This window comes from Cheilinus undulatus, linkage group 10 (genome assembly GCF_018320785.1).
Source record: "Cheilinus undulatus linkage group 10, ASM1832078v1, whole genome shotgun sequence".
NCBI lineage: Eukaryota > Metazoa > Chordata > Actinopteri > Labriformes > Labridae > Cheilinus > Cheilinus undulatus.
Genome location: NC_054874.1, coordinates 44,079,303 through 44,213,031, shown reverse-complemented (window position 1 = coordinate 44,213,031; position 133,729 = coordinate 44,079,303). Strand labels below are relative to the sequence as shown.

At 39.6% G+C, this 133,729-nt stretch overlaps 8 protein-coding genes across 8 annotated transcripts; 6 read left to right on the top strand and 2 right to left on the bottom strand.

The window, feature by feature from the left end:
- Positions 1–21,687: 21,687 nt before the first annotated feature.
- LOC121515986 (tripartite motif-containing protein 16-like) lies at positions 21,688–23,586 on the top strand. Its single transcript, XM_041796992.1, has one exon. The coding sequence runs from the start codon at positions 22,086–22,088 to the stop codon at positions 23,574–23,576; it is 1,491 nt and encodes a 496-aa protein (XP_041652926.1). The 5' UTR covers positions 21,688–22,085; the 3' UTR covers positions 23,577–23,586.
- A 1,759-nt stretch (positions 23,587–25,345) lies between these two features.
- LOC121515984 (tripartite motif-containing protein 16-like) lies at positions 25,346–27,633 on the top strand. The gene has a single exon (XM_041796990.1). It carries the CDS (start codon positions 25,360–25,362, stop codon positions 27,025–27,027), a length of 1,668 nt encoding a protein of 555 aa, XP_041652924.1. The 5' UTR covers positions 25,346–25,359; the 3' UTR covers positions 27,028–27,633.
- Positions 27,634–28,650: 1,017 nt separating this feature from the next.
- Positions 28,651–30,309, top strand: LOC121516155 (tripartite motif-containing protein 16-like). The gene has a single exon (XM_041797253.1). It carries the CDS (start codon positions 28,651–28,653, stop codon positions 30,307–30,309), a length of 1,659 nt encoding a protein of 552 aa, XP_041653187.1.
- Positions 30,310–38,495: 8,186 nt separating this feature from the next.
- On the top strand, positions 38,496–41,735 carry LOC121515985 (tripartite motif-containing protein 16-like). Its single transcript, XM_041796991.1, has one exon. It carries the CDS (start codon positions 38,697–38,699, stop codon positions 40,347–40,349), a length of 1,653 nt encoding a protein of 550 aa, XP_041652925.1. The 5' UTR covers positions 38,496–38,696; the 3' UTR covers positions 40,350–41,735.
- A 30,598-nt stretch (positions 41,736–72,333) lies between these two features.
- Positions 72,334–73,555, bottom strand: LOC121516862 (post-GPI attachment to proteins factor 4-like). The gene has a single exon (XM_041798287.1). The coding sequence runs from the start codon at positions 73,528–73,530 to the stop codon at positions 72,334–72,336; it is 1,197 nt and encodes a 398-aa protein (XP_041654221.1). The 5' UTR covers positions 73,531–73,555.
- A 6,400-nt stretch (positions 73,556–79,955) lies between these two features.
- smu1a (SMU1 DNA replication regulator and spliceosomal factor a) lies at positions 79,956–89,554 on the top strand. The gene is made up of 12 exons (XM_041798044.1): positions 79,956–80,061; positions 81,993–82,203; positions 82,463–82,615; positions 84,470–84,580; positions 84,751–84,879; positions 84,990–85,109; positions 85,223–85,339; positions 85,596–85,723; positions 85,847–85,973; positions 86,100–86,267; positions 86,474–86,626; positions 88,530–89,554. The coding sequence occupies exons 1-12, from the start codon at positions 80,036–80,038 to the stop codon at positions 88,626–88,628; spliced, it is 1,542 nt and encodes a 513-aa protein (XP_041653978.1). The 5' UTR covers positions 79,956–80,035; the 3' UTR covers positions 88,629–89,554.
- Positions 89,555–91,067: 1,513 nt separating this feature from the next.
- LOC121516357 (probable carboxypeptidase X1) lies at positions 91,068–113,380 on the top strand. Its single transcript, XM_041797606.1, has 14 exons — positions 91,068–91,392; positions 97,844–97,953; positions 98,057–98,196; positions 99,581–99,665; positions 101,195–101,354; positions 101,438–101,529; positions 103,846–103,969; positions 108,012–108,208; positions 108,293–108,472; positions 110,782–110,979; positions 111,058–111,154; positions 111,610–111,749; positions 111,921–112,023; positions 113,036–113,380. Exons 1-14 carry the CDS (start codon positions 91,068–91,070, stop codon positions 113,353–113,355), a joined length of 2,271 nt encoding a protein of 756 aa, XP_041653540.1. The 3' UTR covers positions 113,356–113,380.
- A 638-nt stretch (positions 113,381–114,018) lies between these two features.
- Positions 114,019–130,817, bottom strand: elp1 (elongator acetyltransferase complex subunit 1). The gene is made up of 36 exons (XM_041797605.1): positions 130,729–130,817; positions 129,506–129,671; positions 129,091–129,243; positions 128,876–128,957; positions 128,391–128,471; positions 128,193–128,278; positions 127,890–128,080; positions 127,644–127,767; positions 127,470–127,563; positions 126,422–126,652; positions 126,168–126,338; positions 125,308–125,386; positions 124,953–125,108; positions 124,746–124,852; positions 124,202–124,305; positions 124,043–124,096; positions 123,549–123,654; positions 123,302–123,417; positions 122,165–122,238; positions 121,881–121,959; positions 121,477–121,556; positions 121,243–121,380; positions 120,549–120,634; positions 120,263–120,411; positions 119,590–119,713; positions 119,366–119,463; positions 119,006–119,207; positions 118,836–118,897; positions 118,450–118,512; positions 116,485–116,545; positions 116,199–116,312; positions 115,456–115,555; positions 115,223–115,350; positions 114,811–114,962; positions 114,292–114,373; positions 114,019–114,160 (listed from the first exon to the last, which is right to left on the bottom strand). The coding sequence occupies exons 2-36, from the start codon at positions 129,653–129,655 to the stop codon at positions 114,093–114,095; spliced, it is 3,945 nt and encodes a 1,314-aa protein (XP_041653539.1). The 5' UTR covers positions 129,656–129,671; positions 130,729–130,817; the 3' UTR covers positions 114,019–114,092.
- Positions 130,818–133,729: the final 2,912 nt, after the last annotated feature.

The following is a 133,729-nucleotide window of genomic DNA, read 5'->3' as shown; positions in this document are numbered from 1 at the left end:
TCCCTTCTCCTAATGTCTGCAGATCCAGAGATCTCCTGTCCCATTGTATTCTCATCATTTTCTACCCCTTGTCTCCCCTCTCTTCTTTTCCGCCTTTTTTCTTCCTTTGGCTCATCTTCATTTAAATTTTTATCATGTCTTTGTTTCATATCTTTTTCTTCCTCGTTCTTCGCCTCCTCTCCATCCCCCGTTATCCTCTCATCATTTTCCATCTGTCCTCTTCTCTTCTCCAGCATTGTCTCCCCTACATCTGCTGTTTTCTTCTCACTTGTGTCTTCTTTTTTTTGACTCCCCTTTTTCTCTCTCCTCGTCATTTTTTCCCCTCCTCCTGGCTGCCGCTTCAGAGTTCTCCCACTGTTACTGAAAGGTCAGCCAGTCAACGTGGGAACATTTAATGCACAAACACGCAGCAGTCTTCAAAACACTGTAGCATCATGGCAAAGACACACATGCTCTCAGACGTAACACAGTCTGACACACAAAGTCATAACTATTCCAGCAGTTCAGTATGTGACATTAACAGGAAACCAGCGTGTAAAGAAAAAAAATCACACTGGGTGTACGGTGTTTGTGCTTTAACATGTAGGAAACGCACACAGCTGCAGCCTATGTGGTGGTGTCACAGGGTTATATATAATGCGCTGCATGTGTATGTGACATTTACAGAAATATAAACTTTGAATAAAAGCTGTGATGCATCATAGAGAGAAGGAAACTGGATGTAACTGCTGCATCTCAAGAGGAGAATGGTTGACATTTAGCAAAGATGACTATCTGACTGTTATTTCACCTTTATCAACATACAAGCATCCTACTTTCAGTGTAGCTAAGGAATTTCCATACAGAAATATACAATATATATTAGGGGTGTGTATTGGCAAGAATGTGGTGATACAATACATGTCGCAATACAGGGACATGTGTATATATATGTATATATATATATATATATATATATATATATATATATATATATATATATATATGTATGTATGTATATGTTTATATATATATATATATATATATATATATATATATATATATATATATATGTATGTATATGTGTATATATATATATATGTATGTATATATATATATATGTATATATATATATATGTATGTGTATATATATATATATATATGTGTGTATATATATATATGTATGTATATATATATGTATGTATATATATATATATATATATATATATATGTATGTATATATGTATATATGTATGTATATATGTATGTATATATAATGTGTGTGTGTGTGTGTGTATATATATATATATATGTATATGTATATGTATATGTATATATATATATATATATATATATATGAGTGTGTTTCTTTATATAAACAAATTACTATGGAATGGAATATAAAAGAACAGAATTAAGCTATTAATTAAAATGTCTAAAAATTAGTTGTATGTAAATGTATAAATGTATGTTGTGTTATAAAATATATGATCCTGCATCATCTAGAGCAGTGTTACTCAACCCTCCTCAACCAAAGAGCCAAATTGTTGGAAAAATATATTTGCAAGAGCCACAATCTAAGAGGTGAAAGGTGGAAAAATTGTCAAAAAGAGGCAAAAATGGTTGAAAAGGGGCAAAATAGGCATAAAAATTGCACAAACTGGGTGAAAAGTGGCAAAGATGGTGAGAAAAAATGGCTAAAAATGGCAGAAAGTAGCAAAAAATGGGTAAAAAGTGACATAAAAATGAGTTACAGGTGGCAGAAATTGTGAAAAAGAAACAAAAACATGGTAAAATGAATGAAAATGACTTAAAATGGGTGAAAAGTGGCAAATAATGGCAAAAAAGAGGCAAAGATTTGCAAAAAGCAGATTAAAGGTGTCAAAATGGGATAAAAGTGGCAAAAAGAAGAGGCAAAAATGGGCTAAAAGCTGTAAATTGAGTACAACTGTTCAAAAAAGGGAAAAGGGGGCCAAAAATTGCTTATAAGGGCAATTAAAATATACAGAGAAAAAATATAGGTTGTCAATCAAGTTTGACAATTAAAGCCTACTGTATAAGTGTGGGAAACAAACCGATTCAAGTGACCTGCAATGGATAATTTCTGAGGTCAAAGTTTCCCTTTTTTAAGGTTTTCTGGGGGAATAATATTTCAGATTAAGACATAAAAGAGTCACAAAGCGTCACAAAAGAGCCACACGCTGAGAATCACTGATCTACAATTTTAAGTCTTTATTGTGCAATTTGAAGATAAGGATTTTTTCCATTTGTTGTAATGAATTAAAATGCTTTCAGGATTTCTTAAAGGAAAGTGGAAAAATAAATCAATATAGAGTAAATGTGCTAAAATCTTTTATATTTCATGGTACATGAGCTTGTATGTCTTAACTTAATGACAAGGTGCTCGTGTAGGAAGACTTATCCTCATGTCCAGCTTTAAGGACTGATAGACTGAGGAGGGCACGACATGACGGCCCAATGTTTTTTTTTATCGTATTATAGAAGCTGTTATTCTTAACAACACTACGATGGTGCAGGTCATTGCAAAAAAACAAAGTATTGACTGGGTAATTACTGCATGATCTTGTTGTCTGAGAAGAGGGAAGGGTCAACTGCTTGCTGCCAGCTGGTGGTGCCTGCCGCCAACTAGAGGTCAGGGGGTGAAATTACACCAGAGGGGTCTAAAAATTTGCTAAATATAAAATAGAAAAAAGCCTTCCCAAACTGTTGCCACTAAGTTAGAAGCATAGCTTTGTCCAAAATGTCCTGGCAAGCTTAAGCATTAAGAATGCCATTCTGGAGATAAGGGACCTAAACAAACCCAGAAACATCCCTCCTTCACCAAACTTCACAGTTTGAACAACTGTGTGTTTTTGTGTTATATTCCATTCTAGCTTGTGGTGTGCCCTGTTTCCATGTTGTCATTCCATCTTCCTGTGCATTTCGCCAGTCACCAGTCAATTGCAGGGACTGACATACAGAGACAAACAACCGGGTATGCCCACATTCACATCTACGGCCAATTTAGAGTCACCAATTAACCTAAGCATGTGTTTGGTGGTGGGAGGAAGCCGAAGAGAACCCACACCTGCACAGGGAGAACATGCAAACTCCATACAGAAAGGCCCTGACCGGGAAGCGAACCAGGTACCTTCTTGCTGTAAGGCAACAGCACTAACCAATGCACCACCGTGCAGCCCTCCTAGTACATTTGTTACCCACGCCGATGAAATCAGTAGGGGGTTATGTAAAGGGTTCGGTATCTTTGTTTGTTTCTTTGTTTGTATGTGTACACGATAACTCGAGAACGGAAAGTTGGATCTACACCAAACTTTCAGGGAATATTGGGATAGTGACAGGGAAGAATTCAATTTTGGTGATGATCCGCGTTCACCCGTTCAGTTTTTCTCGGACTTTGAATTTTGGACACAATAGTAATCAACGGGAGCGTGAGTTCCTCGGTGGCGCTGCTTAGGCATGGGTCTGCCGCCTCAGACGGCCATTCTAGTTTACATTTTTTTTCAAGTGTGGTATCTTATCTAGGCTGTTTTATATTTAAAAGTCCTTGTGTTATGGTATTCCTGATGTTCAGTTTCTTGTATTTCCTGTTTTATTTTGAAGCTCTTGTCCCCTGTGTTGTACGGTGGTCTTACTTCCTTATGTTTCCTTCCACTTTATGTTTATTAATCTCTGTGCTTTTGCCTTTCCACGTCAGTTCTTCATGTCTATACCAGTCTTTTGTGTCTCCTTGTGAGTTTTTCTACCTTTTAATAGACTTCTTAATTTTCTCCATTTGGATTTTGAGTTTTCTTGATTTTCATAGTGCGTCTGATATTTTGTGTGTTTTTCCCTTGTGGTTCTTTAGTTAGTTTTTCCCCGTTTCCAATTGAATTGTTTCTTAAAAAATCATTTCGGCTTATAATGAAGTTTATTGTTCAGCCAAACATCTGCTGCTGTAAGGAACTACGACTGCACCAAAGGTACAGATGTTCTATTATCTTTGAATGATTTCTTCCTCTTCTTACCTTGTTCCCATTAACTGAGTCTGTTTATCTCTGCTGCTCTCTGACGTAAAACTCTGATCCTCCAGAGGATTAAACATCTGGGCTCCACTCTGCCATGAAGTCCTGTCACATCTTGCATCTCAAACTCATTAAAGTTTGTTCCATTTAAAGTCTGCTTCTACTTTTAAATCTCAGATAGATCCTCTTTCTGTGATGCTACTGACGAGAAAGGTTCTATGCCTTCTATGCATATTTTATAAAAAACATATTTTGTGCAATATTACATAGATACACTTATGTATGTTTTTTTCATTTTTTGGTGCAATAATATATGCATAAACACATCTGTTAATACTATGTGCAATAAGGCTATGTGCAATACTATTACCACTTTAACTAACCAGGCAAAGGGTGATGTGCAATAATATTAGCACTTTAACTAACCAGACCAAGGGTGATGTGCAAGTGCTTTTTTAACACACTCATGATCATATGCATTATATCAGCACACTTGCACTTTAGCACTAAAGCACTTTATTGTCTGCCTTATGCACTTTAACTGCAATGGTCACTTTATCTCTGGCCTGTCCTAAGCTAAGTATCGTTACATTTGGGTCTTTGTATTTTATTGTACTGTCCAACCTGTCTGGTTTTGGTGTTGTCTGATTTTTATGTAGATTTTTAATGTACTCTTTGTTGTATAAACCACCAACCTGCCGGGGACTACAGATGGAAATTAGCCTATGGCTACAATCTGGTACATTTACATTTTCATGTCCATTAATGTGCATTGTCCCTTATCACAAATAAATAAAATAAAAAAATAAAATAGTAGGTCATAAAAGGTTAAAACATCATGGACAGGGCTGGTAGGGAGGGGGTATTGGACACACCCAGTCCCTTCAACTGTCCCTAATCAGCCACAACATGATTTAGTCTAGGCTGCTTTTCAGATTTGACTTTTAGCCATAATGTCATAACCATTCAAGGTAGACTTTCAACAAAAAAACCTGAGTTTTAAATGTTATCAACCTTGTTTTAGGGGGAAAAAAAGGCTTTTTAGTAACAACCAAAGGTGAGGAGAGGGTGAAGAAGCCAACATATCTCCCTGTTTTTGCTTTTCTTCTTTGTGTGTTTGTTGTGCAGCTTCTTCCTCTTCTTTGTTGGTTATATCATTTAGATTAGGTAGTAAATACGGTCACATTTGTTTCTGTATTCGTCATGTAACTATGTGCACTGAACCCTGATCCCTAAACTGTCAAGTCTAAAGTACTGGCACTACACCCCTAATATACTCTATGCACATATTTTAAAGTATGGCCCTCAAACTTATTTTCCTGATGAACATTAAAACAAATAATTATAAAGCAACTCTTTTCAAGAATTTCCAGTATTATTTAAAGAACTTGTTTAGTCCGATATGCTTGTACTCATTCCAGCTCTGATGGTAAGATATGACGAGCTACTGCTCACTTTACCAATCCTTTGGGGAAATTTGTCTCGAACTCCAGTGCCGCTCACTTTTAGCTGCCTCCATAGTAGCAGTTTTGTTATATACCAGCCAGTATGCATCTTTGCATCCATACAGCTGCATATTTCATGTCCCCATTAGTGTGCATATACTACACAAGAAAACTGGCAGTAAAAACTGTTTTTGAAGGCACTCCTCAGTCACAGCAGAGTCTCAGCCTTCAGGCATCGTACCCCCGTGGACGCTCTGGTTTCATGCAAACTGCAGCCACACAGCATGTTTCTTCTCCGTCTTCTCCGCTACACACTGCTCGAGCTCCTGTCAGAGAAACCGCCTTTAAAGGAAGCCTTGTTGTTGAAAAGGCACAACAGCCTGCAGGCCTCCATGCCTCAGTGGACTCACATCCTGCTGGAGTCTGTTGCTCTGTGTGTGACGGACACTCTGCCATCATCGGGAGCAAATAGTGATGATAGAAAAACCACAGCTTTTCATAGCTGCTGACAGCAAACACACTGTCGTGTTTAATTCAAAGGCCTTCCACAGAAAGTTAGCTCAAAGTGGAAGGGCTTTAACAAGCTTTAAAACTTCTCCAGAAAGCTTTCATGTCAGTGCTCATCGACTCGGCTACGTGTTCTCGTCTCACACTAATGAGAGTTTAACCCCCACGCTGAGTTCCTGGCCTCTCTTTTGTTGTCAGGATTTTACGTCACACGGTGAGATGCAGGAGATGCCGTGTGGACGGAGTGCTTTTAAAAGCCTCATTTGCTGTTGTCATGACTGATGCAATCACCCACACACTCCTCAGTCTCACACACAACACAATCTCTGTGACTGTGCTGTGAAATAAACATTACACTCCACTGTGTTTGGGTGTCAGATTACAGGGGGTAAAAAGACAGCATGTAGGGGTGTGTGGCTGCTGTCTTCTATTTTTAGTTCAGAAACTTTTGCAGACCTTTAATTCAAGGCACTGTCGGAAAGTCAGAACATAATTAACTAAGTTTAACTCTTAAAGCGATCTTCATGTGTCCATCTCTGTGTAACTGTGGCTGATATTGACTATTTTAAAAATTGTTTTTGTTTTTTTTATGCAATGACTTTATTTCATTTTAATAATTTTCCTATAATTAGGACAATCAGCTGGTTAAGCCCATGGGAAAAATGTAAATGTGATGCATGCAACAGTAGTGGTAGGTGTATGATTCTCCGGGGAGGTCTGGTTTCTCACAAATGAACCATTTTCATTAGTTAGCTTGATGCTAATGATGGAAAATTTCGCCCCCAGACTAATTGAAATACTGTGGTATTTCTTATAAAAGAAAACAACTGATTTTTACATAATGAAGCCTAGCCTTAGTTCATGAAGGGCACAGTAGTCAAACCCCCAGCTGTAATCAGCTGATGGCCAGCTGATCCTAACTATTGCCTCCCAGCTCCCACAGCCAATCACAGCTCTTTCTCTCAACACAGCTGTGTATTTAAATATAACATACTTGTCTAATCCCTGCTTGCATTAATGCTGCTGCACCATGCTGCTGCTGCTGGCAAAGCTTAACCTCCTCCACCCTAGCCTCCTCCTTTATAGCATAAAGATTGGGTTAGGGTTAGGGTCATATTCAGACATGCTACTATGGATTAATTGCATGCTGCTTGATGAACCCAGGTAGCATTTTTTGAGCAGAGCTTTCTCCACCAAGTACAACTGTATATCCATTTTGCAAGAAAATGTATGACACGAGTAACCTTGCAAAGCAGATGGATTCCCCCATTTCTGTGTTTCTCACTGGCAAAGCCATCTTGCAAAGCCCCCACCTTAACTGTTTGGGCCCAGTTAGAAAGTCAAGGGACAGTACTTTCATGCGGGGCAGAGTCGTTACGTGTGCAAGCAGCGAGAAAAGGCCAGTGGAATTATGGCGGAAGAGATTAGCGTGGATGCTGCTAAAGTGTAATTTTTATCAGAACTTGACAACATTTCTTCATCTAAAGAAGAACAAAGACCAGCAGTGAATTGATGCTTTACAAAAACGACAAAAGTCGAGTACTGACGTGTCTACAGTCACCATGGTTCACGTTATGCAGCTATCTATGGAGTGTATTCATTGGTAGCGGCGCACCTCAGTTTGGGGCTACGATGTCGTGTTTGGTTGATCTGATTGGCCCATAGAGATGTGACAGACAGAACGTTCATCCAGTCACCTTCCGTTTTTTTTTTTTTAAAGGCTCTGCCCTTTCCAAAACTCTGTCTATGGAAGGTTTTCCAGATGCAGGCCTATATTTTTCAAACTTGGTGAGAAAACTTTTAAAAACTGCTCACATGTTCTTGTGTGATGTAGTTTTGCCTTGATGAGCTCTGTCATCCCCTGATTGTAAAGGACAGCTGTTTGGCTCTTGTTAAGTCAGGTGTACATTGTGGTTTAGTCAATTTAGACATGCATTTCAACTTTTTGTGTACAGTGTAAAAGGGGGCATCTGCCAGCTGCCCCCAACTGGTCAGATGGATTTCTGGCATGATTGATAGTTTGGTTGTGCAACTGTACACAATCGCACAATGAAAGCAGAACTGAGTGGAAAACTCAGCTTGTAAACTGCATTTTAATTCGCCATGAAGACAGCAGTAATGGCTTTTGTTGTGCCCTACCTAACTATAAGAGGGTAAATAAACAGGAGGAAAGGGATACCAGTGACGCTCCAGCTGACTCATAATGTTTGTTAATATTAATTATCTGCTAGTTGTGTTTGCTGGCAATGCTGTTTATGTGTGATGGAAAGTGGGTTTGTTGCTGTTTGTAGCATTTTGAAGTTTTCTTAACTCATTGTATTTTGTTAGCCAGTGGTTCTCAACCTTGGGGTCGGGCAACACTGAGAGGGGGTCTCCAGATCCCCTGAAAAAAAAACTAAAAATTTCTTTAAATAACGCCGTTGCCACTTAACACCAATTTTGCCAAATTTGAACCCCTTTTATCATTTTTTCCCTACCAATTTTAACATATTTTTACCATTTAACACCTATTTTTGTCAATTTTGAACCCTGTCCACCACTTTTTTCTGCCTGTTTTTGACACTTCTAAACCAATTCTTGCCACTTAAGCCTAATGTTGCCTTTATTCTTTGTTCTTATCAAAAGGGATTTACATGTTGAGAAGGCTATTTACTAAACAAATGATTAAAAAGATATGTTTCTTTAATAAGACTGGTTAATTTTTTAGGTTAAATATAAAATATGGATATCATAGCTTTACTTTACAATGGACCATGAGTTTGCAGACCTCCATGAGCCCCCAGTTTGGCTGGGTGCCAGAAAGCTCTCCCATTTATCCCCCCTTTTGGGCAACCTTGTCTGCACATGACTATTATTAACTGTGCAAGGCTGTGGGGGTCCCCGGTCTCTGGTCCCTTTATTTTGGGAGTCGCAGGCTGAAAAGGTTGAGAACTCTGCTGTAAGCTACAGTCCCTGTGACTGAGTCACAAGACTTACCTTTGCTATCTGTGCCTTTTAGAAGTAGATTAAAGGTGTTGAGGATGATGCATCAGGTTGTAGATGTTCTGACTGATGACGTTCTGCCCTGTGACTCTGTTTAATGTTTCCTCCATGTTACTCTGTGAGATGTGCTGCTGCCTGCCTTGACCAGGGTATTGTTGAGACTCTTGGTCTCAATGAAGTTCCTCTTGGTGAAATAACTTTAAATATTTCTGTGCTGATTTTGGTCTTTTGTTTCATTTTAATCACACTTCTGTTTCTATTGAAAATAACATCTAGTCCAATGAACGTCTTAAAGATTTATTAAACAGCTTCTTATTATGAGAGCTCTTCGCTCTGTCCATGGTGCTGAAATAGGCATCGGAGCAGATGCCATGGAAGGCATTACAGTTCTCTGGAAAAGCCATGTTTTTCAAACATTAGGGATTCCATCCATCCATTATCTATACTGTTTGTACCATCTTTGGTCAGAAGGGGCTGAAGCCAATCCCAGCTGTCCTTGGGCCAGAGGTGGGCTTGCCATGGACTGATCACCATCACAGAGTGACATTAGGATCTGTGCATCTTTAAGAAAGATATTAAACACATTGTGTGGTTGGTCCTTTAGGTTGCTCTGCAATGGATTACTCTTTCACCTCCATTGTTACGCTTTTCTTGACTGTTGGAGCTGAATTCTCTCCATAAGCTTCTTCAGAATCTCTCATATGTGGAGACAGAAACAAAAGCAAGCACAAAGGGGAAACATGAAACAAACATAAATCAGATTTAGAAGCAAACACCAGAGCTGGAATCAGTCTGACTCTGCTCTACTTCTAGGACAGGATGCAATCTTGGAGTGACTTCGATCTCTGATGAACCACAGCAGTAAAAGTTGACTGCATCCCTCTCTATCTAATTAGAGACGAGATGTACGACCGCTCAGATGACTGACATGTTTCTACTAGAGCCTGAAAGCCTGTTTAGCCAGCAGGGCTGTAATGTGAAGAGAGGATACAATGGAGCTTTGTTATTGTCCATACCGTGTGTATTCAGACAGCGTGAATGTATAGGGAGGGAGATGGCGTGACTGCAAACACACTCTGTCACACTGCTATAGTAGTCATAGTGAATAATTCAGGGAATTTACCTCAGTGTTGACATTTCCACTAATGGTAACAGAGAGTGATCACGCCCAGCTGCCAACAGACCGACTCTCATTATACACACACACACTCTCCCTCCTTTACTATAAATAGTTCAATCGCAGGTCCTGTGTGCTGGCTCCAGCCTGGCCTGATCTGAGGGAGAAATTACAGGCTGTTAGTAAAATCACCGGCCGTTAGACCAATAACAGGAATGAGCCATTTATGACATGCTGTGTCATTCATCTCAGGTCATTTCTCATCATTAGTGTGGCTTTTATACAACCGACAGTCACTGAGTCATAATGAGAACAGAAAAATACCCACGAAGCAGTGGAAGCATTCATTTTGTGAGGGTAATGAAAGTTATAAGAGACACAGACATCAGAGCTGGACATTTTTGATCTGCCCTGACAATGTTATTCAAAAGTGGAGACAATGCAGTAGCACCTAAAACCTGCTTTAGTTTTCATAACCAGGAGGGGGCGCTGTGAGAACTAATAAAGAAATGCATTGTTTTTGTGTGAGCCACGACTGAAACTGGTGATTTTTGAAAATTGGTGTCTAGTCAACAGCAGTGTGTAACCTGACATGTCAGATAGACCCCATACACATTATTGGGAAGGGTAGAAGCTTTACAAAAAATGCAAGAAGGTGATTGGATGAATGTTCTGTCGCAATCATTAAGGCGGGGATGTCAAACTCAAGGCCCGGGGGCCAAATCCGGCCCGTGGTAGAGTTGTATCCGGCCCTCAAGATCATGCAATCTTTCTATAATTACTGGCCCACTGGTATAAGGTCTGCAGATTTCTTCCAGTATAAAAATGTAAACTTTACCTTCATGATTTAATACATCCTTGTTAAAGTATAAAAATAAAAAAAAATAAAAATAAAAAAAAAAAAAGTAAAATAATGAGATAAAAAGTCAGGAAGGTGGGGAGAGAAATTAATGTTGTCATTACATATTTTCAATTTTGCATCTCACAATTCTGACTTAAACTTTTTGATTTTTTTCATGTTTTGACCTTTTCATATCAGATTTTAACCTTCAAGATTTAAAATTTGAAATTCTAAGTAATATTTTTACCTTTTAAAACTTGTGATTTTGACTTCCTACCTCATATATTTGCCTTTTCAAAACATCATTTTGCCTTTAAAGTTCATATTTTGACCTTTTGAACTAATAAGTTTGACTTTTTATCTCAGACTCTGAGCCTTTAAACTTATCATTTAGACTTTTTAAATCTCAGAATGATTTATTATAATCTGTGTTATTAATTTTTTTCATATTTTACTTCTGGTGAAAATGAGGTTGACAGTTTATGGTTAAATGTTGACCTCGTTGGGCTCTTAGGTTAGGCCTAGATTCAGAATCCGTGATTGACTTTGACACTCCTGGCCTAACTAGTCTGGCCCTCAGGACATCTCATTGTAGCAGGTCTGGCCCTGTACTCAGTCTGAGTTTGACACTCCTGCATTAAGGGTTAATCAAGCATTGAAACATACGTAACATGTTTTTGTTAGTTCATTTGTTTATAAGTGACAGCGTGCAATGATGCTGATCCTTTGAGTTCATCGCTATCATCTCAAAGGCAGAGAGGGTCCCTGCCACATACATGAGAATGATGGCTAGCAATCTTACATTTACAAATCCAATCAACCAAGCTTTGTTTTGCGGGCCCTTGGTGCTTTCTACAGGTCATCAGGTGAGCACCCACTTTCACAGGTGTTTCAACAATTTAAGCCCATAACACCTCTGAAGGGCTTGACAGAACACCCCAGCATCCTGAGGTGGCCCCTCCGCTCCACTGCCATTCATTGTGCTTTAGCCAACTGGATGCTGCCTCCATTTGCCTGGTGATGATACACCACAAACTGTCTTCTGATAGAACAACTTTTTCCAAGTCTGGGCATTGGCCACCCAAGGAAACCATGACAGCCTACTTCCACTGGGAAGTTCCACACCCGAGAAGTACCACTTGTTTTGTTGCTCTGGACCAACGAACTGAATCTGGTCTGAGAGTTGAGATGGTAATCTCTTCTGGAAACTTGAGTTGTTTCTTGAGGTCAACTCTCATGTCCCAGTCAGCAGCTGTTGCCAGGATATCCATACCAGCTGATGTCCAACTGGAGCTTTCTCCTGCTTTACCAAATCTGATTAGGTTGTCCTGATACTTATATAGTACAATAAATAAGTTGAACTCTGTACAAATATTATATATGTAAATAGTTTTCTAAAACATTCACAGCTGTATTTTTAAAAATAGATGGCTCCAGGAAAGGCCTAACACACTAGATGAATAAAACCATAGATAAACCCCATCCAATGAGATGTTAACCTTGCAAAGCAAATGGATACGCCCATTTCCATGTTTCCACGCAGGCAAATCCATCTTGCAAAGCTTCCATCTGAACCGTTTGGGCCCGGTTGGAAAGTAACAGGACCAATCAGCATTGAGGGGCAGTACTTTAAGGCGCAGTGGAAGCAAGCGGCAACAAGAGCATCCCAAGACATCCCATTCTTAATTCATAGGGTTTAATATGACGTTGGTCCACCCTTTTCAGCTATAACAGCTTCAACTCTTCTGGGAAGGCTTTCCACAAGGTTTAGGAGTGTCTTTATGGGAATTTTTGACCATTCTCCCAGAAGCACATTTGTGAGCTCACACACTGATGTTGGATGAGAAGGCCTGGCTCTCAGTCTCCGCTCTAATTCATCCTAAAGGTGTTCTATCAGGTTGAGGTCAGGACTCTGTGCAGGCCAGTCAAGTTCATCCGCACCAAACTGTCTCATCCATGTCTTTATGGACCTTGCTTTGTGCACTGGTGCACAGTCATGTTGGAACAGGAAGGGGCCATCCCCAAAATGTTCCCACAAAGTTGGGAACATGGAATTGTTGTAAATCTCTTGGTATGCTGAATCATTCAGAGTTCCTTTCACTGGAACTAAGGGGTGAAGCCCAGCTCCTGAAAAACAACCCCACACCATAATCCCCCCTCCACCAAACTTTACACTTGGCACAATGCAGTCAGACAAGTACCGTTCTCCTGGCAACCGCCAAACCCAGACTCGTCCATCAGATTGCCAGATAGAGAAGCATGATTCGTCACTCTAGAGAACACATCTCGACTGCTTTAGAGTCCAGTGGCAGCGTGTTTTACACCACTGCATCTGACCCTTTGCATTGCACTTGGTGATGTATGGCTTGGATGCAGCTGCTTGGCCATGGAAACCCATTCCATGAAGCTCTCTATGCACTGTTCTTGAGCTAATTTGAAGGCCACTTAATGTTTGGAGGTCTGTAGCGATTCGATTGAGAGAGGAATTTTCACGACTGGACTTGCACATTCAGGTGGCATCCTATCACAGTACCATGCTGGAATTCACTGAGCTCCTGAGAGTGACCCATTCTTTCACAAATGTTTGTAGAAACAGTCTGCATGCCTAGGTGCTTGATTTTATACACCTGTGGACATGTACATGATTGGAACACCTGATTTCAATTATTTGAATGGATGAGTGAATACTTTTGGCAATATAGGGTATATATAAATATATCACAACAAGAAACTCTCTCCTACAACTTTTGAAGTGCCTAGGCAGCTCCAAGTATTGCATTAAATCTCTGAAGCTCTGAGGAGTGTAAGGAAAGCCACTTTATTGAAAATAAATCGCCTCTGACTAAATAAAGCCGATAGGAACCTGACATTTGTTCCACCCACTTCGTGCCCTGGCACTTGGCGTGCAGTGACTCTGAGAAATGTCATGGAAATTGTGTGTGCGTGCTCTCTTGGACACAACGCGAGGGCCCTGATTACTGAAGTTGCGACAGTTCTTTTCCAAAGTGGCTCATGTTGTGCTGGAATAAGACAGCCTAAAGTTGGACTCTTTAATCTCTCTTAGGGCAAAACAAGCAAAAAAACTGCCTGAAAAACACAAAGAGGTAGTTTTTTTTTTTTTTTCCATGCTGAAAGACATAAAATCCCACACAGTCAGAGGAATGATAGCAGTGTCTCTGAGTCTCTGAACACTGAGAGGATTCAGACAGGCTTAGAAAAGCTGGTTTTATTTTGAAGCTGTCAGTCACAACATGAGACGAGACAGAGCTGTGCTGACAGGCTGTATGAGCATGTTAGAGGTCAACACACAACGGCAGCTACATTGATTTATATTCAGGCCTCGTCTTCCCTGTCTCCCCTTTGATTCTGATGTAAAATATGTGATAATATATGTACATTTATTCTTTTTGTGTCTGGTTCCATGCAAGATGAAATATTTTACTTTGCGACTCTGGAAAGCCAAGCAAGCGAGGAGGCTTTTCAGTTTTTATTTGCACATAAAAGCAGTGATATCTGAAAGGAAAATCAATTGAAAGGCAAAGATTAAAAACCAAAAACTATTGGGAGAGATGAAGAAACTCCAACTGGGTTACAGAAACACAAGGAAGAAGGAAGGGGTTTTATGTAAGACTGGGTTTTAAGCTTGAATCTGTCATTTATTTCACTAAAAAACACTAAAATAAAAAAGGAGTTGTAAAAGTGCACGAGCAGAATACTAAATCGTCTATGCATATCAAGAGATTCCTCCTGTTCTGAGATTAACAGAAGAAGAAACAGAGTTAGAAAAATTGAGACCAAAGGTTATGGATCCAAAAGTGTTAGATAGAAATAATAGCATTCTTTGGCTCATGGCAAAGGACAAAACAACCCTTTGGACTCATCTTGGGACAGATAATTGTTCAGCAGCTCCAGTGATGCTCGCTGGCTGCAGCCTCACATCTTTGGTGGAGGGAGATTGGACTGACAACACTGATAACATTGATCGCTCCATCTTCTTCACACTCCCTCATTCGTCATCCTGCAGCACCTTGATATAAAAGGTTACGCATCCATCTGTCTCAATGGATCTGCGGCTGTCGTTTCACGTGATGAACTGAGGTCTTTGTCATCAGGGAGACAAACTCACCTTTTCACCTTCAGGGAGAAGCTTCAGAACAGCTCCACCGTCTGTGTGATTGAACTAAATGAAGAAGTCATTTTCTCTGTTGTGAATGTAACTTAATTAATTTTGTAAAATGCAATTCATGAAGCAAAATTTAAAGGAATTCAAATCATGGTTGATGTTCAATTTTTCCAAAACACTGACAATTATGAGACAACTAGAACCACTGCCTTCAGTTCAGCTTACTCTTGAGTCAGTTCAGACATTTGTGCAGAGAGAAAAAAAATCACTCGAAGAATTCTTGCGACACTGTTCACATGAATGGATGAACATCTCTAAAACTAAATGCATTCAGTGACTTCCTTTAACCAGTGCAGAGGCATGAAAAGTTCAGGCTCCTCATTTATAAATGTTGTGTATGCACCAAAGAAGGCCAACAGTTGGCATCCACCACTTAACATGATCTATAAAACTCTAACCTTGCAGAGGAGAAGGTTTGTCCAGATTCCATGTCTGTCACCAGGCTGCAGGGTTGCCAGGTCTGTGGTTACCCGCAGAATTGGGCTTCTTTCTATGTACTGCTGAGGGGGTAGATTTTTGTCTGAGGGTTGAGCAGCCCATTTTTGATGTCTTGTGTATGTGCATTTAATATCCAAAGTAGAAAAACTACTTTATCTACCCTCAAATACAGCTAAATCAACCAGCAAAGAAGCAGGAAAGCTTAGAACATAGCACACAACCAAAGATCCGTTGTACCACACTGGCACATAGACACACATACCACACACAGAAGGAGCGCACTTGCATGCACACATACAATATATGTGGTGTAACAGAGGTTTTACCGGCTTATTTTGAATGTCAACATTTGGCTTGGTTTTGGGCTAGTTTTCATCAGCCATTGGGCTAGATTTGTCACCTGGCAACCCTGTCAGGCTCATCTTGCATAGCTCCAATCTGAAATGATCGTGCCAGATCTGAAAATGGACCAGACCAATCAGCGTCATTTGAGGAGAATGAGGGAGTAGCTATGAGAGGGGTTTAGTTGTACTGGAAACCAATAGCAAAAGCTGCTGCTGGTGTAGCGATTAGCTCAGATGTAGCTGTGGTATAGTGGATCAGAACTTGACTGTATAATTTATTTCTTTTTCCAGACGAGTAAATCACTGCACTCAAAGCTTTTCTTGCACTTCTCCTGATTGGCCTCAGCATGAGTTTTATCCACCAACAAGTTCCACCATTCAACTACAATAGCACCTGTCAGCCGAGTTTCGGCTTCTGCTGAAGCTTCGCATGCCAACTATCTCATTTTTTCTTGTTGCTCTGATTGACCCATACTAAATGTGACAGACTGAATGTTCATCCAATCACCCTCCAAGTTTTTTTTTAAAGGCTCTGCCTTTTCCCAAACACAACTATGGAAGGTTTTCCAGATCTGGTGTGTCAGGTTATAATCTCACTGCACAATAAATTTGTACAAATACAACATTAAAAGAGAACTCCACTTATTTCTTTTAAAGTATCAAAACCCCATTGGCTCCTGTAGAGCAGCAGTAGCAGTGCAACACTGTGGTAAATGCCCTTGTCAGAAGGTCCTTCTCTGTGGGCATTTCAATGTTTAATTTATGCGTAGCCTTGTTAATTTAAGACCTGTGACTTGATTCCTTTCTACCACACATGGTCAGCTCCCTCAGTGGGAAACTTGACAGCTGCTCTGAGACTCGGCCTTTCCCAGCGACACTCCAGCAGCTCGCTTGTTTAAACATAAAAGTGCACTCATGAGTGTTTTCAGAGCAGACACGGGCATCTTGACTCTGTCTCTCACTGGAGGCACAATAAGTCAGTGACAGTAGTTACTGCTGGAGCAGTGACACAGACAGGAACAAGTTCTTCAGGACCTCTGGATAGAACTCTCTCTTTGCCAAGGCTGCTTGTTAAGGCAGCTCCAGGTCAGCTTATAACCTTACCCCTGGTACTCTGGTAGACTGTGGGGGGGGTGAGCGGGTGGAGGAAATTAACATTTTAAATAGTTGGTATATTTTGTATCAGTATTTTCATTTTAATTAAAAAAAGAGTTTTGAAAGCTTCTTTCTACCCAAACACTGTCTTTTGGTTGTTGCCCAGAAGGCTGTAAATAAATCCCCTGTGAAACAGTCTATTTAGCATGTCAGGTTATCTACTGTGTGTGAGATCAAGACTCATAGTTAATCCTCAGAGTAATGAAAACCTCAGATGCAGTAAATCTTTTGAAGTGAAACTTGAAAGATTTTGTCGATGCATTCTCCATTCTGAGTATGAGAGGACACTTTGACCGCCAAATGACCCAAGCAATAAAACCTCAGCAGGTACTGGGGGAGTCAGTCCTCTGGGGAGCCAAAGCTAGATATAAGCAGATTTATCATGCTGAGTCTGTGTTCTAACTTTTGACGGATAAGACATATTTCTAAAAGTTGTGGTCACAGATTCAGGATGGCATGATGAAGGCATAAGATTCCTTTTAAAGCTAAAATGCTGAGAGTGAAATATGTCTCTGCAACCATGAACTGTTGGAGGGTTTATGTAAAAATATCACACAACGAATCATTTTTCTTGCATCAAATTCAAACTCCCTGATTTTTTTTAACCTTGGTGTATTTTTCCAGAGGTATTTTTACCTTCCTTTTCTTTTCTGCATTATTTCAAATGCCTCTGTTGCCCTCTGAGGTGTTCTGCCTGGGTTTAAACAGGTGGATCTGAGGTAAGCTCTATGAGGAGAACGGTTTTATGAAGTAGTGAAGTAATGAGGAATACACTGAGCCTCCCTTTGATAATTCACACCACTGAAAACACTGAGAACCTTTCAGTATTGTTGCTTCCTTTTGTTTTTATCTTTCACGTTTGCTGTGAAATGCTGTTACCTTTATCTCCAGCGAATGCCAGATTTAATGCTGCAGAATATCAAGACATTTTGGACACTGCTAAGATTCCACTTTGTGGCAATAGTTTGGGGAAGACCCTTTTCTATTCCAACATGACTGTACCCCAGTGAACAAAGCAAGAACTTTAACCTTCTGAGACCTGAGTTTTTCCTTGGACAGCATCATGATTTGTTTTCCTAATTTTTTGGGGATAAGTAAGGTCTGATATGTTAACACATTACGACGTTTTTTGTTTTTTGTTTTTTTTCTAAGAAAGAATGAATCACCTAAAAAAAAAAAAATCCTGTAAAAGTACCTACAATTCCCCAAATATCAAAGAACATTCACCTGAAAATTTTGTGGCAAATTCTGAAAAAAAAAAATTACAAATGCATTCTCCAAAATTCCATGAAGATTACAGAAACATCTAAACATCTAAATAAATTTCCTAAAATTTCCATTTAAATTCCCGAAAAGTTAAAACGACAACCTCTATCCCCAAATTCCCAATTAAATTTCCCAAAATGTATTAATATATTTCCCAATTCCTTGCCCATTTATGAGCAAATTTCTGAAATATCAAAAAAGATTCATCCTCAAATTTTGTAGCAAATTCTGAAAAAAAATTCAAATGCATTCCCCAGAAAATTCCATGAAAATGGAGGAAACATCCAAACATCTAAAATAATTCCCTTAAATTTCCAGGAAAATTCCTGAAAAGTTCAAATGACAACCTCTAACCTAAAATTCCTGATTCAATTCCCCAAAAATTGACTACTATATTTCCCAATTTACCATTGAAAATGAAAAAAATACAAGTAAACTATCCAAATTCTTTCAATGAAACTCCGAAATTTACCAACATATCCCCCAAATATTCATGAAAATACTTGCATATTTCCAAGCAAAGTCCCCAAAATATCCAATTAACAATTTATGCCAACATTTCAAGCAAATAACCTACACACTTAAATTACACTTAAATGGACATTCCACACAAAAATTGGAATAGCAGAAATTATGATTTTGTTGTAGGAAATCCAACATGTAATGTCTTCGGAGGTTAAAGACATGGTTTGAAGAGTTTGGTGTTGAAGAACTTGATTGGCCAGCACAGAGCCCTGACCAGTGAGCACCTTTAGGATGAACTTGAATAGAGATTAAAAGCCAGACCTTCTCCTGCAACATCAGTGCCTGATCTCGATAATGCTCTACAGAATAAATGGGCAAAAATTCCCCTCAGAAACACACTAAAATCTTGTGGATAGCCTTCCAAAAGGAGTGGAGGCTCCTATAGCTGCAAAAGGGGGCAAACTTTTGTCAGATGTCAACTTTTGTTCATATAGTGCATTTACCCCCCAGAATAAAATTCATATGCCTTTAACTCATTCAATACAGAGAAATAAACATTTATCATGCTTTTTAAATGGTTTTTCACTTTTAAACTGTTCTATCCCAAAGAAAATGTATACTGCAGCCCCCAATGACCTTTCACTCTTTTTACTTTTATTTGTTTAAAAAATCAATATATTTATGAGCATCTTATTGGCTGCCCTGACCACCCTAGCTGTACTTTCTATACCAATTGCTTGATAATTAAATAGAAACATAACTAATGAGCAGCTGACAATAGGAGCATTTAGGTTACCCGAACAGTTTCAGCAGGTATTTGGTCGTCATGCTAATGGAGGCCGAATAAAACCACACTGCACTGTAATTTTCTTTATGCTTTGTATCTACATGCAGATATGGAGATAACTCTTTAAAAATCTCTGCTGGTGAATTAGTATAAGGTCAAATAAAATCGTGTCTCCATACTTCAGCTGTGAACTTGTGACTCCTTTCATTGTTCTCTGTAATATTGCACAATCACAGCCTCGGATCATTTTTTAAAATTGTGCATGAAAACTAAATTCATCAAACCTCAGCGAAAGCAAAGTGAATTTCATGGCATGACTCCTTAACCCACTACAACATGAAGTGGCTCTTTAATAGAAAGAACGATCTGCTTCCTGGAAACTATTTTTGAGAGGAACTCGTTCCCTTATCAGCTGATCTGACATGACCACCAGAGGCCCACTGTGTATGTGCAACATCCCGAGGCAACATGTGATTACGCTATCACGCTGCTATTCAACAGCCATTATTTTATTGTCATACTCGATAAGAGGACACAGGGAGTGAGGAAGCCAAGGCTGAGTGGAGATCCTCGGGGAAGGACTCGCCTCAGGGCTGAGGAAGCACCACGACACTGCTGCGTCTTAAAGGAGCTGTTTACCTGCAGCAGGTAGGAGACAGAGAGAAGAGGAGCCACTAATGGTCTCATGGACACAACAGAGCACTGGAAAAATGCTTCCATTACTGGTGTCTGAAGATGGATTGATGCTCACTTTCCTTGCCTGAGGGTCATGGAGGATTTTCTCAGGGGCTAATATGAAAAAAAAGAGTGAAACTTGAGGAAGAGTTCCCTTAAACCACAGGTTAAGAGATATTGTATGTTATCATGACTGTATGTGTTTTTCCCACCCTTTTTATAAAAACCCTGTCCATAAGTATACCACATGCCTTACACCAGCAGAAAGGTCTGATTCTCAGGATTCTGGCCATGAAAAACCACCACAGCAGTTACAATTCACTAATTTGTCAGACTACACACAATCTAAACCCAGTCAAATAATTTAAACCTCATTTAAACAACCAGTCAGACATAAACACACCCACACAGTGTCTTAAAGACATCAAATGCTGGATGGCCGAACATTTTTTACAAATGAATGAAAGCAAAACCGAGGTCATTGTCTTTGGTCCCCCCAACGCTATCAAACAGGTCTCTAGCAGCTTAGGTGATTCTTCCACCTTCATCAAGCCTCAGGCTAAGAATCTTGGAGTGATATTTGACTCTGCATTCACATTTGAAAGCCAAGTAAAATCTGTGGGTAAAACCAGTTTCTTTCAGTTAAGAACAACAGCCAAATTAAAACCAATACTCTCCTTTAATGATTTAGAGACAATTATACATGCATTCATCTCTTCACATTGGATTATTGTAACTCATTGTATTTTGGAATCAGCCAGACATCCCTCTCCAGACTGCAAATGGTACAAAATGCGACAGCAAGGCTTCTCACTGGCTCTCATAAAAAGGATCATACCACCCCAGTCTTAGCCTCTCTTCACTGGCTTCCCATACGATACAGGAATGATTTTGAGGTTGCTCTGTTTCTCTTTAAAGCTGTAAACAGCCTGGCACAAGCTTACATTGCCAACCTCCTCAGCCCTTAAACTTCTTCCAGGCCTCTCAGATCCACAGAAATTGGACCTTTGGCAGTCCCTTGTTCCAATCATAAAATTAGAGGTGACCAAGCTTTTTCAGTAAAAGCCCCTCAACTATGGAACAGCCTCCCACCCACAATCAACTCTGCCCCCTCCATTGACTCTTTTAAGTCCCGTCTCAAATCTTATCTCTACAGTTCGAAGTCCAGTGACCTGGTCTTAATATTTAACATAGCTCCAACAACTTCTTTTTTTAATCTATTTTTTATTTATATATTATTCATTTATTTATTTTCTGTGTGACTCCCTGTCTTGTACTGCACTTTAATCAGCTGTTGCTGTTTTTAAATGTGCTTTGATTGAAATGATCCAGATCACCAAACAGAGCTGAAATTCCCGTCACTGAGACAGGGCCGTCAGTTCACCACATGTTGGTTACGCTCATCCTCTAAAGGGGAGGGAACCAGGAAGCAGAGTGTCGGGCGCTCTGTGAGCTACGGGGGAAGTTATCAAGCTGAGCCACATTCTAGGAAGAGGAGCAGCGCTGTACGTCTGATCTTTGTGCTCTTACTTGTAAATAATAATATGCAGCTCCGGACGCTTCTCTGTGAGTCTTCCTCAGATTCTTCTGAGTCGTCTTTAACAAGTTAGAAACAAACAAAGTCAGAAGGTATGCAAAATTATTGAGATCAGAGCTCTGAGTAGTTTCACTTTAGAGAAAGCGTAACTCATCCAGGGTTGAAATGGCGGGGCTGGACCGGGACTCTTTCTCTTGCTCCATCTGTTTGGATCTACTGAAGGAGCCAGTGACTATTCCCTGTGGACACAGCTACTGCATGAGCTGTATTAAAAGCCACTGGGATACAGAGGGGGAGAATAAGAGCTAAAGCTGCCCTCAGTGTAGGCAGACCTTCACACCCATGCCTGTGCTGGTGAAAAGCACCATGTTGGCAGTTTTGATGGAGGAGATGAAGAAGAGCAGACTCCAGGCTGCTCCTGATGATCACTGCTACGCTGGAGCTGAAGATGTGGCCTGTGATGTCTGCACTGGGAGGAAACTGAAAGCCCAAAAGTCCTGTCTGGTGTGTTTGGTCTCATTTTGTGAGAAACACCTTCAACCTCATAAATCTTCGGCCTTTGAAAAGCACAAGCTGGTGGAGCCAACCAGGAAGCTCCAGGAGAACATCTGCTCTCGTCACGATGAGGTAATGAAGATGTTCTGTCGCACTGATCAGCGCTCCATCTGTTATCTCTGCTCTGTGGACGAACACAGAGGCCACGACACCGTCTCAGCGGCAGCAGAGAGGGCCGAGAAGCAGAGAGAGCTCCAGGGGAGTCGTCTCAACATCCAGCAGAGAATCCAGGACAGACAGAAAGATGTGAAGCTGCTCCAACAGGAATCGGAGGCTATCAATCGCTCCGCTGATAAAGCAGTGGAGGACAGTGAGAAGATCTTCACCCAACTGATCCGTCTCATGGAGCAAAGACGATCTGATCTGAAGCAGCAGGTCCGATCACAGCAGGACGCTGAGGTGAGTCGAGTCATGGAGCTTCAGGAGAAGCTGGAGAAGGAGATCGCTGAGCTGGAGAGGAAAGACGCTGAGCTGGAGACACTGTCACACACGGAGGACAACAACCACTTTCTACACAGCTACCCCTCACTGTCACAAATCAGTGAATCTGCAGACTCATTCAGCTCTGACCGTCATCCTCTGAGCTACTTTGAGGATGTGACAGTGGCTGTAACAGAAGTCAGAGATCAGCTACAAGAAGTTTTGAGAGAGAAGTGGACCAACATCACACAGACGGTGACTCATGTGGAGGTTTTACTGTCGGCAGCACCGCCAGAGTCCAGAACCAGAGCTCAGTTCTTAAGATTCTCATGCGACATCACTCTGGATCTAAACACAGCACACAATCAGGTCTCACTGTCTGATGGGAACAGAAAAGCAACATATACAAAACGTAGCCAGTGTTATTCCAATCACCCAGACAGATTCACTTATTGGAGGCAGGTTCTGAGCAGAGAGAGTCTGCCTCAGCGTTGTTACTGGGAGGTGGAGTGGGCTGGTTCTGGGGTTAGTGTGGCAGTTTCATACAAGAATATCAGCAGATCAGGGAACTCTAGTGAGTGTGTATTTGGAGGAAATGACAAATCCTGGAGGTTAGATTGCTACAACAACAGTTATACATTTGTGCACAACAAAGTCAGTACTCCAGTCTCAGGTCCTCAGTCTAACAGAGTGGGTTTGTGCGTGGATCACAGAGCAGGTATTCTGTCCTTCTACAGCGTCTCTGAGACTATGACTGTCCTCCACAGAGTCCAGACCACGTTCACTCAGCCTCTGCATGCTGGACTTTTGTTTTGGTTGCATGTTGGAGACAAAGCTGAGTTCTGTAAACTCAAATAGAAAATCAGAGAGTAAAGGTGAAGAAAATGATGATTTTAAACAGGGGTTGCATATCTTATACCTTTAATTCTCAGGCTAGTTAGCAAAACTCAGGAAGCAGCGTGTTGGCCGAGTGTGTCAAGAACTGGGCAGAAATGGATTAAGTGTGGGAAAATAAGTAGCAATAGAAGGTTAGAAATTGCGGAAATTGATTAAAATGAGTAAAAATTCACGGAAAGGGGGTCCACAGTGGCAGTTTGTGACAAAATAGGTTTACAGTGGCAAGAACGTGCAGAAAATGAAGGGAGAATTTTGATTAAAAGTAGCAAAATAACAAGCGAAACATGTCCAATACTGGTAAAAATAGACCAAAAAATGCTATAGAGGGTTAAAACTTGCAGGAAAAGATGTCAAGAACTGGACAGAAATGGATTAAAAGTTGAAAGAAGTGGTGAGAATTGATGAAAATTTGCAAAATAAGTAGAAATAGAAGGTTAAAAATTGTCAAAATGGGCTTAAATTAGGAAACAGTCCCAGAAGTTGGTTCACAGTGGCAAGAAGATGCAGAAAATGGAGGGACAATTTTGATTAAAATTAGAAAAAGGTGATTAAAAGTGGTAAAAATTGACCAAAAAAGGCTGTAAAGGACGAAAAGTTGCATGAAAGGTGTCAAGACCTGGGCAGAAATGGGCCGAGAATTGGAGCCACATATGGGTTGAAAGTTGTAGAATGTGGCAAAATGGGTTAAATGGTATTACTGGCCAAAGAAATGGGTTTAAAGTGGTTAAAAATTAGTAGAATGGCAAAAAATTGGCAAAAATGAATTCAAAGAAAGTCAAGAAATGGTTCTCTCTTGTTGTTATAAACACACTTTTTTAACCATTGGTAGAGGGGGACTGTACAAGTAGGCAAATGTAGATATAACTTACTTAACCCTTTTCTCCTGCTCCAGTTCGTTTTCAGAACATTCGGAATTTTAAAGGGATATTTCACTGTTTTTGAAACTGGACTGTATGAGGTATATAGCAGTAGTAGTGGTGTTAGCATTCTGTGATTTCAGTGAGCGTTGCTCCTTTAAGAAGGACTCTCTGATTGTAGTGGCCAGGAAGCTAGGCTATACAGCCTAACAGATGGTTACAGTTTCTCTCTGGAGTTTAGGAAGTCAGAAGTAAAAATGTGCCACAAAACAGTGTCACCTCAAATGTAAGCACGATCAAAATTCTACCCAGAAAGCATCTGTGTTTTTCTCACTATTTTGCAATACAGGCTACAGCTACACGCTCTTGCACTGCATAAATGTGACAACAACACAGAGGCATTCTGCGTATGAAATAAGTAGATGTGATTGGTCAAAAACTGCTTCACTGGTTGCTTAAATAAAACTGAAATGGTTTGAAGAGCTGCTCTGAAGCTGAGTCAGTCCAAATGATCCAGATCACCAAACAGAGCTGAAACTCCCTTCACAGAGACGAGGCCATCAGTTCACCACATGTTGGTTACACTCATCCTCTAAAGGGGAGGGAACCAGGAAGCAGAGTGTCGGGTGCTCTGTGAGCTACGGGGGACGTCATCAAGCTGATCAACATTCCTGGAAGTGGAGCAGCGCTATATGTCTGAACTTTGTGCTCTTACTTGTAAAAAATAATCTGCAGCTCCGGACGCTTCTCTGTGAGTCTTCCTCAGATTTCTCTGAGTCATCTTTAACAAGTTAGAAACAAACAGAGTCAGGAGGACTGTAATATTGATGAGATCAGAGCTCTGAGTAGTTTCACTTTAGAGAAAGCATAACTCATCCAGGGCTGAAATGGCGGGGCTGGACCGGGACTCTTTCTCTTGTTGCATCTGTTTGGATCTACTGAAGGAGCCGGTGACTATTCCCTGTGGACACAGCTACTGCATGAGCTGTATTAAAAGCCACTGGGATACAGAGGGGGAGAATAAGAGCTACAGCTGCCCTCAGTGTAGGCAGACCTTCACACCCATGCCTGTGCTGGTGAAAAGCACCATGTTGGCAGTTTTGATGGAGGAGATGAAGAAGAGCAGACTCCAGGCTGCTCCTGATGATCACTGCTACGCTGGAGCTGAAGATGTGGCCTGTGACATCTGCACTGGGAAGAAACTGAAAGCCCAAAAGTCCTGTCTGGTGTGTTTGGTCTCATTTTGTGAGAAACACCTTCAGCCTCATAAATCTTCGGCCTTTGAAAAGCACAAGCTGGTGGAGCCGACCAGGAAGCTCCAGGAGAACGTCTGCTCTCGTCACGATGAGGTGATGAAGATGTTCTGTCGCACTGATCAGCGCTCCATCTGTTATCTCTGCTCTGTGGACAAACACAAAGGCCACGACACCGTCTCAGCGGCAGCAGAGAGGGCCGAGAGGCAGAGAGAGCTCCAGGGGAGTCGGCTCAAAATCCAGCAGAGAATTCAGGACAGACAGAAAGATGTGAAGCTGCTCCAACAGGAATCGGAGGCTATCAATCGCTCCGCTGATAAAGCAGTGGAGGCCAGTGAGAAGATCTTCACCCAGCTGATCCGTCTCATGGAGCAAAGACGATCTGATCTGAAGCAGCAGGTCCGATCACAGCAGGACGCTGAGATGAGTCGAGTCATGGAGCTTCGGGAGAAGCTGGAGAAGGAGATCACTGAGCTGGAGAGGAAAGACGCTGAGCTAGTGACGCTGTCACACACGGAGGACAACAACCACTTTATACACAGCTACCCCTCACTGTCACAAATCAGTGAATCTGCAGACTCATTCAGCTCTGACCTTCATCCTCTGAGCTACTTTGAGGACGTGACAGTGGCTGTAACAGAAGTCAGAGATCAACTACAAGAAGTTCTGAGAGAGAAGTGGACCAACATCACACAGACGGTGACTCATGTGGAGGTTTTACTGTCGGCAGCACCGCCAGAGCCCAAAACCAGAGCTCAGTTCTTAAGATTCTCATGTGACATCACTCTGGATCCAAACACAGCACACAATCAGGTCTCACTGTCTGATGGGAACAGAAAAGCAACATTAACACAATTAAGCCAGTGTTATTCCAATCACCCAGACAGATTCACTTATTGGTGTCAGGTTCTGAGCAGAGAGAGTCTGCCTCAGCGTTGTTACTGGGAGGTGGAGTGGGCTGGTTCTGGGGTTTGTGTGGCAGTTTCATACAAGAATATCAGCAGATCAGGGAGCTATGATGAGTGTAAATTTGGACGAAATGACAAATCCTGGAGGTTAGGTTGCTACAACAACAGTTATTCATTTGTGCACAACAAAGTCCGGCCTCCAGTCTCAGGTCCTCAGTCTAACAGAGTGGGTGTGTACGTGGATCACAGATCAGGTATTCTGTCCTTCTACAGTGTCTCTGAGACTATGACTGTCCTCCACAGAGTCCAGACCACGTTCACTCAGCCTCTACATGCTGGACTTTTGTTTTGGCACACTTATGGAGACAATGCTGAGTTCTGTAAACTCAAGTAGAAAATCAAAGAGCAAAGATGATCAGAATGATGACTTTAAACAGGGGTTGCATATTCTGTACCTTTCATTTTCATAACAATAATGCTTTGCTTCCACTTGTACTCTTTTTTTGACTCTTTTATGATACGTGGATGATTAGCATCAGCTTTGGGTGGAGCTGTGGTTCAGTGCAGGGTGCTGTATAGGAATGAAAAGGCCTTTGATTGTTTGCAATTTCCCATAAAATAAAGAAGGCAAGTTAGCAAAACTTAGGAGTGTCCCAGCCTGGGTGATATATTTATACTTTAAAAGCTACAATATGTAGGATCTTTGCACTGAATTATCTATATCAGAGCTGTCAAATTATTGTTATTTTTAGTAAATCATTTTCTTGCATTTTAAATGTCACTGTTTTGCAGTTGAAACTGTTTTTGTGTTATGTTGGATGTTGATAGTGTCTTTGGATGCAGACCTACTTTTATGAGATCATGAATGAAACCTAAGCACAGAAAAATGAACTTGTTATGGATTTCAAAGCAAATAAGAGAGATTGAAAATGAAAATGTCTGATATGTCTGATGTTTCTTGCTCCTGTCTATGTTCAGCCATGACAGCATTAAAGACAGAACAAAGAACACATTTCTGTGCTCACAGTGCTTCTTCATTGTCTGGAGCTGTTTTCACCTCCTGGTCTGGTTCAGATCACTCATGTGCAGTATTTGTGTTTCTGCTGTTCAAAGTTGTATAGAGTACAAAAATGGGATGCCTCTCTTTCTAATTTATTAGGATTTGTCTGTTGGGGCATCTATCTGACCCTAGAGGGTGGGGTTTGACACAATGCAGTCCACTGATTGGCCAGCATAATCCTCACTTCCTTTAAACATGCTTTTTTTTAACCATTGTTAGAGGTGGACTGTACCAGTAGGCAAAGGTAGTTATAACTCACTTAACCCTTTTCTACTGCACCGGTCTGTTTTCAGAACATTTGGGATTTTAAAGGGATATTTCACTATTTTTGAAGCTAGGCTGTATGAGGTATGTAGCAGTAGTAGTGGTGTTATCCCCCTGTGATTTCAGTGAGTGTTGCTCCTTTAAGAAGGACCCTCTGGTTGTAGTGGCCAGGAAGCTAGGCTATACAGCCTAACAGATGGGTACAGTTTCTCTCTGGAGTTTAGGGAGTCAGAAGTAAAAATGTGCCACAAAACAGTGTTGGCTCAATTGGAAGCACTATCAAAATTTTTTGGACAATTTTATTTTGTACCCAGAATGACTCTGGTTTTTCTCACTATATTGCAGTGCATGCTTCAGCTCTCTACCTTTGCACTGCACAACAGTGACAAAAACACAGAGGCCTTCTGGGGATAAAATAAGTAGATATGATTGGTCAAAAACTGCTTCACTGGTTGGTTAAATAAAGCTGAAATGGTTTGGAGAGCTGTTCTAAAGCTGAGTCAGTCCAAATGATCCAGATCACCAAACAGAGCTGAAACTCCCTTCACAGAGACGAGGCCATCAGTTCATCACATGCTGGTTATGTTCATCCTCTAAAGGGGAGGGAACCAGGAGGCAGAGTGTAAGGCGTTGTTGAGATCAGAGCTCTGAGTAGTTTCACTTAAGAGAAAGCGTAACTCATCCAGGGCTGAAATGGCGGGGCTGGACCGGGACTCTTTCTCTTGCTCCATCTGTTTGGATCTACTGAAGGAGCCGGTGACTATTCCCTGTGGACACAGCTACTGCATGAGCTGTATTAAAAGCCACTGGGATACGGAGGGGGAGAATAAGAGCTACAGCTGCCCTCAGTGTAGGCAGACCTTCACACCCATGCCTGTGCTGGTGAAAAGCACCATGTTGGCAGTTTTGATGGAGGAGATGAAGAAGAGCAGACTCCGGGCTGCTCCTGATAATCACTGCTACGCTGGAGCTGAAGATGTGGCCTGTGATGTCTGCACTGGGAGGAAACTGAAAGCCCAAAAGTCCTGTCTGGTGTGTTTGGTCTCATTTTGTGAGAAACACCTTCAGCCTCATAAATCTTCGGCTTTTGAAAAGCACAAGCTGGTGGAGCCGACCAGGAAGCTCCAGGAGAACGTCTGCTCTCGTCATGATGAGGTGATGAAGATGTTCTGTCGCACTGATCAGCGCTCCATCTGTTATCTCTGCTCTGTGGACAAACACAAAGGCCACGACACCGTCTCAGCGGCAGCAGAGAGGGCCGAGAGGCAGAGAGAGCTCCAGGGGAGTCGACTCAACATCCAGCAGAGAATTCAGGACAGACAGAAAGATGTGAAGCTGCTCCAACAGGAATCGGAGGCTATCAATCGCTCCGCTGATAAAGCAGTGGAGGACAGTGAGAAGATCTTCACCCAGCTGATCCGTCTCATGGAGCAAAGACGATCTGATCTGAAGCAGCAGGTCCGATCACAGCAGGACGCTGAGGTGAGTCGAGTCATGGAGCTTCAGGAGAAGCTGGAGAAGGAGATCGCTGAGCTGGAGAGGAAAGACGCTGAGCTGGAGACACTGTCACACACGGAGAACAACAACCACTTTATACACAGCTACCCCTCACTGTCACAAATCAGTGAATCTGCAGACTCATTCAGCTCTGACCGTCATCCTCTGAGCTACTTTGAGGATGTGACGGTGGCTGTAACAGAAGTCAGAGATCAACTTCAAGAATTTCTGAGTGAGAAGTGGACCAACATCACACAGACAGTGACTCATGTGGAGGTTTTACTGTCGGCAGGGCCCAAGACCAGAGCTGAGTTCTTAAGATTCTCATGTGACATCACTCTGGATCCAAACACAGCACACAATCAGGTCTCACTGTCTGATGGGAACAGAAAAGCAACGTATACAAAATCTAGCCACTGTTATTCCAAACACTCAGATAGATTCACTAATATGTGTCAGGTTCTTAGCAGAGAGAGTCTGCCTCGGCGTTGTTACTGGGAGGTGGAGTGGGCTGGTTCTGTGGTTGGTTTGGCAGTTTCATACAAGAATATACACAGATCAGGGAGCTCTTTTAAGTCTCTATTTGGAGGAAATGACAAATCCTGGAGGTTAGATTGCCACATAGACAGTTATACATTTTTTCACAACAAAGTCAGTACTCCAGTCTCAGGTCCTCAGTCTAACAGACTGGGTGTGTACGTGGATCACAGAGCAGGTATTCTGTCCTTCTACAGCGTCTCTGAGACTATGACTCTCCTCCACAGAGTCCAGACCACGTTCACTCAGCCTCTACATGCTGGACTTTGGTTTGGGTGGAGTTATGGAAACAAAGCTGAGTTCTGTAAACTCAAGTAGAAAATCAAAGAGCAAGATGAACAAAATGATGATTTTAAACAGAGGTTGCATATTTTATACCTTTAATTTTTTATTTTTATTTATACTCTTTTTTTGATACGTGGATGATTAGCATCAGCTTTGGGTGGAGCTGTGGTTCAGTGCAGGGTGCTGTATAGGTTTTAGTTTTTTTTTTATTTATTTTATTTATTTTTATTTCATCATGCCATACACCAAAAGAGGTGCCCAGCCCACACAGGCTTTCAAGACACTGAAATACAAAACAAATAAGAGCAGTCAAGCAACGACGAGAGCAACTCATCACAATACATATCAGACAGAAACAAATCAAATGTTCACAAAATGTTGCTCATTTGGCAATTAGACCTTACACTCCTGATTAGACAGCAGTTGACAGCTGAAAAGCATTCAGCACAAATTGTGCAAGTTGAAACACTTTGTGTGTCAACAAAAATTTGAGTCTTTCTTCATCAGACATAGAAAACAAATCAGGACACTCTGCAGGTCTGACAGGTTGAACTTTATTTTAAAAATGCAGTCAGCCAAAAATCGACCAATAGTGATTAAAAACAGTTGTAGTGACATAGAAATTTGTTTTCATTGTAAAAAGGGTCATAAAAACAACTGTTAAATTCATGCAAGGTTAAAAAATGGTTAAAAAGACTTAAGTGTTAAAATAGAATCCTTTCAAAAAGATTTAAAATGCTTTAAAACAGGGGTTTTTTTTGTTAAAAGTACTTTAAATAAAAGGAATTTCCTGTCTAGAGTAGTGAACTGTGATCTACCTGCTAAGCCTGTCTGAGAAGTGCAACCTGTTATCAATTAGTTCTGCCTGTTTAGGTTGCAAGGGGGAACTGTCAGCCATGATGTTTCATTCTGGCTGAAGCTGATTGAATGGAGACATCGTGTCCAAGTATCCTCATTTCTTTTACTTTTTCTCAGGTAAAAATTTAATGTTTCTTTGTGTTTGTTTCTGGAAAACATTTGTGGGGATGTTGTGTTGCATTTTTGAGTGTTTTAGTTGAGGTTTAGGTTGTTTTTGGTCGAGTTATTTGCATTTTGTGATTGTTTTTGTCATGTGTTGTGAATATATTTGCAGTGTTTGATTTGTGTGAGGAACAGGAAGTATAGAGGTGTGGATGAGATATAAAAGAAGCTGTTTGACAGGGATGCTTTTGTTTGCTTACCTGTTTTAATTTTATTTTGCTTCTAAAAAAGAATTTTATTTAGAAATTTTGTAACTATGTAAAAAATTTTTATCTCTAATTAAGTTCTGGCAGAAGCTGATTGAATGGAGACATCGTGTCCGAGTATCCTCATTTCTTTTACTTTTTCTCAGCCTTTTTGTGGGCCGTGACACAGGCGTTTTACAGAAAAGCTGACATCTTAAATTGTGATACAGAGGACAATTGAATAAAAAGTGCATTTCATTTTTTAACTTCGACCAAATCACACAACACACACGTTCGCTCCTCCTCAGGTACAGCATGGAAGCGACCTGTTTCCAGAGCAAGAGGAAGGATACCACATCTGACCTGAGCACAGACAGATCTGTGAGCCCTAGTTAGGTTTAGAGTAACATAAAGCTCTGGACTGTAAACTCTTTTAACCAGATTATAAGTTCTTAATTTACATTTACATAAAACTTCCTCAGCTTAATTTTGTTTATACTGCTCAAAAAGTATTGATTTGATTTGGTTGACACGACACCTTATTTTATTCCTACATATATATACTGGAGACCAGCCTTATCAAATATTCTACTTCTCTTGCCCAGGTATAATTATTGGACATGTCCCAGTTAAATATTTGTTTAGTCAGTCTGCTATCTTGCATATTGATCAATCTATCCCATAGCCACACCATGTCACCCATATGTCTCACTGCACAAGGTTCCCAACCCATATCACCCATATCATCTATTCTGAACTGCTACACATCTGGATGGACTACAGTAACCCCAAACCCCTGCAACATAGTCTAATATAAAACAAAGGATTAATACAGCTGTGTGTATGTCTTATAGCACAAGATCACAACAAAGTTTAACTTTATTAAGGACAGCTCCCAGAGCTCTACCTGCAGATTCTGATAAAACTTTAACTCCTTCAACAAATGTAAGGTGTTCATCAATAGTCAATCCTAGATACTTGTAATTCTCAGTCAATAAAAAAGGAGTAGAACCAAAACAAAATTCAAACTCTGTTTCTGACTGCCCCTTCTTCCTGAAATGCATAATCTGATATTTATCGCTATTCATCTTTAATCTCCATTTACTGCACCAACAGTAAACACTGCTTAACAGATTCTGAAGGTCGTTTTCAGTCTCTGCAAGAGGACTATGTCATCTGCATACATCAGGGTGGCCACCTTTAGCTCACCTACTTGAACACCAGTTGCTGTTTGTTTAATTTCAATGATTAAATCATTTATATAGATTGCAAAGAGTGTAGGAGAGAGCACATCACCCTGTTTTACACCAAATGGTGTTGGGAACCAACCTGTTCTATAATCATTTACCTGCACACAAGATACTGGGTTTTAGTAGATAGCTTTCAAAGAATTATAAAATTTTCCATCAATACCTACATTTAATAATTTGAAATTAAGAAGCTCATGATCAATACAGTCGAAGGCTTTCTGAAAATCTATTAAACAACAAAATGTAGGACTCCCATCTTATATTCTAGCACGGACTATTGTGGATAAGGAATATATGTGATCAATACAGGCTCTTTTCTTCTGGAATCTATTCTGTTCTTCTGCCAACAAATCAGATGCTTCTAAATAACAGTACAACCTCTCATTAAAAATACTAGAATAAAGTTTATAAACACAACTGAGGAGACTAATACCCTATAATTCAATGGAACTCTGGGACCATTATTTTGAGACTTGGGGATAGGTTTGATAATAGATTTAAGCCAAAAGGAGGAAGCCAGGCAATACTCAAAACAAACAGTGAAAAGATTAAAAAGAACTGGAAATAGGGAAGGTAATTTTAATAGTTCATTTGACAAGTTATCAAAACCAGTAGCTTTCTTTGATTTAAGTCCTTCAATTGCCCTTTTCACTTCTTCCTCAGTGATATGAGAATTTAAGTACTGCTTTAAGGGGTTAGAATTATGTTGCATGGAAGCCTCTATGTTATTTTTGAGATCCACCATCTTTTCAAATTTAGTGTCATCCCTCTCAACTGAGCCACAACTTCCGGAAAATAAAGAACCAGAATCAGTTTCCCACTTTTTTAGCACAGACTCAGTATCAAAAACAGAAGTTCCATTTTCCAAAACTAGTTCCATTGGTACCTTTTTGATTTTCCTGGGGCCCAAATTATTTATCATTTTCCAGAACAACTGATTATTATTTGTTTGCAAATGCTCTATTTTCAATGCTGGCCCCCTCTGATATTTTCTCTTACAAGCTTGAAGTTTTTTTTTTAATCAAATATGTGCTGTCTGGTCTCAAACTCATAATTCAATTGCTGCTTTCTCATATCCGTACTATCACACATAAGAAATCTTTTCTCTGCCATCCTCATCTCCTCCCACAACATTTTCAGTTGACTGTTCCAATAAGGCTTGTTCTTTCTGACACCACATCTCCTATTAGTAACATAACTTTTGCCAGTCTCCACAGCATCATTAACAAGTTTACAAAATTCATCATACCATTTATCAATTCCTCCTTGATGTTTAATTTGAGAAAGCTTATCTACAAATTCCATTATTGCAATTTGGCACTCGTCAGAGGAGAAGAGAAGAGGACGGACATTTCTTCTATGCTGTGGATTTTCCTTCAGTACAGCATTATTTGTGATCATAAAGTCAGCACTAGTGCCTCCCCCTGCTTGAAAAGTCAAAATCAACAAGGAGTGATCTGGTGTTTTACACCAATCACCCAATAAATTGAAACAGCTCCTGCCTCCTTTCTCAATAAGCTCATTTGGGCTGTGGATATTTAGCTCCACACAAGATTTAAACAGTCATGTGCCATTATTATATAGTCTACAACTGCATTCCCTTTTGCTAAAACTGAAGTAAAGTTATAATTTCCAGCTATTTGTCCATTCAAAACACAGCATTTACAGTCTGTCAGAAATTCAATGGATGGGTACCTTTTGCATTTGAACCGGTACGGTAATGATTTCCCGGTACCTGTGAACCGATACAACGGTACCAATTTTCAGTACTTTTGAGTGTGAATAATATGCAATAATGAATGTTTTATAACCTCAAAACTTCTGAATTTTCAATATCAAAAAACTAGCAAATATCAGTGTTTAAAAAAAAGTGGTTTTAAAAAATGACTCCAACATGGAAAACCTAAACTACTATAACTACCTAGTGTTTTTTCTTTATATTGCACAAATTAAAACCCAGCCCATTACCTCCTATTCCTCTAATTTCCCCTCTTGGAAAAAATGTGTTTTGGGGTCCATGGAGGGAGAATAAGTTTAAAACAAGTGGACAATAGAGTATGGAGTCAAAATATCTAAATAAAGAAACAAAAGGTATAAAATTTTACCAATTAAAGTATTACAAATCAAAGTAAACAAACTACTTGCTCTACCATGAACTACATTAACTGCACATCTTCTTTCCTCATGCAGTTCTTTTACCAGCAAAACTAAGATGTCATCTTTCCCTGGTAAGAGCAGAGTCTGCTCCTAACTCATCAATCAATCATTTAACCATCCACGCAGAGCATAAACGTCACACACAGGGTCTGCTACATTATATTTGTATTTACTGCAAAAAAGTTAACAGAAAGTGGCAAATTGTTTCATTCTGTGATGAAAATAAGCAGCAAGGACTAGCCTGTGGCTCTGTCACTCCTTCAGAATCACTCTGAATCATCCATCCTGACAGAGTGCTTCATACGGCGCCAGCTGCGCCAAGTTAGAGAGATGGAGAGCAACTTTTAGGACGCGGTCACACCAGGCAGTCCACACTGTGCCTTGATTCAGTGTCTGTTAGGTGACTGAGCGAACAAACGTATCCCTTCATCTAGTATATTTCCATGGTTGATATTCACATGATAAACAGGCAAAGCACGGTGTTTAAAGTGAGGATTCGCTACGAGAGAGCGAGAGGGAGGGAGGCGAACGAGCAGGAAACAGCAGGAACCGATCAGCCATGCTTGTTTTGTGAATTCGGTTAGCTGCTACTGACGTCATTACTCATGTGCGTGCAATGCTGCGTTCGTGTCCGGCATGGAAATTTGACTACTCTTCCACTCTCTTGTAGTCACAAGGATGCGTTTAGGTACCGAAACATGGTACCATTTGATTTTACGTGAATCGGTACTCGGTCGTAGCTAGCTCAGAGTTTGTGTGTTTGTGTCCGTCCAACCATTTATATTCCAATGCACAAGACGAAATGTTTCATGACTTACAGGCTGGGCAGATGCTCCTCAGTTGTCAGACCTCCTCCTCCGTTCGCCGTCACCCACGTCTTCCACACCTGTTGGCTGCCTTCTAACCCTGCCATTCCTGGTGATGTAAAACTGCTTACCAGAAGGGATTTCATTTAATAAAGTTCTGAAGTTTAGTTCAATAAGACGGTCGGTGTGGGACTTTGCAGATCGGATGCAAATATTATGGAACTTCTCGCTCTCAGCACTTTCTTGTAGCACATTAACTTTATCCTGTATTGAGCCAAATTCCACCTTTATCACACCAGGACATCCTCCTCTTTCCTTCAGCCATCACTCCACGGGAACTTTCCCACTGTAGCCCCTCTCTGAGCAGGTTCTCCACCAAGCCCATGACATTTTCTCCTTCCTCAAAACGTAAACCGGAGATAACAGACACATCAGAATTAAAACGTGCACTTGATCCGTCTTTCACCTGGTCAATTTCAGCTTCCACTCGTTCAATTCTTTTTACTTTTTACTCTTCTTATCATGAGGCTCAGGTCCATATCTAGATTGTCTTGGATTTCCTTAGTTTTCTGAGCAAGTTTGGCTTTCATGCAGTCTCTGTTTTCCATTACAAGCTTTTGAAGCAAGTCACACAGGCTGTCAACTTTTGAGTTTAACTGTCTCTCGAACACTTCTTTCATGCTGTCAATTTTGCAGTTCAGTCTCTTTAGCAGCACACTGTTAAACAAAGAATTGCCATTTTTGCGTTCTTTTTGTCTCGTACTTGGTCCGTCGCCTGACATTTTGCACAGGTTCACAAAAGCAGGACTTAAACGAGCAGTATGTGCTTTGATTTCTAGAAAAGGCACAGTTTAATTGCGATATATGAATCAAAAGGCTTAAGAACGCCAACGCCGACATGTCCTATGACGCCGTCTTGGTATAGGAATGAAAAGGCCGTTACTTGTCTGCATAATCCCATCAAATAAAAAGGGTGGCAAGCAAAACTCAGGAGTGTCCCAGCCTGGGTGATATATTTATACTTTAAAAACTACAATATGTAGAATCTTTGCACTGAATTATCTATATCAGAGCTGTCAAATTATTATTGTTTGTATTAAATCATTTTCTTGCATTTTAAAATTCACTGTTTTGCATTTGAAACTGTTTTTGTGTTATGTTGGATGTTGATAGTGTCTTTGGATGCAGACCTACTTTTATGAGATCATGAATGAAACCTAAGCACAGAAAAATGAACTTGTTATGGATTTCAAAGCAAATAAGAGAAACTATCGGACATTTGCTTTACCATTATTTTGTTGCATTAACAGCAGCAAAACGCATAAATCTCTCTTATTTTTTGTGTAAGTGGTTTAAAGTACCAAAGTGAAAGCTGTGCGCTTTTCCATACACACGCTGTCAGTTACACAATATACGCCCACGTTAAACTCATAAACAACAACAGTTAGCTTCACATCATCAGCGTTAGCCTGTTAGCTCATTGGCAGCTACTATAAATTAGCAGCTTACAACAGCCAATTACCATCCTCCAGCGACAACAATGAAGCATCCAAACACATAACAAAAGTGCTCTCTTAACTGGATTAACTGGACACCGCGTTAGAACTCTACATTTCAAATGAAAAATGAGTCTTACCATCAGCTGCTAATATCAGTCCTCATGATGACAGCTGTAATCTCTGCTAAAGCTGGAAATTCAACAATCCTGGTTTATTCGGACTAGTCCCGAAAAGACAAAAGCTCCACAGCGAGTTCGGTCCAGTCCTCCTCTCATTAACAGCTTATCCAAGACTGCTTCTGCTAATTAGCTGGCGTAGGCCTCTCTCTCTGCTGCTGCATCGGTGTTTGCGACGCTCAGCTATAGTTCCCTTCGTTTCAGCCTCTTCATTACTCACAGCGAGGACACAAAATCCCTCCATACCGCTGATGATGTTAAGCCTTTTGTTAACCAGGAAAGCCTCACTAGGTTAAAATTCTGCTTTACGAGAAAGTTCTGGTCAAACTTTCCCACTTTCCCTGCATAGTCCCCAGCAATACTGAGCTTGCGCAGAGAGATAGGCTTACTTTGAAGTCATCGTGCATACATAACTAGCCATGTGCTTGCCGTCTGAGGTGATAATCAGACTCCTCCGAAGTGAATCATCAAATCACCGACTATTCCAGGTCACCTCTAGTTTCCACTGTTCAAAGTTGTGTAAAGTACAAAATTAGGATCCCTGTCATTCTAATTTATTAGGATCTGTCTGTTGGGGTACCTATCTGACCCTAGAGGGTGGGGCTTGACACAATGCAGTCCACTGATTGGCCAGAACAGTCCTCACTTCCTTTAAACATGCTTTTTTAAGCTGCTGAGTTTAGGGAGTCAGAAGTAAAAATGGGCCACAAAACAGTTACCTCAAATGGAAGCACTATAAAAATGTTACCCAGAATGCCTCTGTGTTTTTGTCACTGTGTTGCAATGCAGGCTTCGGCTATGTGCTCTTGCACTGCATAAATGTGACAACAACACAGAGGCATTCTGCGTATGAAATAAGTAGATGTGATTGGTCAAAAACTGCTTCACTGGTTGCTTAAATAAAACTGAAATGGTTTGAAGAGCCGTTCTAAAGCTGAGTCAGTCCAAATGATCCAGATCACCAAACAGAGCTGAAACTCCCTTCACAGAGACGGGGCCGTCAGTTCACCACATGTTGGTTACGCTCATCCTCTAAAGGGGAGGGAACCAGGAAGCAGAGTGTCGGGTGCTCTGTGAGCTAAGGGGGAGGTTATCAAGCTGATCCACATTCCAGGAAGTGGCGCAGCGCTGTACGTCTGAACTTTGTGCTCTTACTTGTAAAAAATAATCTGCAGCTCTGGACGTTTCTCTGTGAGTCTTCCTCAGATTTCTCTGAGTCATCTTTAACAAGTTAGAAACAAACAGAGTCAGAAGGACTGTAATATTGTTTAGATCAGAGCTCTGAGTTGTTTCATTTTAGAGAAAGCGTAACTCATCCAGGGCTGAAATGGCGGGGCTGGACCGAGACTCTTTCTCTTGTTCCATTTGTTTGGATCTACTGAAGGAGCCGGTGACTATTCCCTGTGGACACAGCTACTGCATGAGCTGTATTAAAAGCCACTGGGATACAGAGGGGGAGAATAAGAGCTACAGCTGCCCTCAGTGTAGGCAGACCTTCACACCCATGCCTGTGCTGGTGAAAAGCACTATGTTGGCAGTTTTGATGGAGGAGATGAAGAAGAGCAGACTCCAGGCTGCTCCTGATGATCACTGCTATGCTGGAGCTGAAGATGTGGCCTGTGACGTCTGCACCGGGAGGAAACTGAAAGCCCAAAAGTCCTGTCTGGTGTGTTTGGTCTCATTTTGTGAGAAACACCTTCAACCTCATAAATCTTCAGCCTTTGAAAAGCACAAGCTGGTGGAGCCGACCAGAAAGCTCCAGGAGAACGTCTGCTCTCGTCACGATGAGGTGATGAAGATGTTCTGTCGCACTGATCAGCGCTCCATCTGTTATCTCTGCTCTGTGGACGAACACAAAGGCCATGACACCGTCTCAGCGGCAGCAGAGAGGGCTGAGAGGCAGAGAGAGCTCCAGGGGAGTCGGCTCAAAATCCAGAAGAGAATCCAGGACAGACAGAAAGATGTGAAGCTTCTCCAACAGGAAGCGGAGGCTATCAATCGCTCCGCTGATAAAGCAGTGGAGGACAGTGAGAAGATCTTCACCCAGCTGATCCGTCTCATGGAGCAAAGACGATCTGATCTGAAGCAGCAGGTCCGATCACAGCAGGACGCTGAGATGAGTCGAGTCAGAGAGCTTCAGGAGAAGCTGGAGAAGGAGATCGCTGAGCTGGAGAGGAAAGACGCTGAGCTGGAGACGCTGTCACACACAGAGAACAACAACCACTTTATACACAGCTACCCCTCACTGTCACAAATCAGTGAATCTGCAGACTCATTCAGCTCTGACCTTCATCCTCTGAGCTACTTTGAGGATGTGACAGTGGCTGTAACAGAAGTCAGAGATCAGCTTCAAGAAGTTCTGAGTGAGAAGTGGACCAACATCACACAGACAGTGACTGATGTGGAGGTTTTACTGTCGGCAGAGCCCAAGACCAGAGCTGAGTTCTTAAGATTCTCATGTGACATCACTCTGGATCCAAACACAGCAAACAATCAGGTCTCACTGTCTGATGGGAACAGAAAAGCAACATTTACAGAATCCAACCAGTGTTATTCCAAACACCCAGACAGATTTACTGCTTGGTGTCAGGTTCTGAGCAGAGAGAGTCTGCCTCGGCGTTGTTACTGGGAGGTGGAGTGGGCTGGTTCTGTGGTTGGTTTGGCAGTTTCATACAAGAATATCAGCAGATCAGGGAGCTCTGAGTCTCTATTTGGAGGAAATGACAAATCCTGGAAGTTAGATTGCTACAACAACAGTTATAGATTTGCACACAAAAATGCCAGTACTCCAGTCTCAGGTCCTCAGTCTAACAGACTGGGTGTGTATATGAATAGCAGAGCAGGTATTCTGTCCTTCTACAGCGTCTCTGAGACTATGACTCTCCTCCACAGAGTCCAGACCACGTTCACTCAGCCTCTGCATGCTGGACTTTGGTTGTGTGGTTACAGAGACAATGCCAAATTCTGTAAACTCAAGTAGAAAATCAAAGAGCAAAGATGATCAGAATGATGACTTTAAACAAGGGTTGCATATTTCAGTCTCTTTCATTTTTATAACAATAATGCTTTGCTTCCACTTGTACTCTTTTTTTGACTCTTTTATGATACGTGGATGATTAGCATCAGCTTTGGGTGGAGCTGTGGTTCAGTGCAGGGTGCTGTATAGGAATGAAAAGGCCTTTGATTGTTTGCAATTTCCCATAAAATAAAGAAGGCAAGTTAGCAAAACTTAAGAGTGTCCCAGCCTGGGTGATATATTTATACTTTAAAAGCTACAATATGTAGAATCTTTGCACTGAATTATCTATATCAGAGCTGTCAAATTATTGTTATTTTTAGTAAATCATTTTGTTGCATTTTAAATGTCACTGTTTTGCATTTGAAACTGTTTTTGTGTTATGTTGGATGTTGGTAGTGTCTTTGGATGCAGACCTACTTTTATGAGATCATGAATGAAACCTAAGCACAGAAAAATGAACCTGTTATGGATTTCAAAGCAAATAAGAGAGATTGAAAATGAAAATGTCTGATATGTCTGATGTTTCTTGCTCCTGTCTATGTTCAGCCATGACAGCATTAAAGACAGAACAAAGAACACATTTCTGTGCTCACAGTGTTTCTTCATCATCTGGAGCTGTTTTCACCTCCTGGTCTGGTTCAGATCACTCATGTGTATTTGTGTTTCTGCTCTTCAAAGTTGGGCAAAGTACAAAAACAGGATCCCTCCCATTGTAATTTTTTTTTCCGATCTGTCTGTTGGGGCACCTATCTGACCCTATAGGGTGGGGCTTGACACAGTGCAGTCCAATGATTGGCCAGAACAATCCTCACCTCCTTTAAACATGCTTTTTTTAACCATTGTTAGAGGTGGACTGTACCAGTAGGCAAAGGTAGGCATAACTTACTTAACCCTTTTCTCCTGCACCAGTCTGTTTTCAGAACATTTGGGATTTTAAAGGGATATTTCACTATTTTTGAAGCTGGGCTGTGTGAGGTATGTAGCAGTAGTAGTGGTGTTATCCCCCTGTGATTTCAGTGAGTGTTGCTCCTTTAAGAAGAACTCTCTGGTTGTAGCGGCCAGGAAGCTAGGATATACATAGCATTTTGATACATTTTACATAGACAAATAGAGGGCGTTTAATGGTTTTATTTTTTATTATCATTTATATCATTATCAAAGTAAGTACCTCACATCGTGATACATCTTTTAGTCCACATCCCATCACAGTAAAGTCTAAAGCAGGGGTGTCAAACTCAAGGCCGGGGCCAAATCTGGCTCATGGTCGGCCCACAAGTTCGTATCATGTATTCTTATTATAACTGTCCCTAAAATATGAGGTCCACAGATTTCTTCAAGTATAAAAATGTAAACTTAACCTTGATGATGTGAAAAAGTAAACATGATTAGATAAAAATAAATGTGGGAGAAGTGAAAAAAAAATAATTTGTGTTTTTCTTTCATATTTTCAATTTTTGCACAAGTATGACTTCAATCTATTATTTGGACTTTTATTTCATATTTTGATATTTTACATTTATTATTTTAACTTTTTGTCTCATATTTTGATCTTTTCAATTTATGATTTAGACTTTTTATCTCATATTTAGACCTTTTAAATTTTTTATTTTGACCTTTTTCTCATATTAAGACCTTTTATGTGCACCATTTTAAATTTGAACTCATATTTTTTGCCTTAAAACATGATTTTGACTTTCTTTTTTATGTTTTTACCTTTAAAAGTATTATTTTAACATCTAATTTCATGTTTTGACCTTTTGCACTAGTAAGTTAAACATTTTACCTCAGATTTTGAGCCTTTAACTTATCATTTAGACTTTTTAAATCTCAAAATCTTTCATCATCAGTGCTTATTTTTCCACCATAATTTCTTATTGGTGAAAATTTGGACAGGGTGGTTAAAAGTGGACCCTGTTAGGCCCCCAGGTTGGACCTTAATTCAGAATCCGGCCCCCCTCTGTGAATGAGTTTGACACCCCCCCCCCCGGTCTAAAGGGATCATCTTTAGAAGCTTAAAAAAGTCACAACTTTGCTCATTTTTGGGCCCAAACCCAAACGGATTATCTTGTGGTTTGGACCTGTTACAGGGATTTGTTTACTGTTGTCTTCCAGCCGAGATACTGAAGTTTATAAGCTGATATGATAATATTTGAGTTTAAATGCAGTATGCAACTGTTAAGGCTGCTACAAGTTATGAATATAAAATTTAGAGCTTGATAAGATATGGGTTTGGAGTGTTTAAAGGCTGTTTAAAGCACAGTAGAATATATAAAACGTGCCTGGCATCCATCAATCTTCTAAGGACCTAGACCATCTAATGTATCATAATTTACCACAAACTAATGCACAGCCTTAAAACTACTATTGATTCTGTGTGAAGGACTACTTTGAGTCTCATTGAGTTTGAGTATAAATAGCACAGTCAGATCTATGCCTACAGCATGAAGAGCCTTTAACAAGATGGACATTAGGAGTCTATGATGAGGAGTAATGGAGAGCAGGTAGGGAATGAGGCCAGGACTGATTGCCTTGGAGCTGTGAGAGGGATTCCCTCCACACACATGCTCAGTATTTGGACTTAAACTAATTTAGTTTCACTGTAGGGATTGAGAGAGGTGATATCTTATTGCCTGAACATCTTTGAAGGAATTGGGGGGGGGCACTTTGGACATATCCGGCCATAATACTCACAAGGCTGAAGACTGATATATGATTGTGAGGAAGTACCCATAGGAAAGAGAAAGATTTATTGCCTTATGAGAGCGAAAAGACAAGGCAGTGAGTTAATCAGAGCAAAATGAGATGACCTTTAATATCATGCTGAAACCGCCCTTAAATTCCCCCGAGACACTCTGATCGTGTTTGGCATGTTTTCGTAGCCGGGCGCCGTGGGGGCCGACTCCAGGAGAATGAGTTTGATAGTCGATAAAAGAAGAGAGAAGATGAAATCTCATTCTCTCAGATAAGATCTGAAAGTGAAGAAGGCTATTTGTCACCTCTGTCTGATGCTTTTGTTTGCTCCTTTTCTGACTCCAAATTGTCATCTAATGGGCCGTTTGTTTTTCTCATGAATACTTTATTTTGTCCTCCGCAGGTTCGGATTGACACGGTGTGTCCATTAAACTCTCTGCACTAGGACTGGGAATGAATTGGAAACCTTTATTGATCCTCATCCTTTGTTGTTGCTTGTTTGTAGCAAGAAACCAAAATCTTAAGTCACTTTGGTCTTGATTTTTTGTAATTTCATGTCTAGTTTAGTGCACAGAATTTAGATAATGGCCACGAATTCTGAACCCGTAAATCTATGAATTTTAAATGCAGAGGAAAAGTCTGCATGAAAGGTGTTCATGTAGTACTTTGTGGGAATTCAGTGTTATTTACTTTGGCACTCACTAGTGGGTCCTTGTACTATAGCTAAATGCACATAGTGCTGTTACACCTAACCTTACCCACATTTTACACATACAACAGCTGTGCTGCGCTCTGCATCGCCATGGTTTTGCTCCAACTGAAGGCAAGCAACCATGCACACTGGAAGCGTCTAGAGCGCTGACAAGAGGGCAGAGGTCAGGGAGGGAACTGCAAGCTCCTGCAGGAATTTTCTGCAACAGTTGATTATTTTGCCTTTATGGGGTTGATTTGTCATTCATTCTGATATTATTCCGTGGTTTTATGGCTTCCGCTATGGGTGAGTACATTAGGGTGTTAAAAGGTTAATGTTTGCTGTGAAGGATGTGCAATTTCATGTAAAATTCTGTGGCTTTTTACCTCAAAAGTGAACTTTTCCCTGTCCATGGTGCTGTAGTAGCTCTGTGACCCACTTGTGTTATACTCTGACATTGACCGGATACTTTAAACATTTTTCCAGCTGTTTGAATTGATATGCTCTACGTGGATTGACACAGTTTAGCAGCTACCAGTGTTGAAAATAGAACAGCAGCATATCTCTAATGAAGCAGAGTGGAGTGGCACTTCAGGGACAATCCGAGACTGGGCTGTGGAACTGTTACGACTGACTAGAGAGGGAACGATTTTGCTCTCCGGAGTTGGATTAACACTGAATGGATGGATCCTCACTGTCAAATAATTCCAATAATGAAGGCCATTTAACTCAGAATGGTGGTACAAGTGTGTGCGGTTTAAAATATATAAAACTAACTTGAAGATCAGCAAGGAAAGATTCACCTTTTTGGCATGTGATGGATTTTTCGTTGCAAGCCTGACAGATCACTGGGGTTGGATGGCTGCAAACGTGCAAACGTGCACAGTCGGGCCGTTGCTTCCAATTAGCCATGGTTCACATCATAATTTGTACTTGCTGGGAAAATGTAACCAGTTTGCAACCATCCAACAGCTTCATAGCCAGCTCAGTGCCAGACTAGCAGCCTACTGTTTGGCAAAGCTTTCCCCAGGTTATGAAAGTCTGTCCAGTAACTGATCTAGGCTGTTGAAGGTGGCAGACAACCTGAACGAAATACAGGCAACTGGATGCCTCTTGACAACCTTGGTGTAGTGTTGGCTTTTTCCTGCTACCAGTCTGCACAGTTGGCCAATATTAACGGCTCATCTGGGTTTAGGGATTTCAATATGCATTAACTCTCCTTTCAGTAAGGGACAGGTATGCCGTGATCACTTCAGGTTTAGTCCAGCTATTGTTTGAGTTCTCTTTTCTCTTCTTAGTTTCATCTGTCACCATCCTCTTCCATCCTTTATGCCTTAGTTATTGTATGAAACAGTACAGTGACACGCTAACTGGCTTCTTTTTAGCTGAAGGCTGGTGTGTGTACTACTACAGCTTGCTTCCAAAATTACAGAGTACTGAAAACAGAGTGACCGGGGTGTTCTATGATAAAGGGATGGACACTAATCTTCCTGTTAACAAGTGGGTGTACTGTTAGAAGTACATTCTAAGTTAGTACCGAGTTACTAATGGTTGCTTTAAGTCAGTGGTTCCCATCCTGGGGAATGTACTATAGAGTAAAGGAGCCAACCTAAAACATTAAAATATAAGAAGAAACTGTAGATTTCTAATCAAAAAGGTCAAAAATTTGTTTGGAAAAAAATCCAAATTTTTGAGATTATAAAGTCTTAAATTTACAACATTTCAGTGTTTCAAAAGTCAGAAATTTACAAGAAAAATCTAAATTTCTGAATTTAAAAAGTCTGAAATTGACATTAGAAACTCAATTTTTTTTCTAATTTTAAAAGTTTTATAAATCTTAATTTTACAACAGTGTAAGTCAAAAATTTACAAGAATCCAAACTGAAAACAGTGGTCAGATTTTGACTTTTGGGTTTTATAATCTAAAAAATCTAGTCAAGTCATAAAAATTTTTTTTTTTTTTTTTTTTTTTTTTTTTTAATGAATTCATTTTTTAAACCGAAATTTTTTTTCTTGAAATTAGTCTTTCTTTTGTCCAAGAGTGGTCCCAATGCACTGTAATAATAATGGATAGCTTGGACATCGATCTTTCGTCAAGAACAAGTCTTTATAGGTCTGTTATGTTTGGATTTTGTGAATGAAAACAATTTCAAATGATATGTACTTTTTCCGAGTGGGTCCGAGGGGGGCTTAGCTTTCTTCACTGCGAGTAGGGGGGCCTGAGGAAAAAAGGTTGGGAACCACTGCTTTAAGTGAACCTACATTAAGATGGTGCTCTGAAAAGTGACTGATATTAAATGAAGACTTTGCTTTCCCCACACTTTTTATTTGCTAACACAAGTATTAATATTTTTAAATTATCTATTAAAAAGATGACTCGTTTAATTTACATTGAGAGGCCACAACATCCTGTGTTAAGATCAGCCTCACTTTTCTAATAGTTTGTGCCAAGATGCAAATCTGCCTTTTAATTATTGACACAGCAGCCGTGAAAAAGTCAGTGACCTGAAAAAGTCTAAATGTCAGTGGTGTTAATGAGATATGCATTTTTGCATGTGTGGAGAAATGTCAGACTGTGGAGGTCAGATGCAAACTAAATAGAGAGCAACAGGACGTGATCTCATTTGCAGGAATGAAAAGTTTAACTTTAGAGTGATTCTGAAAGTTTGTGTATTTGCCATGTCTAACATTTAGGTTTTTAATTTGACTCCTCTAAAGGCTACAAACTATTAATGTGGAAATTAAATCTGCAAAACCATATCTGTTGTAAGTATTACCATGGAAGAGTGAGGGTTAGGGGATAGACACAGAGGAACAGACAATTTGTGAAAGCAGTCAGAGAAATTTGTTTCAAATTATCAGAGTTTATCATTTTTACAGTGAGCATTGCTCGACAAAAAATCCTGTTCCAACTTCACAGTCGTTTCCAAACCTAAATTAGTGTTTTAGGGAGCCTACCTATGCCTTATAGCAGCATAGAAAGGACATTTGAGCTCTTTCCAACTATGTTTAAAGAGCAAAAAATAAAAATATTCTCCATTCTTACGCTACTTTTGTGTGTAGTGAAATATTCAAGCAAAAATGACATGAAATGGCAAGAATCATAAAAGCCAGTTTGGCTTTTTAAATGTGGATTCAACAATTTGGTTGATAGCACCGTTTAACATCACTGTTCCAAATAAAAGGATTTTTTTATTGACATCATGAGGAGTTTTTTATATGTGTTAGAAGGGTTCAGCTAGCCTTTTAGTGCAAAACTCCTCTAGACTCTCGTCTCCTTTCATCTGGCTTGACAACGCGAGATGCTAGCTCTGCAGAAGTGTGCAATTTGTGAAATCGATCGCCATCACACTAGGTAAATTGGTTTAACCTTGGAAGAAAATCACTTTTATGTTAAGTGTAGGGATCAAACTCAATGTATGCAGAAATTTTCTGATGATAATGGCAGTGTACAGGTCCATTTAGAGCAGGGGTGTCGAACTCAAGGCCAGGGGCACAGAACAGTTAAATCCGGCCCCCAAGATGATCTCATATTTCTGTTATAATTGGCCAATCAGTATGAGGTTTGCAGATTTCCTCAAGTATAAAAATGTAAACTTATCATTGATGAAAAAGTAAGAAGTAAAAATATTTAGATAAAAAGTTAGGAATGTGGGAAAAGAAATTAATTTGTGTTTTAATTTCATATTTTCAATTTTGCATCTCACAATTAGGACTCAAACTAAGTATCTGGACTTTTCATTTCATACCTTGAGTATTTCAATTTAAAATTTTGACTCCTTATATAATATTTTGAGCATTAAGATTCATAACTTTAAATTTAAAGTCATATTTTGACCTTTTTAACCAATTATTTTGTATTTTATCTCATATTTGAAACACTAAACTTTGACTTCATAATCCCATAGTTTGACCTTTTAGACTCACAATTTAAAATTTTGAAGCATATTCTTTTATTTCATGATTAGAAATTTTATTTCATATTTTGACCTTTTAAACTCATGATTTTGACTGTCTTCCTAACAGAAAAAAAAACATTTTTTTCAATTTCAATTTCATGTTTTGACCTTTTTGAAGTAATAAATGTACTTTTCTCAGATTGTGAGTCTTTAAACTTTAACTTTTTAAATTTCTATCATCATCATTTATCATCAGAGCTGTTTTTCTTATTTCATTACTGGTGAAATGAGGTTGACAGTTTCTGGTTAAAAAGGCGACCCTGTTAGGCCCTCAGGTTAGTCCTGAATCTAGAATCTGGCCTCTGCTGGGATTGAGTTTGACACCACTGATTTAGAGCTTTAAAGTACTAACTTTCTTCTGTTCCCATCTATTCCTTATGGCTGTCCTTCACTTCCTCACCCCCAGTGGGCATTCGGGATCATGTGACTGCAGTCAGCCTGTTGGTGGTTTGTTTTTGTTGTCTATCCAGCATCTTACCAAGTCTTATAAGTGGCTTATTAACTATTAATTACTGCTCATTATAATCATATTAAAATGAGGTTTTAACCAAAAATGTGCATGACCATGTGATCAGTTCACTGAGACTTCTCCTTTAGCAGTAGCCAAAGAAAGAGAAACACTGTAACTCAGCCTGAAGTGAGTTTCTAGTTGATATTCTAAAAAGATACAGCTCCTTCATCTTCAATTCATCTTCACTTTTAAGTCTAATAAAAAAAAATAAACTAAATTAAAACTTGAGAAATGCCAAACTTCTCCAGATTGATTTCATTAGATGGCATCCTGGTTTGAATAAATCAAACTGTGAGTGAGTCTGATCATCCTGATGATAAAGTGAATTCATGCACAGCCAACTTTCTCCTACAAAATAAAATAAGAAAACTTTATTGATCCCCGAGGGGAAAGAGCTGCTGCACAGAAAAGAGGTGTCAGCTCATGAAGAAAAGATCTTCAGATACAAAGAAATAAGAATGAAAAGAGAATGAGGAATAATATAAAAGTGTGTAATAAAGAAGAATATATTAAAGATCATCCTGATTTTTAATAAGCACTGCAGAAGAAGTAGCTGATGAAAACAAACACACGGTTCATGTGAGGAGACTGACTCTAACTCTACACTCGGATGGCTTTTCTTTTCCCAGCTGGTTACTAAGTCCAGTTTTTCCTGACACTGGTCTAAAGGACACATGATTTAGCCCTGCGGCGCTGGATTCTGCTAATACTCCCACTGCTAACAGTGACACAGAGCCAGAAAATCAGCACACTTGTCCAAGTTTTTCTAGCAGGAAATCTACAAAGAACGGTGCTCAATTAAAACAGATGAAGGAGGAGCTTCAGCCATCCAACTTTAAATGAAAGGAGGTTCAAAGAGAATAAAAATGCTGTCATCATTGTGTAGATGTCTTTAAATGTCAGAGTCAAGCACTTTTTTGTGTATGTGCCAGTCTTTTGTAGTTTGACATGGAGATTGTTCAAGTGATGCAATCATGGAAGGGATCAATGCAACATTAGAGGAGACCTAAAAGATGTGAATGTAAGCGGGAAATTTTAATGTGTGAAACTGACACACTTCAAAAGAAGCATATTCCACTGGCAGATTTTAAGGGAACAATAAAAATAAACTGAAGAGGAGCCAAATGATGTGTAGAAAAATCCCCATTATGTCAGCATGAATACAGTCTACAGGAGAAAGCCTGTGGTTTAAGGTTCTTAGGGTCTAACCTGTAAATTCGACATACTTTGTGTCTGCAGTGTTGCACGCATGCTGTGGTTTTTGCATCAAATCTAAGGTGCATACCTTCATCCACTGGATCAGTGCCTGATGTGCAGCACTGCCCTGAACAGAGGGATTATGGGAAAACTATGAAAACTTCAAGATCACAGGAGTAAAAGTGAGAGTAGCATGTATAAAAACAGTTTACTTTGTCTTCCTGAGGTTTATTTGCCATTCACCTCAGTACGGCTGTGCACATGAGGAAATTAGAAGATATATGTTTCTAACAAAGGGTGTGTGGTGTCAAATAAAATACTGTAGCCTTTATGACCCCTGACCCACTGATGGCCTGGGGTTTTTAATAGCTAACCTGAAATGTCAGCTTACTGTTTCATATCTACATTGCGTGGATTTTTTTTTTTTTTTTTCATTTATCTAAAAAGGGCACTGTCACTGTTTGGAAAGGGCAGGACTTTTCAAAAAGAAATTCTTGGACAGTGATTGGACAAATGTTCTATCTGTCAGATTCATAGCGGACCAATCAGAGCAACAAGACAAAATGAGCCTTCACAGCTCCGGTTCTAACCTGAGCTTGACAGACAGCCGCTGCTGTGGTTTATGAACAGTAGAGCTTGTTGGTGGATAAAACTCATGCCAAGGCCAGCTGGGAGAAATGCAAAAAAACATCTCAGCCAAGAGAAGCTTTGCCCTTGCTTTAATAGAGAAATGTAGCCCAGTTTTGTTAAAACTCCCAGTAAACTTTGGCTACATCTCTGCTAATTCGAGCTACACTAGTGGTAGCCATAGCACATACTGGCCTACAGTGCAATATTTCCATTAACAACTGCAAACTCATGCAGAAGCAGGTTGGGAGAAAAGTGAAAAAAATCTTTTCCATCATGGAAAGCTTTTGTATTTCTTTGCACTTTTTTCAATAAAAGAAATGTGGCCCAGTTCAGATTAAACAGTTGCTATAGCTATAGCCAAACTAATCACTCCACCAGTGGCATCAATTGCTACCCTCTCCCAGTACAACTAAACCCCACTTGTAGCTACCGCCTCCTTCTTCTGAAATAGTGCTGATTGATCAGGTCTTTTTACAGACCTGGCACAAAGGTTTTAAATTGGAGCTCTGCACGATCCATCCATCTATCTTCTTCCACTTATCCAGGGTCGTGTTGCGTTGGCAGCATGTGAAGCAAGTCAACGCAGACGTCCCTCATCACAGCAACATTTTCCAGTTCCTCTTGAGGCATTTCCAGGCCAGATGGGATACACTATCCTTCCAGTAAGTTCTGGGTCTGTCCTGGGATGTCCTCCCTGTTAGACATGCCTGGAAGACCTCCAGGGAGGCAACCAGGAGGCATCCTGATCTGATGCCCGAACCACCACAACTGTCTCCTTTCGTTGTGAAGGAGCAGACTGCTTTGCAAGATGGATTTTCCTAAGAGCAGACATGGAACCTGGCCAATCTGTCTGCTTTCCAAGGTTAGATGCCTCCTGTGCTGTTGTACTGTTTGGGTTGATCTGCTCTGCGTAGATTGAAATGTGCTAGACATGAGCTCTGCAGAATAGATACAGCAGGTGTCAGATTTGAGTCACTCTTCCAGCACATGCAGGAGATGGATTGCTATGAGTGCTGTAAAACTGCAAAGAAAGATGAGTGATTTGTTGCAGAGTGCACGTGCAGGGCACAGCAGAGATGGACATATGTGCAAATTTTCTAAAACAAAATCCCTCAAAGATTTCTTGCAATATCACATTCCCAAAAATGTCCCAACTGAACAGACCGATAGACAACTAGCGGAATCAGCTGAGACTGGGCAATCTCTTGTTCGTCCTTTTTAGTGAACACTCAGACAGAATTACTCTTAATGTCAAGGTGTCTTGTCTGAGTCATTTTGGCTGCATGAGTAGAGGCCAGTGGTGGCGTCAGCATCTTAGCTCATTCCAGACCAGCTGAGAGGCAGCCAAATCTTCGTCAGGATGGCAACTGGACTTGATTAGGCCAATCAAGTCCAGTTGAGCCCTTGATGAAGATTTGGATAACCATGACCTGGATGAATGAGAACCTACATGGAGAGGCATCCACTTGTATCACGTCAGACATCAGTGTAATGCTATCATTTTGAGCTTGCAGAGTTGTCGTGTTGTCTTGCAAACGCCATAACATTTGTCAAAGTCACCCCCATGTCCGAGGTTCCCCAGAGACTCTTTCCTTCAATTCCATTTCCTATACATTTCAAAAACACCTCATTATTTTTAACTACAAAAAAAGAACGCCTACATTTTCATCCAGTTGGTCCTGAGCGGTAAAAACATGCCTCTAATGTCATGGTAAATATGAACACTCTGTGATTTCCCCCTCTGCAGGAAAAAGAAACCAGCACAGGCACCCTGCAGCACTGGATCTGTTTTGAGTCTTATCAGCTCCCCAGTGTTGTGTTGCGTGGGCTTTAGAGTTGTATAAGCGTTTTTACTTCACTGAATGGAGGTTTGGAAACACCTCTGCTCTCTGACATCATTCTTTCCTCACATTCTCCTCGGCCACAAAAGACATTTAATGTTACATAATCTCTCTCTTCAAAGCAGAGCCCTGGGGTTACTTTTTTTCATGCCTCTTCTCAAAAGTACATCAGAAAAATTGGATTGATAATGATTTTTCTAGAGTAAATATTGACTAAAAGGAAAGCAGAATGCTGCCTGTAGAAACAGTTTGTACATTCAGTCGACCTTTCAGTCAGTGTCAGGGTAAAGGTGCCTGTCTACAGCAGTGAAAAGTCCAAAGACTGTCCGTGTGCTTTACCGTGTATGAAAGATTATTCTGCAACAGTTCTACATTTGCAAAACACCTTATATTTATAAAAACTATTTCAACACATAAATATTTTGCACTTCTACAATAATGTACAGTGCAAAAACAATCAGTATCTCTTTAATGTTTGATGAAGTGTTTCCGTTAAGAAATATATTTGGAATAAATTCTAAAAGCACAAATGCAGTCACACACTGACATTTCATAAAGTCAGATCAATATAATGGTCTTAAAGTAAAACCCTTAATGCTTAGCTTTAATGGACAGTTTCAGTCAGCTTGTTTAGCTTACTTACCATAACGTGCTTGCTTAGATTTGACGTGCTATTAAGGAATCTTGAGATTTCCACTGTTTTAGGTAGACACAGTAGACAGCGCATTATGTGGCTGTTGTTCCTCGTTGTTTGAAAGACAAAGAGTCTTGATGTTAGACCAAGGATGAACATGCTCCTCTGTTGGAGACACAGGTATTACATCTTCAGCCATTATCTCCAACTGTTGATAGTTACTCTGTGGTGCTGAGGATTTTACCTCACGCTGCTTTGAGAGCTCAGCTGAGTGTAAAGAAATACTTAATGAAAATAAATTATAGACAAGTAAAAGTAGTGCATGCCCAATGTAACAGAGTAGAAGTATAGTATTAAATCACAAATGTAACAGAGTAGGAGTAAAAAGTACTCTACTGTAAAACTATTCTCAGAAGTAGGATTTTTCAAAATACCTACTCAAGTACATGTAACGGAGTAAATGTAACACGTCCATCTTATTTCTAGTCAGAAATACCTCTGAACACTTGTTTTTATCTGTCAAATTTACTAAAAAGAAAACTAAAATTAAAGAGAGAATGCTCTTTCATTGTTCAACCTTGTCATTTTGTTTTTTAAAGTGATATTTATGGTCTTGGTCTTGTCTTGGTCTGGGTCTTGACTTGGTCTCGACCTCCAAAAGTCTTGGTCTTGTTGCACTCTGGTCTCAGGCAAGTCTTGGTCTCACATAATGTGGTCTTGAGTACAACACTAGAGAAAAACACCATGGTCTGTTGCCTTGAAAGTGTCCCAGCTAACCCCAGCTATCCTGAGACTTCTACTACCTGCTACTTCTCCGAGCTTCCTCACCTGCACCAGCCTCATTACCAGGGACAGAATTCTTATCAAGAAGGACTTCTACAATGCGTTTCAAATTTTCTTCCCCTTGAGGTTTAAATAAAGGCTTTTAAGCTGAGTGTTGAATCACATTTTTAAGGCACATTAGCTCAAAAGCATCCACTTAATAAGAGACAAAACATTAATTTCAACCTTTAGATATTTTCTGAGCCTTCAGGCTGGCTCTATATCTCTCTATCAGTAATTAACATTCATGCTGCAAAAGCTGGAAACAACAGAGTGCGGTCTGTTCCACCCTTTCAATTAGCCTACAGACAAATATGTATGCAGAAAGTCACACTTCTCATGGCTCGGCCTCTGTTTCACCCCTCAAACATCACAGACTACAAACTGAATGCATGATTTACCTGTTAGTTTCATTCATTAAACATACATATCTGATGTTCTCTGCTCTTCAAATAGGATTAAAAATGATGTAGATCCAGTACATCACTCTCCTCATAAATTAATTTTCCAGTAAACTAAGAAGACAGCTTAGCTTTAGCTGTGCATGATGGTTGGAGCATGAGATCTCATTGAACAGACAAGTGTCTGAGGCCTTCCCTGCTGCTTTAGACAGCTGTGCAGGATAACGCCACATGATGCTGCAGCCCACATGTTCTCTTTCTCCTCACGCCCTGCTGATCAGACTCCCCTTTGAAGCTCGGGGATGACAGACTGACAGATGCTCACACTTTGCTTCTCCTGCTTCACAATCCAGTCCACCTGAGGATGCATGCAAAAGAAACATTTGCATGAGCATGCGTGTGTTCTTGTTTCGTTTGCAGGGTTTTTTTTTCTGCATCAGTGAGCATCATCTTCAAGAATGCAACAAAGAACAACGTGTCCTTCAGTCAGCAGCTGATTATGCATTTACTTTTGCCTTGAAATAAAGTCATATGCTCTGGAGAAGCAACATTTCAGCAACTCTAAATGGGGGGTATTTTAAAATAACCTTTAAAAGTCAAGGTAGTGCTTAAAAAGACAGAAAATACAAATCTTAGCCTAAAGGCTTTTACTAGAATTCCTGGAGCATATATTGCTCATGGCATAAAGAATCAGTCATCACAGTGTAAACAGAAGTCAGTTTGACTTCAGGGACATTGGAGTACAGCAAGGAAATGGGTGTAAATGACATTTAACTATGTTGCAGACGAAAGAGGCACAGAGTGAAAAGGAGAGACAAAAGCGAGATAATGCCAAGAAATGAATGGTTTCACTGTGTTGATCACAGACAGTAGTTCTCTTCTTCCTCTCAAATTCACCATACTCTGTTTGTGCACCAATCTGTACATTAGGTGCACTGAGGAGATACTCAGAGCATGTGCTCTGGTCTGTCTCTGGCACTTGCAAAACACACCACTCCATTTTGCTCCATGAAGACACGCAGCGACTCTGTTTTCAGCAGAAAGCTGCTGCCAAAACGTATCAGTCCACACGGACAAGATCTAACCAAACAGGAACAAGAAAGCACAAAGCATTCAGTCAATTTTCAAAAACAACACAAAGCACAGACTCCTGAAAGCAAGTCTCATTACTGTCTCAACATTATGTTTAGTCCTGGAGCACAAACCACAGGCCAACAGCCGGTCAAGGCATCACAGAGAGAACACAACACATGGATGAAGAGAAATTCAGTTTTGGGATGGAAAACCACAGGATTATTTAGAATACCACACATCTATCTTTGAAGACACAAAGCTTCTAAATTTCTATTGTACTCACCCATGAAAGAAACAAAGAATCTGAGAATCACACCAAAATCAGTAGAAATGTATCCTTACAGAGCAGATGGATTTGCCAGTGTCACCTGGCGAATCAATCTTAGAAAGCTCAGATCCACACAGTTTGTTCCACACCAAACACTCGGAACAAGTTTCATCCACATAATGCTCCACTGTTTATGCACTACAGCAGAATTTGCCTCAGGCAAACGTTACTTCTGGAGCTGCGCAACCTTATTCTGTCTTGTCGCTCAGATTGGCCCATCATACGTGTGACAGACAGAACAATTCTCCAATCACCTTCTGAGAATTAAAAAAAAAAAAAAAAACTTTCCTTTCCAAAGCTCTCTACTGGAGCTTTCTCAGATGAATGTGAAGTATACCTAACCTGACACACCAGATGGATTTGTTTCATATATCCATATGGTAAACCTTCCATAGACAGTGTTTGGGAAAGGGCAGAGCCTTTGAAGGAAAACTCGGAGGGTGATTGGATGAATGTTCTATCTGTCACATCTTTACGGGCCAATCAAAGCAACAAAATACGTGACGTAGCCGCGACTGAGGAGTCAACTTCATAAACTGCATAACATGAACCATGGCAACTGTAGACATGCCACCACTTATGTAGTTTTTGTTCTTCTTTTAACGAAGAAATGCCATCAAGTTATGATAAAACTGGTGCTTTAGCAGCATCCACGCTAAGCTCTTCCACCATAATTGCACCGGCCTTCAGTCACTGCTTGCATATGTCACGACTCTGCCGTGACTGAAAGTACCGCCCCTCGTCACTGATTGGTCCTGTCACTTTCTAACCAGGCCCAAACGGTTCAGACGGGAGCTTTGCAAGATGGATTCGCCAGTGAGAAACAAGGAAACAGGCATATCCATCTGCTTTGCAAGATAAAATATATCATACAATGGCTGTATTGTAGTAGAATGTATGTAGTTCTCCTATGATCTCTGATCTCCAGTTGTCCAGAAATGCACTCATAAATGCATCCAAAGAGATCAGCAGTTACTATGAAATATTAGAATCAAATATAAAATAATGTTCTTTTTTCATTTATTTATTCATCAAGGAATGTTTTACTTGACTAGAAACATGTTTTGAAGTAATTTTACCATTATCAAAAATAATTACTACATCCTATTTGCATCTTCTATCAGAAATAAAGAATTAAGGTGGAAAAAAGACCAGCCAGCACTTATTTCCAGACTGTGACCTTTACCAACGAGCTTTTCTTTTTCTTTCATTCAATTGTGACAGCTTGGTTCCTTCCTATGGAGACAAGAGGCCATTGAAAAAGTAATATAACACAGAGTGGAGCTATGGGACTGATGAGGGGAGGCAGTGACATTTCAGATTTCTTGTTCCATTTCTGCAGTCACCCCCCCCACGAGAACCCACAAGTGACTTTCAGCCCGATCTAATATTTGAAAAGGAACCAAGCGTGCCGGTCCTGTCTCGATAGATGACAACTGCCACGGGCACGCTGACAGCTCACGGCCCATTATTTCAGCTTGAAACCGACTCCATGCCGGGGCGTCTACTGTGAAACATTAAAAATAGCCTCAGTCAGCAAAGAATGAAATGTCGAGGACTACCTTTCAAAATCAGGAGGGTCTCTAAGGCCAACTGGACTTATGACATGTATGCCAACAGGCCAGTATGAAGAGAAGGGTTGAGGCTTTAATGCAAATCTACCCTGATACATAATTATGCCTGGCATTGAGGTATATGTCTTGGCACCCCATCAGCCCTTTTTCCAAAACCTCCCCTACTTTAAAATCTGAATGTTTGCAGTTATGGTGCAGAACCATGGGTGTTTAATCAATACATCATCAGTCAAATTTGTATAAGCAGTGAATCCTTTTTCCGTTAAATAGGATTACATGTAGCTATGAAGGTTTACTTTCACTCAGGATTTTTACATTGCATGTTTTCTACATTAAATCAATTTCCTGAGGCTTTTAGAGGACATTAGCCATGTTCCTCCTGAAGTGCTCTTCTGTCTTTGCTTGAGTGTTTATATCCCATCCACTGGCTTTGTTCCACTCCAGCAGCCCACATTAATTAAACCACCATGGATGAATCTATTCTATAATAGTCCCTGCTGCCCGTCAGTCTCTCCCAAATGTGTCTTAGTCCCATCGCACTTCATGCATTGGTGCAGCTCAGCACAGCGTGTTGGGACTGTACAAGAGACAATAGGATGGTAATGCAAAACAAAAGACAGGAAAATTGGAGCTGAATAAGTTGCCCACCCCCCCTTAGGACTGCTTTCTCCTCAGCAGGGGACTGGCAGAAGATGGATTTACTTATTATCGTGCCTGTGCATGCCAATAAGTGAGACAGGGGGAATCAATAACACCCTAGGAGGAGCGTGAGGGCCATACAAATGCTCGGTCAAGCTGGGTTAAAAACAAGGCAAAGGCTCGAGGAAAAGTGTAAAAGTGGACGTCTTTTTTGCTGTATGAATTATTAGACAGTTACGGAGAAAATTACCACATTAATTAACTGCAAATAGCCTCCTTTTGTCTGCTTTGTTTTGCATAATAACCTCAATTTAACCTGCTGGATCTGCCTACTGCAGGCTTTTATAAAAAGGTTTCTCAGCACAGTAAGGTTTTAATTGTTGGCTTCAATGGAGTGACAGAGCACTTTTATGCTTCCGCTTGAGAGACAGCCAGGGCCAGGGGCATGATGTTTTTCAGGTTGTCTGGGGCCATCCTGGAGGACGTGATATCTCAAGAAGGTTTGGAAGGCTTTTTGTTCAATTTTGCACAAATATCCATTCTGGCTGAAGGATGACTTGAGGATAAACTGATTAGATTTTAGAGGTCACATCTCAGTGACCTCGCTCTTTAATGTAGCTTCTTAGGAGCTACTCCTTCGTGACCCTCTACTGTACTTTCACAGACCAGTAATTGTACACCTCAGAGACACACATAGTGGCTGATGCTGTTAGAATACATGACAAGCATTTAGGCTTGCTACACATTAGATAGTTTTAGGTCTAATTTTGGGGCAGATTTGTTCCCCCAATGAATAGGGGGCATGGCTCAATTTGAAATTTGGCACAGTCTGTTCAAATAATCCTCAAGTGTGTGGTGTCAATAAAGTTATCTTCCCTCTCCTGATCAGGTGAAGCGTCCCCCATCTTATTATAAATATACAGTCATGTGCATATGTTTTAGGCATGTAGGGTACTAAGGATTCATCACAGTGTCCTATGTACCTCAGCGTGGGGTGGAGAGGGGGGAGGGTGACCAGAGTCAAGCTTGACACATCTATCCCTCAGTAGCCAAGGTAAAGGTCAACAGCATTTCTTTTGTCCAGGCCTTTTGACCCCTGGTGATGTGCCTGGAGACCACTGGTGGTTTTCAGGCCCCTGCAACATTCATAGCATGACTAGAGGCTTGTAGCAACCCTCCTACCTGCCCATATGGTGCCCCAGACCAGTGGTTCTCAAATGGTGTGCCGAGGCACACTGGTGTGCTTTGAAGTAAGTCTAGGTGTGTCTTGGGAAGTTGTATAACTGTACATTATTACTACAATGATGCAACAACTAAAAATACTATAGTCAATGTGCTTACTGCATGCAAGCTTCAGACGTTGCATCATGCAGCATTGCATGATGCAATGTCTATCTGTTATTGGTTAAGTATGCAATTCTCTACTCTCCTCTCCTCTGATATAACATCTCGTGCTTTTACCTAGAAAGTGGAAAATCGGAGATGTGGTACCATGTATTGACTAGCCTCTAATGGCTGTGAGCCACATAGTTTTGCCCCATGTTAGCACAAGCCAGACCATAAAATTTCACAAATGGGTATGGACAATATCCATGCATCACAATCTCCACTTTGTAAAACAAGCTAACAAATTTCAGGGGTGAGAAAAGTCGGAAAAAAATTCAGAATATCTTCTGGTAGGACACCCCTGGTGTCTTGTCATCCTCTGGGCGACCTCTTTCCTTGTTACCTATCCATCTCAATGCGAGTAACAGAGGAAAATATGAACAAGATGACCGGGCATAAACCTTGTGCCACTGAGCGGCATTGCACGCCCTCACTCGCAGGCTGTCAGGATACTTCAAAAGGAAACTCTATAACCAAACTGATTGTGTACGTAGCTGGCGCTCACTCACATTGCATACAGTTGGGACATGTTGTGACACATGTAAAAGAGACTATTTTATTCAAGGACATGAATATGGTGTGCCTTGAGACTTCAGCTTGATTTTGGTGTTCCTTGGGCAAAAAAGTTTGAAAACCACTACTAGGGTTGTGCCAATCCTCCTTCATGCCTGATGGTGCCCTCATGCAGCTTATTCACCACAGCTATGCCTAAATGCAGCCTTCATTTTTGGCCCAAACATGCCTCATGCCTTTACCTTAATTCTGTTACCCTATTTCTTTTTCAATCCATAGCATGTTCCTTTTTGCCTAAAGTCAGTTCATGCCATATTATTCAATCTTTATTTGCTTTGTGTAAAGTGGATGTCACTGTTACAGTAGGTGATGAGAACAAACATGCAGGCAGGATGCAGAATGGGGTAGGGTCATACGTGGGCAAGACTGGACGTCAGATGGGCGCAGTCAGGATGGATGCATGGATGGACGCCACCCAAAGACATACATAAATGGGTGTAGCATAGGGGGGAAAAAGAGTACTGATTACCCAGGCCCACAGTAGGGAGGGGGCCTTGAGAAGCCTTCAATGAAAAGTGTGTTTTAATTTATTTTTTCTTAGTAATTAGAGCCATTATTGAATCAAAAGCAACAAAATGAATTGGTCAACAGACTGAAATTTGTATCAAATGGGGGGGGGGGGCTGCTCCTCCCTTAAAAATGTCCAAATGGTGTAGTCCAGTGCTGCAAAATAATGCAGGTAAATTTAATTTAGTAAAAAAATATTGCTCATAAATGGGGAAATTATGGTTAAAAAATTACATTAAAATGCACAGATAGGGTGCACAGATGTTCCTGGTTTAAAGGTGCAACCCATGTACGAGGCGACCCGGGTTCGAATCCGGCCTGTGGCCCTTTGCCACATGTCTCTCCCCACTCTCTTCTCTGATTCATAGTCTATCCACTGTCCTTCCTCTATCTAATAAAGGCATAACCTTGCAAAGCAGATGGATACGCCCGTTTCCTTTGTTTCTCTCTGGCGAATCAATCTTGCAAAGCTCCCGTCTGAACCGTTTGGACCCGGTTAGAAAGTGACAGGACCAATCAGCGACGAGGGGCAGTACTTTCAGGCGCAGTGGAGTCGTGGTGTAAGTAAGCAGCAACAAGAGGCCGGTGCAATTATGACAGAAGACATTAGCGTGGATGCTGCTAAAGCGCCAGTTTTATCATAACTTGACAACATTTCTTCGTTAAAGAAGAACAAAGAACAGCGGTGAGTTGTTTTCTTTTCAAAAATGACAGAAGTTGTGTACTGACATGTCTACAGTCGCCATGGTTCATGTTATTCCTCGGTAGCTGGACATGTGCAGCTGGGTCGCGGTTATGTAACATGTTTTGTTGCTCTGATTGGCCCATAATGATGTGACAGACAGAACGTTCATCCAATCACATTCTGAGTTTTTTTCAAAGCATCTTATCCAAGCACACAGTTTTGAAGGTTTTCCAGATGGATGTGTGAGACAAATCCATCTGGCGTGTCAGGTTAATAAAGGCATGAAAAGGCCCAAAAATAAATCTAAAAAAAAAAAAAAAAGTATAGATAGTTGTTAAAATGATGCAACATTTGTTGCATGACTAGCTGGTTAAGGGGGGCCCCTAATGTTGATTAGCCTGTCAGCAGGTCTGCAGCCAGGGAGGCAGCGAGCTAAGAGTGAACTAAGCAGAGGGGCTGTCAAAAGAGGATTGAAACTTTTCAAACTATGGCTGCCTTCCAAACTTTAATTCCCAGCATGCACTCTGGCTGTACATCTCATTACTCCTGCAACAACTGACTATAGTGTAAGCTGTTATTGTCTTCAACAACTAAGCCTGCATGGGATGATATTCTACACCTCAAAAGCTCATCACAGATTTTTCAAGCCTTTAAAAGTCTGAGAAAGATGTTTCTCATGCAGCTGAAAAGATGCTGCCATGTTGCATGGATGTTCTAACCCTCTAGTGAATTTCCAAACAAGAGAAATAAAAAGACGACTCAAGATGAACATGTCAGACTCACATGAAGGCAGGCGCTGGAACACTCAGAGATAGACCTGTAATTGAAAAGAGTGAGCTTACCCACTCAACACCAGCTACTTGTGTCAGCACTTTCTTTGTGTCTTTTCTATTTTCTCTCTAAATACACCTCGGGCCTTTTCAGCCACGGAGAGGCAGCAGCATTCAGCCAGTGAGTTGATAGCCTCTATTTACATTGTCACGAGTGGAGGCGTGCTCAGCTGCGTACCTGCCTTATCCAGCCTGTTCAGGGACCAGTATGCTGTGTATCAGCTCACACATGTGCTGCCTGCACTCCGCCTTATAAGCACAATCCTATTTCCAACTCAGTGCTTTATCACCTTGATGACCCTTAATTCAATGCACTTCAGTGCAAGCAGCAACAGCAAGAACAAACCTTATGCTACACCCCCGTATGGCTGTGTGCGCCCACTCTCTGCAGCTAGACTGGCTCCTTTTCCCGTTTTTGTGTCAAGAAGATTGAAAATATCAATAATTGTTCCTCAACAAGTCTCTTTTGGCTTCTAATGCCTCCAGTGAGAATAATGGACATGCCAATATGCATCACCGCCTGTGTGATAACCCCACCACCCCATCACCAATACGTCTCATAAACATGCACTCACAAACAAACACCACACTCCACCCACCACCCTACTTGACTCGAGGGCTGACTGACTGAAATCAGCCATTAGTAGGGAGTTATAAAGGGCTTCTAGGCTGCAAATAAATGGGCCCTTGCTCATTGAGCTGAGCTAGTGTATACACTGGAGGGTAAAGCTCTTAAAGAGACATAAACAAAACCAAACAAAGCAAGGAATTTGTGTTTTCTGATGCTGTATTCTGCACATGCAGTAAAGTTATCAGTGCACGAAAATGCAAAACATTAAGCTCTATGTAAGTGCAAAGAAAGCTGACAAGGACATGAATATAAGAGTAATGGGTGAGTGGATGTTTTTGCATCTTAGTCCAACAAGTCTGATTTCAGTTTCCACCTCATGTTGAGATTAGACTGCAGCATTTCACCTGCTGTCTTCTCATCTCTGACACAATCTTAGTTTGGAAAATACATGGCCATGATTTCCTCTTCTTAGAATGACCCAGCTCACTTGCTTTACCCATCAGTAAAGTCTGCGCCAAATAAATCTGCAAGCTTGTGTTCTGTCTGTAATACTGTAGGTGTTTCTGGTTCATCAGTGATGCAGGTGGTTTTTGGCCCATCATCATCATGATGCTCTGGGTAGACTGCCCTACTGAATTGACCTTGGAGTTAAATAAAGCAACCTGAAATGCCTGATAGACTGTTTCACTTTTCCGTTGTGCTTAGGAAGGCAGAACTTTTCAGAAAAATCTTGGAGGATCATCTATTCATCATTGGTCTAACCTTGATATTTTGAAAATTTCCATTAAAATACCTAAAATTTCCTAAACAAATTTCCAAAGAAATTCAAATCAAATTCCCGAAAATTTACAAATAAATTTATCAAATTTTCAAGAGGATACTTTAAATTTTCAAAGCAAATCCCCCCCCCCAAAAAAAAAAAATTCAAATCAAATTCCTAAAAATGTCAAAATAAATATCTCAAATTTCTGCAAAAGTATCTAAAAATTTCTAGGAAAAACTCCCCCCAAAATTCAAATCAATCTAACAAAAATGTCTTATGGCAATCATTTTGCATTCCCCCCACAATCATTAGGGGAGTCAAATCTTGCCTAAAATCGGGCTTAAAGTCTTGTAGTGTGTGGCCGGGCTAAGCCAGTTTACTCTCCCAGGCATAAATTCATGACCCACTAAAAGAGGCCCACTTTTAGGCCCTGATCCACCACTTCAGAACCCCTGTTCTAGTTTTTGTGTTGGGAAGATTACAATGTTAAAATAAGTTGAAACTATCCTCATGCCTGTGTTCAGTGTTTTCAGCATCAGTCTAGAACTAATTTTTCTAATGTGCTGCCAGTTTTAGGTTGATTTGTGACTCTAATTTTCTAGTTGGTGTGAATGTGAGGATAAGTGCTTGTTTGTCTCTGTATTTCAGTCCTGTGGTTGACCAGTACAGGATGTGCCTCACCTCTCACCTTATGGCAGCAGGGATGGGCTTCATGACCCCAAACAGAGAAGGCTGTGAGGAGAGTTAATGGATGTCCCCTACAGGTCCAACAATCTTGAATAATGTATATCAGCCATAAACATTTTCATTTTTGATGACTCTCACTGTTTGGTGATGTGAAGAGCTAAGCCGACAGCTGCAAACCATTTTTGAAGAGAAACTGTGACACCTGTAATCCTCTCTTTAGCTGACAATCCATTGCAATGTTTTGGTTGTCTGCGCGAGTTAATCTCATCTGTTTTCACTCTAATTAAAATGTAGGGATGCTTAATCGATGGTGTGACATGCAGAAGTCCGTCTTATTTCCCCTGTGAGTTCATTTTAACTTTTGTACTGCAGAAAAAACAAAACTACACAAAATTAGACTTTTTCATGTTTGTACTTACTTTTTGTTTAAGGTAATACCTTTATCATAGCAAATGGTTCATTCAAAGTCTCTTAAATTGCCTTTCTTACCAATTCTGATGCTAGGCAGGAATTCAAGAAGGACATTTTGATCATGCCTGCATGTTGGTTGTTGCCATGTGATTGACTGATGTGTTAATGAGCAGTTGAACAGGTGTACCTAATAAAGTGGTCAGTCAGTCTAGATCTGCCATAGTTGCCTACACAGCCTCTTTATGTGTTTTTCATAAAAGCTAAGGCATGCATCTTTGAGGGAACTTTCTGGAGTTAACTTCATTTCAAGCATTCTTTAAAACCTCTCCTCTAAAATGCATTAGCATACCCTGCATGGCTAAGAAGAGTCCACGAGAGAGTTTAGGAGATGAGCTGTTGTGACAAAGCCTTCCTGTTTGTGAGAGATTTCCTTTTTTATTCAAGCTTGGCGCCCCAAAAGCAACTATGAGTCATAGGCAAGTGTCAGAGGTGATGTCTCATGTTGCTCAGCTTGACAGAACCTGTCAGTATGCCAACTGTTAACTGTCAGGCTGAAAAGGAAAGTCTGCCTTTTCTAAAGTGCAACATGGAGCTTAATCTTTCATTGTGAAGAAGAGGGTGACATAATGCCCTTAATGAGACGCTGTAAGTGGCTGCCACCTTATCTGACAAGCAGATAGTTCAATTAATTTAATTTTTTTAGATACAATTTTATTCAGATCAATTTTAAGACACTTCCAAAAAAGTTGTGACATTGTGTATTAGGTTAATCAAATAGGATACAGTGATTTGCAGATCCCTTTCAGTCTATTTTCCATTTAATATAGCACAAAGATGAGATCTTTAATGTTCAAACTGATAAACTTTATTTGTTTTTTTGGAAATATACATACATTCTGAATTTTATGCCTGCAACATGTTCAAAAAATGCTTGGCGAGCAGCAATAAAAGACCTGGAACATCCCACAGCTGAGTAGGTTAACTGATGCGAGGTGACAGTCCCATGATTGGGTGGAATAGAAGCACTCCTAAAAGGCTCAGCCGTTCACAGTCAATGATGGTGTGAGATTCCCCACTCTGTGTGGGCAGAGCAAATAGTCCAACATGTTCCTCTAAGTGCAATTATAAGACGTGGAGTCCATAATATCATCAAAAAGATTCAGAGAATCTGAAGAAATCTCTGCATGCAAAGGGCAAGGCTGAAAATCAACAATGAATAGCCGTGACCTTCATCTTGTCAGGCTGAACTGCATTGAGACTGGCATCATTCAAAGATATATATTGCAACGTGGGCTCAGGAACATTCTGAAAAATAGTTGTAAGTTAGTGCAGTATGTTGCTGCATCAACAAATGTATCTTACGACTTGACCATGTGAAGAAGTTTCTCTTGGCCTGAGCTTATTTGAAATGGACTGATATAAAATGGAAAAGTGTGCTATGGTCTGGCGAGTCCACATCTTAGATTGTTTTTTTAGAAATAATGGCCATTGAATCCTCAGAGCTAAAGAAGAAAGCCATCCAGATTGTTATCAATGCTAAGTTTGAAAGTCTGTGATGGTGTGGGGGTGTATTAGTGCTCATGACATGGGTAACTTGCACATCTGAAAAGGCACCATTAATGCTAACCTCCAGTTTCCACATACAACAGCTGCACAACAATCTGCCTGTAAATTGCAGTCTATCAGAGCAGTACCACAGTTTCAGTGGGTCACAGACTAACAACAGCCCTGCTGACAAGGAAAAGTAACCCTCTGAGGTGGAAAACTACAGAATTTTTGCTTCCTAATTCACTCACCCATGGCAGAAGCAATAAAATCTTGTCAAAATGGGCAGCAAATCAACCCCAAAGATGCTAAATAATCAGCTCAAGCTTATCAGGGCTGCGCTGCCTTGTGCACTGCTATAGACATGCTTCCATTTTGCAAGGCTGCTTGTATGTTGGCGCAAAACCATGACGCTGCTCAGCCGTATATAGAAATTGCAGGTAAGATGAACACATAGGTTTTTGAGCAATATATGTCTCCATCAGGAACATGTGTTTTTTAGAGGCGTTCCTGCTTATTTCAGCAGGACAATGCCAAGATACAATTACAACAACATGGCTTCACAGTAAGCATTATGAAGCACTAAATATGACCATGGGAAGCCCACACTGTTGAGCAACATTAGATGTGCATCAAGCAAGAATGGGAAAGAAAAACAATTTCAATACTTAAACAATTAAAGTCTTCAGTCCCCAGATGCTTATAGAGTGCTGTTAGAAGAAAAAGTGATGTAATACAGTGGTAAACATGCTCCTGTCCCAATTTTTTTGGAATATGTTGCAAGTATCAAACTCAGAATTTGAGTCAGTTTTTAAAAAGGCAATAAAATTGATCAGTTCAGACATAAATCTTGTCTTTGTGAAATTCTTGATTAAATAAAAGTTGAAAAGGATTTGCAAATCACTGATTTCTGTCGCTGACATTTTACACAGCATCCCAACTTTTTTGGAATTTGAGTTTTTACAAAAATGTTTGTACATTTTAAGATACAATATAACTGTTCAATAATTTGTATGTCATAATGTTGTTTGATTTATCATTTTGCTTTTGCAGCAACAGATGTTACTATTGCCATAAAGCACAGGTGTCAAACTCAAGGCCCACGGGCCAGATCCGGCCCGTGGAACAGTTAAATCCGGCCCGCAAGATGATCTCATATTTCTGTTATAACTGGCCCATCATCTTTGATGATTTAAGATATCCTTGTTGTCATAAAAGCTGAAGAAGTAAGGAGTAAACCTATTTAGATCAGAAGTCAGGAATGTGGGAAAAGAAATTTGTGTTTTAATCTCATATTTTCAATTTTGCATCTCACAATTAGGACTCAAACTTAGGATTTTGACTTTTTATTTTGTATTTCTAGCATTTCAACTCATAATTTTAACTTTTCATAGATCATTTTGAGCTTTAGGATTCATGATAATAATAACTCAATAATTAATCATAATGAATTCATACATATACCCTGCACATATATTTTTAAGTCATAGTTTGACCTTTTTAACCAATTATTTTGTATTTTACCTCATATTTTCAACTCCAAATTTTGACTTCATAATCCATTAGTTTGACCTTTTAGACTCACCATTTAAAATTTGAATCATATTTTGACTTCTAATTTCATGATTACAAATTTCGTTTCATATTTTGACCTTTTAAACTCATGATTTTGACTTTCTTTCTAATATATTTGCCTTTAAAGAACATTATTTTCTAAATTTGAATTTCATGTTTTGACCTCTTTTAGCTAACAAATTTACTTTTCTCAAATTGTGAGCCTTTAAACTTATCTTTTTAACTTTTTAAATGTCAAAATCGTTTATCTGTGCTAAGCTAAGTTTTTCATATTTCATTTGTGGTGAAACAAGGTTGCCAGTTTCTGGTTAAAAAAAGTGACCTGTTAGGCTCTCAGGTTAGTCCTGAATCCAGAATCCGGCCTGTGCTGTGATTGAGTTTGACACCCCTGACATAAAGCATCTCACACTTGAAATTTGATTACTAAAGGTTTCAGTAATATCTTCCTGTTTGTATCTATTATGTCTTATTTAGGCACCCATGACTGTCATCTTGGTTGACATTCTTGTATTTTAGGGCATACTACCATTAGAAAATAGGGCGTCTGTCTCATGTCCCAATATCTGGACTTCATATAAGATCCCATCCAATCACAGGCAGTGCTCTCCATTCCTGGAAATATTGCCTGCCATCACAAATCCAGCCCTGCACAAATCTCTCAAAGCTCTTCTTCCTCCTCCTGCTCCGTTCCCTCATCATCTTTTTTACACTGCCGCATTGTCATCTATTGATTCATTCATCTATTCATCTCATAAACAAGTTGCCTGTAGCTCTTTACCTTGATTGGCTATTATAGTCAGAGCTGTGAGAATTCAGAATTGCCAAGTGGTCATTTCGATGTAGCATTTTAAATGGTTTCCATGAGAACACAAGAGATTGTGGATGAGTGGATCGTGCCAGAAATGCAGATTTGTCTGTAGTGTTTGATTTTTTAAAAAGTGATCTATGAGCAGTAAACTGCAGATAAATGTTGAATAGCTGACAGCTGTTTGGCTTGTAATTGTCATAATTTGGTCATTTTTACATGTAAACAATTAGCACAGCATAAAGGTACATCCTTTTATCCTGTTAAAGCTTTGTGAATCATATTTGAAGAGTATTTTGAAGCCAGACATTACTTTATACCACCGTCCTCCGATACAGAGCAGGTGGAATTTGTGTATTTGTTCTTGAAAGTGTTGTTTCCTTTCTGACACACCAAAGAGCTTCTAAATGTCTTTGTGGTGGTAATGCGTCCTAATTAAAAAGGAAAGGGTACATTTAATGCACTGAGAATGGCACCTCATAGAAATGTAACATTTTCTTTGTTTTTCTCCAAAAGGATGAAGTGATTACATTACAGCCTTTTGTGTCGCTGTCATTCTTCCAGCGTGGTGGCGTCTCCTTCCTCGGTGAGCGTTCTCCAAACTGCCTCTGCTTTGTCATGCCAGCAGACGACAAAATTATATTGACGTCTCTCCTCTGCTCTTATGTTAATGTATTCATGACTGCAGTGTTTTTGCATTGTGTGAAAGCGCCGCTCTTCTTCCAGTCCCTGTCCTCCTCATCGTTTTTCCGATATATTTCTCCATCTGCAAAGGCAAACACGGTCTGCTGTGTTCCTGGTGCCAAATTCATTTCCAATGTGGATGAGGCTCACAGCGGGATTATGTCATGATTGCCCAAAACAATCAAGGCCAGGCCGTGGGACTGCAGACTGAAGTGGTGCTGCACTGAGTATCATCATCATCATAACCTTGAAAGACCTTCACTGGCAGAGAACAGAGAGTCAAGAGGGCCTCTGGTGAAAGCTGGGCTGATAGCGCCCTCTGTTGATCATCCTGGAGAAAAAAAAAGAAGTACCACAAAACAAAAAGATACAAGAATGAAAACTTTACCATGCATGGCTCAAATAAATCCCATTATGGGTCATTTAGAATCCCAAGAGACATAAACATATCCATTCTTTGATTTTATAAGAAAGGAGAAAGAAATAACACAAGTCCAGGACAGATATGGAAAAGCTGATGTATTCTACACAGCAGAAAAGCAATCCTTGAGGTGCTCAAAAGGGGCATAGCTAGGGATTTTGGGCCCCCAGAAAGAATTTACACAGGGCCCCCCTTAACCAGTGAGACAGGCAACAAATGTTTACTCTTTTTTACAAATATCTGTGCATTTAAATGTATTTTTGAAACATAATTTCTCCATTTGTGAGCAACATTTTTACTATGGTTAAATAAATTTACTTGCATTATTTCACAGCATTGCACTATACCATTTGGACATTTTTAATTAAGATAGGTTAAAGGTAGCAAAAATGGTCAAATAATTACTAAATAAAAATAAATCGACATATACTTTTCATTGCAGGCTTCTCAAGGGCCCCTCCCTACTGTGGGCCCGGGTAATCAGTACCTTTTATACCCCCTGTGCTACACCTATGGTGTTCATTATGGCACTGGTTCCAACCTGGGGTCTGGGACCCCATTGGGGGGTTACCAAAGATCTCAGAAGGGGAACAAGGCTCTGCCTGCTCTGAGATTTGCATGATTAACTAAAGTCATGATAAAACACTTCATAAATATTTTGCAAAGTTATTTTGTCAAGAATAATGTGGAGGCTTACTTTCTTAAGTTTTCATCAATAACATAATTAAACTCAATGTTTATTTTTAACAGCAGTATATCACTTTATTCATCTGGGTCTACAGGGAATCAGCTTTCCTTAGATACAAGGAGGTTGTAAGGAAAAAATAGCGGGACATTGGGGGATGGGAGAGGGGGATTTAGATACTATTTATGATCCCTTATTCCATTTTTAGAACTGATCTCAGTTGTTTCTCTTACCATCCCCACTGTTCAATAATGTACTTTTTGTATTTAATATTTTTAGTGCATAGGTTTATTGAGATAACATTTATTAATATTTCTTGTCTTTTTAAATTAATTAATAACACATATGTTTTGTGTAAGGGCAACTGTAGCATCTAGAGATGCAAACTTTTATCAGCGTAATATCAGTACTGGCAGATTGGAAAAATGGAGAAGATATTCCGGTAAATCCATCGGCTTTGCAAGGTAGTAATTTGCAGCCATCTAAAAAAAATGCCATATATCAGCAGAATTTTTCAAGACTGGCTGCAGACTGTTCATCTGAAACACGATCTATTTATCTCAGAACAAAAACACTTGATAAAACTCCTGCAATTAAATTGGATTAAACTTCCATTTAGGGTTAGGGTAACAGTTAGCATACTAAAACTCATAAGTTAAAAACCTGCAAAACCTGATATAAAAACTTGAATTAAGCTGAGTAAACAGTCAGCTTACAGGAATAAAGCGCCTCCTCCATGAAAACTTTCTATGTAGCTAGAAAGCTAAGCTCAAGCAGCTACATAAGCAACATATCTGAATTATCTATGTAGGTAGGTTAGCTTACGCAAACGTTGCTAAAGCTAATGTTACTAAAGCTAAGTTAGCTAAGCTACTAAGTAAGCAATAGATACCATTAGCTATGTAGCTACGTAGCCAATGTAACAAAAGCTAAGCTCACAAAGCAGAAATGCAAGCTACATGATCTAAGTAGCTATGTTAGCTTTAAATACTGTTGCTAAAGCTTACATTGCTAAATCTAAGGAAGCTATAGATAACATTTATGTAGCTATCATAGCTACATAGCTAATGTAACTAAAGCTAGGCTTATAAAACAGCAACACAAGCTGGTATCTAAGTAGCTACATTAGCTTTAGCTGTGTTTGCAAAAGCTTACATTTCTAAAGCTAATTTAGCTATAGATAATAGAGTTGCTTAGCTAGTATAACTACATTGCTAAAGAAGCTAATGCTAAGCTCACAAAGCAGCTATGTTAGTTTTAGCTATGTTTGCAAAAAATCACATTACTAAAACTAACTTAGCTACACTGGCTTATGTAGTAACATTGATTAAGTAGCTAGTGTAGCTATGTTACCTTTCTCTATCGCTCACAAAGCTAATACAAGCCATCGTTTATTTATGAACTTCTAGAACAGATCTATAAATTATTTATCCTGTGATTAGACCTCTGACCTCTCTGTTTTTTTCTGTGAAAGGTTTTTTCATCTTTAATGGTTACAATGTGATTATTTCGTGAATGTGACTGCCAGAGTTTATGAAAGAAGCTGAATTTTAAAAAAAAATATCTAAAGCTGGAACTACGTTGTTCTGGTAAATCACAGCACTTCCTTTCTGAGATGTACAGCGTCTCAGATGAACAGTCTGTGAGAGTGGCCATCAGAGATTGCTGGTCTGCAGCCAGACTATCTTGAAAAGCTCTGCTGATAAATGGTTGTTTAATCAGCTTTTCCAGAGGAGCTGCAAAGAGCTAACTTGCAAAGCTGAGGCCATATTCCATAACTTTCATCAGGCAGATGTATCTCGCAAATTTTTTATTCTTGATCGGACCAATCAGTGTCATTTGAGAGAAGGATGTGGTAGCTACAAGAATCGTTCAGTTGTTCTGCAAGCCTGTAAACAATGGCTGTTGATGAAGAGCATGGATATAACTTAACTATAGAGGCAGATTCATCAGAGCTGCACAACATTTCTTCATCAAAAGAAGAAAGAACTGCAAAGCTGTACTTATTAGAAAAGATGCTTTTTCTCCTCTCCCAAAGTGCTTTGGCAAACATCTAACTCCATGTTTGATTCTCCAGTGAGAAACAAGTAAATGGGTGTATTCATCTGCTTTGCAAGGTTATCATTTCATTGTTACATACAACAATATACAATTTAAAACCACCTAACTAAATGGTAAAGTGGTGACATGTGAGTATATAAAAGCAGATCAAAGTCAGGAAGAAACTGTAAAATTTCAGCTTTGCTCCTACTGACATTCCTACATTCCCTCTGCCATCGAGCTGTTAAACCTTGATAGCAGTGACTTTAAATGAAACGTTTCATTGCTGTTGTGTTCAACCACAAAGCGGTCAATATTCATATTTCTGTGGCCTCTTCATACATTCCCTGAATGTAGACTTATATCGTAGTGTCCTGTGCTTCTTGGTATGGCTTATCCATTTATTTTATTTATTGATTGTAAGTCTTAAGAGGTGTACTGTAAGCTTGCCTGACCCTTGTGAGTGCTATTACTTTAGGGGCTACAGGAAGGGGTCAACCGTTGAAAATGAAAAACTGAATTGGCCCTTGGAATGAATAAAGTTGTATGAATATGAATGAATCTGAACACAAGGGTTTGAGTAAAGGGGATCTTCTTTTAAACAAACTTTACAATCCTCTGGCCCTTCTTTGTCACGGGCAGATCAAGATCCAAGGCCCATGAAGATTAAGCAGGTTAGCAGATGTTAAGGTGAGTCTCCCCTTGCTGTGAGTATCTGAAAAGTTCATAGGGTACTACCACCTGCATGCAGCTTTGAGTCAACATCCAACTCTCTAGTCCTGTCCTCAGAGAAGTTTGGGTCTAGGCGGGTTGATCCTGAGTGAGGAATAGGCCCCGATGTGTGTGACGAGGTTTGGTTCCACACTGTGAGCCCTTTCCCCTGGGATCATCCTCGCCATATCATACAGAACTATGTCTTTGGCGTGCCCCTGCATACAGAATGAGGTGTCCAGGTACTGCGCCACCCTAACAGAGGTGTTGCCAGGATAAAGCATTGCTTGGGTGCAGCACTCAGTGGCCGGGCAGACGGCATAGAGCTGGGGGTTCAGTCTACGGACCTCCAGGAGGTAGTGCCGTCCCAGCAGCTCGGCCACAGCCATGAAGTAGAGTGCAAAAAAGACAAGGTGGATCACGGACAGCTTGAAGGAGAAAGAACAAGGGTTCCAGTAGGGAAGGGTGAGGAGGAGGGCTGTGGCTCCGACCAAGCCCAGTCCAATCCACTCAAGGATACGGTAAGGCTCGGGGTTCAAGTAGCGCTGCAGTCTCTCAGGGTGGTACAGCTTTATGTACAGAGTCTGGAGGGCAAAACGACGAGACAGCAAGTCCTTTATGGCTGTGAAAAAATCCTGTGTGGGTACAGCATCATCCTCCAGGACTATCATGTTTTTGGGCTTCACCAGCTCCCACCCTTTGCGGAGACAAAAGACATAGTCCCTCTTCTCTTTCTCAAAGATGTTGACCCACCCCGTGTTCATCCTCTGCTCCTCAGGTGAACGCCGGATCACCTGGAAGTGATTCTCCAGCAGTTTGGCATCCTGGTTTCCCTGCGGACTACTTTCCACATCGCAGACTAACACCTCTGCACACCGCTGATCCCCACAGCTTCCCAGAAGGCTGCTCAGCTGCTTCATCACCTGGAGTAGGTAGTGGGAGTCCCGCCCAGCATTTCGCCTGGCTGTCACAACGATGACCAGCAGTTCAGGATGCTGGGTGATGTCAGTGAATCTGTTGGACATTTCCGCTGTGGAGGCCGTGCTCTGCCAGAAGTGTAGAGCGTCCTGGCCTTGGAGGAGGCTTTCCTGCAGGGCCCTATCACTCATAGAGTCCAGGTACAGAAACTTGATAAAGAAGTAGGAGTAAAGCAGCCGATTGCAGCACAGAGGAAGAACAACACAAAACGTGACGAAGGACAGGACGAGGGCTTGGGCGACCGTGCTGGACCGTCGTAGGTATCGTCTGGAGAAGGCTCTCCATCGAGGCATCACTGTATTAAGAAACCAACGTCTTGGCAGGTCTGCCCAGGAGAGTTGAGGTAAACATTTACTGGTTCCCAGCATGCAGTTTGATTTAAAGATCTGGCAGTATAAACCCCAGCAGTGACCCCTGATGAGTCCTTGAAGGACTAATAGTTTGGTGGAAAAAGAGCTGGGAGATGACATGTCTTCTTTTACAACAGAGAGGTGAGAGTTTCAGCTTGGTCCAGATGGTCTAGGGAAAGCGACAATACTTGTGTTAGTATTTCTATAACCGCTATCAGTCTCTATAAAACAACAAAAAGATTAACTAAAACCTTAAATGCTGTACCATCAAGCAATATCATGTTTTGATACCTCTGTGCATATAAAAGTATTGGTTCTTTCTTTTATATTAATTCTGACCATTCCCTTTTTTCCCCTTTTTATCTCTTATTAGCTAAAAGATAAAAAAGGCAGAATTTTTGCTCTAAAATGTCCAAATTAATCTTTGAAAATGACTACTCCTATGATATAGCTATTTGTTAACTAAAAACTCACATTACATTGAATATTCCAACATTTTTAGTATGAGAAATCATTTCTTTTAATTAGGACTGCCAATATGAATCAATGTCCATAATTAGTGCATTTTTAAAAAACATCACAATCATGCTTTATTTTCCTCTTTAACACACTTTGGTTAAATCACTCCAGCATCACCCTGCATCCACAGAGATGTAATATAAGGAGACTAGGCCATCCGTCTGTGACAGCCGTGCTCACAGACCATTCATCTGAGACACCATTTCAGAACAAAATGCTAAGACTTTCAAAATAAAATCAGATTAAAGTTGTGTTAAGTACAGGGTGAGGATGTCAAATGTTAAAACCTGACCTACAAAATCGAATTTCTAAGTGTCTAAAGGTCTGTTTACAGTAAAAAAGCTCATCCTCCATGAAAACATTCAAACAACGAGTAGCTCACATTGCTCACATAGCTCTGTTAGCTGTAAAAGCTATGTAGATAATGTACCTACATAGCTAACGTAGCTAAAGCTAAGGTCACAAAGGCACATAGGTGTTCTGTATGTTCTCTATGTAGCTACATCATGTATAGCCACATTTACTAAAGCTAATTTTGCTAAAGCTAACTTAGCTACATTGGCTTATTCAGTAATGTTCATTACATGGCTAGCTTAGCTATGTAGCTTTAGCTAAAGCTGACAAAGCTAAAGGGAACCACTGTTTGTGTGGGTATTTTCACATTAGGCCCAGTTGTTTCAAACCGTGCTACGGCACGATTCCTTCCCCTCCCCCGCTGGCTTGCTTTCATACTAGCAACATCGATCCCTACCCGGCCCACTTGCATATTTACTCAGTCTGAAACAGCAGGTGGCGGTATGCACTTAGCTGGTTTACCATGGTAATCACTGAGGTCATGACCCGAACGAAGATTGTTTTTGTTTTAAACTGGCAAAAAGTCCATCCTGCAGCCATGGATGATTTAAAATCACTTTTTAAGATGCCAGCAACTTCGCTCTTCATATCTGCACATCTACGTGCAGCTCAGAGGGCTCGCACTGTGTAGATACAGCGGTTTTTGAGGTGACAGGAGACTTTTATAGCCTTTGCACTTCCTCTCACTGACTCCAACTTTTGTCCATCTGTAAGGTGAGTCACAACAGACCGTTTATTGACTGGATTCTGATGATTTTCGCCCATTCTGGAGAAAGTTTAGTTTTTAGGATGACATCACAAAGCTGATACGGCGCTCTGTCCCGTATCCGGGCACAGTTGCATTCACATCCCATCAAAAGGAAGCCAGAGTCCACTTGAATCCCACCTGGGCCCACCTCCCTAAGTGGGCCCACCTCCCTAAGTGGGCCCGGCCTGGTGCCCGGGCTCAGTTTGTTTGTATTCACACTACCAAAATGAACTGGACTTTGGACTCAAGTGCACTCGGATTCGGGACTGGGCCCCTAATGTAAAAGCACCCTAAAACAGAGCTATACATAATTCAATCCTGGATTAGGCCAGACCTCTGATCTTTTTCCTTTTAGTGACTGACCTAATTCAACAGAGGTACAACAAATTGGTGATGGTAGTCTTTCAGTTAGTGAAATGGGGATCACCTGAGTGCAGTGAAAATGTCTTAGTTGACTGTGGTATAAAGACACCTGTGTCTGGAAGGTCCAATCACCTGTTAATTAGTGTTCCTGGCTACCATTAGAACCAGTCAAAGCTTTATGGGAGAGTAGCAAAGAGAACGCTGTTGTTGAAGAAAACTCTGACTGAGTTTCAACTAGAGTTTGCCTAGAGGCATTTGGGAGACTCCATGGTCAAGCTCTTTGCTCTGATGAGACCAAAATGGTGCTTTTTGGCCATCACATAAACACACCACCCCCACTGTGAAGCACAGTGGTGGCAGCATCATGCTTGGGGATGCTTCTCATCAGCTGGCCCAGAAAGGCTTGTAAAGGCAGGGGGTAAAATGATTTGTGACTGTACTTGAAAGGGTTGTTCATACCTGGTCTCTGTGCAACCTGACAGAGCTTGAGCAGTTTTGCAAAGAAAAAATGGAGTAAAATTACAGTGTCCAGATGTGAAAGCCTGATTGAGACCTGTCCACACAGACTCAGAGCTGTGATTGCAGACAAAGGTGTATCTACAAAACACTGCCATGAAGGGGGTGAATATTTATGCAGTCACTTATTTTACATAATTTATTTATATTTGATTGACATTAACTTGTCAAAAAAGCCAAATCATGTTGACCATGATTGATTCCTAAAAGCAATAAAAGGGTAAAACATCCAAAGGGAGAACACTTTTATAGGCACTGTAGATTGAAAGGACTTGCAAATCTCTGTAATCTGATTTTATTCACATATTACACAACAACCCAACTCTTTAGGAGTCAGGGTTTTTAATACAAGCATAATTGCAGAAAGTACACAAGAAATGTCCCTTGCAAAGTTTTCTTTCTGCCCCACATTAGTGTTCTGTCCTCCGGGTTTTACTGCAGTAGCAGGGACTCTGTTGTTTGAGCAGGTAAAGTTTAGACGATTTCATGTCTGCTGCGAGCTGATTAATTTTATAACTACCTGAACACACAGGTCTGGAAACACCAGTTCCCTTGTGATTCCAGTAAGACATGGTGTGTGCTACAGAAATGGGAAGAGCAATACCCAGAAACTTTAGAAAAATACATCCCAACTGATCTGTTGCCAGACCACATAACTATGAACATGTTTTTCCTGGTTCTGACCACAGAGCAGCTACTAAAAGTATAATGACACTGTTGTAAACAGGCAAAAAGAAGTCATATCTGTGAATGATGTTTAAAGCCCTTGTGATGAGTTTTTATCTGTTTATAAACTGCAAAATCAAACCAGGCCTGCATGCTGCAGAGACAGTTTTTTACATGTTTTAGAAGATTCATTGTGAGAGATAGAAGACTGCTGGGTGAGATTATTCTACCAAAACTTCTACATTCATCATTATTCCATAATTTCCCTGTTTGGGATCAATCAAGTGCATCTCTCTAAACCATGTGGCTCTTGAGCCAAATGTGCTGCTCTAAATCAACACTCTAGCAAAGCGGAAATAAGACATACCTATTTGTGCATGGGTCCCCAAAATAATTACAAAAATGAAATTCCCACAGCAGCTTTAAATCAAAAATCAAAGAAACGACTCTTTCATCTTATTATCAACACTCCTCTGAAGTTGTACTTTAGCTCCCTCACACCTCTGAAAAAGGGTCTGTGTCACAGAGGAGGTGTGGGAGTGGCCTTTAGTGGTTTTAACCACTCCTTAAAACTGGTCAGCCAACCTGGGAGTCACACAAAGTCAGAGATGGGACTCAAGACTCTTTTCTGCACCCAAAATGATTATATCAACTCTTTGTCTGAGCTGAGTGTTGCAACACCTCTGCTGAACAAGTCGACTACCTAAAGACCTGGACAGACTGGTTATAAAAATCACATTTACACCCCCGAGGAGTCTCGGCCTCCAACATTCTGTTTCTTCTTCATGTGCTCCAATATTGCTACATTTTTAACTGTTTTTAATTTATAACGACAGAGTAATGCAGGATTCCCAAACTTTTCAGCTCCTCATTCTCAAAATAACAGCACCAGAGACTAAGGACCAGGTATCTTCCCCCCTTCCTGATTGTTCTCTTTTTTTGTTCTTGTTAACTAAGGGAAAACATCATCCAAACCTATCTGGCCCCCTCTAATTCCCTCCTAATCCTAATAATGGTTGTTCCATCCTTGGCAGCAACAACTGAAAACTCTCCATATTGGTGTGGAGGAATTTTGGCCCACTACTTTTTTGCAAAGTTGTTGTAAGTCAGCCAAACTGGAGGTTTTCTGAGCATTAATGGACTGTTAAGGTCATGCCACAGCATCTCAATCAGGTTGAAGTCTGGGCATTGTCTAGGCCACTCCAAAATCTTAACTTTTAAGCCATTCAGAGGTGGGCTTGCTGGTGCATCACAAACTGATGGCCACACATTCTGCATCAGGGTTTTCTGGTTGAGACAATTGATTAAAGCAAGTGGTCCAGGTGTCAAAGCAGCTAAGCAGCCCCAGACCACCATACTACCACCACCATGTTTGACTGTTGCTTTGAGGTTCTTTTTATGAAATGCTGTGTTTGTTTTATGTAACAAAAGTTATGTAACAGCTTGTCTCTCGTCAGTCTACCGAATATTTCCCAAAAAGTCTTGGGGATCATCAGGATGATTTGTCTAGCAAATGTGATCTGTGAGCCTTTGTGTTCTTTTGGTAGTTAACCTGCCAGATGGATGTGTTTCACACACTGGTCTATTACTTTTTCACAAAGGGCCAGGTAGGTTTTGATGGCGTTTCCCCTTAATAAATGAAATTATCATTAAAAACTGCATTTTGTATTGACTCGTATTATCTTTGCTAATATTGAAATTTCTTTGATGATCTTAAACTTTAAAAAGTACTGATAAAAAGGAAACTCGCCACCTAGTACTGTATGTCAGTATGCAGTTCTTTACAATCAGTGGAGCTAGCTGGTGAATTACAGTGATGTTTTTACTCTTCTCCCGAGAGAAGGTCAGGAGAGGAGTCAAAACATCCTTTCAGAAAAGCTTTCAGCTTAGGTTCTTTGCTCTACTTTTCATAAAAAATGTCCAATTCTGATTAGTCTACCTCTGTAGCTGCATCTATGCTTATCTCTTCAATGACTGCCATTATTTACAGGCTTTCAGTTGCTTTGACTAAACAACACTGCCTCATTTTTCTCAAATGACGCTGGTGGATTTTTTTGTTATTCGCTATCAGTAACTGCTAATCTCTACAAGATGGATATGCCTGAATACACATTGAATCTGGTTTATCCACCTGCTCTTCAAGGTGATGTTTATTTTGAAAAACAGTAGGGCTTACAATGAGAATGGAAACTGGGCGTGGCCATTTTTCAACCATGAAGTGGTTTTGGACACAAAACAAATATTTACGATGTATTCAGAATCCTGAAAAACCACTGGTTGAACCTCTCATAAACCGCCTAAGGCAGAGGTAAACAGTTTCTCTGTTAGGATTCTGAAAGTCCTCAACTTTCAGGAGCTCTCATGGATTTTGAGAGTTCAGTGTTCAATCTAATCATATTTAAATGTGTTATCCAATACATTTATGAACACATTGGTGGAGAAATGTCTAAGTTGCTTTTTGTTTTCGCATTGTACAATTACAATTTAACATGTAGGCTGAATAAGATCGGCCCAAAAATAGAGCCTTGTGGAACTCCAGCTGAGCAACTCAGGTATGATGAATTTCACTCTCCAGTGTGAGCTTCTTTTTTGTTTGAACTGTATGATGTCATCCAGCAGAGGGCACTGTTTGAAAAATTTAAATAAAGTTTTGTCAGCAACAGTTCTTGGTTTATGATGTAAAAGTAGGCAACATATCCAAGAAAACAGCCCTGACATAACCACACTGTCTAACAGACCAAAAAAACTACACTTTAAATAGTGTAGATTTAACTATATGTATAAAGATACTTTTGAAGTGTTTAATGTAACCCTGAGAGGATCTAGGATTGTTGAATACCTTACAAATAAAGATGAATTGATTTACTGTATTAACCAGAATATGGACACACACAAAGAAGAAAATAGAGAGCAGCGGGGTACGAACAGAGAGTTGCAAAGGACGTAACAGAGAGGTCTTATGAGGTAAATTGTGACATAAATATATACAATTGACGTAATTATACATGTCAACAAGAAAATATATAATATTTCACCATCTATTTTGAATCTAACATTCTTTGACGGAGGACTCGTTGATAATTTATCTTTCTTGAACTATTATTATGGTCCCAAAATGTTCTTTCGCTACATTCTCTGAATATTACTGTAACACGATGCGCATTTTATTTTGAAAAGTCGAGACTCCTCCCACTACTTCCGTGTTTGCATCCGTCCTGCTGCGTGTTTCTTGACTTCACTGCAAAGTCTCCTGTGTTGCTACTCTGTTGAGATAAAACAGTCATGTCTCTGGAGGTGGAATCCGCAGAGTAAGTAGCCCTTGCATTCACTCTCATATCAGGCTAAATTACTGCAGAACTTCCCCTCTTAATCAACTATTTAATGATAGTTTATGTGAGTGAGGCCTGTCTCATCCTCTGCTGCAGTCCAGTAGCGTTAGCGCGCTAAGCTAACAAGCGAACTCAATAACTCTGGGATAATTTCACGCTTTTCTTGTGAATTTTTCATTCTTCACTTAAGCTTATCGGCATCATCCACAAAGTTATTACCGATACTTTTCTTTGTAGTAAAAACAGACCACACATAACGGAAACTGATGCAACGTACAATTACGGTACGCTAACAGGATCGTAGCAAAGATGCTAGAAATCCTGCTTCTATGTTTCGGTTTAAAAAGTGACCGTGTTAACTGGTGACCTTTAGCCGGTCATATCTGTCGTCCTTAAAACAGCAAATGCTGAAAGTTTGAAGAGTCCTCGCACAGGCTGCAATGTATTGTTTTTCTGTGTATAGATTATTCAATATATGAATAAAACAATATCACTGTGATATCTGTGTAATTCAAAGATGAAAAAAATCGGCTTTGGTGAGAGGAACTAACATTTATTGAAACACTGTAAACTACTGATTTGGTTAAAGGGTTGTCAGACCGTTTTTTTTTTTTAATTTGGGACAAGTAAAAGTCAAACTGTAGTGGTACTTGTTTGTATACCATGCCAACTGCCAGGTCTTAAGCAGCTTCTTGTTTTTTTTACTCCCAATATTTGCAGGTAAATTCCTGCAAACTGGCCAAATTACACTGCAACAAAAGAATTGCAATGTTTTGTGCAGCTTAGACAATACTCTCTGTCTCTCTCTCTCTCATGGCAGATCAATAAACTTGGTATCAGGGATGCGCTATATTATCAGCATAGTATCGGTATTGGCGTGTATGAAGAGTTTGGCTGTAAATGTCAGCTTTTATCAGCTATTAACAGTCGTATCAAGGCATAACTGTGTGGTGTTTGAGGCTAGACCAATCCTTATCTTTTATTAATCCTTGTGCCTTTAACCTCAAAAGTGGGATCTCAGGACTGAAGTTTGTGTCTTTGTTCATCCTTGAACTTAAGTGGGTTTTGAGGACTAGAGTTTTAGGTCTGAACTATATTTATACATTATCATTGGTATCAGAAAGAACAGACTTTGAACTATGAGTGTTTCCTTATAAATCCAATATTGAGAATCCTTTTTCATGGCTTGATAGAGGCGTAGTATCAAAAAAATGACTAAAACTTTTTACTGATGTGACTGATTAATTTATGAATAAACTTTCTTTTCAGTAATACTATTGCTCATTAAAGTTATGGTGACTTTGTTGTCTTAAATCTCTTGGTAGTGAAAAGTATCCATGTATCAAGAATTAACAACCCTATTTGATAGGGGTGCACCAATCGATCGGCCAAAATTGTATCGGCGCTGATTTCCTTAATTTTAGGAGATCGGCAATCGGCCGATCCTTGTAAATAAGATCGGTGGATAAGATCGGTTTCAAATGCTTCTACCTAGTAAAATGTGAAAAATGAAAGACTAAAGGAACTGATATAATTTAGTAGTTTGGACAGCAATGCTTTAAACTTTTCATTTATGTTTGAGAGAACTACCTCATGTGCAGTTAAAACAACAAGTTTGTATTGTTTCACAGGTAGTGTTCAATGTTATTCAATAAAATAAGATTGTAACATTAAAGGTGTATGCTATCAGTTATTAAAAATTCGGTATCGGCCAAAATCGGAATCGGCAGGTCAGGCTTTTTAAAGATTGGTGATCGATGATCGGCCAGAAAATTGCAATCGGTGCACCCCTACTATTTTGATCTTTGATCTTAATAATTCTACTCTGAGATTATTCACACGTGTAAATATCCTCAGGTCTTCTGTCTTGCAACATTAGAATAATATTTGTGTTTTCTTTTTTTCTGCAGCGTGATTCGTCTGATCATGCAGTACTTGAAGGAAAACAATCTGCACCGAACTCTGGCCACCCTGCAGGAGGAGACCACGGTATCTCTGAACACTGTGGACAGTATAGAGAGCTTTGTAGCAGACATCAACAGCGGCCACTGGGATACTGTCCTACAAGCCATCCAGTCCCTCAAGCTGCCAGATAAGACCCTCATAGACCTCTACGAACAGGTGAGGCTGTTTTTTTGTTTTAAACTATACTTGTATTGCATTGCCCTCTTTTATTTTCTCTCTGTCTGTCTTAACCTCCACCTAATTATTTGATTCTCAGGATGTTTTATCATTGAATATGGCCGCTTTTGGCTGATGCTACTTATCAGGATTTTTGTATAAGAAGACGCATTTGTTCTGCTGTCACTAAATCTTGAAGTGAAGAGAATAAATGTCTTCTTAATCCTGAGTCTGTATGTCTGTGTTGTTTTCTTACCAGGTGGTGCTAGAGCTGATCGAGTTGAGAGAGTTGGGTGCAGCACGTTCACTCCTCAGGCAAACTGACCCCATGATCATGCTGAAACAGACCCAACCTGAGAGATACATCCACCTGGAGAATCTGCTGGCTCGATCCTACTTTGACCCCAGAGAGGTGAGTCAGAAAAGACGAAGAAGAAGCTGTACGTTCATTAATTCCTGAATCATTTGTGGTTTCCACATCTTTGGGTTAAGTTTCTCAAGACCGAAGATACAAATATTTTGTACCTACATGTGAGCTTTATAGTGTTGTGAAATTAGAGAATAATGAGCACATTATTTTGTTTTTCTCCCATTTCTCTTCTGTTTTATACCACTGAAACAAATCTGGAACCATTTAAATGGCCAGATGGCCTCATAAACTGCAAACTGTGGTGAGCATTTTGTTCTCACAACATGAAACTTCATATTTTGCAAGTGGTTGGCCATAAAAGAAGTTAAACCTCATAGCTGTTGAAAACAAGTTAAATACCTATGACTGGAACGGGTAAATGACTTAAATAAGCCTCATTCTTTCACTACAAATTGCTAAATAACATTCTTCTCCTTACAAGAACATCATGTTGAAATTTAAAAGAACACTGTAATCAATGTTCCCTCTAATTTTCAAAACTCCTGGGCAGACATTCGACTACACTGAGCAACTATTTCATCAACTATGGGCGACATCTGACACGTAAGCTACGTCCACATGGCAGCGCCTCTCCAAACTCAAATATCATTGACAAGTGATATCAAGTTACTATAACTATAATGATTAACAAAAATGGCCATATGGCAGTTTTTTGGCAGGTTTTTTTTGTGTAAATCAGTCACTGAAACAACCATCCAGTTCCCACACACTGGCAATAAGAGCTGTGCACAGTTAGAGGGAGGTGGAGTTTGTGACGCTGATAAATTTAACTCACCAAAGTGCCTCACTGAGGAACCCCCCCCCCCTCCGATATGTTAAAATAAAAAACAGTGAAAGTGATTTATCTTTTCCCTTTTCTGCATGCTTGTATTTGTACATTAATCTGTATTTTAAAGTTATTTTTTTGTGTTCATGTGACCCACCTTGGTTTTAGATAGCACACTTATGTCACAGTAGGCAGAGTCAGAGCAGTTTTGTGGCAAAAAGCGCACACTGGTAGGAAGGAAGTAATCAGTTAAAAGCTTAAATTCAGCTGAAAAGTTGATACCAGTGTTTAAAGTAACAGTTTAGCCAGTACTGATGTGTTTTTTATTGCTTATTTTGGTGTAACCTGCCACAGTGCCTACATTTTGATGATGAAAACAGATCAGTTTGTCCACCAGGTCACATCTTCCACCCATTAATAGATCTGTCTTCTAAATCTTCTCATCAAAAGTTCTTGTATTGTATTGTATTGTAAATCAGCAGCTAGAGATGCTAAATACCAGCCATAAATACCTGATAACTTCCTGGTATCAGTAGGAATGTCTCAAGGTGTAGCTTTGTTACTCTGTCCACACAGGAATGCACTGTGAAAACACGTACAGACTAACAAAAGTTACAAAAAGCAGATGAATTGCTGAAATACAGAGAAACAACTGACCCTAAGCTTTGTGGTAGCCCAAAACTTCATTATAAATGTAGTTTCACATCCATCACTGACTGAACCTGCCTGATGTGTGTCTTTCAGCTATGCTTTGTGTACTTGAAATTAAATGGGGAGCTCTGTTGAGTCCAGATGTCTTTGACTTAAGCAGATGTTTTGGCTGTTTATCCCCATTTTCATTGTTTCTCCATGTGACAGCCAGGCAGCTGTGTCCCAAGTTATTTCGACACTCAGTCAAATTAAGGGGGCATGGTCTGGTGGAAACTTGTCAGTTGTCAGTGCATCCCCTTTTTTGACAAGTGTTCTACATATAAACAGTACTATTACCATCAGAATCACTGTTTATAATGAGAAATCAATAAGATTACTGTTGTGTGGATATTCTGACAATGATTTTGTTTCTTGCCCAGGCATATCCGGACGGCAGTAGTAAAGAGAAGCGGCGGGCAGCTATCGCCCAGGCCCTGGCAGGGGAGGTCAGCGTGGTGCCTCCCTCTCGTCTCTTGGCTCTCCTGGGACAGGTAAGAGATCTCAAAAGAAGAAGCAGATTTTGATTGAATTAGACTAGACTGTAACAATTAATACCACTCTAATTGTGACATAGCTGTCTCTTTTGATTGATATCCCCCCATGCATTCAGGATATTCCTCCATGCAAAAAAAAGTTTATCGTCCATTTGTCTCTCCTATAGTCTCTAAAATGGCAGCAGCATCAGGGTCTCCTGCCTCCTGGTATGACCATCGATTTGTTCAGAGGTAAAGCTGCTGTAAAAGATGTAGAGGAGGAGCGATTCCCAACTCAGCTCAGCAGACACATCAAGGTAAAGAAACGGTCCTGGGTACAACTTTAATGGACAGTTTAAATAAGCATGCATGCTGTTATTTTGCTGTACACTTGCTCTGATGGGTCTTATTATTCTTCCCTGCACAGTTTGGACAAAAATCCCACGTGGAGTGTTCCCGATTTTCTCCTGATGGTCAGTATCTGGTCACTGGCTCTGTAGATGGCTTCATTGAGGTCTGGAACTTCACAACCGGCAAAATCAGAAAGGTCGTTCGTCTAAGATATGCACACAAACTATATATGCTGTCTGGATGAATTTTACTCTCTTTCATTTTAAAATTGCTTCTACTTGGAATGATTGTCTGCATTTTGTCCTCCAGGATCTGAAGTACCAGGCTCAGGATAACTTCATGATGATGGACGACGCTGTGTTGTGTATGTGCTTCAGTCGAGACACAGAGATGTTGGCGACTGGAGCTCAGGATGGAAAGATCAAGGTAGAAGAGAGAGATTTTTTCATCTTGACTCATAGCTCTTGTACCCTTACTGTAGTTTGGTTCTTTAACAGTTTTTGAAATTAAGTTTTCTTTCTTAAATATTAACCATTGAACAATGGAGGGTAAACATTTGCTAGATTGAAATCTATCTCATGATTTTCTTTATCTTCATGCAATGGTTGTACTCATGGTTGTTGCCCACCAAGAAGAGTCACTCTGCAAAAATGAAGTAGTTACAGTCTCTTTGTGTTTGTAGGTGTGGAAGATCCAGAGTGGTCAGTGTCTGAGGAGGTTTGAACGCGCCCACAGTAAAGGAGTAACATGCCTCAGTTTCTGTAAAGACAGCAGTCAGCTCCTCAGTGCCTCCTTTGACCAAACAATCAGGTAGTTTCACATCTGATGAATGTCAGTTCTTTATTCATAACAATGAGTTATTCTGGTTAGCTTTTAAGCTGTGCTCTTGACTTAACTTTTAATATTCCATTTGTGAATTTTTTTCCTCTAAAGAATCCATGGATTGAAATCTGGTAAAACACTTAAAGAGTTTCGTGGTCACTCCTCATTTGTGAACGAAGCCACTTTCACTCCAGATGGCCACCACATCATCAGTGCTTCTTCAGACGGGACAGTCAAGGTGAGGAAACCGCTTCAGAATAACATTTCTATTTATTACCTCTCTTTCTTTGTGAGCCAGAAGGCTGTCTACATGTCTGTTCATACCCTGTGTATCTTGAACCGTGCTTGTTTCACCTGCCCTCAGGTGTGGAACGTGAAAACCACTGAGTGCAGCAGCACCTTCAAGCCTCTGGGCACGTCAGCTGGCACAGACATCACCGTGAACAACGTCATCCTGCTGCCAAAGAACCCAGAGCACTTTGTCGTGTGTAACCGCTCCAACACAGTGGTCATCATGAACATGCAGGGGCAGGTCAGTTCACATCATTACCACCTCAGCACATCAGCAGGTTATTATAGGGCAGTATTATACACAGGAACAACAGCCTTCCCTTGGCCATTTTATTAACTTTGATCCCTACAAGAAAATACTGTAGGTTTTTACATGTTTGTTTTTGAAGCATAACCTTTCAGTCCTTTTACCCACATGCTGTGTCTCTGTTTGAATCCATCGTGTAGATCGTGAGGAGTTTCAGCTCTGGTAAGAGGGAAGGTGGTGACTTTGTGTGCTGCACTCTTTCGCCTCGTGGTGAGTGGATCTACTGTGTGGGAGAAGACTTTGTGCTTTACTGCTTCAGCACAGTCACCGGCAAGCTGGAGAGAACGCTGACGGTACGTTACTGCACTGATCAAAGAGTCAGAAACATCACAGAACTTTCGTTTCTCGGCTTCAAGAGCAAAAAAGTTCAGACTAAACTTCTTCTCTCCATCTTTAAAGTGGGAGAAAAGCTCTTTTGACTGGTGAAATGACTTGATAAACAAGCACAGGCAAAGGAAAATCCAACCTTTAAAGATTTTTGCTCCATTTTAGCAGTTTCAGAAGGATCACAGATGATCACTGCTTAATGAACTCAACTTTCTACTCTTATTTTTGTTCCTGAACTCTAGAAATATGTGCCAGTAAAATCAACAACAAGCAAATACTAAGGAATTTGTGTGTACAAGAAGTCGAGGGATCTCGACTTTCAGATCCAGTTTGATGCCATTTTTTTAGTAGGTCATAACACCGATACCAGATATTTGGAGCCTTAAAAAGTGCACTTTTTAAGGCTCATAATCAGTCAATCCCTAGAAAGCATGTTTTTTTGTAAATCAAATATCACAAATGTTTTTATCATTCAAAGATGCCGTTCTCAGCGTGACTTCCATCTGTCCTAATGGCATGTGACCGTCACATACGCTGTTTTTTTTAATATTTCAAATCCAAGCAAAACATCCCTAAACACAAATATTTTTATCCAGAGAACTTTGTATAAACTATTCCTAAGTGTTTTATCATACTCGTCAGTAAATGCAAATCCCATTATACCAGCCTCTGAGCAGACAGAGCCTCCACCCCTAAGGGGTCCTAGACCCCAAGTTGCAAGTCAAGGGTCTAAAGGATGCTTTTGAGAGAAAAAAGAGTCTCTTATAACCCTGCAAAGCAGATGGATTTGCCTGTTTCCATGTTGCTTACTGGCAAATCCATCTTGCAAAGCTCCCGTCTGAACCATTTGGGCCCAGTTAGAAAGTGACAGGACCAATCAGCGTCAGGGGCAGTACTTAAGGGTGCGGCAGAGTTGTGACATAAGCAAGCAGCGAGAAGAGGCCGGTGCAAGTATGGCAGAAGACATTAGCGTGGATGCTGCTAAAGCGCCAGTTTTATCAGAACTTGACGAAATTTCTTTGTTAAAGGAAGAACAAAGAACAGCATTGAGTTTTCTTTTCAAAAACTACAAAAGCGGTGTACTGACATGTCTGCAGTCACCATGGTTTGCATTATGCAGCTATCTATGGAGTTTATTTGTCGGTAGCGGCGCACTTCGGTTTGGGGCTATGAGGTCTTGTGTTTTGTTGTTCTGATTGGCCCGTAAAGATGTGACAGACAGAGCGTTCATCCAGTCACCCTCCAAGTTTTTTTTTTTCAAAGGCTCTGCCCTTTTCCAAACGCCGTCTATGGAAGATTTTCCTGAGGGATGTGTGAAACAAATCCATCTGGCGTGTCAGGTTAAGTCTCTTACACTTCAGCTCCTCCACAGGTAGAGCTCAGTGCTCACCGAGAAAACCAATAATGCACAAGAGCTGTTTCAATTGACTCTATCTCAAGAAAAATTTAGTCTTTTGTGCAATTTTTGCACTTTCTGCACCTATTTAAATTGAAAAAAGGGATTTATGTGCTCCAGTTTCTTTGGATTTGCCTTGAGATGAAATCCTCTGAAACACCTTTAGATGTTTTTGAGTGCCAACTTTTCAGTTTTGTCCTAAGTCTTTTATGGGTCATGCACTTTAAGATGTAAAACTGCTCTTTTTTTCCTTCATTAGGACAGTGTAACTGGAACTGATTAAATAAAATTAATTTTGTAGCTGATATTTGCTAATGCTCTCTGAAACCCAAATGTCTCAAAATTTTCACGAGCTATTCTGTAAATTTTTGAATAGTGTGTGTGGTAAACTTCAGTAGTGTTCTGCATAAAAGTTCTTCATTTTTAAATTTTGCTAGAATTTTTTCCTGACATCTTCTTCCTCCTGTCCTCAGGTCCATGAGAAGGATGTGATCGGCATCGCTCACCACCCACATCAGAACCTGATCAGCACCTACAGCGAGGATGGTCTGCTAAAGCTCTGGAAGCCTTGACGCGTCATTTCTGAGAGTGAAATAAGACGTTTCACATGTATTCTCTCCTCACTCTGGATGATCCTCGGGCTATGTTGTTGGTTTTTGTTGTTTTTTAAACAAAGAAAGAATGGCTGTTTTCAACTCACTGTTGAAACAGGATTTTGGTATGTAGGTCTGAGTTATAACACCACGAGTTCACCTGTAGATTTCAGTTAAAATGTGATATTTGCATTTTACAGCCACAGCTGAATAAAGACAAACTAATGGTGGTGTAGTGTTGAACCTTATTTTACTGAACCTTATTCATCAGAGGTTATTTAATGTGTACTTTATAAAGCCGCACCATTGGCTCTTTTTAAATGCTGTTAATACATTTCTAAGTAAGAGCCATGTTGTAAAAACTACAACCACCAAATTCTGTACAGCTGTTACATTTACTAGTGAGGTGCTTTCAAGTTAGTCCAAAATTTACAAAAATATCCTCAATTTGTCTACGATGGTGTTTTATTTCCATGTAAATAAGGTTCAGTTGTTCAACACCAGACCTCAGCAGATGTATATCTCACCATGATGACCTTTAGTTAAAGGATGAACAGAGCTTTTGGATTTTAGAGTGAGTAGACATAGACTCAGTTTTTTTTGAAAATTCCTCTTTTGTAAATATATTTTTTATTTGAGTTTGTTTTTTCAAGAAGACCTGGTTAAATAGTAAACTGTGACTTTCTGTTTTTTTTTTTTTTTTTCCATGAAAAATACTGCATTGACATCACCCCCTAAATCTTCATATATTCAGTTAATTCAAGCTCTTTAACAGAGTAATACAGGCCGATACATTACAAAGCCGTTATCTAGAAATTTCCCTTATTTTGAAAACATGAATTTCTGGATGCAAAAATGTCCCATGTACTATGTCTGGTCTTTGACATTAAAGCTGTTTAACCAGATCTGTTTGTGAAATGAGCATTTTTTTACTTAAATTGATCTGTCTTTAAGAATCAAAATATGGAAAACTTCAGAATCTATCAGGGTTTTTGGGAGAATATTTAGACTGCTTGGAAAAACTATAAATACATTCTTTAACCACTGTATATGAATACCTGGTCAGCTAGAGTTAGAGTGAGAAACTCGGACATCAGAAATCTTAAATAGAGTGGTTGCTCCTGCATCTCTGAAGGAGCTATTTGAGGTGGTTCAGGCATCTGATAAGCTTCCCGGGGGCAGGAGACTCCTGGGGTGGCCCAGGACTCGCTGTAGGGATTGTATCTCTCATCTGGCCTGGTAATGCATCAAAATCTCCCAGAAAGAGCAGGAAAATGTTGGAGAGAGTGATGTCTGGGCTGACTCCTTAGCCTGCTGCCCTGGATAAGCAGAAGAAAATTCATGAATGGGTGTTTTAAAGGGAAACACTGTTGGCAGAAATAATTCAAAGCATATCATATCAATTTGATACACTTTGTCCCTGCTGTATCAACCAACCAATCAGCTTTACCCCAGGTTTTGTGCTCCGTTTGCTGATGCTTAAATTCCCTGGGATATCTTACATACAGCATGCTACTGAGCCTAACAGGTTGTGTAAAAGAATGCAACACAACAATCTTGTCATTTCAGTCACATCACTGCTGCACAAATGTAGATGAGCTCTTCAAAATAGGAGCACAACCTCCTTACAAATCAGCACTGCATAGCAAATTCAACTGAAATGTAGTACCTTTGATCATCACTGGGTTGGAATTTCTTTTAAAAAAAAGAACAGACTGTTAACTTTGGCTCCTGATCCAAGTAGCATAAAGACACATGGGCCAATATTAGCTCCTGCAGAATAATCTTCTTCCTCCTAGTGTTGGTAAATAATCCCAAACTTTTAGTAAGTCCCATTAGTTAAATATAGCTATCCAATGCTAAAATTCTTGTTTCCCTCATCTTGCAAACTATGAAAATGCTTACGTCAGTGTGACGTGTCAGTTTTATAGTCTTTATAAATTTGCAAAAAAATCAGTTTTTTACTTTGTCATGATGGAGTACTGAGTGTAGATTAATGAGAATCTATAGCATGAAGTGAAGGAGGTGTGAATACTTTATGTATGTGCTGTATATTTGAAAAAAATATTGATATTTACAATGACAAGGACTCAGAAAGTTAAGGACTATCAATTAAACTGACCAATCCCCATCCATAATTGCAGTATAAATAATCCGTCTCATTCCTTGATAAAGTATAATACTCTACATTCCAAAATGCTCATAGCTTTCATGTTAGAAAGAGACGTTTTTTGGATTGTGGCTTCTGATTAGGGCAAGATTGAGCACTACAACTCTACAGCAGCAGGGCTTTTATTTTGTAAACCTGTGCCTGGAAGTTGTATTTGCAGTGTAGTGGCTGCCTTGCTGGTGTCACATAGCTGGTCAGGGAGGCTGAATGAGTTAGTGTCATAGGGAGTTCTGCAGAGAAGGATTACAATGGCAGAAGTTGTGCCCTTCATCCTGATCTTATTCCTGCACTGTGGATCTTGTATCATCATATCAGCCTCTCCTACTAATGCCACAGCTACTGTGGCTTCATGGACTACTTTAACTACAACTGAGAGCCTTTTTTCTGCAGGGAAAACCAACTCCACTGAAGTTCCCACCACAGGATTCACAACTGCTAATGGCAAGTCAACAACCAAACCTCCAAAAACCATCACAGCTACTGGACATGTGAGTAAAGATGGAGGTAGAAAGGTGGAGAAAGAAAATCCAGGAAAACCTGCAGAGGAAGAAGAAGAAGGTCCTTTGGAGTTAGGTGAGTAGATATTATGTTATATGGAAAAAAATATTATTTTTTGTTGTATCTTCACTGGAATGTTCACATTTATGTAGAAATACACAATGTGTTTAAAAGTGAAAAATGAATGAATCTATAAAACTCTTTACAGTTAGATAATTTTCATTTTATAGGTTTTAATGTGGGGTATTATTAAAATCTTAATCTCTTTATTTCTTCATGTTTGAAAAGAGCAGCCACACATCTCTAAAATCTGATTTCTGCTCTGAAATGTGACTCGTTACTTTTTCCCATGAACAGTAAAAGCCATGTGGGTAGAGTTACCAGGCAAACAAACATAGCTTCCCATGTTACTGAACATTTAATTGAGGAGAGAATGAATTAAAGAAAACAACAAAATCAGGGCTGATGGGTCTCTGGAAATAAGAAATATTCCTCAGATCCCTCTGATTGGCCCCAAATATGTCCATTATAGATTTCTTAAGCAGTTTTAGTTTTTGATAAAACTTAAGAAACTAAATAAAGTCATGTTAAATAATCATTCAGAGCCCAACCTAGGTTGTGGGAGTGTAACAGAGCCTGTGGGTCTCTGCATATCTGCGGTCAGAGAGTCAGTGTCCGAGCGTTGGGGGAGGATGTTCCACTCTTACCCTGCATGCTCAGAGACGTTTTAGCTGTGTGTTTTCTAATGATGAAAACCAGATGGGCTGTGTGAAAAAAATAACATGGGAACAAGACCCCTCACACTCCTTAAACCAGTCTGTCTGAGTCGCTCATTCAAGCAGAAATTCAGCCTTACATTCAGAGGATGTGTGGCTGCAGGATAGGGGCTTTAATGTAAACAGATGTACATTTCTGAAGCCAAAACCTCAAACTCAACAGCAGTTACATAACTTCAGCCTCATGTTTGTGCTGCTTGCTGTGTCCTCAGTATTGATGCTAATGGTATTAAAGATATTTGTTGATTAGGAATCCTGCATGTATGAAGTTTTTATACATTTAACATTAGTGTCTTCTAGTGAATGCTGCATAAAGAGACACACTAGATTTGTTCATTTTGGGAAAAAAATTAAAATAGTTTTCCATTTAGGCAGCCATTTTTGTGCAATGCAACCTGGGTAGTGCTGCTGTTGTTCTTTTCACATCTTTTAGTTTGAACTCAACTCAACTCATCACAGTTGATTATTCATTAGTTAAAACTGCTCTCAAGTTTGAAATCAAACAGTTTTAAGGATTTAAATGCTGTTTATTTGTTCATTGTGAGGTAAATTTGCCAAATCTATTAGCCACAGAGGTCTATGGATCATTTAAACCATCATAACAGAGATTTGAGCAAGAAAACAGACTTTGTCTCTTCTCTGGCCGCTTTGCTCTATTCATAAGGTCAAGAGGCAGGCTTATGGCATGAGAGCTTTCCTCGATTCAGAATGTAATTTTTTTTTTTTTTAATCTGAGAGGATCTTATTTTTCCTGAGTGGGCATGGCTTCAGCTTATTCAACAGACACGCCCACACCATCCTGGAGCAGATTTTACTGCCTCCTTTTTCATGATTTTGTTTAATGTTTGTTTAATTTGATAAATTTAGAGATGTTTTATTTGACTGAAATTTGAACTAGGGGTTCATAACACAGTGACCTGTCATACAAAAAACCCTAAAATAAAGATTTATTTTCACTTTACAGGGGATTTAAACAGACAGATAAGTCAGTGGTATCTATGGAAGCTGCAAGTGGTCATATATCCATACATTTTATTTTACACCATTTTCCCATGAGCAGGGATAATGGGTTTTTTGTTTGTTTGATTGTTTGTTTGTTTGTTTGTTTTGAAGATTGTTACTTTTGGTGTTATTCAGGCTGTCAAAGATGATAATTTTAAATCCTGATTTATCTCAGAATTTCTGCAGGTAATTGACATTAATCACATCCTTTATATCACATTAGAAACTCCACTATTTCATAACTAAAAATAGTAATTGTCATCTTGGAATGATCTGTTGTCTTAAACTAAGGGTAATGGACTTCCTGATTGGATATAGGTCTTTTATTAGCAGACCAAAGATTAGAACTTAAACTTTATTTCAGAAAAAAGGAGCTTGTTATGGATTGAAAAGGAAAATAGGGAACAGTAAACAAGATAAATGACTAACTGAATGTGAAACTGTGCTTTTTATCTTGGCTGTGACATGTTCTACCAGTTTGGACATACATATCTGCTTAAACAAGGTAAACATGGCGCTCTAGTTATCATTTTACCGTCTATTTTGGCTAAGAGATGTGCAGGGCTCACGAAAAAAAAATACGCCAGCCTTCTTTGCTCTACTTTATGTGCTTGAGGCATGTGTATCAGTCGTGTGAGACATGGGTGATAAATGCTGGCACTGTAGCAAAGCCAACTTAGCATGCACAACAAAATGAAAATGAAGCCATCACAGCCTTACCAAGCTATAGTTTTATACTGGGATATTAAAAATGTTTTGGAGTAATTGAAAGATGTTCCATTTTCAAATTGAAAAATCTTAATCAGGACTGTCAAAATTAAAATTTTATTTACAATGAATCCCCCCTTTTTGTCCCATTTTGTAATTCCACTATTTCGGATTTAAAGCTGAGTAATTGACTTCCTGTTTGGATACAGACTTGCTTTTATTTTGAAAGAAAATGAGAATGTGGGTAGATCAAAGATGAACTTATCCACAGAAAAAGTAACTTTTGAAATATGGAAATAATGGAACAGTAAAACGTAAATACGTGATAACACAAGATATAAATGACTCTTGACTTATCCACTGAACTGTCTCTACATCTTTTCAAGTGAAATGAGACTTTATGGAGCAGTGGTGGACTTATTTTACATCTCTGTGGCTGCAGGGAGATGCAGACGTGGATTAGCCAAGCTGAAAGGGACAGTAAGCATGGGATTATTTACAATTAAAATAAATGTGTGCACTAATTATGGACCTTAATTAATTGCAATTAATGCAATCAGTCCTGACAACCTGAGTAATCTTGTATTTTATTGAGTTGAGATCTCATGCAAAGGACAAGGCTTGTTATCTCAAGATAGAGAGATAAATAGAGAGTGTAAGAAAACTGCCAAAGTGTATGACTTACCAATAGAAAACTAGTATGGAGGTGTGTCTTCTTCTGGTGTGCATAAATATCTCTTTTTCTTTTATTAAAATGTCAGATTGTTTTCTGTAGATGTAACAGATTATATAGATTTGTGTTCTATAAACATGCCTGCTACAAGAGGTCTGGTCTCAAGGTGTGCATTGAATGGTTTGCATTCTTCTAGAAAGGAGGTCGACCAGGAGAGTTAAGGTAGCAAAGAAGTCCAAAAAGATCCTGAAGAAATCCAAACGAATCACCAAGAAGCCAAAGGTGGTTAAGAAACCCAAACCTAAGGTCAAACAAAGTGTGAGCAAGTCAGCGGATAAGGAGACGGTCCCACGTATGTATGGAGATGAGCCTGGATGTACACAGTATGTCAGTCAGACATGTATCAGATATTAGAGGCAAATAGTTTTAGCTGTTCACTACTCTTCACGTGGGGTTTGCTGTGTCAGGACATTTCAGTGGGCCTTAAAGTGTTTTTAAACCATCAGTAGTATTGGAATTAAATTTTTAAGGCTTAAATAAAAAGATTAGAGGCTCACTGAATTTTCTGCTTAGGCAAACCCACATGGTAATCTTCAGACAATTAAACTATTTGCTGGTTTTCTGATTCACATGGCCCTGATCCTGAGACAGCACATACTGTACATCCAAACCAAACCTGGATAATAAAAGTAAACCAGTTTAATCTGCTGCTTACAGACTCACAAATGAGTCTATGATCATCTTTTCATACTGGAGAAGCTTTTGCATTAATACTAACACTGTGCAGATACTGCTGCAGCCACTTCATCACCACTGTGAGGTGGATCATGCTTTTTGTGAAATATTTTACTCTCTTCAACTGTTAGTGAGATTTTCTTTACATTATTATACTTCCACTGACTTGTGCTTTAATATTGTGCAGAGATGGCATTAAATAAAATGGTTACAGTCATAAAATCATGAGACAGATTACATAAAATAGGGAGATTGTTGGTCAAAAAGGTGGGAAATAAGCATTATCAAAGGAGAAGGAGTGACTAATGAATGTCAGCACTGCTGTGATTCAGTCATCTAAATCATCACAGCAGTGTCAATATTCATACATGTAGTGTGATATTTTATTTGGCTTGGATACTGCTTCTATACTTCTAAAGTCATTCCTCGTAACTACACACCCTTTTATCAAGTTAACAGTTAATCTGTGTGTTCTCTGAGTCTGTTTGGTTCTCATGTCCATATTTCAGCCTCCAGAGAGCTTCATTTAGCACACCAGCTGCTCTGTGTATTTGCTTTGCAGATGTTTGTGTAACATTTCTCATGTTCTACAAGCTCATGTTTATGCATATGTACTGATATATGTGTGCTGGAAAGGAAATTAACCAGGCTGAGAAAATGTGTTTATAACACAGAGTGTCTCCTCCATATACATCATAAATCACAGAGAGGGAAAAGATGCAGAGAAACCGGTGGGGACTGGTGGGGAATAAAGCAAAGGTGGAAAGAAGCTAATGACATTAACCCATGTTACTATGACTGAGTAGCTTTTCTGTGCACTTTAACTTTTCAAAGTGGTTTTTAGAATCAGTCATTTCACTTTAACTTAACCCTTCATATATTTTAATAGTTTATATTTTGTACCTTCACAGTATGGCCCGGACCAAAATTTCCTTCATAATAAGTGTCAATACACCTAACGATGGACTGCTGCTGTAACTGGACTGCTGCTGTAAACTGCTGTAGTCTCTGGCTTGTTGTCTTCTGTTAACTGAAAAAGCTACTGGCACAACAGACATAAAAATTGTCTGTATTTAAATCGTACAATTGCCCCAATGGCTGTGTTTGTTGTGCCTCCTCCCTCAGTCAGCTTGCTTCCTGATTGGCTATCGTTCCATTTGGTATAACAATCCACAGAGGGCATGCTTAGCCTGATCATAAATGGAACATGTTTTGAATTTACAGTTTTAAATCCAGGTGGCTCTGAGCGGGATGAGTAAAATCAATCTTAACACACGTCACACCACAGGAAAATCTGAGGAGATAATCTTTAGAACCATCCAGTAATTGGGTGCTCACTAACTTTGGTCTGACGTGGGGAATCAGGCTCAAAATCAGCAACATTATCTCGTATGTACCAGACTTGATCCACTTTACATGAATGTGTACATCCTTACTCTGTAACCTCAAACAGTAGCCAGAAAATTTTAATTTTTTGGAACAGGGACATTTATTTTATTTTATTTGAAATTATTGATCATATTGATTAGACAGATGTCTCACAAAATCATGTATTAGATATGATACAGCTGACTTTACCGGGTTTAATTTTAAGGTCAATCACATACTTGTTGACACTGATTTACAGTGGTTTCCTAATTGTGTCCCTTGTGGCAACACTGTGTGCCATGGGAATTTGTAGCAATATACAAATATACAACTGAAGATGCTGAAGTGTGCTACAGAGGGTATTTCTGCTTGGGTTTGAATCAGATTTGGCTTAACAAGTTTTAAAACCTCTGCTGCAGAAGGATGGATGGGGCAGGGGGAACCCAGTTCCAGTAGGTTCAAGTACAGACTGAGATGTGCGCCTTGAAATCTAATTTGTGGACAAAATACCAGGACATCAGTTCCATGTAAAGAACAAAGAAGACACAAAATAGCCTCTCATCACAACACAGTATTTGTCCTTGTTTTTCATTGAAGTACCATTGAGTGCTTCAACCTCTCCCCCACCATTGAACTGATTTATTTTCTCTTCCTGTGAAATGTATTGTCCCAGATAATCAGCTGAGTTTGGGGCTTCCTCACTGTACACAAATTGAGTTTTCTCTTCTCTGACCTTGCCGGGTCTCTCTGGCTCAGCTTCAGTCCTTTGTGGTTTGGCAGGAATCCACCAGCAACAAAGACATTACAAAGAGTTCTCCTTACATCTGACTAACTCTGTGAGACAGCAGAGATCTGGCTGGACTACAAGGCAAAATGGGGAAAGAGGTGTTCAAATGAAATGCCACCTACATTTAGCATCGATTCCCCACTTCTATACCTTAGCCAGAAACTTTTTAGCAGCCAATAAAGACTCCTGGCAGGAAGAGACTGTATGAACCCAGCTGAACTCTCCAGACAACGAGAGCCTGTCTGGGGTTTTAATATGGCAGCAGAGGACGCTGGACAAGTTTAGAAACAGCTCACCCTCTCTAATAATCTCATGCTTTCTCTATTTCCTGCTCTGCTCCATGCTTTGCCTCATTGGCTTAGTTGCGGTTAGTGTTTCCTTTTCTCTTCAAGCTCTGTAAATTGCCCATTAAAGTATGCTTCTTTGCTTCACCATAACACTAATAAAATGGTGAATAATGCCTGTTTACTCTATCAGAATGCCCTCCGCTGGGTCTGGAGTCACTCAGGGTCAGAGACACCCAGCTGAGAGCATCGTCCTATAAGCGCAGAGGTCTGGGACCCCACCGAGGACGGCTCAACATCCAGGTATGATCACAGGCTAACAGCAATCCAGATATGCAATCTGAACACACTATGAACAACATCTATGTGTGCCTTTGTTATTCCTGCTTGTACATGTGTGTCACAGTCTGGGATCGAGGATGGAGATATCTACGATGGAGCCTGGTGTGCTCAGTACAAAGACAAGAAGCAGTGGCTTGAGGTCGATGCTCTGCAACTCACTCGCTTCACAGGGGTCATCCTGCAGGGACGGAACTCCATCTGGAGGTCAGTTATTAAAGCTGAGATGATTGAGTGTTCAAGGGAGATCTGGGAAATGTACCTTTTTAAAAATGCTCTATAAATGATATTCTACCCAAAACCTTGACACTTTTAAACACCTACTGAAAGAGGCAGCTGTCAGCAGGCTAAGCAAGTTTGCCCAAACACCCCTCTCCCTAGGGACATTTACCAGCTCCTCCTGTCCCAAGGTGTTCCCAGGCCAGAAGGTTATAGAAACCTTCCAGCAAGTTCTAGGCCTGCCATGAAGTCTCCTCCCACTTGGATGTACTGGAAGAATTCCAAAGGGAGGCTACCAGAAACCATCCATCTATTTTCCATACCACTAATCCCATTGGGGGTTGCAGGGGGCTGGAGCCTATCCCAGCTGCCATTGGGCAAGAGGCAGGGTGAACCCTGGACTGGTCAGCAGTCAATTGCAGGGCTGACATATAGAGACAGGCATGGTCACATCCACACTTACAGCCAATTTAGAGTCACCAATTAATCTAAAGAGCATGTTTTTGGTGGTGGCAGGAAGCCGGAGAACCCAGATAGAACCCACAGAAGGGAGAACATACAAACTCCACACAGAGAGGCCCAGACCAGGAAGTGAACCAGGGACCTTCTTGCTGTGAGGCAACAGCTCTAACCCCAGCCCCACTGTGAGACCAGAAACCATCCTGATCAAATCAAAGAACCATCTCGACTGGCCTCTGCTCCAATTTCTCTCTGAATGTCTTGAATGTGTTATCTCTCAGGCTGAGCCCTGTTGCCCTCCATTGTCTCATTTCAACTGCTTATATCCACAGTCTCATTCTATTGGTCAGTACCCACAGCTCATGACCATAGATGAGGGTTGGAATGTAGATCAGCTCAGCATCGGCTCAGCTCCATCAGTCTAGCACAAGATCCCAAAGAAGTCAACAAAACCCCATCATCTGCAGAAGTCTGAGAGTGAATTCTGAGGTAACCAAACTATAAAACCAGTGCTAAGGGGCAACTCTGTTGGAGGCCAAGAAGGTGGGCACAGCTCTCAGCTTGATCATACAGAGATCTCATGGCTGGCCACAATAGCCCCCAGACCCCCGAGTACATGACCCTCCAAGGGGTACGATAATAATTCCACAAAACACAGTCTTACAGTCTTCAAATGCAACAGCTATAGTAACGTTGTTCTGTTTGTCTGCTTGGACGACGCATAGATAACAGATTCCTGTTTGACCTGTGTTTGCTCCTTTGATTTGACTTTTAAGTAGAATTAAAAATAAAAGGAAGATAATCATGGTGGATCAGGGTCTTTTAATGGGAGTGATGCTCTGTTGTAAGGCTCTTATGTGTGTCTGGTGAGTTAACAAGGTACTGAAGATCTAAATGTGTTTTGTTCACTCAGTTGGGACGTGGTGCACACCTACAAGGTACAGTTCAGCAATGACTCGCTGGTCTGGAAGCCGTGCATGAACGGAACCAAAGAGGCCGTGAGTAAATGTTGCGCTTTTCTACTTTCACTTTCAAATTTACCCGCTGTTTTGATACTCTGGCCTAGTGATCCTCAACGGTGGCTCTGGAGCCACATGTGGCTCTTTTGTGATGATTTGTGGCTCTTTTGTGTCTAAATTGAACTATTATTCCCCAAGAAAACCTTAAAAAGGAAAATTTGGCCTCAGGCATTATCCATTGCAAGTCACATTTATCAGTTTGTTTCCCACACTTACACAGTAGGCTTTATTTAAGAAACTTAATTGTCAGCCTCCATTTTTGTCTGTTCCATTTCCCTTATTTGCAATTTTTCTACTTTGATTCCATTTTTACTGCTTTTAGCCCATTTTGCCCCCTCTTTTGCCTTTTTTGCCACTTCTCATCCATTAAAGATGTAAGCCTTTTGCAGTTAAATGCCTTATTTCCAATTTTGCAACTGTGATTTTTTTGCCCATTTTCCCACCTTTTTTCTGCTTTTTGCTCATTTAAGTCACTTTTCACTCATTTTTTGCCACATTTTTGACGCTGTTGGACTATTTTTGCCACTTTTCTCCCAGTGTTTGCTGCTTTTAACCCATTTTTGCCACTTCTTTTTGTCAGTTTTCACAATTTCTCAACACTTTTATCCTTCTTTTGGCTTTTTTGCCTATTTTGCCCCTTTTCATCCATTTGCCCCCTTTTCACCTCTATTTTGCCACTTGTCATTCATTTAAGCTGCCTTTTGCAATTTTAATGCCACTTATTTCCAATTTTGCCACTCTCTGATGCTTCTTGCCCATTTTTCCACTTTTTTTCCTGTTTTTTGCCCATTTAGGTCACTTTTAACGTTTTTGTCAATTCTGGACTATTTTTGCCACTTTCTGCCCTTTTTTGCAACTTTTTCCACCCCAGTTTTGCTACTTTTCTCCCAGTGGTTGTCGCTTTAAGGCCACTTCTTTCTGTCACTTTTCTCCTATTTTTGACAATTTTATCCTGCTTTTTGACATTTTTGCCACTTCTCATACATTTAAGCTACCGTTTGCAATTAAATGCCATTTTTTTGGTCCATTTTTCACACCTTTTTTTCTGATTTTTGCTCATTTTTGTCACTTTGCACTCATTTTTGCCAGGTTTATGCCACCTTTAACTCATTTTTTAGTCCCTTCCCATCCATTTTTGCCACTTTTCTCCCATTGTTTGCCACTGTTCGACCACTTTAGCGTCTCTGAAAACTGAAGTTATGAGGGTTCATGTTTGATTATGATGAAACTCTTTCATTTAACATTTGCATTATTCTTAGATAAAAGACCATGTAACTCAGCCGGTTTAAGCACTGAAGAAGAAGGAAATCAGCATCAGCGAGGCAAAGATTAATACTCAATAGCCCTTTATTCTGATCTACCTCATAAATGAACTCTGGGTACTAAAGGTAACAAGTTAGCAACATGGGCAGGGCATTTTTTAAGTAAAAGAGTAAAGAGTAAAATGAAATTATTAAGGAGGGAAAATTTATTACATTGTTATTCATCTATGTCTTTTCATGCTGCAGATATTTGAAGGAAACCAGGATGCAGAGACTCCTGTCCTCGCTCTTTTCAACGCTTCCACTGTGGCTCGTTACATCCGGATCAACCCACAGACCTGGTACCAGAACGGCACAGAGGGTGACATCTGCCTCAGAGCTGAAGTGTTGGGATGCACTGTCCCAGGTAGAGGAGGCCGAATGTGAGGTACAAATACTTTATTAAGAGTAACTGTTGAACTCTAATGTTACATATTTCCTCTTTTATAGATCCAAATAATATCTACCCATGGCAGACACAGCCGGCAGGGTCTAGAGACAAACTGGACTTCAGACACCACAACTACAAGGAGATGAGAAAGGTGAGACAGCTTCTAAGGATTTTTCGGTGTTAATATCCATCTCATTGATTCTAACTTTCCATGGATCACCACAGTGATTCTAAAGAAGACTCAAATGGCTTCGTTCTACAGTCTCTAATCTGAGGTTGCTTCAATCACATGTACATATTTTTGCTCGTAGGTCCATCCAGAAATAGTTTTTTTAATAAAACTCCCCTCTAAAACTGACAGGTTTTTGTGTTTATAGCAAGCTAGTGAAGTGCCCACAGTGTGTGTGTGGTCTGGTTTCACTCTGACCAAAAACAAATATTATGGAGGGTTTCACTCCCTCATGGCAGCGTCTTCACTCTGCTGCCACCACCAGCGATCTGTGTAGAGACAGCGTCCTGCATCTGATGGTCAGAGCAGCCCAACAAACATGCATCCATATTCCATGTGTGAGCATATATTTAACCCTTAAATGCGTAGGTGGGTCAAAAATGAACCTGGTGCAAAGTCTTTGAGCGCTTTAAGCTGAAACAGGAAGATGAAGCTACTTCAAGCCTGTAAACAACGGCAGCCCTGGTAAAGAGATTAGCCTGGATGCAGCTGCAGAAGCAGTTTTATCAGAACTGGAAATTTCTGTTATAAATAAGAGTAAACATATTTATTTAGGATAGTTATTAAGCATCACCGCTGTACAACAGAAGATAGAGACGGACTGTCCATACTGATATAAAATCAATAATTTGAGGCCTAGCACAGAGTATCTACCTTCTGGTCTGAAAATTGTCTCTCTGGCTGCAAAAAAAAAAAAAAAAAAAAAAGAAAAGAAAAGAAAAGAAAAGGAAAGGAAAAAAAAGCAATATATTGCTTGTGTTCTTCCAACCCCTTTTATCTCCCAAATCAACACTTTTCAGGGGTATATTTTATATATGTTATATTTTTTCAGTTGATTTAACACTGACTGGTCATAGTCAGCATCTGTCAGTAACTTTCTATGGGTTTGAAATTTGTTAAAACCTACTGATGGATGTAAAAGAGTGAAAAAGCACCGTTTTAATGAAAAATGATTGAAATCATGAAAAATAGAGATATGAGGTTTTGGCCTGATGCCGGCGATAAATAGATAATATATAGATATATAGTGCTATAGACATAACACTGTGATTTTTTTAATAAATAGTAATATCTCGTATGAAAATGTATGGAAGAAAACTATTAGAATGAAAGGTGCAAGGGAAATAATATAATGTAATATAATATAAAATAACCAGTGCTGTTACTCGATTAGAAAAGTTATAAAGATAATCACATCACTACGTTGTGGTTAATCATGATAAGTCACAGCATTTTTTAGTAGTTTAAGTATATTTTTATTTTTTTAGATTTTCAAAGGTTTTATTGTCATGTTTTATTTTTATTCTTTTAATTCTATGTACAGCACATTGAAAGTGCTGATCTGAGTCCTTATTGATACCACTATCAATACTTTCTATAGTTTGGTGGAAAGACAAAATAAGGGCAAATATTTAAACTACAGGTGGTTTTAGCTGAGTAGTGCTTGAGTTAAAAGCTGTGATTCAGTCTGACACATCTATTGTATATCCCTCTAATATAAACACGTATTCACACTGTATCTATTGAAGTTTCTCATCAAAAAAACACGTTTTCCCATTTCTTTGTGACATTTGAACACCTCATAACATATAGAATACAGTTGTCTAATTCATTGAGGTTACCTGAACGCATCATATTTTCAGTCTTCAGCTCTGCCAATTCCACCGCGGATTTCTACACTGGATTAATATTGTTAGCAAAGAGGACTTGCTCCAAGTTTTGGAGCACTTTTCAGGATTTATCTGAGCAGCTGAAGAAAAAAACTGTCCTGAAGCAGGTGAAGAGAGTGGTATGACCATGGCTTGATCCCGTGTTGTTGGCATCTTTGCTAACATTAGCAAACGTGCTTTTCCTGAAGGTGGAACTTAGGCTCGCTGTGCTTCAGTGTAAAGACAGTTCATCACTGCAGCATGTACCCACAATTTTAGTTTTATCCCAACTAACATTCGCCAGGTTTTTAAATTGAAAATCACCATTAAGCAGACCTGGGTCTGTCTCCACACTCATGTGTCTGACCCTCTTGCCTCTTAACCCCCAGGCACTGAAACATCCGCACTGGAGGACTACGGGAGCAAGTTGTGGTCAAACTCAGTCATATCATTAAATTGCGTTTTTTATTTAATGCATTAAGGTTTCATGAGTAATCACAAGAGTCAACACTTTAATGTTAACAGCCCTTTTTCTATTCTATTCTATTATAATAATATAACACATGATAAAACTTTGTCTGTTTTCCAGCTGATGAAGTCGGTGCATGAGGAGTGTCCTGACATCACCCGGATCTACAGCATAGGAAAGAGCTACAGGGGGCTGAAGCTCTACGTCATGGAGATCTCTGACAACCCTGGAAAACATGAACTCGGTGAGACTCACTGGAAACTTTTGGGACGCGTGACTAAAATCTAGACCACTTAAACAGTTAAAAGGGAAAAGTTTTATCTGACATCCATTTAGGGTTATTTCTAATGTGTAGGAGATCCAGTTGATAAAAATGTGTTGTTTCTCATATTTGAAGGCTTCAGACTGAAGTTATATTTTGTGCTTACTTTACTCTTTGAAGTCACCAGTAGCAGATTTTTCCAGGGGTGCTTTCTCACTTTAGTTAAGTATACAAATCTATGAATAGAAGGTTTTAAATAACCACTATTATACCTAAATATACAGCTGTCTTACTACTACCATACTTCCACTGCTCCAGTTAGAGGAATCACTGAGCCAAATGAAGGACAGATGCTGCAGTGTGATCACACAGTAATCTCAGAGGTCAGAGGGGATTTCTACAGTAGCTGTATCCAAACCATCCTAAACTACAGACAGTCCTTCACTGTGTGACACACAAACCTGCACAGACTAGAGTAACACTTGGTTTGCTTTGAGGTGGAAAAATGTTGTCTTTGGCCTCCTCAGCTCGTCCCACATGGAGAGGTTTTCCCGCCAAAGGAGCAGAGGGAGAGTTTAGTTCAGATTTCTAATGTTTTTATTCAGTTATCAACTACGATCTTCTAAAAATAAATTACAGCTTGTTTAAACCATGGATATCCCTTTGACATCACCCATTAGTTTCTGAGCTATTTTTTAATAGAGGGACTTACTAAAAACAGTATTTCACCGTGGAGAGTTTAGTGTACCCTCAGACGGTTCTGTGATCATCACAGTAACAAAGCTTATATGTCTTCCAATATCCCATATCAATACATTTTTTTTTTCAAAAATAAAATTTATTCATTGGCTCTCCAGTGCAGGGGTGTTAAACTCAATCACAGCAGGGGGTCTGATTCTGAATTTAGGTCCAACCTGAGAGGGTAACAGGGTCAACATTTAGCCATAACAGTCAAACTGATTTTCACCAGTACTGAAACTGGAAACAAAACTTAGCAATGATAATACATGATTTTGAGATTTTAAAAAGTCAAAATTATAAATTTATAAAATTTACAAAATTATAAATCTGAGGTAGAAAATCAAAATTAAAAGTTAAAAAGGGCAAAACATTAAATTAACAGTCAAAATAATGTTTTAAAAAGGCAAAAATATGAAATAGAAATTCGAAAATACTTTTTCTACTGGTCAAAATATAAGGCTAAATTCAAAATCATAAGTTTAAAAAGTCAAAATATTAGATAAAATCCCAAATTCTGAGTTTGAGAGGTAAACATATGAGTTTAAACGTTTAAAGAATAAGTTTAAAATGACAAAATATGAGATACATTCAAAATCACAAGTTTTAAAGGTTAAAGTATGGGATTAGAAGTCTTAGTTAGGAGTTGAAAAGGTCAATACATGGGATCAAATTCAAAATCATGAGTTTAAAAGGTGAAAATATTACCTAAAATTTAAAAATGCCATTTTAAAAAGTAAAAATATGAGATAAAAAATCACAATTATGAATTGAAAAGGTCTAAATATGAAATAAAAAGCCAGTATCACAAGTTTTAGTCAGAATTGTGGGATGCAAAATTAAAAATATAAAATGAAAACACAAATGTATCTTATTTTCCCAGATTCTTGACTTTTTATCTTATTATTTTTATCTTTACTGTATTAAAGTTTGATGATTTAATTAAGAGATTTCAAACCAAAAAGGTTAAATTTAAATTTTATACTGGATGAAATCTACAGCCCTCATACTGGTTGGCCAGTTATAATACAAATATGATATGATCTTGCAGGCTGGGTATAACTGTACCACGGGCCGGATTTGGCCCCCAGGCCTTGAGTTTGACACCCCTGCTCTAGTGGGTTCAATCTTGGGTTAAGGCAAAGACCAGTCCAGTCAATAAATAAGTTTTTGGTTGAAGTTTACGTGCTTTTGCATACAGTCCAATCAGTAGGAGATCCTTGGTTAGACCTAGAGTTTGTTAGAGGGATAAAGATTCCCATCTGGCCTGGGAACACCTTGGTATTTATGTTCTCTGTGAATAATTTTAGATTCAGTTAAATGCAAATCTTAATTGTGTTAAGGCAACTACTTCACTGTTACTCTCAGAAAACAGTCAAAACTGAGCACTGTTCATTTCAGACATGATAACAGTGACAGTGAATGAATTTAGGGAAGTTAGCCTGCAGAATGTGGCTAACATTAGTGCAGAGCAAAGGCTTATTTTACACTTTGTTGGTTGGAACTCAGTATACCCAAACATGTGTGCAAAATAATAAAAAGTGAGTTTTTCATGGCATGTCCATTTTAGGTCAAAATAGCATAATAATGGCACCAACAAAATATTTTTCCAGCTACATTTTTCTCGGTCTGTGACCTGATTTTGTTGTCTACCTCATAGCCTTTTCCAGAGACCAGTGTTGGTGTGGTACAATCTAATGTTCCATGTGTTTTTAGTGTTTTCTGCCTTCTTGGTGCTTACAACTGGAACACACAGACTTGGTTTAAGAAGTCAAATAATTTCCTCTGCCTGTTCCTTTTTCCAAAGTTATGTAAGTTTTTAAAACTGTTTTGTACTTTGTTTTTTCCAACAGAATTTTCCTTGTCATAGCTGGTACTGCTGTCTTGGTTGGGCTACTTGTTTTGTAAGTCTAGTTTGGGTTAGATGAGGTAATGTACAAGAATATACCAAAAAAACAACTTGAAAAGTTGATGGATTGGCCAGATTCTCCATTCATCACCAGGCAGGTCCGTCCCGCAAACTTTGAAGCGTGTTCCTTGTTAGAGAATGACGGGACCAGTCAGCTCCATTTGAGGAGAATGAGGCAGTAGTGTGCTGTAGTTGATGCATCTGCAAGCCTGTAAACAGTGGCAGCTGGTGAAGAGACTGTGGGTGCAGCAGTTTTATCTGAACTGAACCACATTTCTGAATTCAAAGAAGAGCAAACACCTGAAAAGATGGATGAGAAATATATTCCATGCCATGAATATGTGAATCAGTCTCTGTTGTGTCCAGTTATCGGCCAGATTCTTCAGAACACAAAAGGCAAAACCAGACAAACTTACTCGAAATAACTGTTTTATGCACACAAGCTGATGGTTGCATACAAAGCAGGTCTGGACAAACCAAGGTAAGACCACCCTCACAACCAGCATGTGAGAAACTCACTGAAGTGGCTGAAACTCCTCCTCATAAACAGAGATGGGGAGGATGTGTGAGATTTCAGAGCTGCCTGTCAGAGCAGAGTATGCAGAACAAACAGGAAACACATCCAGGTCTTTCACTGTGGTCAAAGAGGTCAGTCTGTAGAGGAGATATTATTAAAGCACAGGCTGTACAAGTCTTAGACTTCTGTCTTGATTAAATGATACCTACAATGTAGATTTGTTTGTTAAATCAGGTGTTCTCCTTGTTGGGGTAGGGACCCCATTGAGGGTCATGCAACACTGAGAGGGGGTCTCCAGTTGCCTTAAAAAAAAAAAAAATATATATATATATATATATTAAAATTACACTTACCTACCTTTTAATCTCATTTTAAATCCCCTTTTACCAATTAATATGCCTGTTTTTGCCACTTTAACCCATTTTTGCCATTTTTTTGGTTATTTTTTGCTGTTTTAATCTAATTTTTGGCAATTCTAGCCCATTTCTGCTACTTTTAAAATCCAATTGATAAGAGTGTTTTTCATTCAGGTTAAAGATAAAACACCACAGCTTGACTTTACAATGGACCATGATTTTGATGGCCCCCAGTTTGGCTGGGCCACAGAAAGCTCTCCCCTTTATCCCCCCTTAATGGACAGCCTTGTCTGCACATGACTATTCTTGAATGTGCATGGCTGTGTTCAGCCACCCTCAGGTACAGTGGGGGTCCCCCAGTCTCTGGCACTTTTATTTTAGGGTTCACAGGCTGAAAAGGTTGAGAACCCCTGTGTTAAATGACCAGATAAATGTGTTAAAGTGCTGCTCTACACCCAGACCAGTGCTCTGAACTCTGTGGTTGTGTTTTGGTGCCCCCTGCAGGAGAACCAGAGTTCCGGTACGTTGCTGGGATGCATGGGAATGAGGTCCTGGGTCGAGAGCTTCTCCTCAACCTGATGCAGTACATGTGTCAGGAGTACAAACGTGGTGACCAGCGGATCGTCCGCCTCATCAAAGACACACGTATCCACCTGCTGCCCTCCATGAACCCTGACGGATATGAGATGGCCTATAAAAAGGTGCCTGGAAATACATTTGTGTTTCATCTCCATGTTTTAGTGACAATACATGAAACATGATAGTAAGAGCTTTCTTCTCCTCAGGGCTCAGAGTTGGCAGGCTGGGCATTAGGTCGTTACAGTTATGAAGGGATCGACATGAACCACAACTTTGCTGACCTCAACTCAGTGATGTGGACGGCCATCGAGCTGGAGACGGACCAGTCCAAACTCATCAATCACTACTTCCCCATCCCAGAACAGTATACCTCAGAGGATGCTTTTGTAAGTTTCTCTCTTCATTTTTCCTTTTTGCAGTGTTTTCTCCATTTTTTAAAGGTTCACAGAAAGATTCTTGCGCTAGTACTGTTTCAACCCAACAACTTTATACAGACCCCATGTAAGAGTTAGACCTTGCCACCATACATCGACTATTTTTTCCATCATTGCTGCTTCCATCTTTGTATTATAGAACCAAAAGTGACCTATTTGGAGCCTATAACCAGGGGGGGTCCAGAGGGTTTGAAATACACCCCCTGATGCAGCCAAAGACCCAAAATTTGGATAATTTTTTAAATGAACAAATGTATCCCTTTTTTGAATAGAAGACAATAATTGTTCCCCCTAAAAATTATATAAATAAATAAAAAATAGGAGCCTTTATCTTGCTAAATGCACAAATTTGTGATTATTCTTTCATTTATGATCACGTGCTTTTGAACAAACTGTATTGTTTTCAATGCATATTGTCATAAATGTATCCATCCATATGGAGTTTGGGGCTATGTGCTCCAAGTAAAGTCAAAGCTTGCCACTGACTATCCCAGAGAGAATCTTTTGCGCAAAGCTGTCTCCACCAAGTAAAACAGTAAATCCATTTTGCAATAAAATGGTTAAATATATGACAAGAGTGTTCCTAACTGAAATGTCAGGAAACTCAATTTAAGACCACATATCAATGTTGACAGCCCACTGTGTCTTAAAGAAACTGTATGGATCTCCACTGAGCCCAAAATCCATAATTTAAGCTGATGTCACTTTTTCTCTCCCTTTTTCATTGGTTTTCCATCAAGCCACTTGCAGTGCGTCAGACTGTTTTGCCACTGAGCCTGACTGAGGAGTCATCTCGTGTACTGAAAGTGACGTCAGTGCATATCCTCAATTAACACCGTCAGTCTAGCGGTATTTTACTTTATCATAGAGGTGTGACTTTACATGAACAACCTGGTTGGAGATCTATTGCCTTGTTGTTCTTGCCACTAAGGAAAGATCATATTCTAAGGTACAACTCAATAGCTACTCAGCACTCAAAGTAAACTTTAAATAAAATACTTTTTACTTTAACTTGAGTAGATTTATAGACCAGTACTTTTACTTCAGTGACTTTTAACCAGAATAACTGTACTTTTACTTGAGGACAATGGTTTTCCTAAATAGGAACAATTTACCAAATGAACATCACACTGCAGGGTGACTTGAAAGAAGTGACAGACTCCAAGTTTTGGTGTGCTGTGCACATCCATCCATCCATTTTCGTTACTGCTTATCCCGTTGGGGGTTACTGCTGTCATTGGGTGAGAGACAGGGTACACCCTGGACTCGTCGCCTGTCAATCACAAGGCTTACATATAGAGACAGACAACCACACCTACAGTCAATTTAGAGTTACCAATTAACCTAATGGTGGTGGCAGTACACAGAGAGAACCCAGGCGTGCACGGGGAGAAAATGCAAACCACATAGAAAGGACCTGACCGGGATGTGCACCGGGGACCTTCTTGCTGTGAGGCAACAGCACTAACCCCTGCGCTGTCATGCAGCCACCATGCTGGGTACAACCAGAAGTAGTTACTACAACTATACAATAACTTAAGTTCAGTTGGGAGGACTTTGTCAAGAAACACACATGACGTGTGGTTATAAATAGTTTTCCTTTATTTGCAGTTATGGCACTGATAAAGTCAGAGACAGAATAAAGGAGGAGCTGGGGTGAAGGGGGGCTATAAGAGGTTGCTTGCAGATGGAGCAGCAAAGCATAGACAGGCAGGAGCAGTTTAAATATGGCAGCATGAGTGGGATTTGCCAATAGCATGCTTAGAATGAATCAGCTTGCTGTCAGCTGATGAGGGCTATGATGACTCTGTGGTCTGCCTGAACTAATGCACTCAATTTACTGTAATATAAGAGGCTATTTTGTATTGATATAGTTTTGGTGTGCCTTGAAATTTTGGCTTGATCTTAGGTGTACCTTGGGCTAAAAAAGAATGAAAACCACTGCACTAGAGAAATGTTAACTGCTCACTTACCAAGGTAATAAATCAAGTCCACAGTGCACCTATTTTCTCATGGACTTTTTCTCAAATGTAGCTGCTAAGTCGCCCCCTTCTGGTCATTAAAAATAATACAGTAGATATTCATTCTGCCTTGGCTGTACTTTTAGGAAAGAGGCTTCATCAGTTAGTTTTACAGTCTATAAAATCCCACATAGTAAAAGAAAAAACAGCTAAAGTTAAGTATGATGCATATGAATAAGTAAAATATGGAATAAAATATTTATTTTACTTCTTAGACTGAATCTTGTTATCCATCCTCAGGTGGCACCAGAGACCAGAGCTGTGATCAACTGGATGCAGAACATCCCGTTTGTTCTCAGCGCTAACCTCCATGGAGGAGAGCTTGTGGTTACTTACCCGTTTGATATGACCCGGGACTGGGCCCCTGCTGAGCACACGCCCACCTCTGATGAGAGCTTCTTCCGCTGGTTGGCTACAGCGTACGCCAGCACCAATCAGGTTAAGCCTCATTATAGACATGCCAGGATTTTACAGTGATGTTTGTACTTCACGTGTTTCTGTTCCCTTTCTAACCAGGTGATGTCTAACCCAGACCGGCGGCCGTGTCACAACAAAGACTTCCTCAGATTCAACAACATCATCAATGGAGCTCAGTGGCACAACGTACCAGGAAGTAAGAATGTGTGTGTTTCTCAACATAAATCCACTCTGATTTAGATCTAAAATCTTTGGTGGGATTTTGGTCCCTCCAATATTATATCCTGCCAGTCCTACAGGTTTTGTTCTATGAATTTTCCATGTACCCACAGTGTATTCTGAAAGTATTCAGAGCCCCTTTGCTTTTTTTCTCAACTTTGTTATGTTGCAGCCTGATGCTGCAATCGAAAAAAAAACAAACGTTTTTATTCTAATTAATCTTACTAGCACTTTCTGCCTTCTGGTTTAACTCTACCGGTTAAGGTACCTGGTGCTCCCATCACTAGAGGGCCTTAATTCACAAGCCAGACTCTTCTCCTCTGTTAGCATCCCTGTGGTAAAATAGCTTACTCAATTCCATTTAATTCAGAGTCCCTTTCTATCATTAAGAAGAAGCCAAAGACTGAAGCAATATGTTTTCTGTCCTCACAGGTATGAATGACTTCAGCTACCTCCACACAAACTGCTTTGAGGTAACCGTGGAATTGTCCTGTGATAAATTTCCTCACGCCAGCGAGCTTCCCACTGAGTGGGAGAACAACAGGGAGTCTCTGCTGGTTTACATGGAGCAGGTCTGCCTGATTTATTGATTTAATCTTTGTTTTTCATCTTTTTATCTGTATCTAATTGTCCCCGCCCTATAATTTTATAATAGTTTTAAACAGTTGAATAATTTTATTAAAGGTGGGGTCATCATAACAGTAGAAGTAAGTAGGCTTATTTTGTATGTTTTTTTTCTTTAGGTCCACCGTGGAATTAAGGGTGTGGTTCGTGACAAAGACACACAGGCTGGTATACCAGATGCCGTAATTAAAGTTGAAGATATTGATCATCATATAAGATCAGGTACAGTCTCACACCATACATCCTCTTATAGAAAAAAACAACAACAGTTATTCAACCAGTAGTCAAATTATTAAAGGTAACTGCTTCATTTACCTTCTTCAGCACTTCTAGATTTTACCTTTCAAATGTCAGGTTTGTAACCTAAACATTTCAATTTTAGGTGACACTTAATAGGGTACAAAAATTGGCATAATAGTTGACAAATTTTTATTTTGTTTTTAAGTAAAGGTTATGATTAAATAATGATTTAGTACTGAGGAGCTCCTCGGTATGATCATCCAGTTTGCAGGACACAAATGATCAGCAAATGAATGGCTACTGATCAATTAACAATTTAGCATTGACTGATATAGGATGACAAACAACTAAAAACCTAGAGTTTCTTTATAGAATTATCTAACCGTTTACTGATTGTTCTCTAATGACTACACCAAAGTTTAACTACCTTATCTAATCAACATTATCTATTAAGTCCCTGGTTCCCAACCTGGGGTCCGGGGCCCCCTTAGGGTGGTGCCAGAGATCTCAGGGCAGGCTTTTTGCCCATTTTAGTCACCTTTCACTCATTTTTTGGTACATATTTGACACTTTCTGACCTATTTAGGCACTTTTTTCCCCCATTTTTGCCAATTTTCATGCAGTTTTTAGTGTTTTATGCCTATTTTGCCCCTTTTCACCCATTTTTGCTGCTTTTTCACCTTTTTTGCCCCTTTGTCTTTTTTTTAATTTCCACTTTAACCCCTTTTGCCACTTTTCACCACTTAGATTGTGGCTCTTGCAAAGGTATTTTTCGACAACTTGGCTCTTTGGTTGAGTAACACTGCCTTATTGCAAATGCTGCCAAATTTTTTTGTCTTTAAAAGCAATCCTGCATTGCAGGAATAAGTTGATGAGTGTAGCAGATTTTGGGATGTATTCTAACTAGTCATTAACACACACATTTTTTTGGTATTACCTGTTTTATGTAACCCAAGTGCTCACTGCTCACCTAATGAACCCTTCCCTCTTCTAGTTGCTGATGGAGATTACTGGCGTCTGCTGAATCCTGGTGAATACCGAATAACAGTCAGTGCAGAGGGCTACCTCCCCTCCTCCCGTACCTGTCAGGTCATGTACGACTTCTACCCCACCGTCTGTGACTTCAACCTCACCAAGATGCCCAAACAGAGGCTGCAAGAGATTTTAGCAAAGGGGGGAAAACTACCTAAAGACCTGCAGCTCCGGCTACGACAGCTCCGCCTGCGCAAGCTCAGAGTTTCCACCAAAGCTATGAACCAGAAACGTGCTGCTGCAGCGGCTGCTGCTGCTGCTAAAAGAGCAAAAAGAGTCTGATGATAACTGAAGACACAGGAACAAAGCAGGGCTTGGTTCAGAGACACTCATCCTCACTGGGTTCTTGTTAGTTTTTAAAATTTTCAGGGCACTATTCTTTTCTTCACAGATTTACACACACATACCAGAAAAATGAACAATTTCACCCCCTGCTGTGGAGCAGCAGAGGGTGTTTATTATTCAGGACACTTCTAGAATTTGTATTAATGCAGGATGAAACATTCTGTCTTCAGATGTTTAAGTCTTACAAAATAATCAAATAAATGGTTGACCCGTTAGAGGCAAAGCCAGACAGTTTTCATTTTTGTTAAGATAAGTTGGGATTGTTCGAATGATGTGAAATGAAGCAGACAAAAGAAGAATTTACCCTCCAGTTTACACATCATACCTCAACTCTCATTTCACTAAATAAAGTGTGGTTATGTCAAGCTAATTACGTACCTTATGAGCTGGCAACTGAGTCTACTATTAGTTATGTGCTTTAATTTGTTCACCAGTGTATGATTTATTGTCTCAGTGAAGCAGATAAAGTTACAGGGAACACTTACAGTAGTATTAATAAAATCTGAGCATTAACATCCTTAAACCAGGTAGCCCCTTGAGGCTCTAATGTCAACTTCCTGGACTGCAGAAAACAAACTTAAGGACACGAATTAAGAGGTGACATAACCTGAATCTTTATTCATGAAATAATAACCATTTGACTATACAGATAAGACAATGAATACAAAACTAACTCATGTTAGAACAGTGAGTTTCCACTTGACTCCATTTCTCATTTTAGGCGGCGTCAGGACTTCAGCAGCTACAAAGAGATAAAAAAATCAAAATGTCACTAAAACTATTGATAAAAGGGAAAGGATGATTGGCAAATTGTGACTGAAAAAAGCCATGAGAACAAAATTATTATTTTTTTATCCTATTAACTGTACTTACCTTGCTGTGGAGCTGCGGGTCTCTGCTGCTGCTGCTGGAAAGAAGCCATGATGCTGTTTGCAGTCGAGTTTGGTCCAGTGAGCTGCAGAGGGGACAACAGTTGCATTTAAAAATAAAGAAGCAAAGAAAAAAAAGAAATGATAATAATACTGCAGTCATGCACACTGATTTGCTTTGTTTATTTTTCACATTTAAGGTTTTTTCAACTTTGGAGCACCAGGTTTTAACCAACATGTACATTTTTCACTCATTAATCCCTTTTTTTTCAAACAAATCTGTCACTGCCTGAACAGAACATATACCAGATACACATACTATAGACTCATAAAAACAAGTCAACACTGTCAGCCATACAGGTATTCATCAGGGTGTGTTTTTAGAGTCTGTAGCACTAATGAATAAAATACAGTTTTTTCAAAGCTTGAGCCTCATACCTCTTCAATAAGATCAAAAGAACAAAAGGTAGATTTGATAAAAGCATGCAACTGCAACTAAAAAGACGAGATATTTGTTATTTACCGGAGCTTGACTGTTTTGCAGGCCTTCAGGCCACACCTCAGGGACCGCCGCCTCCATCATCTGCAGAGCCTCTTCGTAGGCTGCCTGCAGCTTCTCTGCTTGTTTGTCAAACTGGAACAACACCAGAGCCTTCAGCAAGCTGTGAACTTCCTCTGCAAGGAGGGAAGCAGACACGTGAACCGTCAGTGAAACTGGATGAATTACCTATCTGATTATACAAGAAACTACAGAACTCTGTGGTTCAGAATAGTTCGGATTTTCAAAGAGGATGTTTTGTAAATCTGGATGAAATATTTCTATAAAATACCACCACATTTTCCATTGTTCTTGGCGACTTTTTATTCTACTTCTATTCTTAAATTTCAGATTTTAACAATAAAAAATTAATAATGATGCCTGTTTGTTCCAGTACCTCTCATCTTGTCCACAGTGGTGACGATGTCACTCAGAGCACACATCAGCGCTCGGTCCTCCATCGGGCTTCCTTCCTTCAGACTCATTTTCTTCCGCTCTGCTTTACGGCGGTTCTTTGAAGATCTCCTGCAGGCAGAGCATCAAAAACAATACATTTTTTTTAACCCAACAGGAAAACTTTATAATGCTGGGAGTAGCCTCGTTGTTAAATTTTAGGTGTTTTTTCCTTACGAGGAAATCCGCGAGTTACTCTGGGAGTATTTGGAGCCCGTCAGCACGCTGCTGGCTTCAGAGTATAGGTCTGCATCAGGACAGTCTGGACCGTCATCATCTGATGAACAAGACAGAGTTACATAAAATTCAGGTTTATATTATGATCTCAACTACAGCACAACAATAAACATTTTTCTGTTTATTTTATTGCACTCCTTTTTGGGTTTGCATGCAGTGCAGCTAGATTTCTGTGGATATTTAAAGATGCAGTGTGTAAAACTGGGGGAAATTTGCAACATTAATAGTCAGATTCTAGATTGCTGTCTTTTTCTTGTGGTAAAATCCAAGATGACTGATATCATGAAGGGAACTCCATAGGTATGACTCAAAAGCATATTGTGAGTTAAAAAATACAACAATTTTATATGATCAGGTGCCTAAATACCACCTTAGATAGTCCTATTTATGAATATCATGTTTAATTTTTACCTAATTTGCTCTGCTAAATGCTTCTAAGCTAAATATTACACACTGCATCTCTAAGCTAAATGGTGTTATTGCTACAGATGCTTTAATTAATCTGTTTCTTTCCTGTATATTTCTATCATACCTCTATAAAAAATCCTCTTTCTTGAACTCTTTCCAGCTGAGATTTGGCTATTTTATTTCATGTAAATGTTTTTGGAGAAATAGGCCTACATTTGTTGAAACTGTCTTAAATTAAACTCATTTCAGAGATTAAAAGTCCAAGTGGTTCTCACCCAGCATGTCCATTCTGGCCTTTTCTTTCTGCTCTCGGACCACGACCAGCCTGGTTCTATGCCGTGTGAACATCGCTACCTGAGACTCCAGAAAAGTGGTCTGTGTGCCGACAGCTGAAATACGAAAACATAAAAACATGAACAAACACATCACAAGAACAAGAAATCCAAAGACTTTGGCCCTCACAGTATGTCTGATCTCTCAAATGAACCTCTTTTTTAAATTACTACAAAAGTAGAACTACTCTGTATTTAAGACATCTGAAGAGAGTTGAGCTCTGCTTACCTTCCAGCAGAGCAGGTTTCAGATTGGTCTCAGTGATGTCCTGTCTGTTGTGTATATAAATCTGAAAAGAAAGCAAAGAAAATATCTCATGAGTCTTAAATGCACAGTATGCAAATCCAACTACCAGAGGTTCTCCATCAACCAACAACAGATGACACAAGAGAGTGGCATGAGAGCAATTCCCTGCTATTCTATCATCTAACCATACATGAAAATGGACTCCAAAGGGACCACAGTCAAGACCGACAAAGAAGCCAGAGAAGAGGAGAGAGTACAGAGAATAGTCGTGGCTCATCACAAGTAAGCAGCATAAACCATGAGTGAGATACAGCAACAGCAGCTTCTTTACATAGACAAACTGATATTTCTACGGCAGGGAGACCACGTTGTGTGTTTCATGGCACATTTTGTTACAACTATCAAAAAATAAGGACTTTTCTGTCTGTAAAATCTGGTTGAAATGAGACCGGTCTCAGGACCACATTTTGAATGTCTTGATCTTGTCTCAGACTCAAGAGCATTTTTACTCAGTCTTGGCTCGGTCTCGGACTGGCTGGACTCAGGATTTTCCATCAAGACCAGTCAAGACCAGCCCCGATCTGCCTTTTCTTTGACTTCATTAACGTTATAATAAGGAGAAGCACTTCCTAAAACAACAAGTAGATAAGCTACTCCTGCAAAAACTCACATCAGTCCATCTATTTCTAGTCAGAAATACCTCTGAATGCTTACTTTAGGCCTCATTCAACTGTCAAATCTAGATAAACATCTCATTTTCAGATACTTAAAATAATTCCTGACTTGTCAGCGGCTTTAAGACACATACAAGGATTTATTTTTTACAAGAAATTAGTTGAAAAACTGTGTTAAAATTTGAGATTTTTGCATGTTGTGCTTTGAAAGAGTTGCAGACCCCTTTATTTTTATGTGTCAAATTTACTAAAAATAAAACTAAACATAAAGAGATAATGCCCTTTAACTGCTGTAAACTTGTCATGTGTTTTAAAATGGATTTTTATGGTCTTGGTCTTGTCTTGGTCTTGTCTTGGTCTTGACTCAGTCTTGGCCCTAAAAGTCTTGGTCTTGTCTTGGTCTCTGCACTCAGGTCTCAGGCAAGTCTTGGTCTCGGATAGTGTGGTCTTGAGTACAACACTAGTAACTGGTACTAATAATAACTATGCTAAAGTTTCCCCACAGTTATAATACCATTTTGCACTTAACGAGCTGACCAATGTTTATAATATGATGCATTCAAGGACAGTAGGATTGCGTGATTATCGCAGAATATGTGTAAAATGTTATATGTTCGAGTGTAAAATCCAGAATATGTCAGTTAATTTTTCAACAACAAAGTTGAATAAATCCAGTCATGAGGACATGAAATGTGTTTGCTTCTTCTGCAGTATAAAATAGATATTATATAACAGAATACAACCCATACATCCATTTCCTACACCACTTATCCCATCTGGGGTCACAGGAAGGTTGAAGCCTATCCCAGCTGTAACTGGACGAGAGGCAGGATACACCAATTAATCCCAGGACTGACACCAATTAACCTAACAAGCATGTCTTTGGTGGTGGGAGGAAGATCAAGTATCAGGAGAGAAACACGCATGCACAGGGAGAACATGTAAACTCCACAGAGAAAGGCCCTGGCCAGGGCAAAACCAGGAACCTTCTTGCTGTGAGGCAGCAGCGCTAACCCCGCACTGCAGTACAGCCCCCAGTAAACCAAGGTTTACTAATTTTTAAATAAATTAAAGCATTTCATGAAAATTCTACAAACTGTGCCTTTAAGAGAAAGCTGCATTTAAACACTGTGCTGTGTCCTGAGTATTTTCACACCATACCTTTATATTTAAACTTGGGTTTTGACTTAGCCTTGCACATCAGTTTTTTCAAACAAGAGAAATTAGGTAACAGAAAAGGAATAAGAAGAAAATAGGTTCTTTTACTACTAACCAATCGTAGCGCCTCCTCCCAGACTGCCCCCATGATCAGAGCCAAAATGGCCTCCTCACAGTCCTGTTGGAAACAGAAAATTTAGCACCTATCAGCCTCAAAACATCAACTAAAAAATGAAAAGCGGACTGAAAACTAACTAAACTAATTCAGGAATTAAGCGATTGGAATTAACAAAGAATCTTGGGAAATTGACTATAAGAGACACGACTGAAACTCCAACAGATGGAGACAAAATCACTGAAACCACATACTTATTCAAAAAATAGCAAAAAGATAACTTATCATATGTAAAAAAACAAGATAATTTACCAATTTCAAGAAAATATGTATTTTCTTGTTGTAAAGTTAATCTGTACATCAGTTTCTAACACAGACGAACTTACCTTGGCGTACTGATCCAACAGCAGAGCAGCCTCTGAGTATCGTCTCTGTTCAGTCAGTTTCTCTTTGAGAGAAAAAACAAACTTCATCATGATTTACATCCAAATAATCATCCCATGTCTCAACAGCTGAATGACTTCCTGCCTCAGCATCAACCTGTTGGCATGGTTACCTGCCAGGTCTCGGGCCAGCAGAGCCAACTGGTCCGGAGGAAGCGGGATCTGTTGAGCCACACAGATGGCGTTTCTCCAGCTGGAGCTGGCGGTGAACGCCTGCAGTGCACTGGGTAACTCTCTACATCTCCATAGCAACAAGCCGGCCTGCTCCGCCTGCTGCTGCTCCACCAAGTGCTGCGCGTAAGCACAGCTCAGAGCCTGGAGGTCAAAGATCAAACTTTTCTTATAACCAGATAATAGCACTTGTTATGAATTAAAAAAAATAATGACTGCAGGTCACAAGCAACGCAGTCGTAAGTAGGAAAATTTTTGCATCTCTAGAGTCTCTCCTGGACTTTCTGAACTGTTTTTTGTACCTTGTAGTGAGTGCTGTCTGCTGTGTACAGTCGCAGAGCTTCACTGTAGAGTTTCTGCTCCTTCACAAGCTGCAGAGCTTCATGGAAATGTTCCTCACCTGTACACAAAACATGATAGAGCTCAGGCAACACAAGAGTAGAGAAACTATTTTTCCCTTACAGATTTAGCTTATAGTTTTACTTTAATGACATCTTATAAAAAAGAAACAGCAGAGCTGACTGACCACACTTGCTGAGGTGGTGCAGGGCCTTCCTGTAGCGTTTCAGGTGTTTGTCGATGGTGAAGCGTTGATAGTTTGGCGCCAGACTCTTCAGCATGTTTAAGAATGGAAGATACTCTTTCGGATCCTGTGAGGAGAAATATTCAGTAAGGGCATATTGATTAGTTCATCTGCCAATACACCTCAGTTCTTCACAATAATAACTAATCATCTGTGATGATGATCATTTCATCTTTTTGCATGCATTCAATCTGATACTGTTTCAGCTGGATGTTTTGATTTAATAGGAAAATACAGTTAAGAAATGTAAATTAGCAGAAAAGAAAAGTAAAAAAAAAATAATCTGATTAACTTTTAACATAAACATTTGTGTAATTTTGAAGTATATTAAATACTACTTTTTAAGCTCCTGTTCTGAAAGTGGAGCATAAGTCTATACACTAACAAATTCATGTGTTTTTTTAAAAACTGCTGACTGTCTAAAGATACTATCATCATCAATATTATGTGCTAGAGACTACAAATGAGAACGTTTTTAATGATTTAAACAACGTATCTGATTGTTTTTGCTTTAAAATGATAGGATACTTTTTATTTTGCTGCCATTAAGTATGTTTCAACAGTCTTACATTAGCAGAGTAAAACAAAAGAAGGGCGGTGATATTCCCTCTGGTACCTTCTGGGATTTCTCAGCCACCATGAGCACCAGATCGAAGTCATAAGTCCCCAGAGAGTGTTCATACAAGTCGTTGACATTGACAAGGAAGAGGAGATACTTCAGCGCCTCCTCAGCGTTCACAGCCCCAGGACCTTCAGGAGGGTTCACTTTACAAAAACACAAAAAGAGGCATGAAGAAGTAATCTCTTCCCAGTTTTTGCTCTTGTATTTTTTTTTTTTTTTTGTCTTTGAAAAATCAAAGTTGACAGCATCACAAACTCCAGCAGGTCATTGGTGTGCTCACCTCGAAGCTCGTGGACTTTCTGCAGAGCGATCTCCAGCTCAGGAACTGTTTTCTTAACATGAGCTGTCAATATGGACAGAAAGAACCTGACGGAAGACAGCAAGATTGTTTAATTACCTAACATTATAATTTACACACCTATTTTACACCTATTTATTATTAAATCCAGGTGTTTCAACTAGACCCGTTGCCACAGGTGTAAAAAGTTAAGCACTTAGCCATGCAGTCTCCATTTGCAAACATTTGTGATAGAAAATGGGTCATTCTGAAGAGCTCAGTTCATGAAATATCATCCCTGCTGGATATTCCAGAGAACTGCAAGTGATATTATCGAAAGTGGAAGAGTATAGGAACAACAGAAACTCAGCCACATAGCGAAAGACCAAGAAAAATCACAGAGTGGGGTCAACGACTGCTAAGGTGCATGGTGCATACAAGTGGCCAGTGCTCTATAGCTGAAGGGTTCTGTCATTAATGTAAGCACAAAAACTGACATTCAGAAGTTTAAGAAAGCTCAAAGAGAGCACTCAAAATGAATGCACAAGAAACCTCACTGACACATTTCCATGTTCAAGTTTTTCTCCAAAAGTTATTAAGATGCTTTAATACAAATTTCCTGGAAAACATAAATACCTTACACCTGTATTACATCTACGGAGAGCAAAAATTTCGTAATAAATTTAAAATCCCTTACTTGTTTTGATCCATTGACTCCATGGCGCTCCGTAAAGCGTCGCAAACTACATCCACCTTCTTCTGCCCAGGAACAGGAGCAGTCTGGACTGGACTGCCCTCAGGACGGGGATACATGCTGCTGGTTGTGTCCTCCTCCCTGGTTGGCAAAAAATAAATAAATAAAAACATCATTTGATTTAAATAGATGAGCTGTTGTTGTTTGAATTGTAAATGTCCATCTAAAGAGTCTTACTTGAGCTCAGTGAGAAAGAGGTTGATGTAGTTGATGGAGCTGAGCTGTGTGATAAAAGTCTTGATGTTCTCAAGAAAAACCTGCAGGTGGAAACGGACAGGAAAATACTACTTAAAAGGCATCTCCATGGCATGAACACTCAGTTTTATGTTTCAGTCTTTATGTATGTATTGCCTTGAAAACGTCAGATTAATATAGGAACATTCTAGGCATCAAAAACATTTCTTTAATACAAACTTAACTGTTTAAATGCTTTTCAGTTTCTTCAAGTGTTTACTTCATTGTGTATTTTACTAGCCCAAACTTCAACCTTTAAAATATCTTTTGCTTTTTTGTTTTAGTTCAGTTTATTAAAAGAACAACTGCATGTTTAAAAGTGCACATTAGAAAGTAGGGTCATGTACCTTTGGGTTGTGATCATAAATGAAGTTCAGGTTGATCCTCAGCTTCCGCATTGACTCAAACGCTTCTCTGAATCGCAAACTAAACAAACAAAAAAAAGTAGGGACAGAGTTAAAAAGCCAGGTGCTGCATTATGAAACATTAGAATATTACACAAAACTACAATTCTGACCTTAATATAAAGAAGAGATTACAGTGTTTAAGGATTTATGAGTCTGATTTGCTTAAAAAATAAATAAAGGGTAATAACACTGGCATTCATGAAATGGAAGAACAACAAACTCACCTGTCCAACCATTGTCTGAGCTGAGCCAACAACAGTGCTCGATGATGCACCGTCTCAAGATTTCCACGAGGCATCTGGACACAAATAAACCAAACAAATGATGCACAACCAAATAAAAGTAGGTTCTCACAAAATTTAAATGAAACATTTAAAAATGGAGCTTGGATTTGCATTTTACCATCAAAGTCTGAGAAATTTACTTTTTACTGATGTCAAAAGCAATGTTATAATACTTTGGAATTTTTCATTTTTTTTTTAGTTTGTTTTCAACTTTGTTTTAGTTTTATAAGATTTTATGCTGCTTTCAGTTCAGTTTTTACTTAGAAAAAGTGCTTCTTTTTGTTTAATTTTCATTACACTCAGAATCAGGATTTATTGCCAAGTGCATTTTCACATACAGGAAATCTGACTTGGTGTTTGGTCAAAAGCAAATAATATAGAAAAGGACTGAAAATTCAGAGGCTAAATTTGAATAGACTTTTATAGAAAAAATAGAGTAGCAAAAGAAGAATATAGAATACAATGTAAACATCATAAAAAGTATGCACAAAGTGCAAAAGGAAAACTGTATAGATATGCAGGTAAACTGGTGAATAGGTTTACATGCAACAAAAAAATGGTTTTAAAAAATTAGCTTTAAATATTTCTGCAATAAGACATTTTTGTTAAGGACGTCACCCAAAAGGGCCAGAAAAAGTAAACATCATATGATTTTTAATGTAATGTATTCTAATGTATTCAAATGCACTGCTTCTCCTCTTTCATCTTATTTACTCAAATTTGAAATTTGAATACAATTATAGACCATGAATTACTATTGTTGTAATTTATGGTGTGTTGAAGTCTTCTTCAAGCAAATCAGACTATTTTACACCGGATATATCAGTCAGAAAGCTTGTTTCAAAGACTAAAACCAAAGACATTTTGTCCCTAATTTCATTTTAGTTCTGTAAGCACACAATACACTTTCATTAAGTTTTAGCCCTTGGTTTTCAATATAGGTTCAGTTAACTAAAATGCTTTATATGTTTTGTTTTTCTTTAGTTTTAGTAAACTATAATAACCTTAGTCAAAACTGTAACAGTTGAAAGCAGCATCAGGTCTGTGTATGTGTGAGAGCACATTCGTTAAACTGACCTGAAGAACCACTCTGGTGTCATGTGGGACCACAGTGACGATCCTGGACCCCCTCTCCACCCGCCGCAGAGTCTCATCGTTCTGAACTCCATCTGAGGCCAAAGACGCCTGCAGCCCTGCAGATCATAAAAAACAAAACATTTATCATTAAAAACATCAACCTTTCAGTAATAATCAAAATGTATTATCCTTTAACTGTAGTAAATAAATCAAAATAATCAATAAGAACAACCTTTCTTAATCTCACCTTTGACACTGAGCGTGCTCAGTTGGAGGCAGCGGCACGTGTGGGAATGTGTGGTGATGAGGAGGAAGTCATTGCAAATAGCAAAGGAGGAAATATTGGAGGCAAGCTGAGAAAAAAATGACAAAATTGTCACATTCTTATTAAGTTTGTCTTCTGATGAACATTTCTAACCTGGCATGTCAGATCAATTGTTTCAGGTATCCATGGTACGGGAAATATTTCACATCCATCTGGGCAATAACCCATGTACGCTGTTTGGGAAGAGCAGAGCCTTTAAATCAGTGGAGGTGGTTGGTAAATTAAACCCCTGCTGAAGCCAGTAAGAAGCTGTCTAGTTCTGTACAAACTACTGCTTTAGCTGCATCCATGCTCATCTCATTCATTGACTGGGAACAACAGTATGAGCTTAAAGCTTTGCAGGATGAATTTGCCTAAAGTCAGACACGAAATCTGGCCAAAACATCTGGTTAGCATGTACAAAGTTGACAGCACACCTCTGTGTCTCCTGCATACAGGTGAGATCTGTCTGTCAAGCCCAGTAGATATTCCTGAAGATGAAGAGGAAACACAAAACAGAAAAGAACATTTAGGCCTGTTCACAGAAATTTGCTTAAATCATACAAAGTCAATCTTAAATGTGAATGTGTTTGCACCTCTCCACTGATGCTGCAGAGCGCTGTTTGAACACAGGGAACAGGAAAGTTGATGCTGCATCCACTGGAGTCACGCCAATCTTCCACTGAGGGCTCAGGACAATCTGCACAGATATTCGCCAAAATTTAAGATGTCTGTCTTTAAATACTAACTAATAAAAATGCACACTTAAAAGGGGAAATTTTCCTTGATAGTACAGAACATTACTGTTTGGAGAATCTTGAGAGAATCTACCTCTTCTATGACATAATTTTTTTTTGTTGTTGTTTTGGTGACAGGAAATACTGCATGCATTTTGCAATTCATTCTGCATGTCGAGCTGCATTTCCTGGCTAAGTGACACTTTTCATTCTGCATGTCCTCCATTGACGGCTAATAGCATTGTAGCACAGTGGTGCTGCTCATTGGGAAGCTAAAAATGTCAGAATCCATGGAAAAAAAATGCTGTTCTGAATTCTTTTTGAGATATTGAACAAAAACCTTGAATAACCAATCTTGCAGCAAAAACATCACTTGAGAACAGAAGAAAAGTTGAAGACTGACCCCACAGCAGCCTCCTGATCTGTCCATCCTCCAGCTGCAGCACCACAGTGCCAGTCTGAGAGCAGTGAACCACACTGATGACAACGCCATCCACTTCAACATCAGACCTGAAACATTAAAACCTCTGTTTTGAGTCTTGTCCTGCAACATAGCTGTGGAATCATTTCTGAAGTAATACATTTCATTCATAAGTTAGACTCTGCTGACCTGACAGTGAGCATGCCCTCAGCATCAGGAGCAGGATGGAGCATCAGCAGGGTGGAGGAGGTCGGGAGCAGACCAGGGCTCACACCTACAAACAGATCTTCCTGCAACCACAGCAGCTGCCGCAGAGGTAAAGGCTCCTCCTGGTGGAAATTTACTCTGCAGACAGAGGAAACAGGACAGAGAAATTAAAAAACAGAGATCAGACTGCTCACATGTTTGTCTACAAGTTGAATATAAGCAGCAAAGGCACTTAGTACTTCTTAGTTCAACATCTGATACATTTTAAAAGGGTTAAAGAGCAGCACAGATTAAACAACCACATGTACATCTGGAAACAGCAGTTTGTTGTTGTTACCTGAAGGTTTTCTGGAGGACCAGGGGACGAGACACCACCCTGAACCCATTTGTTGTTTTGTCTTTCTGTTCTCCTGAATCTGGAAAAAATTGATGGTTGAAGAAAAGACCAAAGAAGATGGAACAAACACAAAACATATAAGAAAAGATGTACAAATCAGTGGTAAGAAGACTTGCTGACACTGTAATGGTTTCACCACATGCCAGGGTATGAAGTCAGTGTTAACTTTTATTCTTGAAAGTCAAGTGAAAGGTGCAATTCTTTCTTGAACCAGTGCAGACAGGACAACAAAGACAAAGAAACAAAAAAGCAGCTCAAAAAGAGCAAATCCAGTTTTAAATTGGTTATTATTTTGAGAAAAAATGGCAAAAAGGAGACAAAAGGGGCAAGGTCTTTCCTACTGTTCAAGAACTCAGCTCTAGAGGTGATATCTGCTTTATACAGATGCAACTTAAGCCTACAGTGGTCTCAACCCCTCACCAATCAGCTCTAATCAGTACTTCTTTCAATTTAAGCAGATGATTTCAATTTTTGTATATTCTCTCCATTAATTCAGATTTATTGTACCTTAAAAAATAGAAAAAAAATGTCAGAAAACACTTAAATTTAGTGATTTATGTGACAGTTATTGTTTGCAAAAAGGCTAGGAAAAACATCACGCGCATCCACCCAGATATCTTCTTGTTCTGCAAAACTACTATGTTTAAAATTCAAGATCCTTTATTCAATGTGGTTATCCTGAAGTTACCTGTCTTTACTCACATCCCTCTTTCTAAAGCAGCAGTTTTATGTTGAGAGAGTGTGAGAAATACATCAATCTGGCAACTGCTTTCTTCATGGGTAAACAGAATACAATTCACCTTGTTTGTAGACTGAGATCAGTCCATCAGAAGTCAATGCTGCCAGCTGATTGGTCTTCTCCAGCTGGCAGAGGAAAGTCACCTGGTTTACAGGTGAGGGGAACTGGAGCTCAAATGAACACATGGGTGGAGGAACCACACACTGCCTGAAGGTCGTCACCAGGATTTTATCTGAAGGGATTCAGAAAGATAAATGTTAGCCTCAAAGTAGGATCATCCCATAACATATGTCCTCTCCTCTCATTGGTTCTCACCTCCATCAATCACAGCCACGTTGGCGTTGTCTGTGGCGTCCAGCCCAGGGCTCCTCTCGGTCGTCCAGCCCCAGTCGTAGGTGATGCTGGTCCAGCTGCGGGTCATCATGTGTAGCCTTAGGGGATGCTCTGGATCCCAGCAGACACAGACCGGAGCTTTCTGAGAGTCTCTGCCAAAGTCCAGACTCTGCTTCAGATACCAGTGGTAGTTACCCACCGACCACAGCTGGACTAGAGAGGAAGCAGATTTAATGGATTTACATAATCCACACTGTCGTTAGAAATAACTCTTGCCATCGTCAGAGAAGAGGCATCTTTAAAGCCTTACAACAGCTGGAAATCAAATGAATGCAAAGAGATGTATTCAAGTGATACTGACTTTGAACTGATTATTTTAATGTGTGCTGCACTGCCAAACCAGTGTGGTCTAAAACCAGGTGCTTACTCTGTCAAATACACTGAGAAAGGTGTTATGTATTAGGAAATATGAAGGAGTGCATGTACAAAATGGCTCACATAGTTCACATTTAGTTGTTTTCTCTGTGCCAGTAACCCAGTTACATTTAAGAATTAAACTAAGAGATTTTCTTAAACAACATATAACAATTCAGTGCATTTAATGCAATCAAAAAAATTACTGCATCAAATTTGGAATTAATTACATTGTAATTAACATGGTAACACTGATAACCCTTTGTTAAACCTATTTCACAGTCCCATACAGATAGCTGTTCAAAGACGGACTCCTGTAGCATGCAAGATTGACTTTAGCTATAAACCAGGCTCTGCTTTAGCATTCACAGACACATTAAAATAGATTGCACACATCAATCTACTAGCCATGGAAATCTCTTCATCCAAATATGATCTGTAAAAGCTCCAGACCTAATTGAAGTATTTCACACAGCATGCAAAGGTATAAAGAACTGTCTGATTCCATTTCAGCTAACAATTTCTGTTTTGGATTAGGATAACTTTTTTTTTGATGGCTTCTGTCACAGAAGAGTGCAAACATGTATGAATTAAGTATAACTTTGACTGGACTTACTGTAAGTGTTGACTTGTTTGTTCTCTCCAGCATTCATGTCCTCCAACCAAACAGCTAGAACAGTGGAGTCACTATTCCACAGCAGATCCTTTACCTGAAACCCATATTTATCACAGTGTTTTATATGTTTTCATAAATGTGTACTGAATTAGTATCTGGTTAGGTTGATCATACCTTGGCCTGGTCCTTGCTGAAAGGGAGAGTGAAGTCTCCATGCAGCAGTCCATTCTTCTCCATAAAAACCACGCTGTGTTTGTTGGGATGCCGCCGGGTGCTTGCTATCAGGCTTCCTGATGGTCTGAAACAATAGGAAGTTTTATTCCATGACTAAACCAACCACCAACACTGCTACAAAATATCTACATGAAAAACAGCTAGAACTAACAGACTGAAAAATACCAGTCCTGGTTACTCTCTTACTTCCAGCAAAGTGCCTGCTCCAGGCCGTTGATGGGTTCACTGGTGGCTTGAAGGACTCCCTCTCTGTTCCAGACCCGGACCTTCCTGGCTCCAGTTTGAGGACAAATGGCACTGACTGCAAACAGCTGTCCATCCCCTCGCCATGTTACCCGCGGCCTGCGGTCATCCCAGGCTGCAGCTGCCTGCACCTCCTGTGGTTGTGTGTTACCATCATGCAAAATAAGTGCTTATTAGACACCTTTAACTATTTTGTAGTTAATTATCTCATATTTTTTAGGCGTAATGATGGATCCATAAACAAACCTGGATCTTCCTCTGTGCTGCCTGTTTCCCCTCTGAGCCGTGAAACTGAGTCTCCTTCTTTCCCCAACCAACCGTGATGAATTTCCCTGTAAAAATGCAACTTCATATAATTTATGCATTCAGTCAACCCTTACATGACCTTTGTTGTGACCTGACCCTCAGGCTGAGAAGCATTCAATTCAAATACAGCCAACATACCTTCACCAAAGTCATCCTGGTGGATTCCAACCTCAGTGATGGGCTCAAAGTCTTTGGTCATCATAATGATCGTCTCCTGACCTGTTGGTATAGATTTTAAGTCATTTGTTAACTAATATGCCAATATATGCACTAATCTACGTATAAAGCAACAGTAGCCCTTCACCATGCCAATCTAAAGTAGAAAACAAAATATTCCCTCAACTTTGATGATTTATGAACAGATATACCTTAAATCTTTCCTCTATCAATAACAAACTCTGTCTAAAGTGCAGTTTTGCCAACTGTAACATCTTTGTATAAGTTAGTAAATCCTGGTATTAAGACCATTCTGGAGACAAGACTGACATGTGACTTCACATTCACTGAGTCTAAAGGGTGTCTTATTAAAGATTTAAAATTTAAACATCAAGGCCAAGCTTTTACTGTAAGACAAAAAGACAAATACTTTTTAAAATACAATTTTGGACATATGAATAACTGACCAGTAGTGAGAATGACAAGCTCTTCATCCGGACTCCAACACATGGAGGTCAGACCACTATCCACACTACCCCGGCACTCCAACTATGACACATAGTCATACACTTCTGTGAGGATCTTTACTGATAGAATATGCAGTGCTTTCATTATGTAATGTAGTATGTTTTAAAACTTACTCTGGATTTAACGATAAAGCTAACATTTCTTAGCTGCTTACCTCAAACGTATTGAGATTGAATGACATGACATCACCACCAGCTGTAGCCAAACATGCTGACTCCAGTTCAGCCAAGTCCTGCAATCCCACCACCTCTCCACTGCCATCCTCTGGGAGGAACCCCTCAGCTGTCAATGATGCCTCGGTGACCACCTGCAGGACAGAATGATAGGATATATCATGTTATAGAATGCAGTCCCTTTCCATTTACTTGTTTTGCAAAATACCAACTAATCTTGTACACTTTAATATGCTCAATGACTTGACACTACACTTATCCATAAACAAAGCTACTGGGCTGTTTACATTTAAGGAGACATGCACATCAAGACACTTCTTCTCTCAAAACAGACTGTGTAGGGAAATTCCATGGACAGAAAGGCAAAATAAGCACAGCATGCCATCACAGGCTAACCTGGCCAGTTCGTGGGTCATATTCTGTGATGGAGTAGGAAGAAGCGACCAGCAGCGATCCAGTGTCAGCCCGCACACAGAAACACTGCGGGGATCCCGGACCCTGAAGCTCTGAGCTCCGTAGGCTCTTCAGCAGCTTCAAGTTCCTCATTTTACTTCAGGACAAACTGAAAACAAACAAAGCCTTTGTCTGTAGCCACAGGCTGCAAAACACTACATAACAGCAAAAAACAATATGATTTGATATTTAAGTACACTCGTTATGGAAACAGACAGGGAATATTTAATTTGAGTTATTCAAATACCCTAAAAGAACTTACATGTTGCATGGTTTTGGCCCAAAAGGGCTTGTCATGCTTACTAAATCATGATGTTTCAATCACATGGTCTTCATTGTGTTTTTACTGTAATCGGACATTAACATCACTGTTCAAATGGGTTTTATTAAATCAAATGCATGACTATGATGATCAAGCCTGTTCCTGCTTTTAGATTCCATTAGAAATAGAGACATCACCAGACAAAAAATAATATGGGTTCTGGTTTTAATATAAGCTTCTAAAAGGTACATTTGTGAAATGTTTAATGCATAAACTAATGAGCATACATTTTCTGTTTTTGTACGTTTATTTATGTTTGTTTAATTTATCTGCATGTTGTTGCTACTTCCAGATATGTTAAATCTTAAAGTGACTTTTTTAGTCAAGTATCAAGTAATAAAGTCCTTATTGACCACAGATTCTCAGATGTGTATCTTTTCCATTTACTTGGAAGATAGCGTATATTCTCATTTTTTCTTCAATGGCTATCAAATCCCCATCAGCTCTATATTTCATCACTACACACAGCCCTATCTGACACATTTCCCAGTCTTACTAAAACAAAAATGACAATTTAATGCTTTTTTACTACTTAAACTTTGCGTTTAAGGCACTTTCCTCCGCATTATTTTAGTGTTCTCTACGACATTAGCTTAAAATCAACAGCTAGAAAGTCTTCAAATCACTTCGGCAGTGTAAAACCTATTTTGTAAGACTTTCAAATACTAAAGTGAGGGCTGTTGTACTACTGAAAAACAAGGTGTCCACAATTAGATGAGCTAGCTTTGCTGTAAATTGTCAACAAGAAGAACAAGAATGTTGTTTACCTTCCATAATTCATCACATTTTATCTACAAGGACAGATTTATAACGTTTTAATATCGCAAGACAATATTAAACCTACCGCGAAGAATCAGTTTGTTGTTATAAAATCCTTTTAAATCCAGCATCAACACCACAACATCATGCATGCGGGTCTGTCAGACTCGTTACCTTTCACCTCTGATGTCGTAGTACGGTGAGGTATTGGTTTTAGCGCCCCCTGGTGGCGTGGAGTAAAAAATGAAAAAAAAAGACATAACCACAGTGGAAAGTAGACCAGGGGTCTGTCCGAAAAGTCCCAAAAAATTACCTCCTAATTCCTTTTTTATTCACTTTTCCTTAACCCCGACGAAAAACGTCACAGGGTCAAGGAAAGGTGGGAGTAAGAGGATAGGAAAGGAGAACTGTGGTGGTTAGGGAATCCGACTGCACTTTTTTTTCTCAAAATTTTATTGAACATTAAGTCAGGGCAACCAGCAAATCAGAATATCAAATCACAAAGTATGGTACAAATATAGCAAATAATTATATAAAAATGATAAGACATAAACATATCAGAATAGATAACATAAATAAAAAGATTACAAGAAATTAATGTGTCAGTAAATCAATTAGAAATCACAGGGAATAACTCCTTGTAAAAGAATAAAGAGCGTTCACATTTTTTATTTGTCATATTGTTTAAAGCATTCATATAAGAGTCAAATTCTATCGTGAAAACATTAAAGTTTGGGAAGGACTTTGAGAACTTTGCTTATATATGTGGAATTTGCCATATAATATAATAAGGTTCATCATGAAACACAAAGATTTATTCGTAGTTTCAAATTTTGTAATTAAGTCTTTTGGTCTTATTACAGTAGGGTTCTTGGTTTTGTTGCATACAAATTTCTCTGCAGCATTCCAAAACAACAATGTAGACAGGCAGTGGCAACAAAGGTGTATGATTGTCTCAGGCTCATTACTGCAAAGAGTGTATTTATCATCTATGTCTGCAAACTTGGAAACTAGTACATTACAAGGATAAATGTTATGCAAAGTTTTGACATGTACTTCTTGAATTTTATTTGACACACAAAATTGGAAGGGGCATAACCAAGCTTTCTTCCACTTTATATTTTCAAAATGTGTATTCCAAACTGCTTTGCCTTTAGGTGTAATTCTATTATGGATAAGGACTTCCCTTCTTATATGTTTTTCAGTGCATTTTTTATCAGTTAGTTTAATGCCACTTAGTTTTAAACAGGGAAATTCAACAGTGACTTTTGGATACTCCAAGTGACATTTGATTAGTTCAATTGTACCCAAAGGAATAGCTTTTAAAACAGAATTAAACTCCTTATATGTGACAGGAAAAGATTTTGTTTTAAGAAAGTTTTCATAAGTGAGAAGATTTCCATTATCATCAAACAAATTTACGAGAAAAATTATGCCCCTCTCAATCCATTTTTGTTTATATAAACTTTTGCTTTTGACAGTTATGTTACCGTTGTTCCAAATTATATCTTTATGTGGAGAAAAACTGTGACTATAGCACAGTTTCCAAGATAGCACAGCTTGCTGGTAAAATTTTGACAGTTTAATTGGCAGTTTAGAAACATTAGAATTACAACCCATTAGTAATTCTAAGCCACCTAATTGCTTAAAAATATTATGTGGTATAAAATTTCACAGCGACTCAGGGAGTTCCAAACATTTTTGAGCAAATTGATCTTAAAGGTGCTATTTAGATAAATAAAATCTAATTATTATAACCCTCCTTCTGCTCTCTCCAAAACAAGGATTTCTTTTTTGAGCTGGTGGTGCCTGTTTTTCCACACAAAATTAATAAACAAATTATTGTTTTCTTTGCAATTTGCTTCATTAACAAAAAGTGACAAGGAAGGATAAACAAATTTTGATACACCTTCAGCTTTCACTAATAACACTCTCCCAAAGACAGAAATGTCTCTCTGAAGCCACATGTTAAAGATTGATTTTGTTTTCTTAATTTTAGGTGGATAGTTTGATCGTTGTCTAAGATCCATATCTTTTGAAATATGAATTCCTACATATTTCACATATTTTTATACAGGAACATTGGATAGTAGCTTTTCTTCAGTTTCATATAAGCATAAAATTTCACTTTTGTTTACATTAAGTTTAAGGCCTGACGCTTCAGAAAATTCTCAGAAAAATGCATTTTGAATTTGTGATTTATCTTTAAGAAACAAAACTGTGTCGTCAGCTAGTTGAGTGATTTTTATCTCCCTGTTGAATATTGTTAAGCCATTTACATCTGGACTGTTTGAGATGTTTAAAAACAAAAGCTCAGCTGCAATTGAAAATAAGTAGCAAGAAACAGGACATCCTTGATGTACCCCTCTTGAAACAAGGAATCTTTTAGAAACTTTAGGATATAATACGACAGAGCTATTTATGTTTTTATAAAAAATGGCAATATTCTTAATAAAGTTATCTCCAAAACCAAAAAATTTGTAAGACTTGTAAAATAAAGGTATGTTCAATAGACTCAAAATCCTTGTAAAAGTCAAGGAATAAGAGTAGTGCATCTGAATTTGTATAATTTGAATAATTTATTAAATCTAAAATTAATCCGACTGCACTTTCCCTCAGCGGATGTTACGGACGTGACGTAGTTTTTTGTGTTAAAACTACAATTTAAAGTCGATGGACTACAAAATCTGCATCTATCACTTGGTGCGTTCTCTGTGTTGTTATGTGCCGAATGAAACGCTAAAAGGTCAGAGATATTAACTCATTACCGCGATGAAGTTAGTTTTAAGTTGGATATTTGACAAACATTTGCTCTGGGGGAAACTCTGTACCACCCAGTCCAACTCCGAGCTAGCCCCTCCAACATTTCGAGTGCACCTGTATTGCAGACTTAGTAAACTCACAGTGTACGCCTACAGCGTGTATCGACTTCCTGTTTCAAAACAAAAATCTGAGATATTTAAAGCAGAGATACTGCATCCAAAGGCAATAAAAAGAGACGTATCAATACGTTCAGACATTGATTTTGATTTATAAAATCACATGACCTAATATATATTCAGCTTAAGTTCAAATGTTTTCATAAA

What these genes read in the sequence shown, in the direction of transcription:
- LOC121515986 (XM_041796992.1), top strand. Translation starts at nt 22,086, where the DNA reads ATGCCTGTGCTGGTGAAAAGCACCATGTTGGCAGTTTTGATGGAGGAG.
- LOC121515984 (XM_041796990.1), top strand. Translation starts at nt 25,360, where the DNA reads ATGGCGGGGCTGGACCGGGACTCTTTCTCTTGTTGCATCTGTTTGGAT.
- LOC121516155 (XM_041797253.1), top strand. Translation starts at nt 28,651, where the DNA reads ATGGCGGGGCTGGACCGGGACTCTTTCTCTTGCTCCATCTGTTTGGAT.
- LOC121515985 (XM_041796991.1), top strand. Translation starts at nt 38,697, where the DNA reads ATGGCGGGGCTGGACCGAGACTCTTTCTCTTGTTCCATTTGTTTGGAT.
- LOC121516862 (XM_041798287.1), bottom strand. Translation starts at nt 73,530, where the DNA reads ATGCCTCGATGGAGAGCCTTCTCCAGACGATACCTACGACGGTCCAGC.
- smu1a (XM_041798044.1), top strand. Translation starts at nt 80,036, where the DNA reads ATGTCTCTGGAGGTGGAATCCGCAGA. An exon ending in TCATAGACCTCTACGAACAG is followed by an intron (nt 82,204 to 82,462) that starts GTGAGGCTGTTT and finishes TTTTCTTACCAG; the next exon opens with GTGGTGCTAGAGCTGATCGA. An exon ending in CTCAGGATGGAAAGATCAAG is followed by an intron (nt 85,340 to 85,595) that starts GTAGAAGAGAGA and finishes TTGTGTTTGTAG; the next exon opens with GTGTGGAAGATCCAGAGTGG.
- LOC121516357 (XM_041797606.1), top strand. Translation starts at nt 91,068, where the DNA reads ATGGCAGAAGTTGTGCCCTTCATCCTGATCTTATTCCTGCACTGTGGA. An exon ending in ACTACAAGGAGATGAGAAAG is followed by an intron (nt 101,530 to 103,845) that starts GTGAGACAGCTT and finishes TCTGTTTTCCAG; the next exon opens with CTGATGAAGTCGGTGCATGA. An exon ending in TGCTGGTTTACATGGAGCAG is followed by an intron (nt 111,750 to 111,920) that starts GTCTGCCTGATT and finishes TTTTTTCTTTAG; the next exon opens with GTCCACCGTGGAATTAAGGG.
- elp1 (XM_041797605.1), bottom strand. Translation starts at nt 129,655, where the DNA reads ATGAGGAACTTGAAGCTGCTGAAGAGCCTACGGAGCTCAGAGCTTCAG. An exon ending in ACACCAGAGTGGTTCTTCAG is followed by an intron (nt 122,239 to 123,301) that starts GTCAGTTTAACG and finishes ATTTGTGTCCAG; the next exon opens with ATGCCTCGTGGAAATCTTGA. An exon ending in GGGAGGAGGCGCTACGATTG is followed by an intron (nt 116,546 to 118,449) that starts GTTAGTAGTAAA and finishes CTTTCTTTTCAG; the next exon opens with ATTTATATACACAACAGACA.